This window comes from Ceratotherium simum, chromosome 3 (assembly GCF_057802395.1).
Source record: "Ceratotherium simum simum isolate JZ-2026a chromosome 3, ASM5780239v1, whole genome shotgun sequence".
Classification (NCBI taxonomy): domain Eukaryota; kingdom Metazoa; phylum Chordata; class Mammalia; order Perissodactyla; family Rhinocerotidae; genus Ceratotherium; species Ceratotherium simum.
Window position 1 is genome coordinate 11,073,163 of NC_141902.1, and position 144,179 is coordinate 11,217,341.

Genomic DNA, 144,179 nt, shown 5'->3' on the forward strand with positions numbered 1-144,179 from the left:
CATATATGATGGAGAAATAAAAACTTTCCCATATAAACAACAGCTGAGAGTGTTCATTGCCACAAGACGCCCCCTACAAGAAATGATCAAGAAGGACCTCACATCTGAAAAAAAAAAAAAAAGAGAAAAGGTTTACAAAGCCTTGTGCAAGGAGATAAATAGGCAGACAAAATCAGAAAACTGCAGCTCTCTATTAGAACAGATCAGCAAACACTTGATAACATTAAAGATAAAGGGAATGAAAGCATCAAAAGTAACTATAATCACTTCATTTTAATCACAAACTCACAACACAAAACAGAATAAGTTGTGACAACAACTTAGAAGGGGAAGAGAAAAGGGGTGGAACCTGCTTAGACTAAGGAAATAAGAGGCTATCAGAAAATGGACTATCTCATCTATGAGATCTTTTATACAAACCTCATGGTAACCACTAAACAAAAAATCAGAACAGAGACACAAATGATAAATAAAGAGAAAACCAAGAAAACTGTCATACAGAAACACCAAAATGAACTGGTAGTTGGAAATACATGGGGCGAGAAACAAGGGAAATACAGAACAACTGTAAAACAAATGATAAAAGCAGTATTAAGCCTTCATATATCACTAATTACTCTAAATGTAAATGTATTGAATTCTCCAATCAAAAACACAGAGTGGCTGGATGGATTAAAAAACAAGACCCAACAATATGCCACCTCCAGGAAACACATCTCAGCTCTAAAGACAAACACAGGCTCAGAGTGAAGGGATGGAAGATGATACTCCAAGCTAATGGCATACAAAAGAAAGCAGGTGTTGCCATACTTGTATCAGAGGAAGTAGACTTCAAGATAAAAAAGACAATGAGAGGGGCTGGCCCCGTGGCTTAGCGGTTAAGTGTGCGTGCTCCGCTACTTGCGGCCCGGGTTCGGATCCCGGGCACACACTGACGCACCGCTTCTCCGACCATGCTGAGGCCGTGTCCCACATACAGCAACTAGAAGGATGTGCAACTATGACATACAACTATCTCCTGGGGCTTGGTGGCGGGGGCGGGGGGAAGGAGGAGGATTGGCAATAGATGTTAGCTCAGAGCTGGTCTTCCTCAGCAAAAAGAGGAGGATTAGCATGGATGTTAGCTCAGGGCTGATCTTCCTCACACACACAAAAAAAAGACAATGAGAGACAAAGAGTGGCAGTATATAATGATAAAAGGGACACTCCACCAAGAAGACATAACACTTATATATGCACCTAATACAGGAGCACCAAAGTACATAAAGCAACTATTAACAGATCTAAAAGGAGATATCAACAGCAACACAATAATAGTAGGGGACCTCAACACCTCACTTACATCAATGGATAGATCATCCAGACATAAAATCAACATATAAATAGTGGAATTAAATGAAAAACTATACCAGATGAACTTAACAGATATATATAGAACACTCCATCCAAAATCATCAGAATACACATTCTTCTCAAGTGCACATGGAACATTCTCAAAGATAGACCATATATTGGGAAACATGGCAAGCCTCAATAAATTTAAGAAGATTGAAATCATTTTTTTTCTTTCTTTCTTTTTTTTTTTTTGTGAGGAAGATCAGCCCTGAGCTAACATCCATGCTAATCCTCCTCTTTTTGCTGAGGAAGACTGGCTCTGAGCTAACATCTATTGCCAATCCTCCTCCTTTTTTTTCCCAAAGCCCCAGAAGATAGTTGTATGTCATAGTTGCACATCCTTCTAGTTGCTGTATGTGGGACGTGGCCTCAGCATGGCCGGAGAAGCAGTGAGTCAGTGCGCGCCTGGGATCTGAACCCGGGCTGCCAGCAGCAGAGCGTGTGCACTTAACCACTAAGCCATGGGGCCGGCACAGAAGATTGAAATCATATCAAGCATCTTTTCCAACCATAAAGCTATGAAACTAGAAATCAACTATAAGAAAAAAGCTGGGAAAGTCACAAATATGTGGAGACTAAACAACATGCTACTGAACAACCAATGGATCAATGAAGAAATTAAAGGAGAAATCAAAAAATTTCTAGAGAGAAATGAAAATGAAAATACATCATACCAACTCATACGGGATGCAACAAAAGTGGTCCTAAGAGGGAAATTCATAGCAATAGAGTCCCACCTTAACAAACAAGAAAAATCTCAAATAAGTAATCTTAAACTACACCTAACAGAACTAGAAAAAGAAGAACGAACAAAGCCCAGAGCTGGAGGAATCACAATCCCTGACTTCAAAATATACTACAAAGGTATAGTAATCAAAACAGCATAATACTGGCACAAAAACAGACACACAGATCAATGGAACAGAATTGTAAGCCCAGAAATAAAACCACACATCTATGGACAGCTAATCTTCAACAAAGGAGCCAAGAACATAACAATGGAGAAAGGAAAGTCTCTTCAATAAATGGTGTTGGGAAAACTGGACAGCCATGTGCGAAAGAATGAAAGTAGACCATTATCTTACACCATACACAAAAATGAACTCAAAAAGACTTTAAGATAAGATGTGAAACCATAAAACTCCTAGAAGAAAATATAGGCAGTACACTCTTTGACATCTGTCTTAGAAGCATTTTTTCCAATACTATGTCTACTTGGGCAAGGGAAACAAAAGAAAAAATAAACAAATGGGACTTCATCAGACTAAAGAGCTTCTGCAAGGCAAAGGAAACCACAAACAAAACGAAAAGACAACACACCAAATGGGAGAGAATATTTGCAAATCATATATCTGACAAGGGGTTAATCTCCAAAATATATAAAGAACTCACACAGCTCAACAAGAAAACAAACAACCTGATCAAAAAATGGGCAGAGGAGGTGGGGCCGGCCTGGTGGCACAGTGGTTAAGTGTGCGCACTCCGCTGCTGCGGCCCAGGGATCGCCGGTTCGGATCCCGGGCACGCACGTACACACTGCTTATCGAGCCATGCTGTGGCGGCATCCCATATAAAGTAGAGGAAGACGGGCACGGGTGCTAGTGAAGGGCCAATCTTCCTCAGCAAAAAGAGGAGCATTGGCATCAGATGTTAGCTCAGGGCTGATCTTCCTCACAAAAAAAAAAAAAATGGGCAGAGGATGCGAACAGACATTTTTCCAAAGAAGATATACAGATGGCCAATAGGCACATGACAAGACATTCAACCTCACTAATCATTAGGGAAATGCAAATCAAAACTACATTGAGATATCACCTTATACCTATTAGAATTGCTATAATCACCAAGACAAAAAATAACAAAAGTTGGAGAGGATGTGAAGAAAAGTGAACCCTCAGACACTGCTGGTGGGAATGCAAACTGGTGCAGCCACTATGGAAAACAGTATGGAGATTTCTCAAAAAATTAAAAATAGAAATACCATATGATCCAGCTATCCCACTACTGGATATTTATCCAAAGAACTTGAAACTAATGATTTAAAGAGACTTATGCGCCCCTATGTTCATTGCAGCATTATTCACAATAGCCAAGACCTGGAAGCAACCCAAGTGCCATCAACTGATGAATGGCTAAAGAAGATGTGTTATGTATATACAATGGAATACTCCTCAACCGTTAAAAAAGGCAAAATCAGGCCATTGGCAACAACATGGGTGGACCTTGAGGGTATGATGTTAAGCAAAATTAGCCAGACAAAGAAAGATAAACACTGCATGATTTCACTCACATGTGAAAGATAAATAAACACATGGACAAAGAGAACAGATTAGTGGTTACCAGATGGGAAGGGGGTTGGAGGGTCAGCATAAGGGGTAAAGGGGCACATATATATGGGGAGTGACAAATAATAATGTACAACTGAAATTTCACAATGTTATAAACTAGTATGACTTCAATAAAATAATTTTTTTAAATAAATTTATTTATTTATTTTTTCCCCCAAAGCCCCAGTAGATAGTTGGATGTCATAGCTGCACATCCTTCTAGTTGCTGTATGTGGGACGTGGCCTCAGCATGGCCGGAGAAGCGGTGCGTCAGTGCGCGCCCGGGATCCGAACCCAGGCTGCCAGCAGCAGAGCGTGCGCACTTAACCACTAAGCCATGGGACCGGCCCATTAATAAGATAATTTTTAAAAAATGGCCAAAGGACTTGGATATTTCTCCAAAGAAGATATACAAATTTTCAACAGGTATATGAAAAGATGCTCAATAGCACTAATCCTCAGGTAAATGCAAATCAAAATCACAATGAAATATAACCTCAAACCTGTTAGGATAGCTATTATTAAAAAACATAAATAAAATAACAAATGGCAGGCATGTGGAGAAACTGGAACCCTTGTGCACTGTTAGTGGGAATGTTTGCTATAGAAAGTAGTGTGGAGGTTCCATAAAAACCAGAACTACCATGTGATCCAGCAATCCCACTTGTGAGTATTTATTCCAAAGAATTGAAATGAGGATCTTAAAGAGATATTTGCACTCCCACGGCATTATTCACAATAGCCAAGAGGTGGAAGCCACCTAAATGTTCATTGACAGTTTCGAATAGATAAAGAAAATACGGAATGTACATTGACTGGAATATTATTCAGCCTTAAAAAAAGAAGGAAGTCCTGTCATACGTGACAGCATGGATGACCCTTGAGGACATTATTCTAAGTGAAATAAGCCAGTCTCAGAAGGACAAACAGCATGATTTCACTTGCGTGAGGTATCTAAAGTAGTCAAATTCATAGAAGCAGCAAGCAGAATGTTGTTGCCAGGACCTGGGGAGAGGGAAATGGCGAGTTGTTCAATGAGTTTAGAGGCTCAGTTACACAAGATGAAAAAGTTCTTGTGATCTGCTGTGCAACATGGTTAACAATATTGTATGGTACACTTAAAAATTTGAGAGAGTAGATTTCATATTATGTGTTTTTTTGCCACACACACGAAAAAGCTAATGACAAAAATTTTAAAAACTGTTTTTATGGCAGAAAATACTATGAAAATGTTAAAATAGGGAAAAATATTTGTACTGTAAACCATGGAGATAAGTAAATATCTGTGCTTTAAAAAAGCACTTATTAATTTAAAAAATACACATTCTTCAACTCACCAATTCCATTTATGAATTTAACCTAAGAAAATAAATGGGGGGGAATGTGGTCAAAGGGTAAAAGCTTCTGGTTATAAGATGAATAAGTTCTAGGGATGTAATGTACAGCATGGCGACTATAGTCAACAATACTGTACTGTGTTTTTGAAAGTTGCTAAGAGAGTCGATCTTAAAAGTTCTCACCACACACATGAAATTGTAACTATGTGAGGTGGTGGATATGTGCACTAATCTTATGGTGGTAATCATTTCACCATATATACATATATCAAATCATCACGTTGTACACCTTAAACTTACGCAATGTTATATGTCAATTATATCTCAAGCTGGGAAAAAAATAAATGAGTATGCAAACTTGTATGCATAAGGATTTTCACTATTTGGTTAAGTGATCATTGATGGCACTTGATTTAATTATGGTACTGGCATACAAGGATATATTGAGCAGTTGGTGAAAGATGAAATAGATCTACAAGCATTTACTTACATGGAATGATATTAATTGGTATCAAGAGAAAAAAGTCTGTTACAGGATACTGCAAATGCAATACATAAATATACATTATGAAAGTAAAGATACATGATTATGAGTATCAAAAAGACTGGAAAGTTACAGGTAAATTGTACAGTAGATCTGAAAAATAATCATTCCCACAATAAAGATATATCTATTGGGGGTGACAACACATGATAAACCAGTGGTTTTCAAACTGTTTTTTTGAGTCCTAGGGCTCCACAGAGTGACCTCGGCTGGGAGTTGGGTGGGGCCAGGGCACAGCCCTGAAGGTAGGGGAAGTCAATAGGGCCACCCAGGAGAGGCCCTGGGTTAGGGAGAAAGGCACGAGGGGAGGCGCCACCCGGAAAGAGAGGATTGTACATCAAGAAGCCCAGTGCCACGCAGGAGGTTGTTTACTGCATGGAAGGCAAGCCAGTGATACAGTATCCCAAGCTGATTGTGCTGAGGAACCATGTAAGCCATTCTTTTCTCTTTCAAAAAGGGCATCTGTGGGTCATCAGCTATAGATCTCACAGCAGAGGGAATACTTCTCCACCCTCATCCAAAGTTGTATGGAGCCTCAGATCCAAACTGCCCCTTTTGGATGATAACTCCTTTTCTGAAGCAGGAGTTCTTGGGAGGAATGTTGAAGGAGAAAACTCTCAGGACCCATACTTGGGATGGGGCTAGGCAGTGGTCAAAACTCATTTCCTCATGGTGTTGGGTTTCTTAACCTTTCTGGGGCTATGGACTTCTATTTGGCAGTCTGTTGATATTTATGAACCCCTTCTCACAATAATGTTGTTAATATGTAAATAAAATATGTAAAGCTAGAAAGGAAACAGTCGTACTAAGTTTATCAAAATATTTTTAAAACATATGATATATATATATGCTTAATATATTAAACAAGGCAATATATTAAAATATAGGTAAGTTGGGGCCAGCCTGGTGGCAGGGTGATTAAGTTCCCGCACTTCACTTTGGCGGCCCAGGGTTTGAGGGTTTGGATCCCAGGCGCCGACCGACACGCTGCTCATCAAGCCATGATGTGGTGGAGTCCCACATACAAAATAGAGGAAGATTGGCACAGATGTTAGCTCAGGGCCAATCTTCCTCACCAAAAAAAACCAAAAAAAAGGTAAGTTAAAATTTGTATTTTGTGAAACCGTTAGTATAACAGCTGTTGTTAAGCTGGCTTTGCTAAGAACGTTAAACTGTGGGTGGTCTTGTGACAAAGTTTCTTCCATGTATAGATCAATCACGTATAGGGAATGCCAGAAAGTAACGCAGGTGGCTGCCCGAGTCACTGGTGTGAGAACACACAACTACAATGTTTGGAGTTGGCTTCCAGGCCTAGTTAGTTGGCCACCTACATCACACCAGCAGCTATAAACAGGAAGTCTGCAATCACACATGATCTACAGGTAGGTTTAATTTAATAACTACTATATTTTGAAGTACAGTGTGAATATTTTGAAATATCTGCCACTACAATTTGATATGAAGACTTTGTGACTTCTGATGCTAAGTCACAGGTATCGATGAATACTAACGGTTTGTTGCCTTTGTTCATAATTGAAGGAAACGATAAGTAACAGGACAGTAAATAGACAGATGTAAATTTTTTCCCATTCAATTTCATGGACTCCGGGTTAAAAACTCCTGTGAAAAGGGATAATCACAAGATTGACATAAACATAGAGATAATCTATAGAAATATCACAGCGTGTGTTGTGTGTACACATGAAAAGAAAGAATAAAATATTCTAGTTTATAACTGTATTGCAGTGAGAAAGTATCCTAGATTTCAGCATCTTTTGCATGACTTCATCTTAATTATAGTCATCAAGGGCCCTAAATGAAAAGCAAACTTGTTTTCAAGAGCAGAGGGTATGTTTCAAAAGTAGAAAACTGCACCGTATTGTTGACAAGCTATGAGGACAGCTTACTTACACTGGTTAGTCGGTGGTTTAATTAATTAATTAATTAATTTGTTTAGGTGAGGAAGATTGGCCCTGAGCTAACATCTGTGCCAATCTTCCTCTATTTGGGATGTGGGACACCGCCACAGCGTGGCTTGATGAGCAGTGTGTAGGTCCACACCCATGATCCAAACCCGTGAACCCCGGGCCTCGAAAGCAGAGCACGCAATCTTAAGCACTACTCCACCGGGCCGGCCCCCTAGTCAGTCTTTATGCTAACCATAATGACACAGCTCAATCCCTCGTGTCTAGCAGTCAAACCTCATTAAGGGGATTTAGGACTAGAGATGTCATCAGAACCTGTCTTAGTCCCTTTGGGCTGCTATCACAGAATACCATAGACTGGGTGGCTTATAAAAAACACGATATTTATTTCTCACAGTTCTAGAGGCTGGAAGTCTAAGAACAAGGCACCAGTAGATTTGGTATCTGGTTGAGGGCCTGCTTCCTGGTTCACAGATGGATGGCTGTTTTTTGATTATGTCCTCATTTGGTGGAAGGGGACTAGCTAAGTCTCTGAGGTGTCTTCTATAAGGGCACCAATCCCACCCACGAGGGCTCTGCCCTCACGCCCTAATAATCACTTCCAAAGGCCCTGCCTCCTAATACTATCACCTTAAGAGGTCTGAACATATGCATTTTGGGGGGATGCAAATATTCAGTCCATAGCACAGCCCAACATGCAGTGACTAAAGGGGTGCAAAATCCTAGAGCTAAGGTTACCTAGTGAATTGTTTCCAAGTCCCACTAGAATACAGCTGTAGGATGGGAGCTCAACTCAGGCCTGGGAAAGCATCAAACGGATTAGCACAAATTTTGGAGTCATCAGAGTTAAGAAAGAAACTGGATAGAACCTACAAGTTTTTCAAAGTGCTCTTTGAAAAACGACTACAGTGATCAAATACATTTTAGAAATCCGTTTTCTTTTGTAGATTTTTAATGCACATTAATGGCATGTTACAGGTTCTGAAAAATCGAACAATAATCAGCTTTTTTGTTTAACCTAATATTTGATCACAGTACCATTTTTTCAAGAAACACTAATAGCTCACATAAATCAATATTCTAGGGCACATTACTGGGGAAACATTTTTTTTTTTTTAAAGAAATTTGGTGGGAATTTGGTAACATGAACAGCAAAATATAATCTTGGTATGGACATAGGTCAACTTGATCTTTCTCAATAATTTCTAAAACACTTTTCTATCTTTGTCCCCAGATGGTAGAACAGATAACCTGAACCACTTTTAACCTAATTCAGCCTCTAGTCGTCTTTTCTGCTGAGACACAGAAAAAATAATCTTATTTTAAAAAATTAATAAAAATGAATACAATTTGAATAACAGCATTATCACAATTTAATAAATGTATAATGTTCTCCTGACCGAAAGATGTAACGAAACTTTTATGTGGAAAAAAGAAAAAGTAATCTAATTTACTTTGTCATTGCTCCCACAGACCTGATTAAACTACCATTTGGTAGCTATTATTTTCAAAATAACTACCCCTAAATTCTATATTTAAAATGTGTAATTTCTCAACGAACTTAAGGCTTTCTACTTGTGTTAAGAGTTGGGGAAATTCTTCGCTTCAATCTCTCATTAAAATCAGAAAATACTTTTAATTGTGAGAAGCTTGATAAACCCTAAGGCTATATTGGTAGTCTGACTACTTTATTTTTTTTAAAGCTAATTTTTTTTTTTTTAAAGATTTTATTTACTTTCCCCCCAAAGCCCCAGTAGGTAATTGTATGTCATAGCTGCACATCCTTCTAGTTGCTGTATGTGGGACGTGGCCTCAGCATGGCCAGAGAAGCAGTGCGTCGGTGCGAGCCTGGGCCCGGGATCTGAACCCAGGCCGCCAGCATCGGAGCACGTGCAGTTAACCGCTAAGCCACGGGGCCCGCCCTGACTACTTTATTTTTATTACATTAGTGGTTTAAAATGTCTTTTACTTTTATTTGTCTTTACATTCCTGAAAAATATCCTTATGCCAAGTTGTCATTATAAAAATGAGTTCTTAGTTAACTATTAGAGATCCTATGGCTTGCTGGAAAATAGAGGTGTAACTGCATTAAAATAATTTTTTTTATTTTTTATTTTTTCCCCCAAAGCCCCAGTAGATAGTTGTACGTCATAGCTGCACATCCTTCTAGTTGCTGTATGTGGGACGCGGCCTCAGCATGGCTGGAGAAGCGGTGCGTCGGTGGGCACCCAGGATCCGAACCCGGGCCGCCAGCAGCTGAGTGCATGCACTTAACCGCTAAGCCACGGGGCCGGCCCTAAAATAATTTCTTATACCACTTGTCTTCTGCACATGCAAAATTGCCTTCTTTTATGTCACCTAGTCCTCAGGAATTTAATTCTTCCCTGTGAGTCGTGTGCATAACTACATGTTCAGCCACTAGCTATGGAGGAAGTGTAAATTAAAACAGGAATTGACACTTTACCTTTATTAAATCAGCCCCTACACCTGCCCCCTCCCCCCCTCCCCCCGCCAAGCATCAAATCAACAAAACAATGTGAGGCTATAACACAGCTAGTTGTGGTGTAGGTTGGAAATCTAAACTCTTTATGGTAGACACTGCTGGCTGCCTCCCCAATGCGCACCCTCTTTTCTAACAGAACCCCATTTTTGGTTGAGTGGCAATGTGCTCAGCTAAAAAATTACATTTTCCAGCTTTCTTTATAATTAGAAAGTGTCTTAACTCTGTTAAATGATATGTAAGTTGAGGGTTTCACGTAACACTTTGCTCCCCTGATAAAGGGGAGTCTTCAACAAGAAGGGGTAGTGCTTTCTAATCCTTCCTGGAATTTCGACATGAAGCAAGAGATAAAGCAACCATATCATGACTAAAAAAGATGAAAGCTACACACTGAAACCGATGAAAGAGAAATCTGGATGCACCCCAGGACATTTAAGATATTGTAGAGCTGCTGCACTAGCCCTACCTTCTTACAGCAGAATTATTACATGAGAAACAAAAATCAATCCCTAATTTTTAAAACCTCAGTTAAGCCAAGTTTTCAAATGCAATATTAACTGAGAGACTCTTGTGAATTGCAACCCTACTCTTGGGAACTTCTGGTCAAAGAAAGGAAAGTCATGAACTCGAAGGTATTCACGGCAGCGTTTCCTATGCTGGATCAACGCTGAAAACAGATTAGATATCCAATAGTGGGAGAATGTTTAAATTATGGTAAAATACAGCTTGAACTATTAGGCTTCCATTTAAAAATTAGCTTTATGATGACATAACAGAAAAGATTCAAATATAAAATTACATCTGCTCCATTTATAACCAGCGGCGAAACTACTGGCTGCCTGATCCACAGTTATTCCCAACCCCCTTTTCCTTTTCCACCTTCCATTAGAAAGACTGGAAAGGCTTACAATTGCATTTCCCCACCTTTCTTGGAGCTAGAGGTGACCATCTTACATGCTTGTGGCCAAGAGATGAACACACGTCTGCTGCGGATATCTGCGGAATGTTTTGCTTTTAACAGAAAAGGATCAGATGGGGAATGCTCTGCCTCCTTCTCCGCTTTTCCTGTCTTGAATACAGACACGTTGCCTTGAACTGCAGTGGCCAGCTTGTTACCAGGAGGGAAGGGCCAAGAGGCCAAGGGCTCTCAGAGATCTTGGCATCATGGAGTCACTGAACCAGTGCCAGCAGCCAGCTCCTCTATACTCCTTGTTACATGAGAAAAAACAAATCCCTGTTTGAAAAACCACTGCTACTTGGATCTTCTGTTAAAGTAGAAAACATTCCTACCTGATATAGAAATAGATAAACTATAAGTGATAGAACAAAAGATCTGAAAGAAAAATTAAAACAGTTGACTTATTAAGGTATTAAAAATTATTTGTAAAGAAAAAGTTTTGTTTGCACAATAAAGTATTTAAAAATAAAAGTATTGAGCTTAAAGGGAAAATGTTTGATTAATTTTGTTGCCAACTACGAGCACAGTTGCCGTTTAATCTAGATTACCTTGATTCTAACACTAAGGACATTTATCCATTGTCTTTTGTTCAAGAGTCAGAACAAAATTTTAGTAACGAAAACACATTTTCAATAAAATTTTATATGTATATATGTAAATAACAATGAAACAGCACCAAGGGCCTCTGTAAAATGTCATCATACAGTTTCTGTGCAGGATGCTTCACCAATAAATGACACTCAATTTGTTTTAAAAGCATGTGATTACAGAAAACTGTCTAAATTGTTCATTAACATCTGGGTGGGATTTTCCAAAGATACTTCAGACACTCAAAACGATACAGTCTGTCTTCTGGACAGCAAGTGCAGGTGCACAGGTGAAGATGAGGCCCTTCACACGGTGTTGCAGCTGTGATGCAACCTGCACGTGAACTGGCGCTGCGCCTCCTCAGACGCAGGCTGCCTTCATCACCAGTATCTTCTATCCCTGAGAGACCAGCTACATCAAGACGGCTCATCAGCTAAATCGCGCTGGTCAAAATACCTAGTGAGAAAAGAATTTAATGTATGCTTAAAAATACTAATTGCAGCACTACTTGTAATAGCAAACGACCACAAACAACTCAAATGTCCACCAATAACGGGGCTGGTTGAACAAACTACAGGACATCTACACAGTGGAAGACTACGAGGCTTTCGTAAAAAAGGAGTGAGGAAAATACCGACACTGCTACAGTGTGATTTCCAGGATTTATGAAGTGAATGAAACAAGGTACACAACAGTATTTTAGTATGCTGCCTTTTGTGAGCATGTGTAGGAATGCATGTGTAGGATGCAGATATATTTATATATATTTACTTATACTTTTAAAAAGAAACAATGACTTTAAGGATAAACCAAAAATTAATAATAAAATAGATAACTACAGAAGGGAGAAAAGAGGCTAGAGAGGATAAAGGTAGATTCTAAAATGTTCCAAATGTACCTTGAATTATAATTTTAACTTGGGAACAATGTAAATATTTTATGTGATTATAAAACAAGCAAAAAAAGAAATCACTAATCAAACTCCACCAAATGAATCTTATGTATCAACTTGGTGGCATAACCACACAGAGGAAAATAATTTCAAGCGAACTTAAATATGATGTTCTGATACATGTCCCTAGTGAGATACAACAGAGACAAAAAGAACTACAAAGAATTCTTAAAGTGATTTCAATGGTTTTACTATCAGTAACATTATTAGTATTGCTTTTCTGAAACTATGATGTGCATATTGCAGGATAAAGCCAACAATTATGTTAATGTCATCAGAAACCCAAATTTTCAGCATACGAGAAAAGAAATATAACATTAAAGAAAACTCATGTAAACTTAAATTACAACTTAAATATCAATTTGAACACAATTTTATATTTCTCTTTCTAAAAAATACATACTTCCTAGCTCTGTTCACTGAAAAGGCCTAAATGCAATGACCAACCTAATAACAAGTAGCTTCCCTAATGTCCAAATTGTGGACTCTAAATACCATTTTCTACTTTAAGAGGAACGAGCACTCCTGGGAGAAAAGACTGATTCCAGAGCTGGAGCCAGGAATATCCCAAACACCGCTGGGTCATCTTGGTAGCCCAGAAAGCAGGAACGCTACAGAGACCACGAGGGTTATGTGACAGAAAGCACAGGACTCGGCCTGCAGGGCTCCCTCTGGCCAGAGATGGGACAATTTGAGCATCAAAAAGAATAACGACTACAATATCCCTTTACCTGAATGCAGTGACCAACTTTGTCACCACTAACAGAGGGTCAACTCGACACTGTGTGCCTCCTGATGTGACACCACAGCACCATGGAGTCTTGTCAAACAAACAAGAAACACTCTCTAACCAAGCCTCTAGATCTACCTTCCGGTTTACAGAAAACAACACGTTAAACACCACTATGAAGATATAGTTGTCAAAGCCAAAATGTGGGAAATTTTACAAGTCAAAGGACCCAGTTTCTTCAACAAATAAACGGCAAAGAAAAAAACCCAGGGGGTTAATGGAGAGACGTAAGAGACTTCAAACAAATGCAATGAGCCCATCTTACTTGGAGCCCGATTTGAGCAATTCAAGAGTGAAAAGACATTTGTGGGACAATTACGGAATATGAAACATGGATTGGACATCAGATGATACTGTGGAGTTATTATTAAATTTACTAGGTGTGATACCAGTATTGCAGTCATGTTTTTTTAACAAGTCCTTATCAGCTAGATACATTAAAACAGAAGAAATGACATGTCTGAGATTCGTTTAAAATACACTGACAAAAAAGATGGGATAAATGAAACATCCTGGTGAAGAGTTAACAATTGTTAAGCCTGGTGATGCATTGGTCTGGGGGGTTTATTCTACTACATTTGTATGTGTTTGAAAATCTCCATAATAAGAAGCTTAAAAAAATTATCCTTGGTAAAATAATGAAGGTGGCTAACATATAGCTATTGGATCCTGTCTGAATGGGATTCCACTCATTTGAGTAGGTATTTCTATGAATTAGCAGTTATGTCTTAAAGCTACCACCAACCAAAAGCAACAATAGAAAACATGAGACTTATAACAATATCCGGCACTTGTACTGAAGCTGCTACTGCAAACAGAGTCAAGGCCTATGTTACTTTTTTCAAATTTACTATAATCATCTATAAGTATTCCTAACTGAAGCCTGTAGTCTCAGAAACTTTTCTTTTTTTTTTTTAAGATTTTATTTATTTATTTATTTTTCCCCCCAAAGCCCCAGTACATAGTTGTATGTCATAGCTGCACATCCCTCTAGTTGCTCTATGTGGGACGCGGCCTCAGCATGGCCAGAGAAGCGGTGCGTCGATGTGCACCCGGGATCCGAACCCGGGCCACCAGAAGCGGAGCGCGCGCACTTAACTGCTAAGCCACGGGGCTGGCCCTCAGAAACTTTTCTACTCTAGAATTTTTTTCCATTTTTACCTAACTTTTTCAGGAAAAAAAAATGACCAATACACTTGGATATTTCTTCTCTCATAATTGCATAATATTATAAAATATCAGTGGACTAGCAGTCAGATGATATGTTTAAGTCTCTGGTTCCATTAAGTACTAGCTTACTGAACCTTAATTACTTAATCTTTCCGAAACTGTGTCCTCATCTGCAAAGGAAATAAGAATCCCGAGTCGTGGGACGGATTAGAGATACTGTATACGTAGTGCTCAGGGCAATGCTGTATCCTCTCATTTAATCCTACTACCTGCAGATGAGGTAGGTACTGACTTGGTGATCAGCATAGTAAAGAGCTTAGTCTGGAGTAAAGCTGCCTGGGTTTGGACCGTACCTCTGCCATTTACTAGCTTTGTGATGGCAGGAAAGTTCTTTAACCTCTCTCTGCCCAGTGTTAACTATCATCAGCAGCATAACTACTGTAGATCAAGAAACTACATGTTGAATGTGTGTGTATTCTGAAAAAGTGTCCTATTTGGGGGAGGGAAAAACGGACACAGGATTACTTACCTTCTCAATATTTAAATATAAATAAAGCTTTAAAAAGGTATTGGCACTGGAGTAAAAGCACTGACCAATGAACAAAAATATCAAGTCCAAAAAGAAACCTAAAAGCAATAGTTGTGTGTACACATATAAGTACATATACACACGTACTAACATGCAAGAATTGAGAATATGAAAAAGTTTTCAATTAAATCCAGGTGAATTTCAAGAAACGAAATCAAACACATACTGAATACAAATATGTCCCAACTGAAAATGAACACAGCACACAGGCAATTAAACAAAAATACAACCTCAATAAAATGAAACATGTTCTCCCCTCACTGGTAATCAAACAAATGCAAATAAAAATAATTTGTATCTTTTTATTATTAGAATGGAAATATTTATATCAACTGAAAATGCCCAGTGTTGAATAGAAGATGGGAACTCTCACTGACACGTTAGTGGGAACACAGAATGGTATGAGCTTTCTGGAAGGCAAACTGGCAAGAAATACCTCAGTTTTAACGTGCATGCATGCCCTTAACTTGTTTCTAGGAATTGACCCTTAGGAAGTAATAGAGCTGTAGGTGTAAGGATGTTCAGTGCAGCACTACTTATAGAAAAAAGCTAGAAACAAAGGGAACTGTGACACATATAATACTGTTTCCTCACCCCTCAATTTCCTCCACTGTAAAATGGACACAGTACTCTCTACCACCATTAATAATCCTATTATAAAGCAAGAAGCCAACGATTACTTACCTGCTCACCAAGCAAATTAATAAATTCAAAGCAGGAACCCTCTCATCATCTTTGCTGTCCTGAAAAAAAAAAACAAAGTAAGTTTAAAGTGTAGTCTCTTCTCCCCTAATATTTTTGAAATAAATTTCCTTTTAAGATGCAAAACATGAAAATTTTATTAGAGGATAGTAATAATCACAGGGAAATCTTAGAAAACCTCACAGAAAAAGGAGAAAACTGTAGAATTAATGATCCTTTGAGAAACACCTAAGATCATCTTTTAAAGAAAGGTCCCAAACAGGGAAAAGAAGCAAGAGCTGAGGGCTCTGAGGAGGATGACTTGGGGGAGAGATACTTCCTGGTTCCAAGTTCCAAGTAGAGCAGAAAAAGCCTATGTCCTAACTGGACAGTAATGAAAAAAAATATACAAATATTTTTTAAAGAACTTAAAATTGACAAGAGGTGAAATCGTGGCTTCCAGTGTAAGACATACCAGAAAATATTCCAGATCAGGGTTCTCAATTATTATGGAGGTTGTTCCTGAACTATATATTTTACAAAGGTCACTTTAAATATTTGTTAAAATAACAGCTCAAAGACACATGGGAAGTAGTCTTACAGAGTATGAAATTTATTTTTATACATTCTAAAGAATAGAATAATAAACCTATTGAGGAATGTTATAACAGATATTAATTCAAACTCAGGACACACTTCCATGATATTAGTGTATTCAATTCTTCTATGTGCCAAGCACTATATGGAACCAAGCTGAATAAAACATATTACCTGCCAATAGTACAGAAGATAAAATATCCATATTAGGTTTAATGAAAGGAAAAATGTGTCAAGTGCCACAGAAAAGACACAAAGTATACTGGGAAAACAGATGGAGAGGTTCTTTTTAGTTGTTAGGATGAGGGAAAGTATCATAGAAAGTGGTGACATAAGAGCTGGATTGTGAAAAGTAAATGGTACTCAGATGCAGATCGGAAGAGAGTGAAAAGGCACTTCTGGAGAGGGAATAAGATCTAGGAACAAAGCTGGGGAGTATTTAGTGGGTAGCAAGTATACTTGCTTGGAATACAGGCCAGTTAAGTTAGTTTGGGCCATATCATGGATGTTTAATGAAAATATTTTGGAGCAGTCAATGGAGAACAAGTATACATTTTATGGAGGAGAAAGAAGGGCTGAAAGAAAAAAAATCAGAAGTGGCTTAATCAGGCATCAAATTAATTTATATTGTAATGCTGTAGGCAGGAGTTAGAGGAAGGGTCTGATGGAGAAATTCAAAACAATTGAGCCAGACTGTTAGCTGGCCACTCGAGCTTCTTGTCTCCCCTTACTAATTAGCAAGTGAGGCTCATTTTTAGCTAGGCACACTGCCACCCAGCTAAAAGTAAACATCTCCTATAGTTCCTTATGGCCACCTGACTAAATTCTGGCCAACGAGCCATGTAGATGTGCTTGTGGAACCTCTGGGAAGTCTCTTTAGAGGGGATGACTTTCCTCTCTTCTTCTTTCCAGCTTCCCGTAGTGAAATATAACGGCCGAGCTCCAGCAGCCACCTGGGATTATGAGGTGAGCTTGAGGATGGAAGGCACATGTGGCCGAGCTCAAAGGCCTGGGTAGTGCCTACCTTCAGACCTCCTTTATCTGAGAAAAACACTGCCATTTTATTTAAGCTACTGTTATTTTGGGCCTTTCTATTATGTGGACAAATCGAATCCCAGCTAATAAAATATTACACAATTTCCTATTTCATTGGAATCCTTCTTTATCACCACATAAACTAGCGAGTGCTTTCAACTTGTAGTAAGCTGTAACTTACCACTAAGAGCCTCACTTCAGAGCACCTTCTTGCAAGCTGCCGAATCAGTGAATGAGCCTCAGGTAATAAAGGTTTTTCAAGACAAGCCAATAAAGCATAAAGCCATCTTCCCTAAATAGAATTTAAAAAAGTAGTAAGGAGGCAAATACTGCATCATAAGTTTACCTTATTTTAAAAAATGTCCAATGTTGTGTCTGGTAATTTGCTATGAATAAACTCATAGAACATTTAACTGTATTATGTTTAGATACAGACAACAAAGGGTCATCCAGAGAGCCAGGTGATTGCTTTTGTATCTCTGAACTATAGACACAGAACATTAGATGCTTCAAAATATCCTAACCCCCAAAGAGTTTGTTTCAGAGATTCTTACTACAGTTGAAATCCTAATTCAAAGGTAGAAAACTACATTAAGATGTGTATTAATCTTTGCAAAAATTAAGACACATTTTTTTTTCTTTGCCCTCTATAGACAGATATACAAACCATTTTATAACTTAATCCCCTGGGTCTACACACAGGAACTATACTCTAGATGAAATAATGTTGTGATACTTCTATAAATACCATGGCAAGCTACATTTATCCCATCCCCCCCGTTTTTTTTTTTTTTTTAATTTTTTATTTATTTTTCCCCCAAAGCACCACTAGATAGTTGTATGTCATAGTTTCACATCCTTCTAGTTGCTGTATGTGGGACACGGCCCCAGCACGGCCAGACAAGTGGTGCGTCGGTGTGCGCCCGGGATCTGAACCCGGGCCACCAGCAGCAGAGTGCTCACACCTAACCGCTAAGCCACGGGGCCAGCCCTCCCATCCCCTTTTAAAATGGGTTTTTCTTTTCAATTACAAAAGGAATATATACTCAATGCAGAAAAACTGAAGAATACAAAAAGCACAAAGGAAACAACAAACCTACAATCTCATCATCCAGATAAAATTTCTGCTAATTTTTATTTTTTAAAATTTATTTATTGTTTTTGTGAGGAAGATCAGCCCTGAGCTAACATCCATGCTAATCCTCCCCTTTTTGCTGAGGAAGAGCGGCTCTGAGCTAACATCTATTGTCAATTCTCCTCTTTTTTTTTTTTTCTCCCCAAAGCCCCAGTAGATAGTTGTGTGTCATAGTTGCACATCCTTCTAGTTGCTGTATGTGGGACGCAGCCTCAGCATGGCCAGAGAAGCGGTGCGTTGGTGCACGCCCGGGATCGGAACCCGGGCTGCCAGTAGTGGAGCGCGCGCACTTAACCGCTAAGCCACGGGGCCGGCTCTCTGCTAATTTTTAAAATGTTCATCTTTTTCCTATGTATATGTAGGAACTTTAAAAAAACACAGTTCCATCACTGTAATAACATTAATAACGTAGCCATCTTTTTCACTTGCAATACATAATAAACATTTCCTGAGTGGTTAAACGGGATTAACAAGAGAATATTATTAGTCTCAACATGGCACTAATATACTCTTTAACCAAGCACTTATCATACTTTCCTGTCACTGCTAATTTATTCTTTCTTTCCCCAAACTCGGTGAGAGTGTAATGATAGATATTATACCCTTAGAACTTAGTCTAGAGTTGGAACATAATAGGAGCTTAATTAAAATATTTGTGAAATGAGTATTCCATGGATGCACCATAATTTACTTAACCGATTTCCTATTGTTAAGCACTTCGGATGTTTGTTACTGTTATACAAAAAAATACTGTGATAAATATCTTTGAACGTAAGTTTTAGAGCATCTCTGATTGATTTCTTGGGCTAAATTCCTAGAAATGAAATGGTGGTGTCAAAAGGTACATATGTTCATAAAAGTTTCTGAGATACAATCACTAACTTGCACCCTGGAAAGGCTATAACAAATTATATTTCCACCAGCAGTGTATATGACTGAGTTTATGCTGAGCAACACATCACTGTGGGGAAACCTGAAAAATATCAGAACAAAGTTTAAATAGCAATTTATGCAACACTAAGCTATCTCCTCAAGCAACCCCAAATCAATATGACTTCTTCTTAAAAAGATTCACATCCAGGTTTCTTTTACAAACAGTGAGCAGAATTCTCTTCTACATTAAAAAAGCTATTAGACATTTCAACTTGACTCAAATTTTCAGGGACACATTTACTACAGAAAACTGGCTTTCAGGTATTCAAATGGCCTCTACACTTAGAAGGAGCTGATTGTCTAAGATGTATCTATACTGAAAGGGTCCTTTTCTCAAAGTCAGCGGGCAACTGTGACAATATGCTAAAAACTAAAAGCAAAACACAAAACTGAACAGCTGAAAACCTTCCTTAATAGCTTCACACTTGGATGATAAAATAAGGCTGTATTTCTCAAAAAAATATTAGACAAGTAATCCTAACTACACAAATAAAAAAAAGTTCCTTTTTCCTTCTGCTGGTTTATGATAAGCAAACTTCCTGTGACACAGGTTTTACTCTAAACACTGATATTCTCAATATTAGAATTCTGATGGTATGGTTATTTGGATACAGGAATTAAACACTGTTGATTTAAGATACAGAATACTCAGAATAAGACTCAAAGGATTAATCAGGTTAAAATTGAGCACATCAGTTGTCAGTGGTTCAGGAATACTTTAATGATTCCTCTAGCAAATACCACTACTGTCTGGTAATATGTTTCCACTAATTAGCAGGAAAAGTCAAACTTATCACCTTGTTGAGTAGGTAATCTTTAGAAGTTAAAAAAAATAATCCAAAGAAAAAATGAAGATTAAAAAAAGAGAAGGAAAACAGGTCAGCTAAACAATACTGATAGGGGCCGGCCCCGTGGCTTAGCAGTTAAGTGTGTGCGCTCCGATGCAGGCTGCCCGGGTTCGGATCCCGGGCGCGCACAGACGCACTGCTTCTCTGGCCATGCTGAGGCCGCGTCCCACATACAGCAACTAGAAGAATGTGCAACTATGACATACAACTATCGCCTGGGGCTTTAGGGGAAAAAAAAAAAAAAAAAAAAAAATAATACTGATAAAAGGTCACTATCAAACAGAAAGAACCAACTTAGAATTTAAAGTTCAATATCTAGATTCCAATGAATAAACAGCCTAAGAATATGAACAAAGCTGTCTACTGAAGGTGTAGCTAATACATGGGAATATAATACCAATGCATGGGAAAAATACTGTTTCACTGACACCAAAAGAAATGTAAATTACATTTACTTTGAAGTACTACTATAAATTCATTAAATGTGAAAAACAAACACAAATTATAAAATGTTAGATTGAACCATAAGGAATTGCTGATAATCAAATGTTTTTAACCTACAAAAAAGGCAATTTCACATGGTTCAACTTATAGGGTTGCAGGGAAGAGAAATATTAAGAATCCCTTGCTGATGGCATTATAAACTGGTTCATTTCTTCTGGGAAGCAATCTGGCAGAATGTAACAAAGGCTTATAGAACCTCGATCCAATAATTCTATTCTAGAAATATCCTGAGAAATGAATAAAAAAAGAAATTAGCATAAATGTTTATAATTTAGTCATGATTGTAAAATATAAGGAAGAACTCAAATGGTCAATAATGAGAGAATCAAAGTAAAATGTGAGACATTAAGACAATGGCAATTCTGTAAATTACATTGATATAGAAATATATATACGAAACATGAGCTAAAAAAACCAGAATATATACACTAATTACAACTATGTAAAAGACACGCATGACCACTGAATCAGAAACAGTGATCTTAAACATACATTTTTTCCCCTTAAAAAGTACGTTATAGGGGCCGGCCGTGTGGCGCAAGCGGTTAAGCGCGCGCTCTGCTGCGGCGGCCCAGGGTTCGCTGGTTCGGATCCAGGCGCGCACCCATGCACCACTTAGCAAGCCATGCTGTGGCAGCGTCCCATACAAAGTGGAGGAAGATGGGCATGGATGTTAGCTCAGGGCTGGTCTTCCTCACAAAAAAAAAAAAAAAAGTACGTTATATAGCAGAGATTTAAGAATGAAAATATAAAAATCAAAAATGAAAATCTAGTGATATAGAATAGGGTCATTATACATATGGAAGAAACTTAGCCACTTGGCTGCATGGCAGGCTGGGGAACTTACACACTATACTGCAGTGTGGGTGTGTCTGTCTCTCCCAGCACATGTAAGCTTCTGAGGGCAAAGGTTATATTGTATGTTTTGACAGGGAGCATTGGAGCCTCAGATACACTCTCACTAATATCCTCAATTGTGAAAAATATTTGTCTCTAAAAATTAAATCTAACTTCATGGGGCTGGCCCCAAGGCCGAGTGGTTAAAGTTCCATGTGCTCTGCTTCAGTGGCCTGTGTTTGTGGGTTCAGATCCCGGGCATGGACCTACTCTGCTCATCAGCCATGCTGTGGAGGCATCCCACATACAAAATAGAGGAAGATGGGCACAGATGTTAGCTCAGGGCTAATCTTCCTTAAGGAAAAAAAAAAAAAAAGAGGAAGACTGCTAATGGATGTTAGCTCAGGGTAAATCTTCCTCACCAAACGAAAAAAAGAAATCTAACTTCAAAGGATGATAAAACCTCTTCTTATAGAATTAGGCAGATAATTCATTTATATAAAGCCCAACAAATTTACCCAATTTTGGAGATGAAAATGAGCTATGAATATACAGCAATAAAACAGACAGGCAGTACAGCACAGCTGTTAAGAGTAGAGCCAGACTGCCCGGGCCTGAGTCTCAGTTCTGCCCGTTATGACCTGTGTGACCCTCAGCAAGTCCCTGATCCCTGTTTGCTCCAGTCTCCTTATTCGTAAAGAGGAAATAACAGCTCATAGCTTATTGGAGGATTCGAGGAGTTATTACCTACAAAGTCCTTAGAACAATGCCTGGTACACAGTGCATACCATTATTGTTGGTATTTCTGATATTCTTTCGTGGACTGGATTTCAAGGCCATTTTAGAAAATGCATTTCAAACTTCTTTAAGCCAGTGCTACAAAATGGGGTCTGCAGACTGGTTGCCAGTCTGTGACCTGTTTATTACTGGTCTGCCACGATAAGCAGCTTCTCCCAGGATATAAATCAACTCTTTAGTTGACTTTTTTTTCCACAGCAAGACTTTCTCAATGAAGCTAGTATGTTGATTTACATTCTAGTGTAAGCTCCTTATTTCACAACAACAAGCACTGTTTGCATTATATATAGTTATACATATACGTATAATACACACACACATATAGAAATACTGTAGAGTCATAGCTCACACATAAGATAAGCATATATAATTTTGTTTGCATTATGAAAACAAAAAGATGCAATACTACCAATTCTGGAGTAAAGTCTCTTTCTCCAAACCAATTACTCAGATACTCCAAGACACTAGTTACTGTTGCCTAAAAAAAGCAGGAAGGAGATGGAAGAATTGTATTAGTAATAAAAAATTGACAAGTTCAACATGAGTTTCATTAAGTTTAGTTAGAAAGCAACTCTGATATTTAAAATGGCCCCATTCTTTAGACTTCCAGAGAAAACTGTGAATCTAGTAATTTGATTAGATGGCTCACTCAGTGAGAAGAGGCTTTTTAGACAAATATTCTTATACATTTTCAAGTATAATACCTTGGTTTCAATTCCAGGATTTAGTTTGTAACCACAAATTTAGTTTGTAACTATTTGAAAAATTTCATGTGCTCTTAAAAAAAATCGTTGCATAAATATCTTCAGATAATTTTCATTTAATCAAAGTACAAATCTAAAAAGGTAAAGAAAGATCTGCTGTAAAAATATTACAGATAGAATTTATCAAACTGTTGAAAATATTCTCTGGCTCATTAAACAGAGTTAGACACTTACAAAAATCACTCTCATCGAATTTAGTATGACTATTACAGTATCTTCACACAAATGATCCAGTAAGCGACACTGTCAGCCAGTATATGATATACAACAGCGTATACCCTTAAATAAATTGATCTTTCAAGGGTCCCCAATGCTATGTGAAGGCGAAACAATCAAAGTTTTCATTTGCTCTTTAAATGGGTCACAGAGTTCCTAGTCTTAAAGACTGAAGAATCAAAGTCCGTATTTCTCCCATTTTGACCCAAGAAATTAGGTATTTCATTCTTAATGGAATGTGTAGGACATCTGGAACTAGAGATAGCAATCTAATCTTATTTACCTCAAACCCCAGAACCTAAGACTTATAACTGAAATGTACACAACTGAATAGTTCAGCACCACGACTAAGAGCATGAGTTCTGGAATTAGATTACCCTGGACTGAATCCCCTTGCTGCCATTAAAACTTGCAGGAAAACCACCTACAAGTTACTTAACTTCCAATTTTGTTTCCTCATCTATAAAAAACGGATATTAATAACTCCCCATATAAAGTTGTAGTAAGGATTGAATAAGAACTGTTAAAGGGTTTAGGACAGGGTCTTGCATACTGTAGTATTCAGTAAATGTTTCAAATACCTTCTCACACACTGCAACCAAAAGAATGCATACATATATATATATCCTTATTAGATGGATTTTACCTGATTCATTCTGCTTACAATACTAAGCAAAGGAGGAAAACCAATCTGAAAGAAAAATGAGACTGAAATTTACTAAATGATATTATAAGGGGGGCTTCATTATTTTTTCAAACTGGTGAATTTCTCACCACACTGTTATTTAAAAACAAAGAACGGATAAAAGAAAATTCCTTCATTGCCCATTACCTTAAAATATTCCATCAACTATTATGCTGGTAATGCCCAACAAAATAATGTCTTGAAATCTGAATATGTAAATTTAAAAATAAAGAATAATTTTAGTAACGAAAGTGTTAAAGTATGACATTTAAAAAAATGATACTATACTATTGATACTATGACATTCACATGTCAACTTTTTCAAAATCTTCAGCTAAAGCCAACATTTTCAGGAATTAAGGGCCCTTGAATTAGAATGAGTTTTTTCAAACCTAATCTGATACAATTAAAAAAACTACTTGGAGTTTAATGCTGAGAGCCTTGATTATGAAAACAACACCAACTTGAGAGAAACTTAAGAGGATATGCATTAAACTCTTGCATCCTTAAATGATTCTTTCACACGGTGTATTTTACTTGTATATATTTTGTAAAAACAATCTACATAAATAAATTTTAATTCTTTGTCAAGTTGAAACACATTTTGAAGTGTAATATACATTAGGGATATTATCCAAAAGAACAACAGGTTGCATAAGAAACTGCTGAATTAGCTCCTTAGAGATCTGAATCTGTTTACACTCTCACCACCATGTGCAAGAGGGCCTGTTTTCCCAGCTCTGTCAACACAGTTTATCAAAGTTTCTCAGCCAACATTACCTGAAAGATTGCAGCTCAGTGGAGTTATGAGTTACATTTCTACTACAAGTGAGTTTGGGCATCTTCTCACATAAGAACAATCCACATTTTCTTTCTGTGAGATGGCTATTTATATCCTTTGCTTGCTGTTTCTATTGGGTTCTTGGTCTTTTTAGTGATTTTCAGAACTTTTATATTTTTGGGATAACTTCATTTTAAATGGGAAAACCACATAGCAAACAATACATGTCTACTGAAGGGAACAGATAACACGGCGCAGGGAGGCAGCAGTAACGCAGACGTATGCAGTGGGGCCACAGGAACACCTGCAAAGTTGAGGGCAGGTGAATCCTCAAGGACAAGCAGCAGCTGGCCAGATAATTTATGATGAAAATAAAGCCATGTGAAATTGAAAGATACCCTCAACATTCCATCTCCAGAATAGGCAGTTTACTAAGCATTTTAAGCACTTAACTGTATCAGATACTTTCCTTTCTTTCCTTAATTACTCATAACTCACTGTTAGACCCATGCCTAATCATTAAAAAAAACCCCTGAATCCTATCTAACTCACAAAATTATCACACAGCTATAACATAAGAGATACGAAGCCAACTTAAAAAAAGTCACAGTACATTATTTTAGAAACTGGGCTGCCAATTTTTAAAGAGCCAAGAAACGAAGTCAGGGGTTGGCAAACATTTTCTGTAAAAAGTCTGACAGTAAATATTTTAGGCTTTTTTCTAATATTTAGTCTCAGTCATATAGTATTTGTTTTTTTTTACAACCCTTTAAAAACACAAAAACGTACAAAAATAGACTGCAGACTGGATTTGGCCAAGACTGTAGTTTGCTGAGTCTTTATACTAAATGATGCACCAAAATTAGAACCCTTTCTGATCTGTGTATCCACATGTCACCTACTTGTACATAATCGATTCCAGGACTTTCACTTGTAGCTGGTCCAACAGCCCCTTCAGCACATAACCTTTCACCCAGACAAAATTTTTTCCAGCCTTCTTCATCTTCAGATTTTGGCTAAAAGAAAAAAATGAATTTACTTATTTCTATGTATTTTTTAAATACTGAACAGTGAAAAAAGAAGCGAGGATTTCTCCATATTCACACTACCTCAACACAAAGATATGGTGCCTGTTATGGGCTGAATTGTGTCCCCCCAAAATTCATGTGTCAAAGCCCTAACCTCTAGTACCTTAGAATGTGACCGTATTTGGAGAAAAGGCCTTTTTAGAGGAGATTAAGTTAAAATGATGATCTTAGGATGGGCCCTAATCCAATCTGACAGGTGTCCTTATAGGAAGAGGAAATTTGGACACACAGAGACACCAGGGATGCACGTGCACATATGAAAGACCACGTGAGGACACAGTGAGAAGACGGCCATCTGGAAGCCAGAGAGAGAGGCCTCGAAAGAAACCAAGCCTACTGACACCTTGATCTGAGGCTTCTAGCCTACGGAACTGTGAGAAAATAAATTAGCTTGTTAGGCCACCCCACCTGTGGTGTTTTGTTAGGACAGCCCTAGCAAACTAACACAGTGCCCAAGGGTCACACCATACGTGGGATGTAGACAGTTTGGATCACACTTTAATGGACACTGACAAGCAAGGGTGTGTTCAAAAGAGGGTGATGTAGATGGAAGCGGGTATGGAACAAAAACGCACTAAGAATGCCTACAACGAAGGACCTTTATCCCAGGGAAGCAGACGTGGTTACATACGTCACTTACTTGAAGGGCTGGATAAAGAAGATATGGTGTATATACACAACGGAATACCACTCAGCCATAAGAAACGAAGAAATCCAGCCATTTGTGACAACATGGATGGACACTGAAGGTATTACGCGAAGTGAAATAAGTCAGAGGGAGAAGGTCAAATACCTATGATCTCACTCATTAAGTAGTCAGGGAGATCAACAAACAACAACAAACAAACACAGAGACAGAGATTGGATTGGTGGTTACCAGAGGGGAAGGGGGGAGGAGGAGGGCAAAAGGGATGATTAGGCACCTGTGTGTGGTGATGGATTATAATTAGTATTTGGGTGGTGAACATGATGTAATCCATGCAGAAATAGAAGTATAATGATGTACACCTGAAATTTATACAATGTTATAAACCAATGTTACTGCAATAAACAAAAAAATAAATAAATAAATGAAGGGCTGTCCAGACAAAGAAGGAATAGATTTATTCTACATTGCCAGGTGGAAAAAGCAGGACCAGAGGGGAGAAGCATTCACCTTAATATAACTACCTTAACCAAACAATTTTTACCTGTACACAACACCTTGCACTTTACTTTGCACAGGTGCAGTTTTTCCCCCTGATGATAAATAGCTTTCCTTAGATCCTCAGGACAAATAGGAGACCCCCAAAAAGTTAACACCTATTGCCCTGGAACAATGTATCCACCTTTCCCCATTATTCCCTTATGTCACAGACTGTTTCTGCTTCAAGTGGCACTGAATACCCTGATTATTAAATATAGCAAGTGCTTGATAAATGACTGAATAAATCACTAAATGAACGTTTATGTTCACATAGTTGCCATCAAAGCATGCTTTAAAAATTTTTCATTTTATTATTTACATAATGTTTAGATTCGCCATGTGAACATATAATATTGCTACATAATTTCCAGTTTTGAAGGACAATTTATTGATTCATGTTAGATCATTTCCATTTTTTATAAAATTATATTGTCATAATGTTATCGATATGGCTTCTTCTTAAATTAGTAAGCATGTACCCAAAAATCCTTACGCTGAGCAATAAAAAAAGATATCTACCTACCTACCTGCCCCTGCCGAAAGGCTTTTGCTCTTAGTGCCATCAAGCGGATTCTGACTCCTAGTGACCCTGTGGACAGCGGAGTGGATCCCTGCCCGGTCTTTGTGTGCCATCGTCTCACCTTCTGGCGCTCTATGAGACAATGATGCGCTGCTATTCATAGGGTTTTCATGGCCAATCTTTTGGAAGTGAGTTGCCAGGTCCTTCCTCCCAGTCTGTCTTAGTCTGGAAGCTCCACTGAAACCTGTCCACTGTGAGTGACCCTGCTGGTATTTGAAATCCCAGTGGCATAGCTTTCAGCATCACAGCAACACACAGCCACCACAACAACTGACAGATGGGTGGTGTGGGTCCCTCAATGCGAAACAAACCTGGGCTGAGGTGGTGGGAGCGAATCTTAACCACTGACCTCCAAGGCTGGCTGTGAAAGGCTTTAGAGTCAGACAAACTTCGGTTTGAATCTCAGCTACACCTTCTATGAGTTAAACGATCTTGGGCAAGTGCTGTTAGTTCCTTTCATCCTTTTCCTAGAGCAGAGCTTCCATCTGGTATGAAGAAGCATGGAGAGGCCATATACTGAATCTCTCAGCTTTCAGCTGGTAGGCTTAGACTATATGAACAGCCTCCTCCATTATCCCAACGTGCTACCATGTATAAGACGTTAGGAAGCACTGCCTAGAGGATGCTTCTAAAATCTGAAATCTATGAACCACCTGAAACTTTGAGTAAAACTGTGTGCATAGATGCATTTTTTTCCTCTGAAGATAAATAGCTTTCATTTGATTCTCAGGATGAATATGAGACTCCCTAAAAGGTTAAAAGTATTGTCCCGGAACAATGTATTTATCTCTTCCCCAACTCTCTTTTTTTATTCAGTAGTCCAGATAGAAAATATCTACTGAAGAGCTTAAAATTATATCCAACGTGATAAAACATGGGAAATACTACTTTCCGGCGTGTGTGACAGGCACTGTTACTGGTATTGGCGCCACTTCCTCATCAGGAAAATCCAATAAGCTTTTATTCAATCTTTTTGTAAATATGAAAATGTATTTATTTCCTAAAAAGCAAATGTCTAGAAGAACCCTTAGAAACTTGTAGAGGCCTAACAATTACCCATCCAAAGTCTCTCAAGATGCTGTGGATTAAAACTGTCATGAAAATAACTTGCATTGTTGTATACTGACTCTATACTTTTCAGGCTACTAATATAATGGAATTGCTACTATTAATGGTAGATGGGAGAGAATGAAAATAACATGGACTAAGAAAGTGAATCTTTAAAAGACTGGAAGTACATATGGCCTATTTCAAATAGGTACACACTGGACAACTTAAACAGAGAAACTTACATACCATGGTCACGTTACTATCCAACTGCTGCGATTTCCAGTGACTTCTATGTCTGTTCACACTCTAGAGGAAGAAAACTCAGACAAGTGATCTTCAGAGAAGGGATAACTGAAAATAAATCAATTTCTATACAACATTCTAACAACCCTAAAACTTGGAAAATATGTTTCAAACTGTGTTATGTCTAATATTACGATAATAATTTGGTAATTCATCCATAAATATTATCTTTATACTTCAGAATCAGGAATCTTATTTTTCCAACTATAGTCTAAGAACAGAAATAAATCTGAAGGAGGGAGGGAGGAGTTTAATTTGATTAAATGATTAAAGTACACTTACCTGTCGAACAGTTGAAAACTGTGCCACTTGTTGCTGTTGCCACTGAAGTGTGGGGGAATATCCTTCAGGAGCAGGCTGGCATCCTGACAGCTAGAGATCAGTTCACAAACATTAGAATCAATGTTAGTGGTATAACTAGAATCTCATGCCTCTACAGAGTAAAAGCAGAACCAAGAAGGAGAGTCAATAATAAGGGAAATGATTAAAATTATATAATAAAGATAGTGTACTTTTTGCAGATGCAAAAAAGTAGGCATTTCACTTTACTATTTATGTCTGAGTTTAAAACATTAGGAAAAGATCCTTATATAGTCACTTTAATAAGAGCAATCTCGAATGGTTTATAGTTGGAGTTCCTAAGAAACCTAAATGATCTGAACCCTGAAGATACAATCTAGGCCTATCCTTCTATAATAGCAAAACAGTTTGAAACAAAAAGAGAAATAAAGAATTTTGGTATGGGCAGAATGTAGACAAATAATTTAAGACACTTGACTTTACAAGGGCTACTTATGTTTCCTAAAACAGCACACAGTTCACAACTGATCACATTTTGCCTTCAAATAAAACTTACTGTGGTCACTTTTTAAAAGCTAGGTATATAAGACATCATCTTTCACCATCTAAAAACTTCCGAAAGGAATTATATGACATATTACGGTGTCTCAATTAAAATTTCGCGATTATAAACATCAGATTTCGAACATAAAAGGAAAAGGACTTATCACAATTTAAAAACCGCAGCTCTCCTCTGACCTTAGGTTACATAGCACCTTCTCAGAGACCTTCTGTGATTGCTCTATGTAAAGTAGTTCTCCCTGTTATTTATTAGTCATTATATATGTTAATCTTCTTCATAGTAATAGTCACAAACGTGTAATTAGTTAGTTTGTTTATTTGTTTACTCTGTCTTCCTCAGGAGAATGTAAACTCTACAAGAGTAAGGACTTTTCCTGTCTCATCCTCTGTTGTATTCCCAGTGCCTGGCACAACCTAGATGCTTAATAAAAATGTGCTGGATAAATAAAAGAATGAAAACGTTCACAGTGTGCAAGTAGCTGGAAAAGTGTAAAATATTTGGGTTTCCAAAAAGAAAACCTAGTCAAATTTAGAACATGCAAACTACACTAAATAAAACACCGGTCCAATAATTATGAAGAACTGGAAAAAGGTTCCTTAAAAACAAAGGATAGCGTAAGTAACCTATTTAAAGACTCCTTTAGGATTGGATCATGTCCCTCAAGAATGAGCAAATCTCCAAGAATGCCAGGGTTACTGAAAGCCTCTTCGGAGGCAGTAAATGCCAACCATCCTTCTGAGGGAAAAAGTACAAGCAAATGTCTAACCTTGCAGGGTGCAGTCAAATCTTATCTACTTCATAATTGATACTGTCAGATATTATAGAAAGAGCCTTGGTCTTTTAATTTGTGGGGGTAAAAATACCCCCTGACAGGTAATAAAACTCACAGAAACATTCACACTTTGCTTCCTCTTCAACTTCTTTGGGTCAATTTGAGCTACCACAACATCTGGACACCGCGCTGCTTCGATCCTACAAATAAATGATAAATGCAAGAAACGTGATTACTATCGTGCTTTGTTCATGTGTAGTAAAACGCGTGATGCATTTCTACAGTTCATTACGAAATCAGAAGAAAAGTTCAGAACCGCAGTTGAGGTACTAAACAACACATTTCTGAAATTATCTGGGTTGAAACCAAGGAAATCTAAGAGCACACATCTTGACACAGGTAATCAGGTTTTACAGAATTAAGTTCATAGAAACGCGCCCACGGCAAGATGCAATCAGGGGATCTTGATCCGACCCCAACAGGCGGGAGACGAGGGCCGGCCACAGAGGCGGGGCTTTATCACACACTGGGGTCGAGCGGGGCACCGCGGGCAGGGGGACGACCAGCCCAACCGCTCGGGGCCGAATCACTCACTGGACCCGCCTCAAGTACTCCTGAGGCGTCCTCGGGGGTACGGAGGGATCGAAGCCTTCTGTCAGGTCACAGGGCTCCACTGGCAACAGCCGGGGCATCAACTCTTCTACTGCCGACTCCGCTGGTACCCACGCCATTGCTTTCAATCCAGCCAGTCCCACCCAGCGCATGCGCCAAGTCTAGGTTACAGCGCAGGCGCACAAGTACGCACCTTTGGCGCGGAGTTGAGCGAGAGGCCGGACGTAGGGGGCGTAATTGCGCGTAAGCAAACATGCTGATTGTCTCGAGGTTAAGGCTCCGGTGGTGTAATGGAGACCGCGAATTTAGGTCCTGGCAGAAGGGGTTCTGAAGTGCGCCTGCGTGGTATCCTCCGTTCTCTCTTCTAAGGTGCGGGTGAAGACTGCGGATTACCAACCTTTATGGGTCCGTAGTAGTGAGGGGTCCTTAAATGTTTTTTGAATTAATGAGCGATATTACTGTAATGATCATTTATTGAGCTCTCAAGTTTTAAGCCCCCGGTAGACAGGTCACATACATTTCGTAGTGTAATGTTACTGCCACCTTTTGAAGTAGGTGGTATTACCCCGGTTTTGTAGGGGAAGAAAGCGACCGAAAGGGGGTAAGTCCTACAACTGTGACTTTCTCCCAAAGGGGCGGAGCCACTTCCACCGGATTCATCTGACGCCAAATGAATGAAAAATTAATTTTCCAGAGGAATTTCTTGTGCTTGGTTATTTCAAAGATCGCTTTATCTTTATCATTTCAGGTTTATCTGAAATGAATGTTACTCCTAGAGTAGCCGCCACTTTTTTCTTTTTTCAGAAAGGTCTCTTTGCTTAAATATAAATAGTGCAAAGGATAAAGCTAATGCCAACACCCGGGAGTTAGCATTATTAACCTTAGGGCGAATCTTGTGAGGTGGGTACTATTATCTCCGCTTGACAGGTGAGGAAACAGGGCAGAAATGGAGTAAGTAGCTTGTGCTGGGTCATAAATTGCAAGAAACAATGCAAGTGTTATTTCTCATTCTTTCTAAACAAACTCTGAGTGAATGCAATTGACTTTTATTTTCTAAGGTTTATGTTTATTTTTAAGGTCTTTTCTTTTTTTGAAGCACTGCCTTCAGCTTGCAAGCAATTGATTTCGAAACCAGAATGTCACTTTCTTGGTTGAAGATAAAGGGAGGACAGTCCTTAGGTTAAGAGCTGAACAATTAGTGCTCATGAACGGTAACTAAGCAACTGGGAGACTTGGAGAGACACTGCCTGGCTGCAGTCAAACTGGGAAGTTACTTGGTTATAAATTTTACTGATTTTGGAAGAAACAGACTTAAAGAGAAGAAATATGGGAAGATACTCTCGTCCCCAAACTTTTTGGTTATAATCAAGAACAAATTAGAAAAGGTAAGCAGAGACTTCAGTTCTGGATTTCCTTACAAATATATATATATATTTTTTTCCTTATTAGCAATTTCTCCCCATTTTTCTGGAGAAAAGAACAGGTGATTACCTAGTAGACCAACCACCAATGGAACAATGCTTAACACCGGACTTTATGTATAAGTATGTGGCAGAACTACGCATGGATGAAGGAAGAAAGGAGAGGACTAGCAGAATGGAACAAAGGTTGTCCAGGAAAGAATAATAGATTATTCTCCAAAAGAAGAGGTGTGTAATAAAGTACACGAATGATTCTGAAATGATTCTAAAATTTTAGATACACAAGAATGAATTCATTCAGGGGAGAGGAAGGTAAATTAAAAATTTATAAAGATTGTTTTCTGCTACTTCAAACTAATCAGACAAAAGAATTAGTAGTGAGTTTTGGAGCAGATTTTTAATATGGTTATAAATTGGAAATTGCACTAAGTTTTTTTGAATGTTTCAGTGAGATATGGGACAGCTGAGAATAAGTTTATTTTGTTGATGAAGTTATTCTGAAAAAGCTTAATTTTTGGAAAGCTGAACTTCTAAAACTATAAATACCATTTCATCTAACCTCCTCCCAGGAAGACTATTCCTAAGGTACTCAACTCCCTCTGGTGCCCCATTTTCAAGGATTTGCAGTCACTTCTCAGCTTATAAGGGAAAGATTTTTGTATTTCAGTATTTCTTACATTGGTGGTTGGCTGTTGGAGTTATATGAGGGTTGTGAGAACAGAACACTCAACAGCTGTTTATTGATGATGGTGGCTTCTGTTGTCAACCTTACAGAGCTAAATGCAAAAGTTGTCCCTGTGATTTATATCCCCTTAAGCAGCTCAGTTATTCTCAAATGTTAGTGTGTATAAGAATTATCTGGAGGAAATTATTTAAAATAGAGACTCTGGGGTCCTGTAACTCTCTCCTCCAGAGTTTCTGATTCTGTTGATTGGTTGTGGGGCCCTGAAGTGGACATTTTAAGAAGCATTTCAAGCGAGAAACAAAGCTTAGCCTATCCATTTTATCCTTTCCCTCCCTATTCTTTAAGATCTACTACACTAGAATTTCTTCTGTCTTATCCTACTTTCTCAGTTCTTTTTTCCTTGGCCACAATCTAAAATTTCACTTGCCTCTTTATGCCGTTAAACTTGAATGAATTTAGACATCCAGTTGTTATTTATCGGTTTTCTGTTATGTGCCCGGCACTGTGGTGGGCAGGCATTGGGAGTGACAGTGGTGAGCTGCTTTTCTTGTGGTGCTTACAGTCCAGTGGACAGAGAGATGTTAACCAAACGGTGACACAGATGAATTTTAAAGGTTAACTGTGATAAGTTCTATTAAGGAACATTTCAAGGGAGGGGAAGAGCCTTGCAGTGTGGAGATAAATGAAGACTGACCAAATGAGAACAAGCAAATACTATTTATTCAGAGTTGGCTATAAGAAGGGAGTCAGCCTCCACTACTTGCATTTTGGCAAAGACTCAAAGGCAGGCAGAGAAGTAGGAAAGCTTATACTGGAAAAAAGGGGAGGCTGTTAGCATGAGAAAGCTGTAGGGGAGGTAAAATTTCTCCTCTACTCTCTTAGGGTCTCTGGTTGGGCCTAAGAATTAAACTGACCTAAGACCGATTAACAGGAGAAAAGGATACAAATTTTATTTAGTATTTTTTACATGTACATGGGAACCTTGACAAGAAAAATCAAGACCCAAAGAGATTGGCGCCCAAAGTTTACATACTAGGTTGGACAAAAAATAGTAAATTGTGAAAATAGTAAATTGTGACAAGACGAAGGGATTTGGGCTAGGGCAGTTAATTGTGGAAAAGTAAATGGGAAGGTAAAGGTTACTTTAACAAGGTTTGTTTGTACAGATGTATCTTGGCCTTAACTCCCCATGTCAGGTGATAAGAAGGTCTTCCTTTCTCCTGGTTTAGAGAGGGTGCCTTTCACATGAGAGTTTTATCTCTTCTTTTCAAGAAGAAAAAAGATCAGAGCAGCTTTCTTGCATCTGCTGTTTTTCAAGTGCCTTTAACTCAAAATAATTAGTGTTCCAAAGTGGCATATTTTGGGGTGGTATGCCCTGAAACCCTATTCTGCCTAGAAGTGGGACATCCTATGAAATTGGTTAGGGGGTGCATGTTTTGCTTTCTCTGGTTGGTTCTAAATTGGAAGCAGGGGAAAAAAATTAGGAAAGCTGTCAATTATTAATGAAGTTCTGGCTATTTTGGGACAGTCATTACCGGGGTTATTGTTTGGCTTCTTGGATTGTTGCCAGCCTGGTTACTGTAGAATAATAGGTTGGTTTCCTGGGGTGATTGCTGCAGATTGTGGGTCAGAGTCCTTTTTTTATGTGTATGGTCTGGCCATTGTCTGTTTGTATATTCAGTCTCAGCAGGTAAAGGGAAGAGTTTGTTCAAGGCCTTATTGCTGGAGGAAGTAGGTCATGGTGGAAAAATTGGAAGGAGGTCAGTGTGGCTAATGCATAGAAGGTAGGGAGTGAATGGTGCTGGACAGGGTTGTGAGAAATGTAGCTGTATATAGTTAATATTTACGGAGTATCTTCCTACTGTGTGCTAGGGGCTGTCAATGCCCTTCAACCAGAGACCACCAGAATACTCCTATAGTCACGTGGTTACTGAAACCAGGCAATGTCTCAGTAAGATGGGGTTAGAACTAACTTATATATTGTAGGATTTGGGCTTTGTTAGGTGATTTGGGGACAGTGGCGCTTTGCTGTCAGGAAACAGGGATAATTCTGAAGAGTCCAGCTCCTGGTTAAAAATCTATTTGTGGTTTTTCAGGCCTGACCAAAAGTAATTACAAAGACTTTACCCGGCAGGCTTCACAGGGGAAAACTGTTCTCCCCACGCCAGACTTGGTGCACCCAGCCAGTGCGTTGCAGTCTCTGAAGGAACTTGCAGTCAAGGACTCAGGCCCCCTGGCTGGCCATGCTCTTATGCACAGCTGCATTCCTAGCCCAGGGGTCTCCATTTGGAGGTCTCCTTTCCAGGAAACTTTCCCACTCTAACTCAGTACCCAGGACTTCTCCACTCCTAGTGCCGCTCTCCTCTCCCCCACCCCCCATGCCCCTGGTTTGATAAATCTGCAGGAGCCTCTTGTTCGGGGCTCCCTCAACAGTGAGATGACCCCCACATTTGTCCTGCTCCACCTGACCCTCAACCAGCACACCCTTCCATGAGGGTAATGGAGCAGGGGAGGCACTGATCACCAGGTTTAAACTCTTGCTTATACAATCACAGTAAGTGATGAGAGGCTTCACTGGACAATCTTCTTGATTTTTTTTTTTTGAGGTAACATTGATGTATAACATTGTATAAATTTCAGGTGTACATCATTATATTTCGTCTTCTGTGTAGACTACATCTTGTTCCCCACTAAAAGTCTAGTTGCTGTCTATCACCGTACATCCGTACATCCATCACCTTGTTACCACTTTTGCCCTCCCCTCACAACTGTCTTGATTTTGTCTGACTTCAGACACGATTACAGAGTGGTCTTAATTTTGTCTTGATCCTTCAGGGTGAAGAGGCTGCTTTTCTCTTTCTTAGGGCTGTTTTGTATAGATTATCTCATTTAATCATCACAATATGTTGTTATCTTAAGTGGTAGGTATTATTGTTATTTTTGTTTTCAGATGAAATTGTGGCTCAGAAAAAGTTACGTAACACGCCTAGTTCACATAACTAGGAAGTGGATGGAGTCGAGATTCTTTCCTGGGTTGTCAGACTTACGAGCCATTGCTCTGCATCGCTGTGATCCACCAGGTACAGCTCAGTTAAGATAAGTAGCTAAATAAGAGCCTTTGTGAGCTGCTGGTCATGGATTAGAGAGAGGAAGTGAGGACAGATGCAAGGAGATCCGTGTCTTAGTACACGCCCTCTGGGCACGAGCCATCTTCACCTCTCTAAGAATGCTGTCCTCAAGTTCTGGGTCCAGATCCAAAGAGGACTAGAAAGGTGGCTTGATGTGAGAGAGTCCAGGCAAGGTCTAGTTTAATCATAGAACACAAACCAACCAAAACTTCACACCTCTTTTAAAGTAAAAATACAAACCTAGCTCCTTCCTTTTAAAGTAGGAGTTCTCTTCTTCGCCATATAGGTTTTAATAATTCTTATGTTCTTTACAAATCAAATAAACATTAGATAAAAAGAAAAAAAACCTGTCAGTAGATCACTGTGTTTTGTTTCTTTGGGCCACTATAAATGGTTTAAGAGCAGCTCAAAGGATTTCATTTGTTGGGTTGGATTGCCTGAACTCTTAGTAATGATTCTGGAGTTGGTCAGAGTGACAGAATGAAGTGGTATTGGAGTATACTCCTGAGGGGTTACTCTGTGGAATACAAACAGTTGCTATTTGAACAAGGGCTAGAAATTATAATGCCAAGTCATGTGAGCATTTAAAGGGGAAAAGACAGGTATGAAATGAAAACTCAGTGCTGTCAGCACCCTTACCTTGGATATGCTACTTAACCTCTCTTATCCTCATAGTCATTTGTTATGTACAGGAATTGGACTAAATGATCACTAAGGTCTATTTGAATTTAGAATTCCATAACTCTCATGTGTGGTTTATTAATTAGCCTTATTTATTATTATTATATCTAATATGAATGTAGTCATTTGTGTGCAGACTAGAACACCAGACATATTTTCCTGTATATATGGACTTGACACACTATTGATGCTGAAAATGCAAAGTTAGAAGAATCTGAGTATTGCTTTTTTCTAGTGAGTACTCCAAAAATAGTTGGCCACTGCCTTATAATATCACCATCTGAACAAATGGAAGAGAATCCATGTTAGAAAAAATTGCACTTGCTTCATTTATCCTAGAGAAAGAATTAAACCAACAAGAAAAAGCAGAGGTGGAAGCCATCTGGTGGTGACCATATAAAATTCCAGGAAGTTTGCATTATCATACCTCACCAACTGTGTAGTACTGGAATCTCCAGTGTAGAAACATCTGTGGGTTCAGAAGTAGGAAGGAAAGTACTGGCTCTTACACATTAACTAATATTCAAGGTAATTAATGACTGAAGACAAGGTCATCGGTGTTTAGAATACCTGCCTGCAGAGAGTCCTTGGAAAAAAAGCTCCAAGGTCAATATCTTTGGGAAATATACTTAGATCCCACTCTTAAAGATTCATAATGAATATTAGCATATTAAAACCCCTGACAAGTCAAGAGACCTATTTCACATAATTTAACTGTTGTTTCCTGACTTTATTTGACCATAAATATAACCTCTCTGTCTCTCTCTCTGTCTTTTTAATATTCTCTGGCATTTTGAAAAATGCCAGTTTGAGGAAGTAATGATCTTAGGAGTATTTGCTTTTAAAAAAGACTTTTTGGGGGGGCTTATGTCAGATTTTATATTTTTACAGTTTAAAGATGATGATGATGATGATGATATTTTATAATTGTTTAGGTTTTCATGCTCATTCACGAATATTTAGGGGACAGTCATTTTGTGCCAGGACCTGCACAAGGTGGGTTTGTAGCAAACCCAAATCTTTATTCCATATTTTCCTGGTTTTGAAGATATATCCAAAACGGGCACTGTCCTCTGAATGCACTTACCTGCTCATTACCTGTCATGCGTGAGTCTGGAACATTCCCATCTTGTAAACAGTGATTGCAGATTTCAAATACATCCCTACTGCACCCTAGCTCATTGTTCCTTCTGGATCTTCTTGCACTTGCATCATCAAAATACAAGACTTGATGAATTTTTTGAAACCTTTAAAAGGTCATAGTTTTGTTGAAGAGAGGATAGCCATCTTCTTGCTGCCTGATTGCAAAACATTTGTATTTTTAGTTTTATAAATGATCAACCCAAAGAAATTTTAATTTCTAGATTATCTGTTTCTTTCCTATCATCTTGGTATACACAACTGCCATTAGTATTTGTGCACTTAAGAATCATATCAAGTAAATTTATCCATATAAACATCATAAAAGATGAAATACTGTAATATGTGCTCTTAGCAAAATGAGATCGCCCAGATTCTTGTTGCAAAATATTGTGTTGAAGTTATTCCTTTTGAATGAATAACTAGATGAGAATACCATATTTCCTTTTTGTCCTTAGAAATATATTGTTAACTCATTGATTCTTGAGTTTGAGAAATTCATCTAGGAGATGGTCCACTAAAGATTCATAGTGTTGGGCCGGCCCCATGGCTTAGCGGTTAAGTGCGCACGCTCTGCTGCTGGCGCCCGGGTTCGGATCCTGGGCGCGCACCGACGCACCACTTGTCCGGCCATGCTGAGGCCATGTCCCACATACAGCAACTAGAAGGATGTGAAACTATGATGTACAACTATCTACTGGGGCTTTGGGGGAAAAAATAAATAAATAAAATTATAAAAAAAAAAAAAAGATTCATAGTGTAAGATTTCACCAGCATTCTTAGGGTCTGGCATGTCGTTCTCTGTCTTGCTGCATTCATCTTCTGATTTCTGAATTCTCAACCATATTCAATGAAAACTAAAAGCATAGTACAAAGATCTTGAAAGATGCTGTAGTACTTGGGGCACTGCAAAAAGAAAACTGAAGAATGATGCAATAGTGATGACATTTCACTATTGTATGATCTTAGGTAATTCCATCATTCTTCCATTTTCTTAAGACTAAAATAGTCTTTTTTTTTTGGTGAGGAAGATTAGCCCTGAGCTAACATCTGTTGCCAATCCTCCTCTTTTTGCTGAGGAAGATTGGACCCGAGCTAACATCCTTCCTCTACTTTATATGTGGGACACCTGCCACAGCATGACTTGATAAGCGGTGTGTAGGTCTGCACCTGGGATCTGAACCTGTGAACCCCAGGCTGCTGAAGCAGAGAGTCCAAACTTGACCACTACGCCACTGGGCCGGCCCCCTTTTGTAGTCTTTTTTTAAGCATAGTTTGGAATAATTGATGAGTGATGAAATAATTCCATGGATGATGAAGCAGCAGAATCTGTCAAGATATAGGAAAAATAAGATCACTAGGATCCCATGATGTATCCTAGATTTACAAGAGTCCAATGGACCCATATGGCAATTACAAATAGAAAAAGTTTTATTCTTTTTTAAAAAAATAAATTTTCTCTTTGTTCTTTGGAAGACAAAAGAATAAAAGACATGAGATATCAAGCCTTACAAATAGAACTCCAGAAAAAGAAAACCCCAGAAAACTAAAGTTGGGTCCAGTAGATCCTGATGATATATCTGAGGGTTAAATTCTTTATTTTATTTTTTCCCCTCAAAGCCCCAGTGGATAGTTGTATGTCGTAGCTGCACATCCTTCTAGTTGCTGTATGCGGGACTCGGCCTCAGGATGAAAGGAGAAGTGGTGCCTCGATGCGCACCCGGGATCCGAACCCGGGCCACCAGCATCGCAGCGCGCGCACTTAACCACCAAGCCACAGGGCCGGCCCTGAGGGTTAAATTCTTAAAGTCATTCACCTTGAAGTACATAAAGACAGATATAAATGAATTACCCATCCTAACATTTATTTCATTGTAATAGGGAATAAAAGTGTTTGTTCAGCCAAAAAGAAAGAAATTATGACGACTTACACTTCACTGAGCTGAATGGCAAAGATACCTTTCTGGGGACCATGAAATTACGAAAGGTGCTATACTTTGGTTTATTCCTCACTGAATTCTAGGATACCCATGGATCCTCTCATGTGTGTCTATTTGAGATTGGTAGCTAGGTAGACATGAGTGGGGGATCATAGCTGGAGACCTTGCTGCATCAGTGGAGCATCTTACTGGCATCCAGGTGTGAGGGGGGCGGGAATCACAGCTGGAGAACTTACTACATCAAAGAAGCATCTTGCAGGCGTCCTACAAGATATAAAGGGGAACTAAGACCCACCTGGCGCCGCCACCGCCACCGCCACCGCCACCGCCACCGGAGTCTGAGACCTTCAACCACGAAGATAAAGATAACAAGTGCACAAACAATGCATACAAAGCCTTCTGCTATATACCTCTAGAGGACATTGACCTCCCTTTAATTTACACATGAATTCTGTATGCATTAGCCCACCTTCCTCTGGGGATGACTGCCATGACAGTTCTGGAGATTCCCTTAAAAAGTCAAGAACTCCCCCTTCTGACCTGTGGTGGAGGAAAAACCATTGTTGGCAGATAACCAAATAATGCTAATTCCCTTCTAAACAGCCCTGATAAAAAGAAAGCTAACCCAAGACACAGGGCAGATGCGTTCTCTGGCACTGCCCTCTCCTCACTTGGAGTGTATCAGACCTTTCCTCTAATACATCTTTGCTTGCTTGCTGTTGCGGTTGTGTCAGTGTCTGAATTCCTCTCTTACACTGACCAGGAACCTGGGCGATCAATCTCTTCAGTCTGTTTATATCTTTACCCTACTCATTCTTGGATCTTGTTTCTTTTTTGTGAATGTTCTAATTCCACCTTTATACCATTGTCCATGCTCTTTATTTGCTGTGCTTTCAGTCTGGGATCCTCATTAAGGTGGCACCCTGACCCACTTTATTTGCAGGCCTGCATTGAATTTTGGCTTTTAATTCTCATTTCTTCTTCAGGATTGTATTAAAATTTGACAAGCAAACTCATCCTCTTCTATCTTACCAAACAACCTTAGCATACACATTATAGAAAGAAAAATATATGTTTGGCGCGCATGTTATTTCGCATGAACATAAGCTTTGAAGAACAAGGATTTGATCTTTTTTCCAATTCTGTAAGCCTATAGGACTAAGCTTTGCAGGATTTTAGGTGTTGTCATAACTAATTAATTCCGTGAGCAAGCCCACTGAAGGATGGGGTTGCCTGAGACCGCCAAGCTCGACTGTCTTGACATCTTGTTTCTGTCTCATTTTGCTCAGCTCTTTTCTTGAAAGAGAAGCAGAAAACGCATCAAAGTCAGCCAAGATTGGGGGGGGGGTTAGGAGGGGTGGCAGAGGCAGTGCAGGAGGAAAGACGTAGACTGACTATGACTGCATAAATCATATCTAAATTCTTCCAGGCCAGGGGGTTTGGCTTGTTTTGCCTTCGTTATAGCACCAGCATCGCTACTGTGCCTGGCACATGGTAGATGTTTAGCAAGTACTTGTTGCACTAAGTGAAAGAACGGCCTTCTCACTTTGATTTTTCAGGGGAGATTTGGTTTGTGGTTCTAGGAACGGAGACCATGTCCTCGAGGACGCCTCCATTTCTCTCTGAGCGGAGCCGCAGAAGCAGCTCCCACCCTCCCCGCCGCCCGCAGCGAGGATCCGCCGCGGCTCGGGGAGAGGGGGCGACGCTGCGCCCCGCTGCCCCCACGTCGCGCTCCAGCGCCGCCCGGGCCCCTCGCCCCTCCCCCGTCCTTCTGCGGGGTTAGTCTCGGGCGCCCCGCCCCCGCCCCGGCCCCTCCTTCCCCGCCTCGCCCCTCGCCCCCTGCCCCGGGGGCCGCTCCGCCAGGGTCCCACCCTCGCCTCAGTTCGCGGGCCGGGGCGCCCCGCCCCCGCTCCGGCCCCTCCTTCTCCGCCTCGCCCCTCGCCCCCTGCCCCGGGGGCCGCTCCGCCAGGGTCCCACCCTCCCCTCAGTTCGCGGGCCGGGGCGCCCCGCTCCCGGCTCTGGCCCCTCCTTGCCCGGCTCTGGCCCCTCCTTGCCCGTCTCTGGCCCCTCCTTCTCCGCCTCTCTCCCCTCGCCCCCTGCCCCGGGGCCGCTCCGCCAGGGTCCCACCCCCGCCTCAGTTCGCGGGCCAGGTCGCCCCGCCCCGCCCTGCCCCCGCCCCTCGCCCCGGCCCCGCCCCTCGCCCCGCCCCCTGACGTGGCAGGGGCGGCTCGGCCATGTTGGCCGGGCGGCGTCCTGCGCGGGGGCCGGGGGCGGGGCGCGGCTTGACTGCGGTGCCACGGCTGCTCCGGCTCGGCGGGGAGGGCTGCTCTTGCAGGGCGGAGGCAGCCACAGGAGCGGATCTCGTAGCGGGCACTGTGGTGAGGACGACCTCGGCCGCCACCTCTCGGCTCCCGGGAGCCGCGGGCGCGCGGCGGGCAGGGTAGGGACGGCGGGCGGGCCGGGGTCTCCGGGTGGTGCCGGCGGGCGGCGTGGCGCGCCGGGGCGGCGGCTGGGCCCGGCGGGGCAGCGGTGAGCCCTGAGCCCGTCAGGCTCAGCCGCCGCGCTCTGCCCCGCCCGGCCCCTGACCCCGCTCCCCGGATCGGGCGCTGGGAGTCGGTGAAAAGCGGCGGTTGGAGCGTCTCGCCGCCCCCGCCGCCGCCTCTGGGGCGCCCTGCCTCCCCGACCCGGCCCTCGTCGCCCGCGCTCTCGGGCTCCTGGGTTCATGCCTTGCCTGTGAAGTGCCCTAGACTTTGAACCCAGGCGACGCCGTCACCTGTAGTTCGGCCTTGGGAGCTAAGGGGATGGGGGAAGAGTGCCGGGTAAAGCGAGCGCCGTGGGCCCCGACTCCCGGAGCGATTAGTGTTCAGGCCCGGCCAGTCCTACCTGCTCCCGTTCGGCCCTGGGTTTTCCCGTTTTGATGGGAAAGGTCATAGTAAATCGACGTGTAATTCACTGGAGTATGTTGAGTGCACGTTTTCACGTGAACTTCAACCTCCACCCCTCAAAGCCGTGGATAACTAGCCAAATTAACTCGGTTAAAAAATGTCTTAGATTTAAATATAAATGCATGTTAAGTCTTCCTTCTCTCCCTTCTCCGGTAGTCTAATTAACATCATTTTGGAAGTTCAACCATTTTTAATTGTCTTGTAGAATTTTAGTTAGAAGGAAGCTTGTAGTTTTCTAGCCCAAACCCCTCGTTTTACTGATGAGAAATTGAGGATCAGAGAGGTTAAGCTGTTTGTCCAAGATCATAAACCGAGGCATGGGGAGTAGTGGAAGACGCTTTATTGAGGATCCTGGGACTGAAAATTAGGAGAGGCACATTTAACTGTCTGTTAACAAATAGGTCTGATTGGAAGGAACTCAGATTTTCCTTGCAATTTAGGATGTTTTTCCCTTAGGTGTCTATAAAAGGGCTAAAGTGGGAATATTGAAAAACCATATCATAGGTAAAGCCTTTTAAAATGCTGTGGGCACGTATTTGATATGCTTGGTTAAAGTGACATAATGCTTTGCTTCTTATACCATAAGAAATTATTTAACTAAAGTAACTCCCACTGATTATAAGTTGTGCTGAAAAATAAGACATTTCTTTAGAATGGTCTTTTGTGGGTTTTTTTTTTGTGAGAAAGATCAGCCCTGAGCTAACACCCATGCCAATCCTCTTTTTGCTGAGGAAGACTGGCTCTGAGCTAACATCTATTGGCAATCCTCCTCCTCCTTTTTTTCCCCAAAGCCCCAGTAGATAGTTGTATGTCGTAGTTGCACATCCTTCTAGTTGCCGTATGTGGGACGCTGCCTCTGCATGGCTGGAGAAGTGGTGCGTCGGTGCCCTGGTGCGCGCCCGGGATCCAAACCCCGGGCCACCAGTAGCGGAGCGCAGACTTAACCGCTAAGCCACGCGGCTGGCCCCTCTTTTGTGTTTTGTACTGCTTTCTTTTTTATGTAATGACTAGTATGTTAAGTCTGCATCCTAATACTTTGTCTGAATCATATTTATTTGGTTTTATGGTTTTATGCAAACATAATGTTAGGGGAGAGTGCTTATCAAATAATGTCATTTTGTAAAAAGCTAGCTTGTAAAAGAACTTTGTTTCAGATATGCCATTGTTGGATGTGGGACCAAGCGTGGCAAATTTTGTACTAGAAGTAGTGATGTTAAGATTGAGCAATTCCTACTTTGGAAAGGCGAGGGAAGTTGGACAGGTGTTGTGCATAGCCATGTAATTGGACCAGTTAAGAAGAAACAAGTGGGACATTTTTGAAATAAAATAGATGTGATTTAGCGAGCAAATCCCATTTTAGAGCAGAGAGATTGAGAGGAAACAGTGAGGAAGGGGAGGGGAATTGTGCTCAAGTATCACTCAGGTGATATTTAGTATGTCTTAATAAAAAGTAAGTTCGTGGAGGGGCTGGCCCAGTGGCCTAGTGGTTAAGTTCTGCATGCTCTGCTTCAGCAGCCCTGGTTCATGGGTTTAGATCCCAGGCATAGACCTACACCACTTGTCAGCCATGCTGTGGCAGTGACCCACATACAAAATAGAGGAGGATTGGCACAGGTGTTAGTTCAGGGCTAATCTTTGTCAGCAAAAAAAAAAAGCACAAGGATGTGGAGTTACTGGTGGCCTTGTTACCTATTGTAGAAACTTAAACCTGGCCATTGCCTGTGTGGAAATGTCTTCATGCTTAGTCTCACAGAGCCTTTCTCTACTAGGTTCCCTGATTGAATTAAGCCCTAGTGTCCTAAGGCCGTGGTTCTCAGGACCCGTTTATGCTCTTCTTTTTTTGTGAGGAAGATTAGCCCTGAGCTAACGTCTGTTGCCAGTCCTGCTCTTTTTTGCTGAGGAAGATTGGCCCTGGGCTAACATCCGTGCCCATCTTCCTCTACTTTATATGGGACACTGCCACAGCATGGCCTGACGAGAGGTGCGTTGGTCTGCGCCCGGGATCTGAACCTGTGAACCCTAGGCCGCCGAAGCGGAGCACTCGAACTTAACCGCTATGCCACTGGGCCAGCCCCTCTTTATACTCTCAAACATTATTGAGCATACAAAAAAAAAAAAACTGGCTTAATAGAAGACAGGTGGATTTTCATATCTACTTCTGCATTCAGACTATTGTGATACATTGTTTTGGTTGAAATGTGTGAGGAAATCTGACCTCACAGAGATATGCAGTTGGAAAAAGGAGGGATATTTTAATAAGTTTTTCAGGTAATTGTGTATATTCTTTGATACTACACCCAAACTCAGCGGTTTTAATTAAGAAATCAAGGGTTAATTGCAGTGTGGAGTCTGAAACTTTAGAAGTGAACTTTTTGTACTCTGTTGCCTTAAAACCTATTGGTCTGTTCTGCATTTTGAACGGATCATTTACCCATGCATGATTTTGTAGCATCATGAATTGATCATTTGGGAGATATTGCTTCACTAAATAATGTATATCTTCTAAATGTTGACATATTTCATTATACCATATTTAAAAAAATCACATTAATATCACCACTGATCTTTTCAGAAAAGCCTTTACATATTCGGAAGCTGTGAAGCTCGTGGTAGTGGATGTCAGTTTTCAGAAATTTTAATATGTGCTTGAAAGCTTAAATTTTATCATTGGCGACAAATACTGTCAGTTGTTTTCCAGGTGACAGGCTCACTTCATCCATTTTTGAGAAAATGTGTGGCAAATACCTAAGTACTAGTTATGTACCATTCTTGGAGAATTGAGAAAATAGTCACTAGAAACATTTTTTTGTGTTTTGTGGTTCAGATGAACAACACTCATTGGTCTGGAATATTTTAGTTGGTATTTTAATGCTTTTTGGTGATGCATTTTAGATTATAGATGCAATAAAGTAATAAACAGAAAACCTCATTTGCTTTATTTTCTGTAGAAGTAATGGAAGGGGTTGCACAGTCTTAGGATTTATATTCACATCTGTAGCATAGAAGCTCTTGCTAAAAACTGGATTTCTCTCCCAGAGGAGGTTGTTTCTCCTCTTACTGTCACCTGGGTTAAAACTGAGGCTGGTGTCTTCTGACTCCCCTCTGTTATCTTTCAACAGCCGCTTTTTCTTGAAAGCTCTTACCATCCTTCTCAAAGCTGTCTCCTATATTTATCTTCAAGATAATCTTTTCCAAACAAATTTAGTTATCTTAGGATTCCTCTTTACCCTTTATCAATCTTTGAAAAAATCCATATTGCTTTTGATTAACATAAAATTCTCTAGTTGTCTCTGAGATTCTGATAGGAGGAGATGTAGTGTTTCATTTTTATTTTTTTATCTTTTATTTATTTATTTTTTATAATTTTATTTATTTATTTAATTTTCCCCCCAAAGCCCCAGTAGATACTTGTATGTCCTAGCTGCACATCCTTCTAGTTGCTGTATGTGGGACGCGAGGCCTTAGCATGGCCAGAGAAGCGGTGCATTGGTGCGCTCCCGGGATCCGAACCTGGGCCGCCAGCAGCGGAGCGTGCGCATTTAACCGCCAAGCCACGGGGCCTACCCTATTTTTTTATTTTTTAAATTGAGATATAATTGACATATAACATTCTTATTTCTTTTAAAGAAGAGAAAGTTCTTAGCTGCTTAAGATACTTAAATTTGTTAAGCTTCATTTTATGTAATTTATATGATCAAAATCTATTTGGAAGTTTTTCCAAAATTAAAATTATTGTTATATGTAATATGGTTTTTTCAAATAATACCTTCCCTTCCCTCGCTTACATTTTAGAATCGTTTCCTCTTTCCATCGTCGTCCTTAGCAACTTCATCATCCATGTTGGCTCTTTTGGTACCCTCCCTTCATAATTCTGTAGTTCTTGATGTCCTTCATCTCTGCCACAAATCTTTTGGCCTACCACATAGCACTTGAAACTCTTTGTCCTCTCAGACCTTTAAATTTTACAGTTTTCTTCCATCACTAACCACTGTTGCAGTTTCAGAGCAGGAGATAGAACTGTTGGTAGGTAGGAAAGCTGGCATCTTAGATAGGCATTAGCGAGTAACAAGATGGAGATGTCTTTTGAAACAGGGCCCTAACTAGAGCGGCGTCCTCCTCCTCCTGGTAGTAAATTTAAATGATTATATTGTGGGCCGGCTCCGTGGCTTAGCGGTTAAGTTAGCGCGCTCTGATGCTGGCGGCCCGGGTTCGGATCCCGGGCGCACCCCGAGGCACCACTTCTCCGTCCAGCGCGGGGCCGAGTCCCACGTACAGCAACTAGAAGGATGTGAACCTATGACATACAACTATCTGCTGGGGCTTTGGGGGGAAAAAAATGAATAAATAAAATCTTTAAAAAAAAAAAAAAAATGATTATATTGAAATTATATATCTCAAATTCGAGTTTAAAATACTCTCATGAATTAGAATGTTATCTGAATTAAGTTTCTGCGAAAGAGGTTCAATGATGCATAAATCATAGGCAACACCACTTATCAAGCATTTTATTTCTTGTGCCAAAATATCCTCTATATGCACAATAAAAAAATTAGCCGTCTAAAACAGAAGTAGCCAGTTTTAGAAAAATCTTTTTCTTATGCCCTGTTAAACATTCTCTTCTAGCAATTTTAGTGAAAACTTGTCATTGTCTGGATTGAAAACTGTATGAGTTTTAGAATTTAATGTTTTTGATAATCTGTTTATTAGAATAATGTAACTTGCAAGGCTGATATGGAAAACATAAGATCTAGATTTTCCATTTTTGCCTTTCTTTCCTATAGACTTTTACATAAGTAAGACACTTGTTTTATTATTTATCATTTTTGCTATAGTTTTTTCAAGAGTGAATAAAAAAGGATAAAATACCTCTTCTTGGGCCTAATAGGCATTGGGTTTCGTAGGGTCATTCATTATTTTGTTATAAATGAGGTTATTGTTGCTTGCTAATATTTTTTCTGAGATAAATATTTTCATTTGGTCACAATTTCTAATGGATTAATATTGCTGAAAGTGGGAAAAACATACTTATTTTGAATTTTCTTAAGAGAATTTGAAAATATCTTTTAATTTTGTTACAGAAATAAATATCAAGCTGTACAATGACAACCTATTTGGAATTCATTCAACAAAATGAAGAACGAGATGGAGTCCGATTTAGTTGGAACGTTTGGCCATCAAGTCGACTAGAAGCTACAAGAATGGTGGTTCCGGTAGCAGCCTTGTTTACACCACTGAAGGAGAGGCCTGATTTACCACCTATTCAATATGAGCCGGTTCTGTGTAGTAGGACCACTTGCCGGGCAGTTTTGAATCCTTTATGGTAATTAAAATATATGGAAAAAACTAAGGTGGCAATATGATTAAAAAATGTAGTTACTTTCTTGTTTATATATAAATGTCTTTATTTTTGTTGTTACTTTTTCAAATTAGGGTCGTCAAACCCAAAGAGCTTTAAGATTTTAAGGTCATTCTAGTTGTAGTGACTTGATAAGAGACCAAATGTAAAATTGTCCCTGAATAATCCATTAGATCCTATCAGTATTCTCTAGATACTGGTGCTAGCTGCGTATCAACCCATATTGTGTCATTAGAAGAGTCATAATTGTGTGGCATGCTGTTTGAAAAATGTGATTTCTTGTTGCATAAGCCAGAATCTCAATCATCTTTTATTCCTTTTTCCAATCCCTCTCCCCACCCAATCCGCTAGCAAATCTGGTCAGTTCTACTTGCAGAGCATTACTGCAGTCTGTTGTACTCAGTCTCTGCTAGTACACTCTACTTCAAGATATGCGGTCTTTTTCCTGGACAGTTTCATTCTCCTCCTAACTGGTCTCCCTGTTTCTGTTCTTAACTTTATCAGTCTGTTCTCCACCCAGAAGCTAGATTTTATAAATGGATATCAGACAATTAAAGTTCTCCAATAGCTGCTTCTTATACTTGGAATGAAAAGTGTAAATCCCCTGTTAAGATCTGTGAAGCCCTACGTGAGCTAGCCTCTAATATCTCTGCCTTCATCTTGTATCATCCATTTTCCTTATTCTCATCTACATTATACCTTACCCTCTTTCTGATCTTTGAATATACCCAACTTATTCCTACCTTGGAACTTGTGCAGTAACTGTATGTTCTGCCTCGATTGCTCTGTCCCCAGATTTTCTTGTGACTGGTTCCTTTTCATTTAGGTCATATTTCTTTTTTTTTTTTTTTTTAAAGATTTTATTTATTTTATTTTTTTTCCCCCCAAAGCCCCAGTGGATAGTTGTATGTCGTAGCTGCACATCCTTCTAGTTGCTGTATGCGGGACTCGGCCTCAGGATGAACGGAGAAGTGGTGCCTCGATGCGCACCCGGGATCCGAACCCGGGCCACCAGCATCGCAGCGCGCGCACTTAACCACCAAGCCACAGGGCCGGCCCTTTAGGTCATATTTCAGTTTATTTAAGGAGACCTTCCTTTAAAGTAGCCCTCCAAAACACATTCTCACATCCTGCTTTGTTTTCTTTAATCTTTGTTATCACTATGTGAAAGTATCTTCTGTGTTTATGCATCTACTTCTATGTTGTCTGTCTTTCCCTTCTAGAATATAAGCTCCATGAAAGCAGGAAACTTAGCTATCTTGTTTACTGATATATCACCAGCACCTAGAATGATATCTGGTACATATTAAGCATTCAATAAATAGATTTTTGAATTGAATAAATGTTTTCTAGGTCTGAGTATAGAAGTATAGAAGTTATAGAAATGACAGAAGTCTGACATTTGAAGAGAAAAATAGAATAATCTTAATTTTATTGATATTTTCTATAAGAAGTTACAATATTTTCATTTAGGTGAACTTGTATATGTTAAACATGGATTAGATATTGGCAGCGTCTCAAAATACATGGCTTTTAAAGATCACTTTGATTATCAATTTGAATGCATTCATGTTTTAGAAAGAAATTAGTTTTATTAATATTAGGATCATGGCAAAATTGAACTGAAACATGAGCTATTATTCCTTTTCTTAAAACAGTCAAGTGGATTATCGAGCAAAACTCTGGGCTTGCAACTTTTGTTATCAAAGGAATCAGGTAAGAAAAGCCTCATTGCAAGTGTTAATGCTATAATACTGGTCTAAATTTGCAGGAAAATGCATATTTAAAAAGAAAGATGGAATAGTTTTTCATATGATGAAAATATATTTGTTAGTAATTAAATGATCAGGAAATAATTATTTTCTGTTTAAAGTTTTATTATTCTTTCTGCAAATAATTTGTTAAAAATTTTTGTTTTTTTCTGCCTGTAGTTTCCGCCTACTTATGCTGGTATATCTGAGCTGAATCAACCTGCTGAACTTTTACCTCAGTTTTCTAGCATTGAATATGTGGTTCTGGTAAGAACATAAGAGTAAATCTTTAAGAAAGTTTTAAATATCCAATAATTTACTTTATATCAAAATAATAGTTGAATGAAATGACTTAAAAGACCTCATTCTTGATTCTCACATTGAATTGATGGAGCATTTCAAAGGTAAGAACTATCAAGGTCAATTTGAGCAAGGTAATTTGTCTATTGTAGTTATTTGCTGGGTGGCCAGACTGTTGGGTGGGGTGGTGTGATTTGCTATACGGAGTAGATCAGTAAACAGTAAAGTATCAATCTTGCTTTGTGGTTGGAAGGTCAGTTCGCAGATACTTAGTCAATATGATGCTGGAGCCTGATGATATATCCCCAAGTCTAATTAATGAAATTATTCCTGCGTTGGTCCCTGTTAGGAAGATCATTTTTCTTCCTCTTCTGAACAGCTTTACATAGTTGTTTCCATATTTAGCTGTGAAAGTAATATCCTTTGTGAATGTTGTAAAGAAAGCAGAACCAAAGTTCACGGGAGCCTGTCAGTAATTTGTCCAGCCTGGCTGGTTTCCATTTCTCTTACAGTCCAATTCAGGTTTAGATAATTATTTTATAAAAATCACCTCATTTTGTTTCTAAGCTGTATAGTTACTGTTTTCTTATTTTAAAAGAAATAAATACTTGTTATAAGAAATGAAAGCTCATGCAGTTAAGTAAAATTGAAAGTGAATTCTCCTCTATGTAACTATAAATAATGTTTTTAAACTTGGTTTTTCACTTGATGACATGTCTTGGATGTCTTTCCATGCATGTATAGACCATTTCATTTCTGAAATGGCTTTATTAGGATTCTATTGTATGAATGTACTGTAAATTATTAAATCAGTGCTCTATTGATTATCCTTGTATATTGTGCTGAAGTGTTAATACTTTTAAACAATATTTTTTTCTTACTGCAACATTTTTTAAAAGCGTGGTCCTCAGATGCCCTTGATATTCCTCTATGTGGTTGATACTTGCATGGAAGATGAAGATTTACAAGCCCTGAAAGAATCTATGCAGATGTCATTAAGTCTTTTACCACCTACAGCTTTGGTTGGACTTATTACTTTTGGGAGAATGGTGCAGGTTCATGAGCTTGGATGTGAGGGCATTTCAAAGAGCTATGTCTTCAGAGGAACAAAAGATCTGTCTGCCAAACAACTGCAGGTAAACAAGAAGAGTGGTGGTTTCAGTGATGCTCTGTGAGCATCACTCTAGATATGTCTATAAATGCCTTCTGGATATAAGTGTCTAGAAAATATGTTTATTATGAATGACTAATATATTTATATTATAACAAAGTCTTTAAATTTAGTGTTGGCATCAGTTTTCTTTCATTTGCCTTAAATTGTTATCATACAGATTGAAGCCCCTTCACTTTCAATGCTATCTTTAAAATTTAGGGTAAAACTGAAGGTATTTTACTAGAGATTTGAAGGGCTTATAGAAGAGTCATGCTGAAAACTGAGAGAAAGCAACCAGAGAATATTAGCTTTTGTTTCTTGACATCTCATTTAGGAACTAAACACTTTCATTGTGTTTGGCAGAGAGTGATAGTTTAAGGCTTCAGAGTTCTTAATATATGAACTATGAATATATATTTTTATTGTACACTAGGACAACATTTTTTATCTTTGGGGCGAATGGAAGCTTTGTCTTCCAACGCAGAGGAGTTATGTGTAGCATGCTACGATCATCTGGGGATGGTTTTCAAAATCTTTTTCTGCCCAGAGAATTTGATAGACCATGAGAGAGTGAGTGAGTATGTGCTTATATTGGGAGGTGGTTGGGATGGTAGGATTGTGCATGTAAGTGTTTTGAAAAATTTTCTAAATGGTTCTGATACAACCCCCAGATTAGAACAGTTACCCTAGAAGGTGATAGATAAGCCTGGCATAGATAGACATGAAATCAGACTTGGGAGGTATCCAGATAGCCTAAAAATGAAAACGAAAAGAAGATTTTGAAGGTGGCTAATTTGAAGCTTGGCAGACTGGGATAGTGGTGCTACAGTTAACTGAGATAGGAAACACTGGAGGAATTTGCAGATTCGACTGGGGAGGATAATGAAAGTGAATGAGTAGTGAATAAGATATGAGGAAGTGGAGAAAATCAGAGTCTGTGTTCTTTCCAGAAGTTTATTGTTACTTTTATTTATTTATTTTTTCCCCCAAAGCCCCAGTAGATAGTTGTATGTCATAGCTGCACATCCTTCTAGTTGCTGTATGTGGGACGCGGCCTCAGCATGGCAGGACAAGTGGTGCGTCGGTGCGCGCCCGGGATCCCAACCCGGGCCGCCAGCAGCAGAGCGTGCGCACTCAACCGCTAAGCCATGGGGCCGGCCCTCAAGAGGTTTATTGTTGAAAGGAAGGCGATAATGTGGGAGTTTGAGAGAGAGAGAGAGAGAGAGATCTGAGTTAAAGAGGTTTTCCTTAGGAGGGACACTTGAATGTGTTTATACACAGAAGGGAAAGAGACTATAGGGGGTGAGTGAAAAGCAGGGGTGAGTGAAAAGCAAGGGTGAGCTGAGGAGAGGGAGGTTTCAGAAGATGTGGTGGAGTTCCTTCAGGAGTACAGGAAGCAGGTGCCGTGGAGAGGAGGGTCATCTGCTTCCATGAGACAGGAGAGAAAGTGGGCAGCTTTTAACCTTTGTATGCCTTAGTTTTTTCATCTGTAAAAGGGAGGTAATAATAGTATTTACATTACAGGGTGGTCATGAGAATTAAATGGATTATGCCTTTAAGTATTTACTATTATTTTTATGTTTTATTTTTTTTGTGAGGGAGATCAGCCCTGAGCTAACATACATGCTAATCCTCCTCTTTTTGCTGAGGAAGACTGGCTCTGAGCTAACATCTATTGCCAATCCTCCTCCTTTTTTCTCCCCAAAGCCCCAGTAGATAGTTGTATGTCATAGCTGCACATCCTTCTAGTTGCTGTTTGTGGGACGCGGCCTCAGCATGGCCGGAGAAGCGGTGCATTGGTGCGTGCCCAGGATCCAAACCCAGGCCGCCAGCAGCGGAGCGCGCGCACTTAACCGCTAAACCACCAGACCAGCCCAGTATTTACTATTATTAATGTTGTTTTTAAATTACAAATTTATTTAAAGTGGTTTAATGTTCTGATTGTAGAGCACATTTTACCCAAATTATATAATACATACATAACACACAAAACGTCTGCCTTTTTGCAACAGGCAATGAATGCCTGCAGACTACAGTTTTTTTCTCCATTAAAATATTTTTATCTTCCTTCTCTATCCATCCGGTTGAAAAGGGCCTGGTCTTTGCTGCCCAAATAGTCCTGGATTCAAATCTTAAACTTTCTGGGGACGGCCTGGTGGTGTAGCGGCTAAGTGCCCATGTCCGCTTAGGTGGCCCAGGGTTCACGGGTTCGGATCCCTGGCACGCACTGATGCACCGCTTGTCAAGCCATATAAAGTCCCATATAAAGTAAGGAAGATGGGCACAGATGTTAGCTGAGGGCCAGTCTTCCTCAGCAAAAAAAAAGAGGAGGATTGGCATCAGATGTTAGCTCAGGGCTAATCTTCCTCAGCAAAAAAAAAAGAGGAAGATTGGCATCATATGTTAGCTCAGGGCTAATCTTCCTCACCAAACGAAAAAAAAAAGAAATATAGAGGTTTAAGTGACACAGTTAACTTAATTTGACTATTAATTGGGAATACAGTATTTCTGAGCTAGTGGTATTCCTCTTCTTTGCTCACATAGCACCTTGTATTTTGTTCTCTCACGGTGATTATTTCATTGTGTTGTTATTGTTTACCTGGCAGTTTCCCCAACTGGACCCTTTGCTTTCTGAGGAAAGAGCGTGTGTGTTCTTTATTTTTGTGTTCCTAGTGCCTAGCACAGCTCCTTGCATCTGGTACATAGTTGATGCATCTTTGTAGGAGTAAGTAAATGGATATCACAGAAATACTCTCTTTACAGGAAATGCTGGGGCTCTCTAAAGTACCTGTTACTCAAGCAACACGTGGACCACAGGTACAGCAGCCACCTCCTTCCAATAGGTAATAATTAAATACAGCAAAGAGGATTTTACAGTTCATGCAGCTATTTTAAGCATCCAATACCCTTAACTTGAACATAGACATTCAGTGATACTATATTATAAAATATTTTTAGGAATATCAATAGATTACATTAGTATACTTTTTAAAGAGTTAAGGCAGAATCACGTCAATGTTTCTTATCATTGGCTAGTTTCTTATCACTACAATGTAAGGAGTTACTTTAGTTTTGATATATTCCTGATTTTCTATTTTTAGGTTCAAAATAACTTTTGTGGTTGAGGGCAGCCAACAAAAATAGAGCCTCAGAAGCTTTTCATTTTGCCTTCTTAGCCTTAGAGGTAGCTTTTCCCCCTTATCTTTCTAATCAGAGGTGGTATTGCTAAAATTGAGTTGATGTATCTTCTCATAATTATTTCAGTAACCTTAAAACTTACTAGATTGGCCAATGAAAGATGCGGTCCTGAAGAACTGCTTGGTTTGAGTGTTTCATTTATAGCAGTTGTACTCAGTGTGGTTCCTGGACCTATAGAGACAGCCACAGCTGGGAACTTGTTTGAAATGCAAATTCTTGGGCCCCACCCCAGACCTACTGAAACAAAACTCTGGAACCAGCAGTCTGTCTTAAAACAAGCTCTTCCACTGATTCTGATGTACACAAAAGTTTGAGAACCGTTGGTCTATTGTGTATTCAAATTATTTTTCTCTATTTTTAAGAAAGTGGACAGTTTGTTCCTTAAACCCTCACCCACAAAACATTTGTAAATGGCTCTTTATTTTATTTTGTTTTGCAGATTCTTGCAGCCAGTACAGAAAATAGACATGAATCTCACAGATCTTCTGGGAGAGCTGCAGCGAGACCCTTGGCCTGTCCCACAGGGAAAAAGACCTTTGCGTTCCTCTGGGGTGGCCCTTTCCATAGCTGTAGGACTCCTTGAGGTAGTGACAACAGTTCTGTTTTGGAATGTCAATGTATATGTGTGTGTGGGATGATATGTATAAGATAATGTTGAGTGAAAAACTCAGGTCCTAGGAAGCAGGTAGATTTTATTTATTTAAAGTTTGATCTGCAGTATATCCTTTTGTGTATAGAGAAGCTTCTGGAAGGATATTCACCCAAATATTAACAATGGTAGCATAATGGGAATTTTACTTTTAAGTAGAATTTGAAAATTTTACACTATGCGTATCTTAGCTTTATGATTAGAAAAGAGACTTTTTTTAAAAAATGTTTTTTAAAAATTTGAAATTCTATCAAATTTACAGAAAAGTTTAAAAGAATTTTTTTTTTCCTGAGCTATTTGAGATTAAGTTGCTGACATGATGTTCCTGATCCCTTGAGTACTTTAGTTGTGTTTCCTATAAACCAGGGTATTCTCCTGTGTAACCACAATACGACTAGTAAAATCAGAATATTAACACTGGTACGTTATTACCATGTAGTTGTCAGACCTCATTCAAGTTTGCTGATTATCACAATAATTACTTTTACTAGAAGGATTTAGTTCAGAGGCATGCATTTAGTGGTTGTGTCTGTTTAGTCTCCTTCAGTCTGGAGCAGGTCCTCAGCCTTCCCTTTACTTTTATGACCTCCACACTTTGGAAGATTTAGGCCAGTTATTTTAGAGAATGTCTCTCAATTTAGGTTTGTCTTGATGTAGCCTCACAGTTAGATTCAGGTTTTGCTTCATTGGCAGGAATATCACAAAAGTGATGCTGTGTTCTTACATCCTGTCTAGTGGCACATGATTTTCATTTGCCCCATTGCTGATAATAATCACATGCCTCACTCATTAAGGTTATGTCTGCTAGGTTTCTCCACTGTAAAATTATTCTTATTTCCCCCCGCTTTGTAGTTAATTAACATTAGGTGGTGAGGATCTTTGAGACCATGCAAATATCCCATTCCTTATCAAACTTTCAATTTATTCATTTATTAATATCATGATGGACTCATGGTTTCCTATTTTATACAGTGAATTATAATCTGTTATTATCATCATTCTTTTTAACTTTCTACTTTGATGTAATTCCAAACATACAGAAAAGTTACAAGAATGGTTCAAAAAGTTCCCTTGTCTGTTTTACCCAGATTCCTCAAATGTTAACATTTTATTCCATTTGCTTTATCCTCTCTCTCTCTATATATATATTTATATATCACCACATATAAATTTTAAAAAACCATTTGAAAGTCAGTTATAAATATGATGTCCCTTTACTTCTAAATACTTCAGTGTGCATTTCTTAATTAAAAAAATATTCCCTTGCATAACTGCAGTTCAGTTAACAAAATCAGGTAATTAACATTGATATACCATTTTCTAGTCTGTGAACTTTATTCAGATTTCACCAGTTACCCCAATGATACCCTTTATATCAAAAGAAAATCCTGGATCATGCACTGTGTTCGGTTGTCACGTCTCTTCAGTGTCCTTTAGTCTGGAATAGTTCTTCAATTTTTCTTTGTGTTTCATGATAGTGATATTTTTTTCAGAGTATAGGCTAGTTATTTTGTAGAATGACTTCAAATTTGAGTTTATCTGATCTTTCCTCATGAGTAGATTTAGGTTATGCACTTCTGGCAGGAATATTACAGAACTGATATGTGTTCTGCTCAGTGCAGCATATCAGGAAGCCCATGATATCGATTTATTACTGCTGATGTTAGTTAGCTTTGATCACTTGGTTAAGGTGGTTTCTGCCAGATTTCTTCACTCTAAAGTTATGTTTTTCCTATTATAATTGTATGTTATGGGGTGATACACTGGGTACTTGTCAAACTTTTATCCACTAGTTGTAGCATCCATTCATGATTCCTGCCTCATCAGTTATTATTATGATGGGTGACAAATAGTGACTTTCCAATTCCATTATTTCTTCTGCATTTATTAGTTGGCTTTCTACTTAAGGAAGAGCTTTCCCTTCTCCCCCATTTATATGTTTATATCAGTGTGGATTCTTGGATTCTTATTTTATGCAGTGGGTTATACAGTCATGGTCGCTTAACGAGGGGGATACGTTTTGAGAAGTGTGTTGTTAGATGATTTCATTGTCATGCGAATGTAATACAGTCTACTTAAACAAGCTTGGATGGTATAGCCAACTGCCCACCTCGGCTATATGGTACTAATCTTACGGCATCACTGTTGTATTTGTGGTCTGTTGTTGACGGAAATGTTGTTATGCGGCACATGACTGTATTCCTTTACTATCATTATTTCGATGCTCAGATTGTCCCAGATTTGGCCAGTGGGAGCCCCTTCAGGCTGGCTGCTGGTTCCTTACTATATATCCCCATCATTGTTTGAACATTTCCTTGCTTTCTAGTACAATAAGATGTTCAAGGCTCGTCTTATACATTCCCTGCTCTGGACCTGAAATCAGCCATTTAGAAGCCGTGGTTCCTTTTAGCTTTGATTCCAAGCAGATCTAGATGCTTTGTGTGCTCATTGTTACTAGAATGACATTGCTTCTAGGTCCTAGTGGATGAAGCTAAGAAATAGATGTATGTGCGTATGTATATGTATGTACATTTCTATTAGTGTATATATACACACATAAATATATGTGTGTGCATACATACGTATATATCTACACATTCTGACATACATCTGTGTATGTATGTCTATCTCTATTAAAACCACAGAACATTATATATGTTAAAAACCAAGAGTTCTTTCAGATACATCCACTTCCAACTCAATACCACAGAATTTATTCTGCCCTTCCCACTTTCCTTATTTGTAACTCCCTCTATGACCGTGAGAAAGTGGCTCCCATTATTCAACATATATTTACTTAATTTGCTCAGTCCTAGCATACATGTAGAAATAGTTTCAGAATTTCTAGTTCATACCTCTGTGAAAAAGAAACCTAGGAGTTAGAGCTCCGTATTTATTTAATGTTCTGAAGATATATAGGACAAAATATTCTATATTCAAAAGTGAACTGGATTAGTTATCCACACCTTTCTCCCCTTAGTGTGGTTATGTTATTCATTTGCTGTATGTTCTGTTCATTTCTTTTTTTAAAAGTCCCCTTCTTTTTTTGCGTGCCTGTGGATGTGTAGTGAAATATTAAAATGATTCCAAATCAGAGTTGTACAAAAAAGATACACTCAGCAGTGTCATTCCCACCCCATCCCTTGGTTGGATGAAATTCATCTTCTAGTAAAATTCTTAAGACTCAAGAGTATAGAATTTCCTAAGCTGTTGAATGTTTACACTGTTTTTCTATGGCCTTGATTCTTGAAGGACAACTTGATTGGATCTTAATAACCTTGGTTCTCACTTTCTTTCCTGGAGTTTTTTGAAAATGCTGTTCTGTTGTTTTTTTTTGCTTTGACGTTGTTTTTGAGAAGGCAGATACCAGTCTGATTCTCTTGCTCTTGTAAATTATTTGATCATTTTGCTTAGAGGTCTTGAGGAATTTTTCTTTATCTTTATAATCTAATAGTATTAGCGGGAAATGTCTTGTGGGTTGATTTTCTCTAGTGCATGGTGATCCCTGCTTATATGTCTATTCAGGTTTTTATTTTCATAAAGTTTTCTTGGATTACAGTTTTAAGTATTAGTTTTGTTTCATTGTTTTGTTTATCTTCTTTAAGAATTCCAGTTTATATACGAATTGGATCTTTGCTTGTTTTCCATTCAACTCCTTGATCGCTGACCCTTTTCACTTCTTTATTCCATTTTCATTCTCTTGGTTACTTTCTGGCTTTTCCTCAGTGTCCCTTATTAAGTTTTCGTTTGAATCTGGCAGTTGTTCTATGCTGGCTGCTAGCTTCCCTCTTCTTTCTTTCTTCCGTGTACTTCCCCCCACATTCTCCTTGCTCTGTGTGGAGGCTTGCATGGGGGATAGCTCACTAGGATTTAGTGTTTGTTGTTTTACTTAAAGTTATTTGAAGCTTGGATATTCTTTGTGTTCTAGTTATGAAAGTGTGTGTTTTGTATACTTTTATTTGTTCTTGTTCTTCATTGATGTTTCAGTTTTACATGACTGCTGTTATCTTAGATACCCAGAATGAAAAGACTATTTTTATTTGTTTATTAAACTAGTTTAAGAAAGTTATAGAAGTAATAAGTATACCTCATAAAAACATTCAAATGATGCAAGGGTATATAAAAATAAAGTAAAAGGCAGCCTTCCTTGTTTTCTCCCAGATTTGTTAATCATGTGATTTCTGAAATTATTATCCAAGTTTATATCATTTACATTCTTTTCTGAAGCTGTAATGTAGCTTGAAAAATGCACTCCGCATTTTTATCCAATCACTGCCTGTAGAAATTGCAAATAAGAGCACTTCTCTTATGATTAAATAAATATTCTTAGTTGTGGGACAAAGTAGAGTGATTACACAGAGAACAGGAGCTGTCATTGTTTGTCATTGCAGTTCTGCTGCTTGATGGAGAAACGGTCACGTGGCAGTCTTAGGATACCTTTTCAAGTTTTTTTAGATTCCCTTATTTTGTTTGGATTGTACTCAGTAGCTCTTTTGTTTCTTATAAATTTTCAGAGTTCTTGCATATCTAAGAATGTTTTTTTATTTTGTCCTCTCACTTCATTTGTACTTTGAGTGGCTATAGAATTGTAGGTTCAAAATAATCTTCAGTAGGATCTTGGAGACATTCCTGTCTAGTACTCCAACATACAGTACATTGATGATAATTTGAGGTAGTCTCCATCTTGTTCCTGTTTAGGAAACTTATTTTTCCCACTAAACATTTTTAGAATGTTCTCTTTAATTTTGTAGTTCTGAAATTTCATTAGACTGTGTTTAGGTCTGATTCTTTTTTCATTAATTATGTTTGGTTCTTGTTGGCCCTTTCCTTCTGAAGACTGTCATCAGCTTACTTTTTTTCTTTTATTCTAAACTCATTAGATTGATGGTAGACCTCTGTATTTCTTTATATCTCTATTCTTTTTTTTCCTCGTGTTTTCCTTCTTTGCTCTTATTTTTGGGAGATTTCCTCAGCTTTATTTTCTATATCTCTGACTTAGTCTTCAGACATGCTTTTCAGCCCATCCACTGAGGTATTTTTATTTTTGCAATAATTTGAATTTCAGAATCTGTTAAGAGTTGTCTTCTTTGTCATGATATCCATTGTAACATGTGCTTTGTTCTGTGTCTCTTAACCCTCCATTTCCATGCTAAGAACTTTCTTTGGGCGGATTGCCTGCTTTCCTACTTTCTCAGGAACTGCTGATGGCAAAATCTGTTGTCATTAGCTGCTGTTTCTGGAGCTGACGGTCCTTCTTTGGTCCATTGCTGCTTTTGTTTTTTTCAACTGTAAATGTAGAGCTTTTAAGGCATTGCGTTGGGAAGATCTGCTTCCTTTGGTATCTGGGGTGTGTTTTTTTTTTTTTTCTCTTGATCTCAGGGAACTTTTATTCCAGGCTAACGTTAGTAATAAAAGCTCCCTACACTGAATGCTTACTCTACACCAAGGTGTTTTCACACATTTTCTCTTACTCTTTTTTTTTTTAAATTGTGGTAACATTGGTTAATAACATTGTATAAATTTCAGGTGTATGTGTTTTTTTGATTCTTTTGTCAATCTAATCTGTTGTTTGACTTCCTCAAAATTTCTGGGCAACTGATAGTACTCTTTCTTATTTTTTATTTATTTATTTTTTAAACAATACCTTTTCTCTCATTTCCCTGGCATCTTAGGAGGAAAGGGAGATAGATTGGAGTACTCAGTCCATTAACTTGAACTAGAAATATAAGTCATGCTTATGTTTTAAACACAGGAAACGAAAATACAACAACAACGACAACAAAGCAAAAGAAGATGCCCTCCTTTCTTCTTTCTCTACTCTTCCCAGTGTAGGACTAGTTAAGCAGGAAGAACATCCTTGTTTATGGATTATTTTAAAATTAGTTTAAGCAGGAAGAACATTCTTGTTTATAGATTATTTTAAAATTAGGTAGGCACTATTGTTTGGAATAGGATTTCAAAAGAAAGATATTCAAATACCTTGTTTTTGAATTTTGTTTTAAACGTTTGATTCTTTTATTTCTTGGAAAATGTATGCTTTTCTGTTTTCTAGAAAGAGTGTATCAGAATTCATTATCAGAATTGTCCATATGTTTTCTTTTAAAATCTTTTGATGAGTTCCTTTTGACGAGTTCCCTTCTCCGATAGTGTACTTTTCCCAACACTGGTGCTCGTATCATGATGTTCATTGGCGGTCCAGCCACTCAGGGACCTGGGATGGTGGTTGGAGATGAATTGAAGACACCTATCAGATCATGGCACGACATTGAAAAGGATAATGCCAAATATGTTAAAAAGGGAACTAAGGTAATTTTGGTTTTAAGTCTTTTTGCCTTATTAGAAAAATTCATTTGATGAAAGAGGAAGAATATAAATATTTTATGATAAATCTGATATTGTGGAGTCTGATACTATTACTGCTATTTAGAATTGGAGAAATATTCTCTTTTTTTCCTTGATAATTTAAGTTACAATTTTTCTGGTTTTAAATATTTAAAAACTTAAATAGTAATATTTAAAAATTTAAATACCAATAGGTATCTCTTTAAAGCTTGCTCCTGAAAGAAACCCTGTGTGCCTTTTTTAATATTTGTGTTAGAGAATGTCTTTCCCATCAGGAAAAATTTCTTGCATTTTCCAATTTTTCATTTCCAAGAGGCTGTCCTAGTTATTGTTCCTAGCTACAGTAGTCTGTCACTTTCTCGTGGGTTGTTTTCTGTTCATGTAACTTCACTTTTACTTGGGTTTGTGATAGTACATTTTCACTAATATTGATTCTTGACCCTTTGTATTGGTTCTGCTTGTTAATGTCCCTGTTTGTTTTTTTAAAATTCTCTAGAGTTCACAGTTTTAGTTTAGTTGTGCTCTATCAACTCATATTTCTTTTTGGCAGTCATTATTTATTATATTTTTTAAAGTAATTAGTAACAGATAATTTTGTCACTATTAGTGAATATTTTTTTCCTGCCACCTAATTTTCCTTTTGAGCTTGGAATTTTTCTTAGCTAGAGCTTCAAAAAATGTTTTAGATTTATCTTACTGCTTTTGTGATTGTCTCTATTTTTGATGTTTTTGTTATATGGGTGTGGATTTAAGCAGGGAAAAGAGTTCTGTGTTGTTCTTCTACTGTGTTTATGTACAAAGAGCAAGATATTCAGTATGCCTTTCTTTAAGTTTAGCTTAATTTAGGAGTTCATCTGGAAAGAATGGCTTTTAAAGAAAAGAATGTGAAAGTGTCAGACTTATAGAAGTTAATGTATCATTTTATGAGACTTTATAGAAAATTAAATTAGAACAAATCACATTTAAATTATTATGATTGTTCTTTTAGTATTTCTTAGATCATTTTGATGTATTAATGGGAAAAAAGATTTATAGGATGGTTAAGTTTGTACATTGATTTGATTTGATTTAAAAAAATCTTTTGTAGCATTTTGAAGCATTGGCTAATCGCGCTGCCACAACTGGTCATGTCATTGATATCTATGCATGTGCGTTAGATCAGACAGGTCTCCTGGAGATGAAATGCTGTCCCAACCTTACTGGGTATGTATTTAATTTTTACACATTTTGTAATTATAAACTGATTATGACAGTTTACAAATATGAACCAATAATGACATTTTAGAAAAGTAAACCAGTCATCATCCTACTACTTCAGGGCAACAGCTGTTAACAGTGTTTTGTTTGTTTGTTTGTTTTTCTTTTTGAGGAAGATTGGCCCTGAGCTAACACCTATTGCCAATCCTCCTCTTTTTTGCTGAAGAAGATTGTTCCTGGGCTAACATCTGTGCCCATCTTCCTCTACTTTGTGTGGGACGCCTGCCAGAGCATGGCTTGATGAGTGGTGCGTAGGTCTGCACCAGGGATCCGAACCCACAAACCCCAGGCCACCAGAAGAGGAGCGTGTGAACCTAACCACTACGCCACCTGGCTGGCCCCTAGTTGTTAACAGTTTTTGATACTCCTTTCAGTAAAGCTCACTTTAGATTTTTTTCTAATATATAGTTATAAAGGCATCTGTTTGAAAATCTCATCTTGATATCTTGCAGTCATTTTATTATTTTAGCAGCTTTTTTGAGATATAATTCACATACCATAAAATTTACCTGTTTAAAATGTACAATTTAATGGTTTTTGGGGCATATTCACAGGTTGAGCAACTATCATCATAATTTAATTGTAGAATATTTACATCACCCCAGAAAGAAACTCTGTACCCATTAGCACTCACTCCCCATTTCTCCTTCTTTCCCTTCCTCAGCCTAGACAACCAGTAATCTACTTTCTGTCTCTATAGATTTGCCTATTCTTGATCTTAGGGGGAAACCATTTCATCTTTCACCATTAAGTGTGATAGTAGCTGTGTGTTTTTGTAGGTGCCTTTATCACATTGAAGAAGTTCTTATCCATTCCTAGTTGTTGGGTTTTTTTTGTTCATGAAAGGGTGTTGGATTTTGTTAAATGCTTTGTCTACATCTGTTGAGATGATCAAATGAATTTTGTCTTTTATTCTATTATATATGATATATTACATTGATTTTTGTATGTTATACCAACCTTGCATTCCTGGGATGAATCTTACTTGTGAACAGTCCTTTTTATGTATTGCTGAGTTTGATTTGCTAGTGTTTTGTTGAGGATTTTTGCATGTGTCTTCATAAGGCATCTTGATCTGTAGTTTCTTTCTCCTGTGATGTGTTTGTTGTTGGTATCAGGGTAGTGCTAACCTCATAGAATGGGTTCGGAAGTGTTCCGCTTCCATTAGCAGTCATTATTTTTGGGATAATTTAATTAGGCTTTAAAAAACTCAGGTATGCCAACTTATTTCTCAGGTTTATTTATTTAATTTATTCGTCTAATATTAATGAGTGCCTCCTGTGTGTCCAACTGTTCAAGGTACTAGAGATACAACAGTGAAACAAAACATAGAAATCTGCCCTCATGGAGCTAAATCTTCTAGTGCAGGACTGTTCTGTGTAATTTTCTATTGGGCATATTCTCTATGTTGTCCCAAGGAAATGTGGCAAGTGTGACTGAGGAACTGAAGTTTTAATTTTATTTAATGTTAATTGATTTACATTTAAATTTAAATAGCCACATGTTGGATGCACAGTTCTAGTGAGAGGAGATGAGACAAGTAAATTAGATAGTATGTCAGATGGTGATAAATGTAGTATGTCAGATGGTGATAAATGTTAGGGAGAAAAATAAGTCAAGAAATGAGGCTAGGTGTTTGTAGTTCTAAATAGGATAAAATGGTAAGGCCTCATTGAAGGTGACATTTTTAGCGACTTAAGGAAGTAAGAGAGTGCGTATATGAAGGAAGAGTGTGCCAAGCAGAGGGAACAGCAGGTGCGAAGATGAGAACATACCTGGGGTGTTTGAGAAATAGTAAGGATGCCATAGTAGCTGGACTGGGATAAGGAAGGGGGATGGATTGTGAGGGTCTTTTGACTTTTGGAAGGGCTTTGGATTTTACTTTGAGTGAGGTGGGAAGTCGTTGGAGAGTTTTGAGCAGAGGAGGGATATGATCTGATTTAATGTTTTCAATTTTAGTGTCTATAGCAGTATATTATTCCATTGTGTAGATGTGCCATATTTTAATCAACTAGTGTCTAATGTATGGTCATTTGGATTGTTTCCAATCTTTTATTATTACAAATAGTGCTTCAGTGAATAGGCTTGTCGCATATATTTGTTTTTGTATTGCCAGAATATCTTTGGAATAGATTACTAATAGTAGGGTGGCTGGCTTAAAGAAAAAATACATATGTAATTTTGTTAGATGTTTTCAAGTCCTTCTGCATTGGGGTTACACCATTTTGTATTATCATCAGCAATGTATGAGAGTGCCTGTCTTTCCACAGTCTCATCAATGGAATATGTTGTCAAACTGTGATTTTTGTTGATCAATTAGAGAAGAAATGGTATCTCAGAATAGTTTTTATTTGATGGTTAATGTTTTTTGAAACTTTTAAAAAATTAAAATAGGGGGCCAGCCTGATGGCATGTAGTGGTTGGGTTTGCGCGCTTTACTTCCACAGGGCGGGATTTGGATCCTGGGTGCGCCCCTATACACTGCTTGTCCGACTGTGCTGTGGTGGCATCCCATATACAAAGTAGAGAAAGATTGGCACCGATGTTAGCTCAGGGACAGTCTTCTTCAAGCAAAAAGAGGAAGATTGGCAACAGATGTTAGCTCAGGGCCACTCTTCCTCACCAAAAAAAAAAAAAAAAAGATATATGCTTACTGAAAAAAAAATTAAACAGTACATAAGTGCATAAAGTGAATATACTCCCTCAATATCCCTCTATTCTCATTCACTGGGTGTAACACTGGTGAGTTTGATGTGATGCTCACAGAGAAAATACAGTCACATGCTGTATAATGATGTTTTGGTCGACAACAGACCACGTATATAACGGTGGTCCTGTAAGATTAGTCCAAATAGCCTCGGTTTCTAGTAGGCTGTGCCATCTAGGTTTGTGTAAGTACACTCTATGATGTTCGCACAATGACGAAATCTGTCTAATGCCACGTTTCTCAGAACGTATGCCCGTCGTTAAGCAACACATGACTGTTTATGCATATGTACACATATCACACGTATGTATTTGTTTTTAAGGTTGAGAATGCATGCCGTCAACTGTCAGGGATCTTCACCAGTGTGGAGAACTGGGTGGCTGGGATGGGAGAGACACATTTGTTATCATGTACCCTTTTGTACCTTTTGAATTTTTAGCGTGTGGTTGTAAATTACTGAGGACAAATGTAAGTGTTAGGGGCACTCAGGTACCCTCAGGATTGAGATTATTTGTGGGGTGAGAATATTCTCCTATGTTTGAGTTTTTAAAATTAGTGGTTATACAGCATATTTTGGGAAATACCTTTAAAATTTGTTTGTAGTATTGAGAGGTAATTTACTTTTCTGGTTTTAGCACATGGATCCAGTACTCGTGTCACATGCATTGTTTTTTGTTCTTTCCATGCAGAGGATACATGGTAATGGGCGACTCTTTCAACACTTCCTTATTCAAGCAAACTTTTCAAAGAGTCTTTACCAAAGATATGCATGGACAGTTTAAAATGGGCTTTGGTGGTACATTAGAAATCAAGGTAAGAACCAAGATGTGTGGTGTATTATCAACAGAGAAATTTGTAGGCTTGACCATCGTTTTAAAATATCATTAATAAAATTCAATATATGCTTTAAAAATAGTGGTTATTTTATATCGAAACCCAGAATTAGAGATTTTGTTCACTAGACAAATGTGTCATCGTTAAATGTACAATAAAATTTTACTTGAGCTTTTCTAAATAATTGTTAGAAAAGAAGATATTACATAGCTAAAATTTCCTTTAACTCTTTATCTTTTCTTTATGTAGGGTTTAACTTTTTAAGTATGTTTTATCTTTTTTAGTACTAAATTTGCTTATATTAGTGCTAGATTTTTATAATTGCAGGAATTGGTATCTAAAAGAGAAACCTTTTCTATTCTATGTGGATAATCAGTAGTTTTATTGTTGGTAGGTTGTTGATATTATTTAATTCTATCATTCATTTCAAATTTGAATTTAAAAAATCCAAAGGCTTATTATTAGTTACAGCTATATTACAAGCACATTGATTTTGAATTTTTATTAAATATTTCTTGTTAATCTTGCTTTTTTATTGAATGCTTCCTATATGTCTAGCATTAAGCTGGGGAATCATAGAGATCTCAAGGGATATCTAGGGCAGAGGTCTTCTTATAAAGAAATTTAGTCCTGATAGAATGACAGGATTAACACATGATAGGATGAAATAACAGTAGAAAAAGTGGTATAAAGGTTTAGAGAAGAAAAATGAATATATGCAGGACACAATTTATCTTAGAACATAAATGGTTTTATAGTGACTTACATTGGTTTTTGAAAGATGGCAGAATTTAAGCTGGTTGAGGAGAATACACTTTAGTCAGGGGCCCAGCGTGAGGGGAGGCCCAGAGGTGATATCAGCATGGTACGTTTGGGAAAACTGCCCAGTGAGGGTGGATGGGTCATATTGGAATGTGATGGAAATAGTTGTAATTATGTGGGTGGTAGTTTGGAGATGCATGTGTAAGCAGAAGAAACCATTATAGGTTAGTGAAGAACAGTGTTTTGGGTAAAATTTGTCTGACAGTCATATTTAGGATTTGTCAGGAGAAAGAATCTCAAGTAGGAAAACTGAGTTAGGCTTTCTAATTTTTTTAGATAGAAGGTAATGGTAGCTTATATTTTAGTGTCACTGGAAATTGGAAAGAAACCAATCTTGGTGACAGATTTTCTATGGGAGGAAAAATAATAGATTGTGACTAAGGTTTCAGATTAGGATGCATGAATTTTGGGTATGGTCTAATTTTGAATTGAGGCTGAGGTTTCCAAATGGAGACCCCCTGTGGGCAGCTGGTAATAGAGGATTAGGATTCAAGTTAGGTCAGGGCTAGATTTTAAATTTGGGAATTATCAACATAGAAGTGCTCACTGATTGATTATTTTTAACATTAGTAAATTTTCATTGACTTTTGAACTTTAAATATGGAAGAATATTTTTATTCTTATATACTTATAGTTGAATGTTTGAGCTTATCTTTGAGCACACCAAAGTGTACTGTGTTTTTGTTTTGCAGACCTCAAGAGAAATAAAGATTTCAGGAGCTATTGGACCCTGTGTGTCTCTCAATTCTAAAGGACCCTGTGTGTCTGAAAACGTTAAGTCACCTTTATTCTAAAAAGAAAATATAGTTAATTCTCAGGATAGCATTCACCACAGAGATCTGGGGTGGCAGTCTATAGCATTCCTTTCAAAATTATTGCGTGGGCTGAGTTGTCCAGTAGATGCGGGTCACCTTCCACCAGGATAGCTCTATGTGCGGTTGCTCCTTCCACATACTCCTTTTCCCATCCACCCCTAAGTTTCAACTTCTGTACTGTCACCAGTCTTCTGTTTTTTAAGCCTAAGTGATTCCTTGCCCCAGTGTATGTAAAAAAGCAACTGATTTGGAAATTTGGAGACTTCTGAAAGTCAAAATTCATTCTGAAATTTATTTTTTTAGTAGAATTTCCAAGAAAGTAACCAAATTAGCCAGACTTAAATGTCAGTTCCCTTCTTTTTCATTATCCCATCTAGTGGACGTATAACATGCTTTAAAATGGTAGAAGCATGTAGCTGTAGAGAGGATGATGGGACAAAATAACACAAAGTGGGTAATTATCTTTAAAATGACAGAGTTTAAAAATTAATTTTTAGCAGTTTGCGTGGTAAAGATTTATATCTAAGAAATTTTCTTGGTAATCAGACTGCTTAAATTATGCAGTTCTGATCCAGAGAACATGTCTTCATATGTGCATATATTATGTGTTAAATCAGTATCTCTTTACACTGATCAAATAGTTGGATAGAAGGATAATGTTAGTTTTAATTACTTCATTACATGGTGTATACTTTTAAAGTCTGCAATATGAAGAACTTGTATCAATACTTTTGTAATTTACTTAGCAAGAATTTGAATTATTTTATAATTTTATTGTGTAAAGATTGCTTAATTTTGTTTCATGATAGATTTATGTGATCTTAAAAAATCTTAAGCTTTTAACATTCATTGAATTAGAAACCTGAAATAGATTTTTCCTCATGAATTATATTCTCTAGCTTTCAGACGTACTGTGTTTTATTTTTACAGGAGATAGGAACAGGTGGCACTTGTCAATGGAAGATATGTGGACTCAGTCCCACTACAACCTTAGCTATATATTTTGAGGTTGTCAATCAGGTATGACTTTTTATATTTGAATGTTGAAACGTATATTTGAAGAAGTACTTAATTTAGGTTATGAATGTTTCGTATTTTTTTCCCAAAAGTAAATCTGACCCAAAGCTTATTCTGTTTTGGAGTTTTTGTTTGTCATTTTCTATTTCTCAGGGCTAAACTCCTTGGTGAGAGGACATACTGTAATAGAAAGAGATGTCAGGGAAACCTGCAAATGCCCAACCTTGGGCAACCCAACTTTCAGTCTCAGTTTTCTCTTTTTTTTAAATATAAAATTGAAGCTTAAACAAAATCGTAAATCCCATTCTAGCTATACATTTTTGTAATTAAGTATTTTGCTTTTCCTAGTTGTCACAAGATATATAATGATATTTGAGTCTTCCTACAAAGAAGTTTAGTATGTCAAAATCCATAGAAAAAGGTTGAAAGGTAAAGATTCCAGTGTTTGGAAAGATCTTTTTGTCTGCTACAGAAGGAAGTTATATTAAAGAATGATATAATGTATAAATTACTGATTTAAATGCCAGTATTTATTAGGCATAAAATGAATCACAGGGTTTTAATAGCCTTCATAAGACAGGTGCAGGAATTTTTTTTTTTAACCCTTAAAATTTGTGATAAAGTTAGTGGTTCTTATTGACCAAAAAAAACAAAGCAAGAATGTCTGTTGTCAAAGGGCATGAAGAAAGTTTCCCTATGACCACTTGCTATTTCTTTCTGAGGGTCATTATTTTATATTACTATTGGTCTCTTCTCATTAATGGTCATCTATTGGTCATCTATTCATCATGTGATTATCTTCCTAAAAGTTATCCAAGTACCATTAGGTAAAATTGTCTCGGCCTTTCCTTATCTGTTAATTTCTTTACACTTCTCTGTTTATTTTCTTCTTTCATGTCCCTCTGAATGATATATTACGTGAAATTGATTTACTCCTCTTATTTTTACCCCTTTCCCAAATCCACTTCTCTTTTATGTGGCAAATCACAACTGCTTTGTATACACTGGAATCAAGCATCCTTCTGATCAGTTTTAGAATGAATTTTTTTAGTGCTAAGAGAGCCAGTCAATGTCTACATGACAACAATGTGATAAATTTTGCTTAGTTTTTACTCTTTTATTTTTACACAGCATAATGCTCCAATTCCTCAAGGAGGGCGTGGTGCAATCCAGTTTGTGACTCAGTATCAGCATTCAAGTGGACAGAGACGTATCCGAGTGACCACCATCGCCAGGAAGTAAGTTGTATTTGTTAGAGAGTTAATTTACGTGTCAGACTCTTCTGGGTCATGCTCCCATACTGGGTTCCTATTTTGAGTGACATTCATGACTAGAAAATGAACATGTATGACTAATATCATTTTATTTATTTCTAACACAGCTTATTTTCTAAAATATTCATTGTTAAAAATGCTAAAGCAATTAAAAAAAAACTACTCCTAAAACACATTCTTCAAAATATTTTTTTATTTACCTTATTCCCCTGAGAAGAAAAACTAATAAACGTTACCTGTAATAGGCAATAATAATATATATATGATCCATTATATATACATATATAATAATAATAGAGCACAATAATTAATAGCAATACTTTTCAATTGATGATAAAGATCTTAGCTACTTTTATCATTATGTATTTTTTCAAGTGTTACTAGTCATTTAGTTCATTTACCAAACTGTTATTCAGTATCTGCTTTGTGGACTAGATACTTTTAGGGGGAGGATGTGGAATGCAAAAGACTTGAATATACTTGGTCTGCTGCATGTGAGAAGACCAGTCCTCAGACTATCTGTGTTGAAGGGCCAGTTGTTTCCCCCTGCCCCAAATCCTTTGGAGACTAATACTTTTATTTATTTTTTATTTTTTTTATAATTTTATTTATTTATTTATTTCCCCCCAAAGCCCCAGTAGATAGTTGTATGTCATAGCTGCATGTCCTTCTAGTTGCTGTACGTGGGACGCAGCCTCAGCATGGCTGGAGAAGCGGTGTATCGGTGCACGCCTGGGATCTGAACCCGGGCCGCCAGCAGCAGAGCACGCGCACTAGCCACGAGGCCGGCCCAGAGACTAATACTTTTATTAAATATAATAAGAGTGAATTACTAGGAAAATGAAATTTTAAAAAACCATTCAAAATACAAGTTCCTATTTTTATTGTTAGGTTCATCAGACATAAAATTATTTTGTTAAATCCCTCAAAAGTTTCTGAGCATTTCTTCTCAGTTTCTGTACTTAGCTCACGGCGAACTGGCACTGGGTTCGCATACCACACTTTGACTAGCACTGGTTGAGACCACAAAAGGTCGAGTGTCTTAACAGAGACTTAGTGTTATAGGGTATTATTTTGTGTAACATAGTCATGTCCTGCATTTGTTGATGTAGTTACAGTTTCCAAAAGGGAATACTTAGGCAGACCAGAAGTCTTTTCTTGTTCCTGTCTATATGATGGAGTCTCTGAATAAGGCATGTGTGTGGTCGTGTGTTTTTGCACAGCATTTGTGGAGAGGGCAAGTTGAACTGAACTTAGCACCTCTGTTTTAGTAAGAATAAATTATTTCTCGGCTACTTTGATACCCTTCTGTATGTAAGTATTTGGGGTGCATAATACAAAGGGCAGGTAATGTTGGGTTGAAGTTAGGAAAGGATTCTTAAATGAGGTGAGTCTTGAAGTGAACAGGCTCTTTGTCCATTTCTGTTTGTCATGGACTTGACTGTCTGGGTAGGGAAAGTGTTGATTAGTATAAACTTACCCGATTTAGGCATGGCCTAGAAAATGGCCACTGCAGACATCTGTAGCTCTCTCTTTCTTTTTAGTGAACTGTATTTAAGCTCTAGCTTCACTCCTGAAAACCATGAGACTGTTTTGGTGAGTGATAGGCAGGAGCCTGACGTTTGAACTGAATGTTGTGTTGGATGGTCTATCACTTAGCAGAGGGTTGTATGTAGAGAGATGTGTTGTTCTGCTCTGTTAGCTTGCTTTGACTTCAAATCCTGGACCAATGTCAAGGGAATACATTATTCATTTAAAAAAATATACCAACTGAGCATTCACTTAGATTTGTTCAGATTTCAGATCGGGAACTTGGAAGCAATTGATTCTTGGCAAACATCAATTGATTTATGCTCCCTCAACACACACAGACACACACAGGCACGCTACTTAAAGTGGACATTCAGAACGTTCACTTAAGGAAACAGCGGGACATTCCAAATTGGGGATATTTTACAAAGCCAGTGGCTTAGACTCTTCAAAAATGTCTTGGAAGGCAAAGAAAGCTAGTAATCAGTCCAGATTAAAGGAGACCTCAGAGACATTACAACTAAAGCCAATATGTGATCCTGGATAAAATGCTATGTCAGGAAAAATTTTGCTATAGAGGACGTTGTTAAGACAATTGGGGGAATTTGAATATGGTCTATATATAGAATAATATTATGTCAGTGTTTAATTTCATGAATTTGATAATTACTTGGGGCTGTGTAAGAATATGAGAGAATTTTCTTGATCTTCGGAGATATACACTGAAGTATTTATGGGAGAGAGTCGTAATATCTGTAACTTACTCTTGAAAAGTTTGGCAAAAGAAAAAGTGTGTGTGTATGAAGGAAAAGAGAATGATAAAACAAGTATGTTAAAATGCTAACAATCGATAAATCTAGGTGATGGGTATATAGAAATTTATTCTACTCATAGCTTTTATGTTTTAAATATTCTTAAAGTGGAAAGTTTAAAAAGTTAATCTTTCAAGAGAAAGGGAGCTTTCTTGTGAGAAATTTTTTGGGTTTATATATTTTCAATCTGTTTGCACAGAATTTATGAGACTATTTGTAGAGGTATATTATGTGTATTATGGTGCCATTTTATATCATTGTGTCTCACCAAAGCACCCGTCTTTTTAATTAACATATCCTGACCATTTTCGGTAGTCAGGGCTTATTTTTTTTCTTTATTTATTAAGAATATGATTTTAGGGGCCTAGGCAAGTGTATATGTTAAGCCAATAAGCCATGTGAAAATAAAGGACTCAGGGTCCTGAGAGACAAGTCAGAATTACCCTATTTTTCGTACGGAAAATAACTTTGATCCGGAAAGTTTGGTTTGAGACTAGTTGTAAGAATCACAGTGAGGGAGAGGTTATTGGAAATGCAGAAGGCAGGTTTTGCAATGTGAGCAAGCCCTTTAAACTTGACTTTAAGAGCATAATTTTTAATTTATGGCTAAGTTTTAATTAATAAATTTGCACATGCTTACTTGCTAATGTATTTTCACTACTGAACCATTGTATTTTCAGAAGAAAAATGTCACTTTATGTTTCAGTTTGAAACAGGTGGATATCATGGTCATCCAAGTTGGGAAAATACTGATTTAAACTATTTTGTTTTTAGTTATTTGATTTTTTTAATTAAAAAATTAGAAAATAACTATTAGTATAATTCCTGTTTAAATTGCATTAAACAATAACTTTCAAAATTACCAGTCCTTATTCTTTTATCCATTCTCATTCTTTTCTGCCTCTTGCTGTTTCACTAGACTAAGATGATTCACAGTTGTCAGTCATCTGGAAAATATTAAAAATTTTTTTGTCTATTTGGAAAAAATTAAAAATAGAGGAAGAAGGGAGAAGAATTTTGCACATTACTGCCTGAGTTCCCTGGGAATCACTTCCTACATCTTTTTTTTTTTTTCTTTTTTTTTATTGATGTCCTAATAGTTTATAACATTGTGAGATTCCAGTTGTACATTATTATTGTCAGTCACCATATAAATGTGCCCCTTCACCCCTTGTGCCCACCTCCCAACTCCCTTCCCCCTGGTGACCACTGAGCTGTTTTCTCTGTCTGTGTGTTAGTTTATCTTCCACATATGAGAGAGGTCATACAGTGTTTATCTTTCTCTGTCTGGACTATTTCACTTAACATAATACCCTCCAGGACCATCCATGTTGTTGCAAATGGGACGATTTTGTCTTTTTTTATGGCTGAGTCACTTCTTACATCTTTGAGTCATGTAAAAGTGGTCCAGCTTTTCCAGAAGTCTACAACTATTGTGAGACTTGCTTAAAGTGAGGTACTTTAGAACAAGGATCAGCTGGAGTATTACAAAACTCTGGCTATGAAATATTAAACAAATAAGTAAAAACTATTGCTGAGTCTACCTGGGATCAGTTTGAGTGGATTGGATTTATAGAACATGTGGATTTAAGAGTTACTGCTATTTTATACGTAATATCAAATTAAATCCTTAGACTAAAATTTTCACTTATTAACTTTTGATTGGTTTTAGTCAGTGCATTGACATGGAGAGAAAAAATACATAATAATTTTAATTATCACTGATAATTGAATTAAAGACCAATTAGAAAAAAAAGTCTGATATTTATTTTCCAGTTTAGTAAATGAGAATTACTTGGGCTGGGAGAAAATCTTTATTTTTGTATTTCCATATTTCTGCTTTTACAAAATTAAAGAAATAAGTTTTTAAAGTCTGATACAGAAACTTGTGTATCTGTGTGCACATGCACACATGTATGCTATTCTTTTTACTTGTAGAAGTCTTAATGTTTTGAGGAATGCATTTGGAGATCTACCTTTATAGTTACTTTAGAGGATTTTATTAGGTTTGGATATTATTTTTCTGAGAAGTAACGAATGCTATACTGAAACGGCTGTTAATGATTTTTTTTTTTAATTAATTAATTAATTTTTTTCCCCCAAAGCCCCAGTAGATAGTTGTATGTCATAGCTGCACATCCTTCTAGTTGCTGTATGTGGGATGCGGTTTCAGCATGGCCAGAGAAGTGGTGCGTTGGTGCGCGCCCAGGGTCCGAACCCGGGCCGCCAGCAGTGGAGCGCGTGCACTTAACCGCTAAGCCGCGGGGGCCGGCCCATGATTTTTTTTTAAAAAGTGCTCATTTTTGTAGGTAATAGTAGAATTTTTAAATATTGAAGTAATTTTCTGTATCTTTTTAATTAATTAATTAATTATTTTTGAGAAAGATTGACCCTGAGCTAACATCTGTTGCCAATCTTCCGCTTTTTTTTTCTTTTTTCTCCCCCAAAGCCCAGTACATAGTTGTATAGCCTAGTTGTAGGTCCTTCTCATTCTTTATGTGGGACGCCGCCTCCTCATGGCTTGATGAGTGGTGTGTAGGTCTGTGCCCAGGATCTGAACCAAGGAACCCAGGGCCACTGAAGCGGAATGTGCAAACTTAACCGCTATGCCACTGGGCCAGCCCTTGTATCTTTTTAATTTAAATCTGTGTGATAGCCAGCTATGATATTGTGAATGTTATAATTCAGTAGCATTTCTGTGCTTTCTTCTTGTCTTTAGCTGGGCAGATGCTCAAACTCAAATCCAGAACATTGCTGCATCTTTTGACCAGGAGGCAGCTGCCATTCTTATGGCTCGGCTGGCGATCTACAGAGCCGAAACAGAGGAAGGGCCAGATGTGCTTAGATGGCTAGACAGACAGCTCATCCGACTGGTAAGAAGTAAACATCGTGGTTTTCTAAATCCCTATACTTTTATTTCTAGTAAATATTTGTTGCTGATAACCTCTTTCACAGTACCTAGCAGTGTAGTACTTAACAGTACTTAACAGCGTAACTGAAAGACTATATGAGGGACTCCTATTCAAGTTGCTGAGAAAGGCGTAGTAATGAACAGTAGAATTCATTTATCTTTTCCAGTAAACTAAAATGCTTTTTTTCCTTAAAATGAAAGAGTGACAATTATTGTAACCTATTATTTTTCTTTTTTTGGGGGGGGCTAGTATCAAATTAGTTCTAAATTTAATCCTAAATTACTGTAACCGTTTTTACTGCTTTTTTGCATATTTTTCTTCCTTGCTATGGTTTTAGTTTTCTATTTTCATTTTAATGGAAATTTTTAAGACAAATTAATTGGGATATTAAAATTATACATACTAACATACAAAAATATAGACGAGTCTTGATTATCTGGATCTGGATTACCAAAGTGTGTGTTGGTAAAGTTATTGATAATGATGATTTACTTGGGTTTTTAACATGTCAGGAACCCATTACTTACTTAAATTGTAGCTTAGAGTGCTTAATTAAGTTCTGCTCTTAATGCTTCGTTTTTACTCGGTCAACTAGTCTGTTATTTCCTTGAAAGTATGTCTTCAGTTCACCCTTCAGCTCAGATGCCCTGTTGAGAACTCTCTTTGCTAAGCTATTGGATTTCTCTTTGTAACAGGAGGTTTTTGTGCTCTTTGTCTAGACTTTTGTGTAGTTTTTAAAATATTCTTGAGTGAGCTAGTCTCTGTTTAATAAAGTTAGCCATTTTTCTAGCATCATCCAGAACATTTTTTCATTTCATCTCCAAGAGTGTTTTTTCACTAGCGCCTTTCTGTGAAGAAAACAGTGTTATGACAACATCAGCATGTCTGCTTTTAACAAGAGACATAAAACCTCTCATAGAGTCAGCCATTGGTTGGACCCCATCAGTAGAAATGCCAGCATAGTTGCTCCAAGATGGGCCTTTTGTTTCCAGATAGAAGTGAAAACATTAAATATATTTTGACCTTTGCTTGTTTAGGGCAGCAGAAAAGTCTTCTTGACTTTCATTATCATTTAGCAGTTTGACACAACATTGGTGAAATCTGTTGACTCATCAACCTGAATAGAGAAGCTGTTATTTTCAGCTAATTACACAAACCTCTTCAGCATCATGTGACACGTCATCAGTGCAGTCCTTATTATATTGTTGTTAAATGGAACCTTTTTAGTTACTCAGACTACATCATCTTGTCCTAGCATTTTACTTATTGTAATTTTACATGTTGATATTATTAGGTTCTCACCAACTGTAATTATCCTTTTCTGGGTAATAAGTTGGGCTCTGAAATAGCTTGCTTCCTGAGCCTTTCACTGAATGTGACTTTGTTTTGACAAATGCTTTGTTTTGAGATTCTAAAAGCTGTTTGAAGTAATCAGCATTTATTTGTCAGAAGGCTGTGATTTGTAGTGAAGTGCTTTTTTCATTTTGCTGGAGCTGTTACTGCATTTGTAGGTTATCACATGTGACACAAAATTGAATAGTACTGCTTGGGTTATCAGCCCATGTAAAATACACTGATAAGTAGCTTTCGTAAAGATGGACTTTTTCTGTGTCCTTAGGTGCATGAGTGTAGTGAAATGACTCTGAAGATTGTAATTCTTCAGAATTCGCTGTAGGTTTATGTCTAGAATCTTTCTCTCCTATCTCACACCTCACCTTCAAAAATTGCCATATCACTTGACATGCTTGTGAAACACAAACACTAATAAAATATGATGCAGAATGGCCTTGTAGATAACTAAATGAGACAGTTGCAAAAAAAGTACAAAATTACAAAACCTTGCAATATAATTCAAGTCTCGTCTACACATTCTGTGGTTTGCAGCATGTACAGCAGCAGCATGCTGTTGAGGCTGGAGGACGGGCAGGTCACGGCACCATGGGCACTGTACTCTGATCTTCTCTCACAGCCGCATAGCTTGTCTGTTCCCATAAGTCAGCTGGCCACTGTGTGTCAGAGGGGCTTGGTGGAGGTACTTTGGGAAGGAGAAGCTGATGTCAGATGATTTTCTGTGCACAACAGTTTTCCCTGGTTATCCGTGGTCTTCCTTGTTCTGTGTTGAAAACTGAGAATGGAGTTATCCAAATGAACGTAGTCCAACTGCAGACTGCCACATGGGACTGAGGAAATTGCAAACAGGATAACTTGGAAACTGTCCATCCCTGTGGCTGGCGTTGTATGGTGTGCAAAGGTCAAAAAACAATTTTTTAAAAATCACAGTCTCTTATAGAACCCCTAGTGACTGAGAACCCCTCATGTATAGTAAAAGTGGTGAGGTTGTGATCTGTTACATTCTGTTCTAAGGTCAAAAAACAATTTTTTAAAAATCACAGTCTCTTATAGAACCCCTCATGTATAGTAAAAGTGGTGAGGTTGTGATCTGTTACATTCTGTTCTTTAATTGGTTGAATCAAATTAGTGTACAATTGAAGTGAAGCTTTAGGTGATGACAAATGAACCTTAGTTACAGAAGCTATTCTGAGTAGCTAATATAGTGTAGCCTCATTTTTGGTACTGATTCTGCACTGCTGAATTTTCAGCTGTAACAATGATAGCAACACAAATAGAGAACGGGTCAATACCTTTTAGGTATTTACACTTTTCTAAGTTTTGTCCTAATGAAAAACCTATAAAATTATATTAACAAACTTTTTTGCCTCAATTTGGCATAGTGAATATAATTGTTTTCTCTTTTTTTGATGACTCAGAGTAATTTTAATTAAAAATAAACATCTTTTTAAAAATGTTTTTTATTTTTTTGTGAGGAAGATCAGCCCTGAGCTAACATCCGATGCCAATCCTCCTCCTTTTGCTGAGGAAGATTGGCTCTGGGCTAACATCCGTGCCCATCTTCCTCTACTTTATATGGGATGCCGCCACAGCATGGCTTGACAAACGGTGTGTCGGTGCGCGCCCAGGATCCGAACCTGTGAACCCCGGGCCGCTGCAGTGGAGCGCACGCACTTCACCACCTCGCCACCTGGCCGGCCCAAGAAAATAAACATCTTTTTAAAAACTGTTGTGTAGATAATAGGCATTGTGTGGCTAAATTGGTGCTGGTACCACATTTGCCTTTGATACCTTTAATATAAGCCCTTGCTCCCCTTGGGGAGAATCACTTAAGATACTGGTATCAACCCACAATTGGCTGCCTCCATTCTCAGTCTCTTGTTTGGGTCCATCTTGTGTGCAGCTTCATGGATCTGTTCCTTACCTTTTTGACTCCTGATCTTTTCTCTTGAATGACATCCTCTTACAACTTAAAGGTGATATTTGATTTTTTTTTCATCTTTGACCTTTGATTTACTCACTAACCGCTAATTGTATCCTCCCTTTAGCTGTGCTGCTAGCCACGATGGATAAACACTTCATCTGATTAGGCTCGGCCCGGGAAATCTCTCTTGTTTAAGACTCTTGGGGCTTTCCTTGCAAATTTGACCCTAGCCAGGTTTTTTCTTTCTACACCAAGTGGGACCAAGCTCTTTAGTTGTGCTCTTTTTAAAGATGACTGCTTTTGTCATGACCATTTTCTTATAGAGGTTAGGCTTTGACCCTTAGGGCCCTTTTCGACGGCTGCCATGATGCATAAATAGTGACTGAATTAAAGACTGGACTAGGCCTCTTGCAAGTGTTGTTATTTTCCTCAAGAAAACTGTATTACTGTTGCTTCATCTGCCCAATTGTACTACTTCTGAAGAACTCAAACAGTGGATCTTTGATATACCTCCTTTGTGCTTCAGTCTTTTTTCTCATTTGCATTACTGTTTTCGTTGGGTTGTAAATAAAGACTACTCCTCTTCATGATTAATTAATTAATACTAGGTCATTTGATAAGTGTTCAAAGATTTTTTTAAGAAGTAACCCAAAGGTTAGAAATTTATGTATAAATATTATGAAAATTTTATATTATTATCTATGGTATAGACTATATAAAAAATAGGTTAATATATATGTAACCTTTAGATGCAGAAGGATTTTTTAACATGAAAGCAAAAGCAGAAGCCATTAAAGAAAAATATTAAAATTTGATTTTATTACATTAAAATGAAGCAAAAAATCTTTGTGGTAAAAATACTGTTAGCAGAATTTAATGCCAACGTTTGTTATGTGTATGACAGAATGTGAAAATTTTCATATATAAGAGCTCTTACAAATCAGTAAGATTTGGGCAAAAAAATGAGCAAAGATCATGAACAAGGAATTAGCAAAAGAAGGAATGCAAGTGACCAGTAAACCTATGAAAAAGTTGTCAATCTTACAAAGTTGCAAAATAGAACAGGACAACAATTTTTATCTGTCATACTAGTAAGAATTAGAAAACAGATAATACTTAGAGTTGGTTAGTATTCAGGGAAATGGACAGCTTCAGAGCTGGTAGGTTTGGTGCATGAATCTGTACAACCTTTATAAACATCTGTGTAACCTTATAGATAGAAGGCAGTTGGTGACATATATCAAAAGCTTAAAAACTACCTTTTACTCAAAAATTCTACCTCTAAGAATTTATCCTAAAGATCTAACAGGACAAATGTAAATGCTAATAATGAGGGATTGGTTAAGATAGTTATGGTGTATATATATCAGTATAGTGGAATGCTAGTCAGCCATTAAAAATGAAGTAATAGAGTATTTAATGATGTGAAAAAGAAGTTCATAGTAAAAGCAAAAATTGAGGATGTAAGTATCAGATATGTCCCACTCTGGAAATTAGGCTTTTGAACATCTCCAGTTACCCAAGCATAAAAGTCAGCAATCTTCTTGTTACCTTCATTAACCATAATATCAGATTTGCCTAACGCTTTATTTTTAACAGATTTCTGGGCACAATTTAAAATGTGTATATTTAGTATAATGTGATTGATAGTTCTGAATAATGTGTGACACACTGGCTTTTTCACAAAACGTTTTCAGTGTATTTGATATTCTAGATCAGCACTGTCCAGGAGAAATTTCTGCAGTGGTGGAAATGTCTGGAAATGTCCTATAATCTGCACTGTCCATTATGGAACTGCTACGCACATGTGGCTGTTGAGCACTTGAAATATGGCTAGTGCAACTGAGGAACTGGATTTTTATTTACTTTTAATTAATTTAAATTGCCACATGTAGTTAGTGCTATCATACAGGACAGTGAGGTATTATCTTAACCTGTAAATTTGATCAGCGAGGTATTATTAGGGGGCATTGAAGATGGCCAGACTCTTATTCCCAGATAACCAAGATCTGTTTTCTGAGGATTAGCTCTGCAACTATAGTGTTTCTATTCTTTGGATAACTGTGATTCTGAAGTTATTTTTACTGAAAGCAACACACATGATCAAACCAATTATACCTTTTTATGTTCTCTATAAGGCACAGATAAATACATAAATGATACAGTTGAACATTCCAGGCAGCAAGAGTCCTGCACTACTTGTAGCAGTGAACCCTTTGTTATTTTTTGCTTGTTGTTTTTGCCCTTGATAATATACAACTACTATGATAAACATTGCCAGGAAATAGACTAGTTGCATAAGTACTGTGAAAACTTTTTAGGGCAGAGACGTTGCTCAAGAACCAGGAGAAGCAGCTACCATTTCCTGAGTGCTTAGTGTCGGTCACTGTGCTAAGCACTTTCTCATGCGACCATCTCAGTTGTTTAGATGCCTTTGGTCACATTATCATGGAGGGCTGACTTCCTTGCCTTTCCTTCTTGCCTTCTAATTTCTGCCTTTGTGTTTCTTTGTTCACCAGTCTGCCTGTTGGTCTCTGATTTTCTTTTCCTCAGTTCTTCCTTTTTGGTATTGTTTCTAGCGTGCCAAATTTTATACTAGCAACTTGCTTTTGTAGCTACTGTGATATTTGGATGGTGCATCTTTCTGTCAGTTGGCTGTTGTCTTTTCTTAGGTAGAGTCTTAGAAGACATGTGTTGAGCTCTTTTGGTCATTATTGAAGAGCTATCAGAGACACTCAGTTTAAAAAAAATCCAGACATTTTAAGATGAGTTGTTATTGTATTGGAGCAATGTATTATTAGTTTCTGAAATTCAGTTGTATTTCTTTGGTTCTAATCAGTTTCTTGGTAAGTCTATAAGTAATATTCCAATTTTATCCTATATCAAGTATTTGTCTCCTAAAGATAATAACTTTTTAAAAATAGAATATGTATAGGCAACAGTTTTAGCTCCATGATAGGAAATATATTGCTAACACGTTGTATTTTATTTAGTGTCAGAAATTTGGAGAGTATCACAAAGATGATCCAAGTTCCTTCAGATTTTCAGAAACTTTCTCCCTTTATCCACAGGTGAGTAGATAAAAGGTCTCTGTTCTTTGTGTTGATAATACCATTGGGTCTCACTTTTCCTGTTAGTTATCTTTTATTCATCTTAGAGAGCCTATTGTATTGAGTTATTCCTTTGGGTAGGTAAGTTTTGGAATAGCTAAGAAATTAATATTGTGCTGTGAGTAATTGGTGAAAAGTATATAGTATTTTTATGTTGGCCTTGCAAATAGTCATTTCTTTGTGATGAATAGAAATTTACACTGGAACCCTACTGTGGTGGAGTAGATTTAGGTGTAGGGTGGGTTGGCTTTCCATCTGATTTAAGGGATCTAATTGCAGTGCTACCAGAAGAACTTCATCTGAAGTAATTTCGCCAATCAGCTAGTCTTACAGCATGAGAACAGTTTTATGGGGACATACTAGATAAATAGAAAAGAAGCTAATTTGATTTATCTTGCAGAACCTTTTTCACTTGGGCAGTGAAATCTATCCCTCTATGTGTTATTTTGATAGATGTTTTAAGAAGTCTAGGATGTTTATATAATGAATAACAAAGATAACATTTATTCAGCTAAGTACTATGTGCAAGGAACTTTAGGGGCATAAGGATGACTGACATGGATCCCAGTTTCAAGGAGTTTTCAGTTTTAAGGGTGAGATCTGACATAGACATAAACAAGAGAGAGCAGAAGGTAAGAAATGCTATGAGAGATGGACAATATTTGAAGGAAACTTAAAGGAATCCTTCCAAATGGATGGTTTGATACGTCTTTATAGAAGAGATAGCATTTTAGCTCAGACTGGAAGAATGATTAATATTGAGACGTGGAAATTCTGATTTTTGCCTACGAAAACTTTAAGGCTTCAACTTTCTTTTCACAGCTACTCTTTTTTTTTTTTTGTAAAATCTTTTATGGCTCTGTAACCTAGAAACTCCATGTTTATAGAAGGAGAGTTCGTAAACTTACTCTGGTGAGGTTTTGGAGAACTAGGCACAGGTGGAGTCTCCTTGTCGTAAGGCAGGCAAAACCCTTTCTGTTTTGGGAATTCTCAGGCCTCATCTGCATAGGAGAAACTAATGGGAAAGGGAATGAAGGCATTAGCCTATTTGACTGAATTCTCCACACTGCTTTCTTTCTCTTCTCTCCCTACTCCAAACCTTCTTTAGGCTTTTAGATTCTGAGAGATCTAGGCATCCCATCTTTTCTCCTCTACTGGAAATAAAGAGCAGAGGACCCAGAAATGCTGTTTTCTTTGGGTTTTCGAAGTCTAGTAATCTAAAGGATGACATAGACTAAATTTAAGGGAGGTCTTCATCTCCCAAATATTTACCCCAAAATTTACCAATTGCACCTTCCCGTGAATAAACAGGAGAGGCTGAAGTAGTATATTATGAATCACTGAAAAAAGTAAAGGAATGAGAGTTGGAGTGAATGGTGTGTGTTGGGTGAGAGCTGTGGAGCGAGTCCCAGGCAGGAGCAACTTGTAGGCACGTGACACCGAGGGCTGAGGGAAGTGGAGAGAAGTGACTGAAAGACAAACGGGAGTCCTTGGAGCTGATCCTGTTGACTGTAGTCGTCAAAGGACAGGAGAGCTGTCTTCCCTTCAGGCCTAACTCTCCCCCTTTTTGATCTTTCAGATGAGTGGGTGGAAGAGGAGAAAATGACAGGAGAAAGAAGTAATGAAACAAAGTCTAGAGAATGTTTCTTAGAGATAGGGAAGACCTTAAATATTAAGAAACAAGGGGGTATAAGTCCTTTTTTAAAAAACCAATGCAGACCCTTCCCAGTGCAATTTTTGGGAGCTATACAAAAAGTAGAAAATCTGTTAACCTATTTTTATGTTCTCTAAACAATCTTTTGGTGGTGGTAATGAGTAGTAATAAAGCCTAGAAATGTGGCCAGGGAGATGAGGAATAAAAACAGAGAATGCTGATCATGTGCTACCTGGATCAGCCTCTGAATAACTTAGATCTGAGCCATTCTTGTGTTCCTTTTGAGTCACCTCTTTTACTTTAATTTTTTTATTGTTGTTGAATTACATTTTCAAGTAACTGATAACGATCATGAATAAGATTCTTTCTGAGAAATACAATTTAGAATGTTATTATAACTTGTTTATCTTATTAATAGTTGTAATCAAATGCTTTTATAATAGTAAACTTTTGTGATATCATTGAAATATTAAATCAATGAAATCTGTCTTATATGTTTTATCTTGTAGTTTATGTTTCATTTAAGAAGATCTCCTTTCTTGCAAGTTTTTAACAATAGTCCTGATGAGAGTTCATATTATCGTCACCATTTTATGCGTCAAGATCTGACCCAGTCTCTCATCATGATTCAGCCTATTCTGTATGCATATTCTTTTAATGGGCCCCCAGAGGTAAGAGGGGCAGGAAAAAAAATGCATTTTGTTACTGTGATGTGTGCCATCAAAAAAATTAAAACAACTAAGTTTTTCTTGAAATATAGTTGCTAAATATAAGAATTTAATTCAAGAATAGTTAAATTATTCATATATTCACTTAAAAATATTTGAGTGCTTACTGTATGCTAGATACCATGCTAGGCATATTAGGAAATTATTAAAAATAATAATAAAACAATGAGGGAAAAAAACTTTTAAGATAATTTTGTCCAGACATTTGGTTGATCAAATCCTCTAGGGCTTATGATTCTTATGTCTTTAATAGTGTCCAGAGGTGATGATGGTTCTAGAACCTGTAGCTTATTCCAGAGTGTAGTGTTTGAACAAAGCCTCTTGCTTTAATATAATCTCATTTTCCTCTAGTCGTTTTTGAACATAAAATCTGGTTGATTATAAAGACGTATACTTAGAAAAGGGATAAAGTCATCCATTTAGACTTCTAGCACACTGTCCCACTTATTTTAACCTATTATCAAATAAACAGTTTTTCCATTCTGAGTTAAAATTGTCTGTTTTACCACTTAAAAGTATGTAATGACTATATTTGAAAATAATACGTTAGGAAAGGTCAATATAAGGAGAATAGTTATAATATCTATTGACTAATGATCCCTCATGATGCCTTTAATCACTATTGTGTAAAAAATAGTGGGTAAAATGTTTCATTTTGTTACTACAATTTTTTTTAGTAATTTGTCTCAGTTTCTACTTTTTGGAAAATATATTTTTTTAATATGTTGGTCTAGCTATATATTTGGTCTTGTAGTTCTTTGAATCAGGAAAGAAAGTTTTAGAAATAATTTTTTTTTGTTATTTCAGAGTAATATATGTAAATTGTAGACATCTGGAAAATGTAGAATAGTGTTTAGAAGAAAATTGGACTCCCACCATTGCTAGTGCCTGCTCCCCTCAAGTTCCAACCTTTCCGTTTAACCTATGAATCCCATTCGCTTCTTTTTCTTAAGGCTTCGATTTTGGAGAATCCTCTTTCTTTCCTGCATCATCACTTTCTCTCCCTCTGGATCATTCTCATTAACATAGAACTCTTAACAGCACTCATGTTAAAACAAACAAAAAACCCCTCGACCTCACGTTTTTCTCTAATTGCCACCCCACTTCTCTGGTCCTGTTCACAGCTAAACTCAAAAGTTACTTGTTGTCTGTACTTTCTCATCTCGCATTCTCATCTCAGCCTATACCAGTCAGACTCTTGTCCCCGATGTTATAGGGAAACAACTCTTATCAGGGCCACCAGCATCCTACATCTTGCCAGAATCCTCAACACTATTTACCTAGTGAGACCTCTCCTTGAAAACCTGTTCCCTAGGCTTCTCTGACACCTGCAGTACCTACTGCTTGTCCTCCTACTCCCTGTCTCTTCCTTCTCAGTCTCCTTTGCTGGCTTCTCCCTTTCAGATTGCCAAGTGCTGGCGTGCTCCAGGGCTCGGGCTCTGGCTGCACCTCTGTCTTCCCTCTCTCCAGGTGGTGCAGTCTAATCCTGTAGCTTTAATTACCATCTTCATGCGTGTGATGCACAAATTTATGTCATTAGTTCAGGCATTCTCTTTCATTTCATATTCCCTATTTTTCCATCTGCTCCAAATTTGCCCTGTCCCAAGCCTTTCCCGTCTCACTCAGTGGTGTCACCATCAGGCTTAGGAGTCATCCCTGATTTTCTCTTGACTGTATTTTTCAATTGTTACCTCAGTTTAGAGATTTCTCAGAAAATTAAAATATACTGTGAGAATTCATAATAGCAAGAGGATTTAAGTAATATGATATAAATTTAAAACTTAAAAGATTCAAATTAATAGATTCTGGAAAGATCTATTTTGTGTCTTCAAGTAATTATTTTGCTTTCTTCCTCTTTTCTTATTTTCTTCTTCATGTTAGCCAGTTCTTCTTGATAGCAGCAGCATTCTTGCAGATCGCATTCTGCTCATGGACACATTCTTCCAAATTTTGATTTATCATGGTGAGGTAAGATTCCGTAGCATTTAAAGCTATGCATGTTGGTGCAATAAAATCTTTTTAATCATGGAAGCTTTTTCCCCTTTTGCTACATGGCTGGTGTTTCCTCTGTGATAAACTTTTATTTCCATTTTTATGAAATATGTATAAAATGTGGTTCTTCCTACTACAGGTTTTTAGACTTCAATTGCAATTGACTCACCTGTGGTTATTTAGTCCGTTTGTCCACACGCGATTGGGCACATGGATTTTACACAAAGCATAGTGTTGTGAAAGTAACAGGTTTGATGTTCATGTCGGCATATCACACCTTTGGGTTTTACCTGAAGTCATTGAGAGGGGAAGAGTCAGCCTTTGTCAGTGGGCAGGGTTTCCTTTTCCTTATTTCCTGTAATCATTTTAAAGGTATTCAACATGAAGTATTTTAAAAAATATTCCATGTGATCTTGAAAACTCATTTAAAGCCTAAGTAAATTAAAATTTGTAACTTCACTCTGTTGGTATGGTAAATGATTGAAAAAGAAGATTTGATTGCTGTTAAGCTTTAATCCAGGTGTTTAGCAGAACTCTGTTCATTCCTGCGTTTATTCATTCAGCCAACATGTAACTGCTTCCTTTGCATGAAAAAGCACCGAACTCTGGGTGCTGTGAAAGGTGCAGAGGTTCTTTATTCACAGCCCCACACTCAAGCTTATAGTCTAGTATTCTGGTAACTTTGCAGATTTATTTTCCCAATTGTTTTAATTGTAAATGATTTTAGATTTGCACTACTAATAATAAAGGCATTCCTCAAAATATTCTTTTAAGTATTTTATCCAGGGCTTTTAAAAGATTTATTGATTATTATTTTTAATTGATACCAGTTACCAATGTCCTTTACTTGTTAAGAGTAATGCCTATACTGGGCCGGCCCCGTGGCTTAGTGGTTAAGTGTGTGCGCTCCGCTGTTGGCGACCCGGGTTCGGATCCCGGGTGCGCACCGACGCACTGCTTCTCCGGCCATGCTGAGGCTGCGTCCTACATACAACAACTAGAAGGAAGTGCAGCTATGACATACAACTATCTACTGGGGCTTTGGGGGAAAAAATAAATAAAATTAAAAAAAAAAAAAAAGAGTAATGCCTATAATATGACAGAGCTAGTTTTTTTGCTTTTTTTTTTTTTTTTTTTTGGTAATTTTTTCCTTCAGATAGCTTATTAATGTGCTTAAAGGAGAAATCAGAAGTGCAGATGACTGTTCCTCTATTAAATGCAGAGATATAAAGTGAGATAGAGTATATGCTGACTGATTCAGTTAACTTAGAAACCAAGCCAGGTTTAGATTTTTGATGATTTAATTACATGGTTTTTGGAGCCTTTTACCTTAATAAAAGAATTGATTGAGATGTTCTTCTATAGGTATATTATCTTTATAATATTATTGATATTATTATTAAAGTTTTTGTGTTTACGTATCTTCCAGAATGTAACTCCATTGGTAAAGACTTCATAATAGTAGGTCATTAATTTTGAAGTCTCTGGGAAACCTTCTGTAACAAAAATTCCCCTCATTTATCATAAGCTTAGGTAGATAGCTTTTAGCTAACGTTAATTTAATAAGCATAGTGTTTTAAAAATTTTCTGGCTTAATTATTTTTTATTTTGACTTTTAAAGGAGAAGAAATATCCTAGTTTTGTATCTTTTTACTCAACAATACCAAAATTAGTATTAACTTAAAAATTTGAGATAAATGGAATAATATTCTGTAATTTTCTTATTTTCTGAAGATTATTGACTTTGATAAAAATCTTCTCCTAAAATTTTTGGATAGGCAAGAAGTTAAAAATAATAATTCCTTTAATTGTTTTAAAATTAGACCATAGCACAGTGGCGGAAGTCAGGATACCAGGACATGCCAGAATATGAAAATTTCCGCCACCTTCTGCAAGCCCCAGTGGATGACGCACAGGAGATTCTTCACTCCAGGTTTCCAATGCCGAGATACATCGACACTGAACATGGGGGCAGCCAGGTGAGGACTGGTAGTGTGTGTGTGTGTGAGTGTGTGCGCGCGTGTGCGCGCGTTTGTTACTAGTTTTGCAGTGAGTTGTTCCTGCTGGCCCTCTGACTTTAATTTGAATAGTCTGCTTCACCAGGCAAGTGAAGAAGGAAGGAGATGGGCAGGAGAAGGTATCTAGGGAAGATGTGCTTGCTTTTTGTGTTAGCCTTAAGAGCAGAGCAATAAGATTATTGATTAGTTGCCTGAAGCTGGCAGTTTCTCCCGTTTTCTGCCTTCAGTCCAGCTCTAATAACAGAGCCAAGACAGTGTTAAGGTGGTAAGCCAGCTTCAGTTGAGGAAGAAGACATGAACAGCTTGGGACATAATTTAGTGTACTTTTTCTTAAAGCTGTTTATTTACTGGTAAAGTCTAGTAATTTGAAGTTTGTAGTAACATAATTTTTTTTTTTTTTTAAAGATTTTATTTATTTATTTTCCCCCCAAAGCCCCAGTAGATAGTTGTATGTCATAGCTGCACATCCTTCTAGTTGCTGTATGTGGGACACGGCCTCAGCATGGCCGGAGAAGCAGTGCGTTGGTGCGCGCCCGGGATCCGAACCTGGGCTGCCAGCAGCGGAGCACACGCGCTTAACCGCTAAGCCACGGGGCCGGCCCGTAACATAATTTTTTGTTTTCCTCATTATATTATTCCAGCTTTCTAGAAAATGTCATGTAATAGGAAACCATTATGGTATTATAAAAGGCTTTGTGGTTTTTAGAATTATGAAAATTAAATAAGATACATGTATATATACACACATGGCCCTTTTGGGTGTTTCAGAAGTCTACATTAGGACTCCTTAACGTACACTCTTAAAACACTTTTTGCTTGTCTCTTGTAATTCATATCAGAGTTAAAATAAATTAATTATAAATTGTTATAAATTTGTTTCACTTGCTCCTTAAAGGCAGGGACCGTGCTTTGTTTGTTGCTGTATCCTGTGTGCCTGGCACAGTATTACACAGTAGATAGTAAATATCAGTAACTGTTATTCGGAAATGATGGCAATTATTATTAGCGTTTTACTATATTTATAATAAGAGCTACCATGTATTGAGAATTTGCAAAGCTGATAGCACTTTCCATACCTTATCTCATTTGATCCTCATAATAGTCCTGTTGTTATCTCCGTTTTAGATAATAAAACTGAGACTTAGGTTACTTGTGTCCAAGGAAACAGTAAATGAGGAGCTGGGATTTGAATCCAGATGTTCTGACTCGAGAGCCAGTGCTTTTGTGTTAAACTGTTTACTTACAGAGTAGAAAAGATTTTGTGGGGTACTAAATTTCAAAAGATATGACTACCTGTGTTATTCCAATATGAAATAAGAATTTATGACTGGTTCTCTCATTGATTTCTCACCATGAGTAGTGCTATTTTCCTTTTTTATTCTGGTTATTTTCATGATGATAAGGTGTAGTGGATAGATGGGTAGAATGTTGGGTAAGTTGTGTCATAGAATAGCCTATAGTTTAAAACGGTTCGAGAGTCATTGTTTAAAGTAACAGAATATATAGGTTTTCCTGATTTTTATTTTTATCATTTTTTTGAACTTCAAACCTGATGATGTTTCAGACCAAGTGTTTAAATTTCACATTAACCTTCTCATAATTGTTGTACACATAATTTTTTTTTTTTTGTGAGGAAGATCAGCCTTGAGCTAACATCCATGCCAATCCTCCTCTTTTTGCCGAGGAAGACTGGCCTTGAGCTAACATCCATGCCTATCTTTCTCCACTTTGTGTGAGATGCCGCCACAGCATGGCCTGACAATCGGTGCGTCAGTGTGCCCCGGGATCCGAACCCGGGCCACCAGCAGCGGAACGTGCGCACTTAACTGTTGTACGTGCGCATGGGGCCATCCCTGTTGTACACATAATTTTTATGTGCTGAGTTTTGGGCTCAACAAATTATTATTTGTTATTAATGTTATGAATGTATGAATTGCAGAGAAGAGGGTGCGTTTATTATTTATTTATAATATATAATGGCCTAAGTATTTCAAAATTTCCTTTATTTTTTAAGAAGTTACATTTTAATAAAATTAATTTTACCAAAACATATTAAATAAAGTTGATTTTACCTGGCATAGGGCCGGCCCCGTGGCTTAGTGGTTAAGTGCCCGCGCTCCGCTACTGGCGGCCTGGGTTCAGATCCCAGGCGCACACCGACGCACCGCTTCTCCGGCTGTGCTGAGGCGGCGTCCCACATACAGCAGCTAGAAGGATGTGCAACTACGACACACAACTGTCTGCTGGGGCTTTGGGGAAAAAAAGGAGGAGGACTGGCAATAGATGTTAGCTCAGAGCTGGTCCTCCTCAGCAAAAAGAGGAGGATTAGCATGGATGTTAGCTCAGGGCTAATCTTCCTCACACAAAAAAAAATAAATAGGTGGCATAATGTATTTGTTCAGCTTATGTTGACTAAATCTATTTTTGATGGGTAATATTATTTCTTCTTTGCTTTTAAGGCCCGTTTCCTGCTTTCAAAAGTGAACCCTTCGCAGACTCATAATAATATGTATGCCTGGGGACAGGTAAGTGTAAATAGCAGATCTTGGAAATTATTTCTTTGTGTATTTATAGTTTGTTGTTTTAGTGAGAGCTGCATTTTTTCCTATGCATTTGGTAACAATTTCTGTTGGAAAAATAATGAAAAAATAAGGGTAGAAAATAGAATTAGTATTTGGTGGCATGATAGGAAATAAAAAACCAATCATAGCAAATAGACAGAACCCTTTCATGTTTCATGTGTAGCCCCACACCCTTGAGAAAAAAGCAATAAAATGTATAAGATAGGAAGTGATGATTTAAGCTTAATGCTAGACCATGAATCACAAAAGGTCATGATAAGCCAGAAGAGGTCAGGGATTGTAGTTGAGCAGGAGAGGCTGGAGGCCTGGAAATCATTATTAATATATTTTAATTTGTTAGAAGTCCTATCAGCAATTATTGAGTGTACAATGTGCAGGACTCTATATTGGTACTAGAGTACACAACGATCATCCTGCCTTTGAAGAACTTGTAGTCTAGGATTAGAGATAAGATACGTTTCTAAGTATTTAAAATACAAAGCAGAATGGAACATGTGCTTTTAGAAAGATGTCAAGTTTTACAGAGGTTAGAAGAGGAAGAGGGGAGGAGGTCACATGGGGGCAGCAGGAGATGGTGTGTGATCAGAAAAGAGCTCAGAAAAGGGACATTTCCTTTTAGAATGGTTATTATTTCAATAAGAGGAAATTACATGAGGGAGGGAATTCTAGGTAGAGGATAGTATGGGCTAAGGGACAGAGTACATGTAGGGATGAATAGTAGAATGTAAAACTGGAAATACATTGTGCAACCAGATTGTGGAGGGTCCTGAATGCCCTATTGAGGACGGAGGAGCTGAGTCTTTGGTAAGTAATGGAATGTTATTGAAGGTTTTTCGACAGAGGGGTGAATTTATGTCTTAGATAATATAGTTGAATCTTAAGATTAATTGGGAGCAGCCTGTAGTTGAAACTGTATCTATTGAAGTAATCCAAGTGAGGGGGAGTGAAGGCAGGACAGTGAAAAGGAATAGATTTGGGTGATATTTCAAAAGTAGACTCAGGGGGGCCAACCTGGTGTCGTAGTGGTTACATGCGCATGTTCTGCTTCGGCAGCCCGGGGTTCGAAGTTTCGGATCTCGGGCACGCACTGACGCACCACTCATCAAGCCATGCTGTGGCGGCGTCCCATATAAAGTAGAGGAAGATGGGCATGGATGTTAGCCCAGGGCCAATCTTCCTCAGCAAAAAGAGGAGGATTGGCAGATGTTAGCTCAGGGCCAATCTTCCTCAGCAAAAAGAGGAGGATTGACATCAGGTGTTAGCTCAGGGCTGATCTTCCTCACACACACACACAAAGAAAGGAGACTCAGTATGACTTGGTTAGAAGTTGCAGGAAAGTACAAGTTACTCCAGAGCAAGAGAGCTATACACAAAATCTGAGTTCTGATTGGATCCTGGATTAGAGGGAGAGAACAGCCATAGAGAACATAATTGGGATGTTTATAAAATGTGAATATGGACTTTGTCAGATAGTACAATGTTATCAGATTTCTTGAGTGTGATAGTAGTGTTGTGGTTGTGTAGGAGATTGTGCTTGAGCTTAGGAGATCTATCCTGAAGTGTTTGGGGGTAAAATGGCATGATGTCTTCAACTTGCAGAAATGATTCAACAATGAGAAGAAAAAGAGAAAGATAAATATATAGAAACATAAAGTAAATATGACAAAATGTTACTCAGTAATTTAGGTATAGAGCATGTGTCTTTTATTGTACTTCTCTCTCAACTTTTCTCTAGGTTTTAATTTTTAAAAAATAAATAGGTAAGGGGCTTGCCCAGTGGAGTAGTGGTTAAGTTCATGTGCTTTGCTTCAGCGGCACAGGGTTCACAGGTTCAGATCCTGGGTGCGGACCTATGCATTGCTCATCAAGCCATGCTGTGGCGGAATCCCAGATACAAAATAGAGGAAGATGGGCACAGATTGTTAGCTCAGGGCTGATCTTCCACACCAAAAAAATAAAATAAAATAAAATAAAATAAAATAAATAAATAAATAGTTAAGGGAGGACAAGGTAATTTGGGGTTTTGAACTTGGGTAACCAGGAGAGTGTGTGCCAGTAAGTGGGAGGGCAGAGAGGAAATGTTTGATTTTAGACACCATCTAGATGTCCATGTTGAGCAGGCTATTGGAAATTTGAGTTTGGTAATCAGGGCAGGGAAGGGAAGGTTGATGTATAAAGGTGACACTTATAGTCATCACAGTGGATGCTTGTGCAGAAGAGAGTAGAGCGGCAAAAGAGGGGTGAGCTGAAACCTTGAGGAAGTACGAGTGGTAGGGATATTTTATAAAGAAGTAGAGAAGTGGAAGGAAAATGAAAAGAATGCCATGTCACAATAGGTGAGGGAGAACTTTCTAGAAGGAAGAAGATGGGGTAACACACACTGAGGTGCTACAGACACTTGAAAGAGGATGAAGACTGAAACAAGGTGGATGGATGTGATGACTTGGAGGACATTTGTGGCCTTTGGTAAGCAGTTTTTAATATAGTGGTGAATAGAAGATAGATTGTGAGGAATTAGCAGGTGGTAAAGAAATGGAGATTGTAAGTATAAATGATTTTTTTGCAAAAATAGCCTGAGTTTGAAGAATAGGATAGAAGGATGATTGTTATTAGGCTAAGGACACAGAACTTACTTGTAGACCAAGTGTAAGGTGCTAATATGGGGGAGACACAAAAGAACAGCTTATAGAAGTTTAAGATCCTCAAAAGGAAACAGTGTGTTCACAAGCACTGTGGTATATAGTGTGTTGGTATAGTGTTTGAGAGTCAAGTGTTGGTAAGGAGGCAGGACATTTCTTTCTATACAAGCAAAGGGTGAGAAGAAGGCTGAAGACAGAGAGGGATTTTGAGGTGGAGAGAAAGCTCACATTGGATAATTGCCTGTTTCTTTTCAGTAATAGAAGATTGTTTGCTGAGAGTGAGAAATGCTGCAGTTAAAGACTAGAAAATAGAAAAGGTTAAAAACAGCTATAAGGAATATAAGAAGTGAACAGAGGATGAATAAAAAGCTTTTACAGCAGTGGTGAGGGCCCGTTTTATTTACTAACAATTTCCAGAGTGTGCTTCCATAATGTTCTTTGACCATGCTTTGTAGTTCAGGCATTGCATCGGAGATGAAAGACTTTGGGGTAATTGAGGACTGGAGACAAGAGATGCACACATTCAAAGAAGTAGAATAATTTAGAGCAATGTTAAACAGCTGACTTGGGGGGCCAGGCGAGTAGAAGATAAATGAAACAATAATTGGGATTAAGGCCCCTTCCCTTTGATTAGAGAGGTGCCTCGAAATTGTGCCCTGATTTCTGTACATTCAGTCTCTCTGGGTGATTGCATCCACTCCAGCTTTCATCTGAGGCGGGCTTGCAAATCTCCATCTTTGGTTTGGCGTCACATCGAGCCAGACTGGGATTTCTGTAACTGCCTGCTGCACATCACTTGAGTTTCCTATAGACGTTTCATAAGCAGCGTGCCCCAACTTGAACGTAACTCTCTCGCCCTATCTTGTTCTTCCTGACTTGCCTATTCTTACGGAGGCCCTCGCCGTGCTCTCAGCTCCCAGGCCTTGGAACTTGAGTGATTTGCATTGCATCCCTTCTGCCCTTATTTATTCACCAATGGTTTGATCTGTTTCCCTGTCCACTCCCCCCTTCCCTGTCACTAAGCGAGGTCGAGCCCTGGTTATCATTCACATGGATGGTTGGAATTACTTGCTAACTGGTCTCAGGGCTTCAGCCTTGTCCTGCATTTTGGCACTGGCCAGACTGGTCTCCCTAAAGCAGTTTTAATTCAGAGCACTGCTGAGAAATCCTTAAAAGCCCCTATTGAATTACATGAAAACTCTTTATATTGCTGTTGAGGGTCCCTTATGGTATGATTCAAATAACTTTTTCTACTTTTAGCTACTATTTAGTCTTTTTAGCCAAGCGGAACTTCTTGCTCAACTTTGAATACACTGAGCACGTTGCCATCTCTGTGACTTTGTCACCACTTGGAGGCATCCCTCAAGGCTGAGTTCAAAGTTCACTCACTCCATGAAACCTTTCTTATGATTGCATGACTGGATATGTATAATATTTCTGCTCCTTCATCCCCTCTTTTCAGCCATTTCTGATGGCACTTATTTCTCTTGTTAGACTATAAATTACTTGAGGGCAAGAACTGTGTCCTTCGCATTTTTGTTTCCACAGTACCTTAAACAGAACATATATTGAATATAACAGATGTGGACAAGAGAACAGAGCTTAGAGTATGTGGGAGGTCTGTGGAGGTGGTTAGGAGTTAAGGAGGTTTCGTATTATAGATAAATAAATTGAATCCAAGGTGTACAAGTCCTGAGAGGTGAGGAGGTTTTTATAGCAAGGAAAGGGGCTTCATCTTAGAAGGTGTGGAAAGGGTATGTAGCATATGTGAGAGAAAGAATTTATGCCCGTGTAATGCATGTACATGTACATCCTCAATATCACCCCACCCTCTTCCACTTGCTGAGGGGACAAAAAGCCAAGTATAGTCCTCTGATTTGGGAGTACAGGATGGTACAGAATGTACCATGAATCAGCCTTTCCATTATACTTAACTCTATCAACTGAGTAGTAGTTTTAGTTCTGGATGCCACAACTTAAGAGAAATTTAGACTTAGTTAAGAAAAGAACAAAATTGCAAGAAGATAGAAAAGTAGCACCAATAAATAAAGTTCATGGAAATGACGATTAGTCACTATGGAGAAGGGGAGGTTAAAGGAGACTTGAAGATAGTATTTGTCAGGGCTAGGTGTCAGATGGCCTGCGGGACCCGGGGAGTAACAGGGGTGAAGCTGGCTGAGTGTAAGAAAAGCTGAAGTTCTCAGTGTCAAGAAGCAACACCTGGAGGCAGGGCTCTGGTGGACGAGGGTGTGTGAGGGGAGGAAGCAAATCCTTTTCTACAGGAGGTGGCTGTTCCTCCCCTCCAGCAGACTGTTGCCCTTCACGTAATTCCATTGACAAAATTCTGTGAGCCCACAAGAGGCACCCCAGATAAAACGTATCTCTTTGTGGCTGAATTTCTGCATTAAAATAGTGTGGTTTAGTTCCTGGAAATAATGACTTGTTCCTCGTTTTTCTGGGCTTAAATTGCAGTCTGGAGGTGTAGTTGGTAGGCTTATCCAGTGAAGACCTTGTTGAGTTGTTGAATATGGAGAGGCATCTTTCTGGGTTGGTGATTGAAAATGCAGACCCTGCAAGTTACTTGGCCTTCGCGTCCTTGTCTATTAGAGAGTTTAATAATACATGCTTGATGTGCACAGTAATACTTGGTAAATGTTAGCTGTTAGTTTTCCTTGTTATCAATGGACAAAAAGTCTCTCCCTACAGATATTTCAAATAGAGAAAAAATCCTATTTTAAACTTGGAAGTTTAATTATTACTGCCTGGAAGTAGGGGCATTAGAGGCACAGACAAGAGCCCCAAGTTCTTTCTTGACCTATGATTTTTGTAAGAGAAATTATGTTAATATTTTCATAGATAATCTTAATAACTGATAAACTGAATCCGTACTATGTTTTGGTCACCCTGCTAAGCTTTTTATGCATTCCTATTTAATTATTAAAACACTCCTATGAGGTGGGTACTATTAACCCAGTTTTTCAGAAGAGGAAGTAACTTACCCAAGATCACATGGTAAACTGTGGCAGGGTCCAGATTTGAACCTAGGCCAGTCTACTCCAGAATCTGAATTTTTAATCATTAAGCTAAATTGATGATTGCAATTTAGGGAGTTAACTTGGTAGCCAAGCATTTTACTAAAAATTATGGAATCTAATGCCTTAGTTTTCTTCCTGTTGGCAGTCAGGTTCCTGGTGATGTGTTATCGGTGGATGGCCTGCAGAGGGCACCACTGCAGCGCTGCTCTGTGCTAGGGCCGGGGCCTCTTGCTGTAGCTTCAGATACTGAGTGATAGAGAGCTCTGACTCTTCTGCCTAATCCTGCATATGTTTTAAAGAGAAAAAGGGTACAGTTGAAAAATTGAGATCAATCAACTACAAATTTTTGATAAGATTGAATTGAGCATTAGTATTTGTAATTTCAAATGAAATCTCTGCAGTATATAAATTAAAATCCATATATATTTTGTCTTGATTAGGAGAAATAGATCTAGGATTGGGTGAATTGAGGTGAAAAATGTGTAAAATGAAAAAAAAATCAGGAATAGTTACAGGAAGAAAAAAAGCAAGAGCTACTAGGTTATTAGTTTGTCACATTTTTTTTTTGTGTGAGGAAGATCAGCCCTGAGCTAACATCTGCCAATCCTCCTCTTTTGCTGAGGGAGACTGGCCCTGGGCTAACATCCATGCCCATCTTCCTCCACTTTATATGGGACGCCGCCACAGCATGGCTTGACAAGCGGTGCGTCGGTGCGCGCCCAGGATCCGAACCCTGGGCCGCCGCAGCGGAGCGCACGCACTTAACCGCTACGCCACCGGGCCGGCCCCAGTTTGTCACATTTTTGAGACCTTTGCTTCTCTGTGTTAACTGTGAATGTGTAAGGAAAAGTATTTCATTATTATAAAATAATAGATTTTTCAGAAGAGGTTAATAATAATAATAATAACTAAAACGTATTGTGTGCCTACTGTGTGTGCCAAGTATTGTTCTGTTTGTTTTACACAGTTTACCTCATTTAGTCATTATAATAACCATGTGAAATAGGTCCTGTTGTTATCCTTATTATACAGATGAGGAGACTAAGCCACAGACAGATAAGGTAACTTGCTCAGAGTCACACAGGCAGTAAGTGGCAGAGCCAGGATTTGAGCCCAGGCAGTCTGGCTCCAAACTCTGAGCTCTTAATCCTACTGCTGTCGTCTCCCTTCATTATCACGTTTTTCAAGTTCTTATGAATTAACATATGAAATCACGTGATAAAACTGACTTTCCTTTACTTAGGAGAGGTCATGGCATATCTTTGGCTTTGCTAGACTGGAACCACAAGCGTATACATTCTCATCCCACATTTGCCACTAACTTGTTGATCTTTTCTGAAAATTACTTAATTTCCATGTTTTATGCTTTTTATATTTACTGATAAATGAGAACTTGAGAATCTAAGAACTTGAGAATCAGGTGAAAAATTTTTAAATCTGAATATACAATCTTCTAGGAAAATCTTTTTCTTGCTATAATAAGATTTCATTATTAGTGAATGGGGATTACCAGGGTCGTTCTGTCAACATAGGTTTTATCACAATAGAAGTTAGGAATTTTTCCTAACTTTTGTTAATTATTAGAACCTACAGAAATCAACTAAAATGCCTTGAATGAAAACTTATATAAATTTGCTTCCTTCCAGCTAGTATTTCTGGTAAAATATGTGCAATTAATTTTATTTATTTATTTATTTTTTTCCCCCAAAGCCCTAGTAGATAGTTGTATGTCATAGTTGCACATCTTTCCAGTTGCTGTATGTGGGACACGGCCTCAGCATGGTGGGAGAAGCGGTGCGTTGGTGCGTGCTCGGATCCACGCCCGGGATCCGAACCCGGGCCACCAGCAGCAGAGCGCGCACACCCAACCACTAAGCCATGGGGCCGGCCCAATATGTGCAATTAGAATTTTATTTTAGTAATAAACAGGCAGCAATAATCACCCCAAGGGAGACTTATTCCTTAGGAGTGATGAAAGCACCAGCACATTCCAGACAGATGAGCACTTTACTACTTTAGGGATTAAGTTGGGTATGGAGCTATTCTAACACCAGTTGGTGAACGCTGGCCACTTGGGGTTAGTGCAGACCCCCCAAACTAAAGGACATGGTCCACAGCAAGATTGCCCACACTTCAGGTGCCAGCGGTAGGTGGGATCCCGGCCCACCCACACTTCTGACCAGCTAGCTGCAAATCCGCGTGTGTGCGTGTGTGTGTGGTTCCTGTCGCCCCCCTCAGGTTTGCTAATTCGCTAGAACAACTCACAGAACTCAGAAAAGCATTATATTTATGATTACAGTTTTGTTATAAAGGTTACAAATCAGGACCAGCTGAATGAAGAGACAGGCAGAGCAAGGTCTTGGAAGGTCCCAGATGCAGAGCTTCTGTGCCCTTTCCCCATGGAATCAGGGTGTGTCAACCTCCCAGCACGTTGATGTATTTGTCACACAGGAAACTCTACTGAGCTTTGGTGTCTGGAGTCGTTTTTTTCCTTTTGGTTTCTTTATGTAAGCATGATTGATTGACTCTCCAGCTCCCCTCCACCCTCCCCGGAGGTCAGGCTGTCTTAAAGCTCCAACCCTCTATCACATGGGTGATCTTCCTGGTGACTGGCCCCCGTCCTGAGTCATGTCATCTTATAGCGTAAACCCCAGTGTGATCTGAGGGGCTCATGAATTACAAAGACACTGCTGTTAGGAAATTCCATAAATAGAGAGTCTCTCTCAGGAACCAGGGACAAAGGCCAGTCAGATTCTTTACCGTACAGCAGGAGCATAGGCATTATTCTGCTTAAATGATTTCCTTGTCTGTTTTAAATGTTTGCTTACACGTTGCTTACACATTTTAAGGTCTCACCCTGTGATTTAATCATAGCACATATCTGTCTTTTCCTGCAGGAGTCTGGAGCACCGATTCTCACAGATGATGTCAGTTTACAAGTGTTCATGGATCACTTGAAGAAACTTGCTGTGTCAAGTGCTGCTTGAAGTGCTCAGCATATTAAGGACACTTAAGAAGATGAAATAATATTTCATTTTTTTCCCTTTTCAATTCATCTGTGGAAACCAACAGAGATCTCTCTCTAGACTGTTTGTATTTGTATGGTTTGAGACAACATATGGAAAAATGTTCACAATTGTAGATTAAGCTGGAATATAAGAGCAATAAGAACAAATTTGTTTTGCTTTTCACAGTGTTATAACTGGTTTTAGAAATTTCAAGTCTTTATAACTTAATTGTATTAAAGAGTAAACAGAGATTCTGCCTGTACTACAGAGACATGCATTTGTGTATTGCAGGCAGATCCACAATGGCACTGAACGTCCTTGCTGACTTTTTGAAAACTTGTTTCTTAATTTTAACCAGAAGTAAACAAAATCATCGACAGTAGTGATAAAGGTGAACATTTTTGCCTATTCATTGAATATTTTTCTCTGATCTTCAGCACTTAGGTATATACTTTTTCTGAACTTATTCTGTTAAGGCAGATTTATTTTTATGATGATTTGTTTAGGAATCATTTGACTTTGTGTGGTAATTTTCATGAAGATAATTTAATGTTTTCGGTCACTTGGAAAAATATTTTAGAGATGGAAAGTTTTTTTGGGTAACAGTCCCACAACCGATAACAAATGTGAAATTCCCACAAAAGTACCCAACTTACGTGATTAAACTTGATAATTTTTTTAAAAAAGGAGATAGAAAAGAAACCATTTTGTCAGAGTGGTTTTAGAAAGCCTTTACGGTAGAATGACTTGTAACAACTAAACCAGATTTGGTTTTCACCGCATGGTTTTGTTATTTCCCCTTGTTTTTCTGAGGTAAATTTTACCTTATATCTTTCAGTATTTTAACACTATTTTGGGAGTTTACACATCACTTTTTGTTTCTGCTTCCATTTTGTGAAATTCCTTAAGTTGTGGTTCGTATTGAAACAGTATTATATAATATTTTGTTGAATTATGTCGTGGTGATGCTCAGTTCTATTTCGATTTATTCATTAGTATCATTCACTTTTACCTTTTAAAGTTTACTTGTAGCAGATGTTTACATTGCTAAAGCCAGATGTGTTTGACAATGAAATTTACATCAAGTACAGCACATAAAAGGTGGTGCTATGGTAGATGCTTAGAAGGGCAGGTTGATGATTGTACTTGCATGAACACAATCGTATGATGGTAAGACAGACAGAAACTTAAAAAAATTGTTTATATGTTATATTCAATTAGATTAAATAAGTTGCTCTGTTCCATATTATTTGAATTGAACTGTGCTAAGCCTAATACCAATAAAATATACTTTTTCCTGTTTTCTTGCTTATTTTGAAATCTAGTAAAGCCTGAGAAGCCTAATATAAAATTAGAGCATTTATAAGATGGGCTGTTAGTGTATTAAAAAATTATTCATTTTTTAAAATAGTTTTATTGAGAGTTTATCACATACCCATTTAAATGTACAGCTCAGTGGTTTTTAGAATATTCATGGAGTTGTGTAACCATCGCCACAATCAATTTTTAGAGCGCTTTCATCACCAAAAATAGTTATTTGTTTTTGCTATAAGGAAATTGTGTTTTGGAGTTCACAGGTTTTGAATTGAGAAAAGACCCTGTGTTGATGATACCTGTTTAATCTGCCTGACCCTTAACTTGTCATTTAAGAGTGCACTGGTACTTGTTCTCTTGAGTGATAAATTGGTACTTACCCCTAGACTGTCCTCTCCTAAATCATTTACAGCTGAAGATGGTGAAGAACTTCTGTATTTAAGGGATCAGGATGAACAAATATATCACCATACCCTTTTAGCTTACCATTTGAAAGAAATCACCCTGGATCATTTTTGTGTGTAGTTAGCTACTACTAAATTGCTAGCTATTGAAATAGATTGTTGAAGGAAGAAATGTTTAACCCTTTTAGTGAACTTAGAGTGGATAAAGAATATTCTCTAAATCACTAGCAGCACTGAGAAGCTTTGTTATGTCCAGAACTAATTTGGAATTCATTCTTGAACCTACTACCCCTAGTGGCCTTATCTCTAAAAACGACTTTAGACCTCATCTCTGTACACATATATTTCGGTGTAACAGGGTGAATTTATTCTTTTATTGGCTGATTCTGAAGGTGAGCCGACATTTTCTCTATCCAGTTCCCCACTTGATGAACTTCCTTCTCATGTTCCCCAGCCCAGGAACCGCATCTAATGAATGTGCTTGTTGTCCAGTCCAGACCAGAAACCAAAGGAGCATTTTCAACGCTTACTCTCCTCAACATCTTTCGTAACAAATTCTACCAATCCTACCTCTCTGATTTCTCCCTAATCTGTTTACTGCTCCCCATCTTATTGCTGTTCTTCGTTCATCATCTCACACTTGGTTTGGTGAAACAGACTCCTAACCACTCTGTCTTCCCTACTGTCCTCCATCGCTCTCTTCAATTCACTGAAATACAGATTTGATTCTGTCATTCCTGTTGCCCTCATGATGAAATCCAAACACTTGGACTGGGAACATTGTGTACTATACATCAAATCGGGCCCTAGCCCTCCCGTAGAAAAAGAGCCAAAGGACACAGTTGAACAGTTAGGATTGGAGAGGGGTCTCTAGTCCTGCCGAAGCACTAATCTTAGCGTGGTGTTTAGGATCTATATAGTGACAAAGCAAATGCATTCTTTCTTGGCTGTTACAAATTAAATGCTGTCGCTTACTGCACTTGGTTTTATTGTAAATGAACATTTTTTCAGTTATTTTTCAAACAATGCTGATAAATTAGGATTATTTGCTTTCTAATGCCCATCTCTACATTTTTATTTTCATTGTTCTGTTTCCAATATACATGCATATATACTTTTTGTACTGTTATGTCTTGATTTGTGTTCATCTTGAGCATTTATCAGGTAAATCTACAGATATTTGTGTTTCTCTTGTTTGCTTTTTAATAGTTTACCTTATGAAATTAAAACATTCTCCTTTCTTATGTTTATTCTTCCTCCTTTGTTTAATATATTGAAACAAAAGCTGATCTAGGTTTAATGTGTTATTATCTAGTGAATATAATAATAAGTATGCAGTACCAGGTGTGGAATAGTGAAGTTACATTACTAAATAAGTCCGGAGTTTTTTCTTCCCCATCTATGGATTATACTGACATAAAGCCCAATTATTTGGGTTGAGGATGTAATATTGGGAAATTGGGAATTTTTTTCCCCTTAGGAAACTTAGAAAAAAATAAGTAAATGGTAATATGTCTAAAGCATTTGGAAGGTGGATAGAAATATTAAATTTAGCTTTTGTCAGATCAACATAAAATTAGCTATATATTTTTAAAAGTTAAGGATGACAAAGACCAAACCAGGATATGTAACTTTCAAACCAGAATATGTAGCTTCCAAATCAGTAAAGGAAAAGAGGCAATGAATGTGCTTTGATCAAAGAGAAGGTAAGAAAGATTTATTTATTTATTTATTTATTTATTTATTTTAATCCCCTTCCGCCCTTTCCCTTCAGGTTCTTTTTTATTTTTTTTGTGAGGGAGATCAGCCCTGAGCTAACATCCGTACTAATCCTCCTCTTTTTGCTGAGGAAGACCGGCTCTGAGCTAAGATCTATTGCCAATCCTCCTTTTTTTTCCCCAAAGCCCCAGTAGATAGTTGTACGTCTAGTTGCACATCCTTCTAGTTGCTGTATGTGGGACGTGGCCTCAGCATGGCCGGAGAAGCGGTGCGTTGGTGCACGCCCGGGATCCGAACCCAGGCCGCCAGTAGTGGAGTGCACGCACTTAACTGCTAAGCCACAGGGCCGGCCCCAAGAAAGATTTAAAAGGCAGCAAAAGGAAAGTATGGTAAATCAGAAGACAAAAAGGAACAAATGGATTAATACTTTTTAGTGTATTTTATGAAAATAGAAGAATACCTATTGCTCTTTCACTGTAATGAACAATAACATTACATGTACTATTTTTGAACCTTCTGCAAATTTGTCTTAAGACTTCATAAACATTGCTCTTTTCACATATCCGTGCTCTGCAGAGTATAGCCAGATTTGTCAGTCTTTGTTCATAGTTGATTGAAAAACACTTTTTGTTAATTTCGAAAGTTCTTTTTTCACTTGAAGCAACAGATACACAAATAGGAAAACTCTTAAAGTTTGATAGAGAGTCACAGAAATCCCATTTCACAAAAAATTCCTAAATTCTTAAAACTGTTTCTTCAAGATTGATTTGTAGTGGCTTTCAAAAAGCTTCTTGGTCAAAAAATTTCCACTAAAATAGATAAACTAGAAAATTCAAGATAAATTCCTATTACTTTTGGTAAAACCCTCCAAAGTTTTTCTTCTTTCACAAAAATGAGAGCAAATGGCTGAATGATGGTGAACATTGACAGTATTTGATCCATTGCCTTAGAACAGGTGTCCAGTTATAGTGAAAATGGTCAAGGCATTTGAAGATTGTTCTCTTAGTTAATCTGGCCATGTAAGAACAACATCTTTTGTTGCTTTCCTAGCATTTTTTAAAATTTGATTCTTTCTTCAACGTAAATATCTGTTTGCTTACATTTTGTTATTGCATAATTAATAGTCTTCTCTAAAATTTCAAGGAACAATTTTAAAGCCTTGGTGTTTTATTGTACATTGTTCAAGCCTGATTAAGACTGCAACCATTCTGAGCTCTGATTAACCTCATCTACTTCTTCACACCAAGAAAAATTTCTAAATCGTGCCACTAATGTAGTGATTTATTTTCTTGTTTAGTCCTTTAAAGCAAACAATAGTTAAAAAAGACAAATTTTAATGATAAAGATGTTAAAATTCAGTAAAAGATTCCATATACACAATGAAATTTGCACTTAGAAATTATACCTCAAAGTTCACACTCTGTTTTGCTATTTTAAAATTTAATCACAAACAAAAACTCCAAGTGGTCACATAGATTGAGAGAACTATTTCTTCATCTTTGTAATTACCGTGCTATATTGTTTATTTGAACCTACTGTTTAAAAACCAGAATATTTAATGCCATGGGTCTTGAAGACACAAACTCGCCCCAAGGGAGCTGAAATGATTTAAAAGATGTTACTAACTTAACCTTCCAAATTCAGGAGTGTCTGTGTATGTTGGGACTGAACTGTATAACTGGGAATTCTCTGGATTAAGTTCCATGTAGAACACAATGTTTATTAAAGGATAAGTAATAAAAATATACTAATCAGAAGGTTATACACATATTAAAACTCAGCCATAGCTATAGCAATTGTTTAGTTTTTAAACCAATAAAAGTTTTTTCAGGTTGGACTATTTTATCACTGATATTATTTGGAATTGCTGTCATAGGGTGATTCAAACCTACTGCTCTGTCCTTGTTATGTTACTGAACCAGATTCGTTTTGCTTGTCCCATGAAAAGCCCGTCCCAGTGATTCTGAGATGGTGAGTTTGCAGCAGAGAAAGGGTTTATTCACAATGCAGCCAAACGAGACTGGAGAACAAATCTCAAATCCACCTCCTTGAAAATGGGGACTAGCGGTATTTATGGGTAGAGGGTCAGGGTAGTCTGAAATGTGGGGAAGCAAGGAGGCAAGGAGGAGTGAGGTAATAGATGATTTTCACAAGCATAGTCAAGCTTCATGAGTCTTAATAGAACACATCTTCACAAAATGTTCGTGTTAACATGAACTGAGGGTGGAGTTTTTGGCTCCTTGATGTCAGGTGTTTACTTATCAGAACATCTGTGCAGACCCAGTTGGTGGATTGGTGATCTCGACTGGTCTGAACTGGACAGGGGTTGACTCTTAGTTCCTGAAAAACAACTCAAGCATCTGTTACCATGGCAACCCAAGAGTCAGGGATATCATCTATGAGGAACCTAGTGGGAGTCAAATAATGTATTGCCTAAGCAGCACAGCTAACAATGGGCAGGCAAAAAACTAAAAGCTACAATTGATAATTCCCAAAGAAAACTTAAGTTACTAGCTACCCAATCATTAATGGCTAACTGTCTACCAGTTTCAGTTATACCACTGTGTTTGGAAACTAAACAATCAGGTTTGATTTACTCATGAATTAACTAAGAAATTTCAATGAAAATTACAAAATATTTAGAACAGAATAATCAAAAGTACTATATATCAAAACTTGTGGTTTGGGAAAAAGGGTTATTAGAGGGATATATGTTGTTTTAAATGCAACTGGAGAAAAAGGATTGAAAATAAATGAACTTTGCATTTAACTCAAGAAAATAAAAAAGAATAAATTCTCCCAAGGGAGAAGGGGAAAGGAAATAATAATAGTAAAGTCAGAACTTTAATGAGACAGAAAACAACAAAAAAAAAATGGAAGTGTTCCATAAAACCAAAAAAATGATAGCCTGAAAGTCTTAAATAAATCCATTTCTACAGCTAAGAAGGAAATTGAGTATCAGCTCATTTTCTGAATAGTAAAATAAGTGTTTTTCTAAAAATGGAAGTCTTAAATGAATAATTATTCAAAATTTGTTGTCCAGGCCAATTAAGAAGCATAATTGTTTAGTTGTTGAATGACCAAGCCATCTAGAATTTTCCTCTAATGAATTTCGGGGAAGACTTGATGTTACAATCCTACATTTACTGCTCATCAATGTAGAAATAGTTACAAAGTTGAGAAACTGTGGGATTTTGGAGTTAAAAAGGGTCCATTGAGATCATTAAGTCCTATCTCCTTACCCAATTCAAGAATTCCCTCACAATATCCCTGGTGGTTGGTCATCTGATCTGATCTCTGCAGAATGCTTTCAGTGACAAGTAAAAACAAGACAGCTGTAAATTACTGAATGCTCTAAAAGTGACTTACACTTTTAAAGATAATGTTAGTGAATTGGGAAGGATTAATATGATATACCAAAATAAGCCTTGACTGGAATTTGATGCAGAACATTTAAATCTGCTTTACACAACACATTCTGAGGGACTATAACCATTGACCTACAAAGCCATCTGGCACTCTCTGACACTGTCATTAAAAGAGAGTAGGGCAGCCAGTAATGCTGGAGGTGTTTGCCAATTTAGAAACATGCTTCCAAGCAGGACGTCGTGCCCCCACTTTCCAACAGAGAGCCATGCGTTTCCCAGTTGCAATAATTGGAGTATTTAGGCAGAGAAATGGGCATTGTAGAGGCTGTGGTGTGAATCTGTTTCCCATTGAAAAATGTGGCTTGCTCTTCGGGGAAGTTGTTGTTTTCCAATCTGTGTCAAGATCTTGCTCAGCTGCCTTAACAGGGCGAAGCAGCCACAGAATGATCTGATGTACCCATTTAATTTGCTCTGGGGACTGCATCGTTTGTTTTGGCAAAATAGGGAAATCCATAAAATCAACAATTTTTGTAGGGGTTAGAAATTTTTCTAAGAGTAACAAATCTGGAGATTACTTTTGAGTTACAGTAAAGAAGTCATCTTGAAGTGGTAAGTATACTGATGAAAGAACCTCCAATAAGGGAAGATCACACTCCACTTTATTTAGTGGTTTAGAGCAGATAGTTCCTGTCTCCGAGGCAATTTAAAAATAACTTAATCTGTGGAGGTTTAAAAATTAATCTTCATAAAATCCTTGTGAGATGCTGATAGGTCAAGTATTTTGCAGGTTTGAAAACATTTGTGAAGAAGTAAAATTCAACAGAGATGAGAGCATCGTAGAGCTGTGCTTCTCAAACTTGAACATGCATGAGAATCACCTGGCGATAACCATAAAATGCAGATTTTGAAGTAGGTTTGAAACTGAGTCTGAGATTTTGCATTCCTAACAAGCTCCCAGGTGATACCAGGTTGTTTTCTGGGCCACAATTTAAACAGCAAGTTCAGCTAAAAGCAACATTTTCACCATGTTTTGGGACTTCTGTAGGAGGAAGTCCAGCAGTCAGTTGGAAATGTGCATTTTGGAATCAGAAGAGTCAGGTTTGGGAACCATAAGCAAAGAATTGATAGCTGAAGCTATGAGATTACTATTAATTATTTACTCAGTGCTAACAAGGTAGGCGGGGAGCACAGAGCCAGACACAGCTTTTATCTCTCGAGCATGGATTATGCCATCATGTATGGTCTCTTACAATGTTTAATTCTAAAACTCTATTTTTAATGAGAACATTAAGCCAACCGATTTATCAAATATATCTTTTTCAGCAAGGAAGTATTTCTATTAAAAAGGCTATCAAGTTACTGAAATATTAATGGTAGTACAATATCATGTAACCAAAGAGAATATTTTCATTGAATCCTGGGTATTTTGATAATACCCAGAATAAGGTTCTGTGTTTTAATAGGGGTGTTGAGAAAATAAGATCCTGAGTAATACACGGTGAAATGGCTTAACAATTGTCTGTAATTATTTTAAGGTAGATGCGTCCCATTTTTTAGGACCATGAAATAGATTGCCAAGTCATGTTAGGAACTGTTCTTGGGCCGGCCCCGTGGCTTAGCGGTTAAGTGCGTGCGCTCCGCTGCCGGCGGCCCGGGTTCGGATCCCGGGTGCGCGCCCAGGCACCACTCCTCCAGCCATGCTGAGGCCGCGTCCCACATACAGCAACTAGAAGGATGTGCAGCTATGACAGACAACTATGTACTGGGGCTTTGGGGGAAAAATAAATAAATAAAATCTTTGAACTGTTCTTAATTAGGTATCGTTTATTAATTAATTGGTTAGATAACCGTTATGCGCTACGTAGACGTGGATCTTCCCGGAATTAGAAAATAGATTTGACAGTCTGAGCAGACTTGAGACACACAGACTGCTGTTTTGTGTGTTGTCTTCTCATCTTATATATTCACGGTGGGCCTTTTCAGTTATGTTTACTTGTCGAGTGTTCATACGTGCTTTTGACATGGCTTGTTGTAAATGACACTAAAGATTAGCTTCCACTGGGGTCTACAGTCCACGTGGTTTCGGAAGCTGATGTTTCATTACTGCAGGGTCTCCGGCGGGAACGTTCAGCGGCGCCTGCTGTCCTCACTCAGCCCGTGTGGGTGACCGCTCGTCTGCCTCCCCGTCTGAACCTCTCCTTCCAAGTCCTACCATTAGCTGTCTGTGTGTCTAATGAAGGAAACTGACTGGGTTGAAAAAATCTCCACCTTTCTGCAAGACCTTCCACGATATAATAGTTCTGTGGAATGATGTGGAGATTTCTTATGACGAAGTAGATTAGAAAGGTATGATTGTCAAATCGAGAGATGTTTAAACATGTCCAGAGCTAAATTTTATTTTTTAAGAATGTAATCACAGAATGTGTTTAATAATGATGTAGCTACGCTATATGTTAGATATGGCTCTGTTTCTGTCAAGTAAAATCTAAAGTTACCGTTACAGGGTAAGAAAACCAGATCCTTAACATAGTATACTAGACATGTCAATCATCGCGCCAACCACATCCTTAACGTAGTGTATTAGAACGTCAGTCATCGCGCCCGCTACACTCGGTCCGTCCTCCCGCCTGCAGCCCTCTGCTGCGCTAAGCAGCCAGCCCCAGTGTCTTCCTTAAGCAAAAGAGTGGGATCCAGTTTCCTAAAGGCGCCTTACCCACAGACTGGCTGCTGACCTACGAAATGACTTGGCATGAAAAAGTTTTCCCAGTAATGATAATGGTAATTAACTAGACTAATTACTGTACACTCTCCTCCTCTAAAAGTCGAATAGGAGAATTCAGAGAGCAGCAGCCATTCTGTGATGAGAGGAAAAATGATAAAGAAACAGGAGCGGAAAGGGCACATTGATGGGGGAACGTTAATTAGGATGATGATTCATGAACTCCGGCAGGAGGATGGTTCCCAGATTGCCTTGAATCTTGAAGCACGGCTACTTCCGGAATCATTTCACCCCTACTCCCAAATGTGCCCTTACAACAAATCTCCATTATTTGAGAAGAGTTAAACTTACTGGTGAAACAAGGATCACAGTGACCGTGACGATTTACCTTTTGACCCGACTATTCCAAAGAAAAGGGATCAATATTCAGAAAAAGAATCAGAGGAAGTGAGATGTGTGGCACCTTTGGACAGAGCCCCAGAAGATGCACTGTTTTACCTTATCTGTCTGCTCAGGACAGATACGATCCACCTGGTCTAGGTGTCTTCCGAACACTATCCAGCAGGATTACTAATTTACAGCTTTCTCAGGACAAGAAAATCCTTAATACCTATGAGTGGTGGGAGTTACATATGATTCACTCCACGTCTTTGTAACTAGAGCATTGCATGAGCGGAGATCATGACCCGTCATTACGGAAGCTGGGGTATTTTTGTCTCTGTCCTTTTTACTTTGTTCCATGTGTGCAGTCTCCCGCCCCTCAACCACTTGATGGAGACTCTAGCAGGCTGGTAATCTTTGGGTCACTCTCACCTAATAGATTTGAAGATCACTCTAAGTCCTAGACATGGTCCCCCTTAACAGCCAAGTCCTGTGCTGGGTGGGACACACGTGTCATCTTATTTACATTTCTGCATGGGGTCTGTGTTATCTTGACGTCTTAGTCCGAGCCGCTCGGTACACATTTATCCACAAGAAGGGTGTAAATGACGCGCACATAGAAAACCCCATTGTGAGTCTCTGGCTCTTCTCTCAGGGATGCGTCTCCATCAGCATGTCTTGGGAATAGTTCTGTTCCTGATGCATTCTTTGCCGGAGACCTGGGTCCCGCCCACTCAGCTCTTCTTCCACAGTGTTTACCCCATGAAGTACAGTTCTTCCTTGAGGACCTTTATTCCTAGTCACAGGATTTGCTTATAAACTGCTCAAAGTAAACCTCAGGAGCCGAATCTTCAACTAAATCTATTGACAGGCAATGCTTGCCTCTAAAATGCTGGACAAGGCCATCTGTCTGCTTTTCTTGTTAATGAAAATGGGGACACCATGCAGCAGATTTCTGCAGAATGCTGGGTGGTTCTGTTCTCCTCTGCCTGCTGGGTCTGCTCTGTGGGTGAGGATTCTGTGAGGGCCAGAGCCATGGGAAGGGTGTTTTGGTAAGAACAGTCCCTCCCTGCTTGGAGTCTGGGCTAAAAATGGACACTCCTTTGCACGACTCTGCAACACCTTGTGCAACATCAGTACGTGTTTCTTGGCAGTTGTAGCTAAAAAATAGCTCTGAGGTGTTGTCGTTCAATCACTTTATGTGCAATAGTGGGTTACGTAAGTGCTGATAACCTAGAGATAAAAATGATTTATAGAGCAGTGCCTTGTGCTAAAAATATCAGTTGCTGATGATTCTAGAAAGTTAGAAATGGAACTCACCTACCAGTCAGATATCCGCAGGGAGGGAGACATGAGGTATTTGATCATTTATCCTCCCTGGAAGGAAAATTATAATTTCATTTCAAGTAGTCAATGAAAGATTTTCTCTGTGTTAGATGACTCATACATTAGAGTACATTCGTCCTTTATTTGTGAATCCTGTGATTTACCAAAATTTATATTACAATTTTATTTCTAGCCAAGGTCTTCTTTACTATTAAATTTTAGAAGGATTGTGAAATAAAACTTGTCAAGAGGCAAAAATTGTTCTGTGCTCTTTTCTTCCATCGAGAGATGTGTCATTACATTTCTCTGTATGATTTTCACCTTGTACTTATTTGTAGAATTGCTGAACTAGTTCTTGAATTGAGTAAATATTTTAACTCACTTTGGTTTTTTATATTATCAAGACTTCAGTGAACAAAGGAGAGAATTACTAATGGAAGAAAATAAAGAATAACGTAATAAAAATAACTAGGAGAGCATTTCGGAGAAACATGTTAGAAACGGTCAAGATAAATTAAATTTCAATCAAGAGGTGAATACAGCTTGAAGGCACTAACACTTTTTTACCACAGGGAGGCAGTAGCTGCTACACAACTGGAAACAAGTTACATTTCAATCTTTCTCCTCCACTTTAAATTCTGAACTTTTCGAATTCTTTATGTGATTTTTTTTCTATCAACACCCATACTTTGGTGTGTGATTTTTGAAAACTAATCCCTACTCTTGTCTGAAATAATTGGACCCCAAATGCAAAAAATAGTCCACTTTAGCTCCACATTCATGCATGAAAAGCTTTTAAAATCTGAGTTCCTGGAAGAAAAGTATAAATACATGAAATTTTGTACTTGCCCAGTAAATCGATTCTTTGAAGAACAGCAATTGTGGACTCTCCAGCAGGATGCGAGAGGCTGGGGTGGGGTTTGAGGTCACACCTCATCCTAGTGTCTCCACATTTTTGCCCCATAATTTCTTGTAGGATATTTAATATTTTGGCCGCGTTTCCGTTTTGGTCACAACCTAAATACATATTTAAAGTATGATGATACTCTGTATTTAGCAAAAGCACGATAACTATAACTACGGGAATTTGTGTCAGAAAGTTATATTTAGTGGAAGATTCTAAAATGTTAAAAATTCTTTCCCTCTTGTTTGGTTTCCATGCTTGAGTGAATTATTTATTCACCCTTCTTCTTCTGGGGGGATAGACAGCTTTGGTAAATGTTAGAAATAGTGGGTATTTCAGCTATTTTTAAGCATCAAGTTTTGAGTATTTGCTATTTCCAGTAGGGGTAATCCAACAGAGTTTAGATTCAGAGATGTTTTCGTTTCTTTTTTTTTTTTGTAAAATCAAATGTATTTTCATCTAGCAAGGAGGAGAAAACAGATATCGTCCATATCTTTTAAGGAAAAAACCCCACCGATGTTGACTTCAAGTGCAAATGCAGACGTCAGAGGACGGCAGAGCACCAGCTCTGGGACACCGCAGGAGCCAAGTCGCGGCTCTACCCCTCCCCAGCTGAGTCACTTCGGGCACATTTCCTAACCTCTCTGAGCCCGTGTCCTCAGCTGTAAGATGGGGACAATCATAGCACCTACCTCGTAGGGTTGTGTGAGGATTAAATGACCGAGTGCTTATAACATGCTTACAACGCTGCCTGCACTATTCCATGCTCCGTAAGTGTTGGCTGTCATCATTGTCTGGGAGGCCTTCCTCCTCTCAGGCTCTTCATTGTCTATTAGGCACCACACTATTATCTATCTGTTACAGAAGAAACTAAGGCTCAAAGACCTTGTAATGGCTTACACAGCTGGTGAGTAGTAATGTCCACAGATTATTCTGTACAGATGGTATACAAATGCTTCGCGAAGTGCAAACGAGTAGTGAATTTAATAGCGATTGATAACATGACTGAGCACTCACTGTGGCAGCACTGTGCTTGTGCTGAGGATGACCTCTGAGATGGCACTGTTATTATTCCCATTTTGCCAATGAGGAAACTAAAGCACAGAGTGGTCAAGTAACTTACGATCACACAGCTCCTTTGTGGCAGACCTGAGATGTCCACCCAGGTAGTCTGCTCCAGAATCCATGCCCCTTTTCTGCTCTTTTTCCTGAGGGTGATCAGAATTCCTATGGAGCTTGTACATGGTCCCGAGATCAGGGAAGGGTGTTGGAGGAGGTCATCGAGAGGACGTGACCGCTGGTTGACCCTCGAGCTGGACCCGGGCAATTGGAGGCTCCTCATCCCCTCTTCTGTCTTTGGAATGTATGTTCTGGCCACCGTTCTCACCCTAGGAGCTGTTTCAAGGACACAGCCTTGAGAGAGCAATGTGTTGTTGAGACCACCTGGACGGGATATGTGACTGAGCCCAGTTAAGGCCTCTATATAAACTTGCAAGATTTGGTGGGTAGTTGCAGAGATCTACTCATCTTGCAGCCACCCAAGACAAGCCTTGGAAGTAAGTTCCCCTGCTTGTTATAGCTGCCACCTTCCCATCTGGAGTGGTCTGCCTCTGGAGTGGTCTGCCTCTTTCTTTAGTCTCTTCCTGCCCTCTGTGTACGCGGGCCAGTTTACAAACCAACAAAGGGTCATTTGTTCATCACTGGCTTCTGACTGGAAGGCTATTCCATCTGGTCTTTGGCCATCAGCCCTTCCCTCACTGTCTGTGGCTCCTGTAACTTTGGGGCTGTTTCTCTTTGTGATGGTCCGGGAGAGCCCAGCCATGACCCTTGCTGACCAGGCTCCCACACCTGCTCACACTGGTCCTGCTGATCTTCCCAAACTCAGCTGGCCCATACTCTGGCCACTGACTGTGGGCTGTCCATCACCGCCTCAAGCTGAGGTGACCTCTTGTTCAGTGTGCTGATTTTCAGGTACCTTCTGCATCCTCCTTCATTAAGGGTTTTGAAGGCTCTTTCTGGCGCCCTGCCTGCACCCGGGTACACCTGAGCAGGGGTGAGGTGCTGTTCTCTTATGCCCTCTCCCAACCACTATCTACTTTACAATAGTTTCCTGTTAGAATAGAACTCCAGGCAGGAACAAAGACTCAAGCTCCTTTTGATGGGGGACTTACACTGACCTGGGTTCTCTACTACTTATCTCCTCACCGGGCATTTTAATGTGGAGTTGAGGTGCAAGGCCTCTCACTCATGTCTTAAATCTCCCTCCTTTATGACTGCCCATCTCCTGCTTTCCTTTCCCTCTCTTCTGAGCCTCCTGATTTCTTGATTTTAATGGAGACACAGTCTACTTCCAGCAACATCACTGCCGTCAGCATCGTGACCATCCCTGAGAGTTTGGAGCACGTTCCCAGGCCCTGGTACTATACTAGGCATGTGTAGCAAAGAGACTGTTGGTACCTGCAAGAAAATCTAACAAGTAATTCATTTGCAAGAGACTAGGGGGCCATTTCAATTGGGTGATTAATGCTTCTCCCAATTACTACACTGGGAAAAGACAGTAGAGGAAATTGGTGAGCTAAACACGGGTCGGATCTTGAAGGGCCGTGTAAGCCAGGTGAAGAAGTTTAGATTTTTTGAAGGCAGTGAGGCTCTAAGGCAGATTTTTTTTTTTTTTGTGAGGAAGATCAGCCCTGAGCTAACATCCGTGCCAATCTCCCTCTTTTTGCTGAGGAAGACGGGCTCTGAGCTAACATCTGTTGCCAATCCTCCTCCTTTTTTGCCCCAAAGCCCCAGTAGATGGATGTCATAGCTGCACATCCTTCTAGTTGCTGTATGTGGGACGCGGCCTCAGCATGGCCGGAGAAGCAGTGCGTTGGTGCGCGCCTGGGATCCGAGCCCGGGCCGCCAGTAGCGGAGCGCGCGCACTTAACCGCTAAGCCACGGGGCTGGCCCTCTAAGGCAGATTTAAGCAGGGCATTGTATGAGCAAGGCAGAAAAGTCTGAAGGGTGGTAAGGCTGGATGCAATCAACAAGGAGGGCAGGTGGGAAGTACCTGTGGTCATTTAGCCAAGAGGGATGATGCTTGGAGGAGGGTAGTGATGTGATAGGACCTGGAAGTTGGTTGTAGGAGGGAGAGGAGACAGGCCACCTCTGCTTGGAGTCACCTCCCTTTAGCTAGAAAATTCGTACTTGTTCTTTATTTTTTAAACAACTTGATTGAGATGTCTTTGACATATAAAAATTATATATATTTAAGGTGTACAACTTGGTGTCTTGATATATGTATACATTGTGAAAAGATCGCCACAATCAGGCTAAATAACTTATCCATCACCTCTACATAGTTACCATTTTGTTTGTGTGTGTGTGTGTCTATGTGTCTGGTGAGAAGATTTAAAGTGAGATCTATCTTCTTAGCAAATTTCAGGTATACGATACAGTATTGCTGCAAATGTGGTATATATATATAAAAATATATAGTATGTACAATATAATACACACACACAATGCAACATTATTCAGCCTTAAAAAAAGAAGGAAATCCTGCCATTTGCAACATGGATGAATCTGGAGGACGTTATGCTAAGTGAAATAAGTCAGACCCAGAAAAGTAAATACTGCATACTTATTCTTCAAGATACCTTCCCGGGGAAGTCTTCCCTGACATCCCGTGCCTTGCTCCCATAGCTACCTGTACACAGTTGGCATGATAATTTTTTCACTATGTCTGTCTTTCCCACTACTATGTGCTGTCCCTATTGAAGGCAGTTATTTTTGCCCAAAGCTTTTGTATTCCCAGGGCTTATTACATTGCTTGGCACGTAAAAGTCTGTCCAATGTTTGTTGAATGCATGAACGAATTGACAAATGAATAGACCTATCAGAGTAGTGAGTGCTACTCTGTGAGAGGTTATGGCCAAGCCTTGGCCCAGAAATCCCCTGAGTGGACATAAATGGAAAACACCTGGATCCCCCAGTGCAGACGAGGGTGTTGCCCCAGAGCTGGTGCAATAAGAATGTCATTGTCAAAGCTTGGAACATTAGGCACGGGTAACTTAGCTTCTTGAGTAGCAAAAGTTGTTTCTGGATTTTTATGTGTCTGGAGGTATAAAAATCAGGGCGCCTTCCATTCTGCCTTCTCTGACCTGGTGGGCTAGAATTCTAGCGTGAAAAGTAAGGGAAGCAATGGGGAGCTGCATCCATCCGTCTGCATCTTAGATAGATGCCCTTTGCACTAACTACTGTAGTCCTCATTATCCACGGTTTCGCTTTCTGCAGTTTCAGTTACCTTTGGTCAACCGTGGTCTGGAAATACTAAATGGAAAATTCCAGAAATGAGCAATTCATAATAAATTGCTTGCCATTCTGACTAGTGTGATGAAATCTCACAAGGTCCTGCTGGGGGCCGTGTCACTCAGTAGCCATCTTGATTGTTGGGTACTGCAGTGCTTGTGTTCAAGTAGTCCTTGTTTTACTTAATAATGGAACGTATCTCCCGGGGATGAAGGGGGATGACTGTATTTGCTGTGTTGGGAGTAGAACAAAACAAAAGCAAGCTGGGCTTCTTGAAATCTCCAGTCTTGCCCAACCTTAACCCTGAGGCAGCTCTGGGTAGTCTAGCCTGGTACACCCACCACCCCTGTGCAGCAATTGCGATTGTTAGATTTTTATGATTTTTGATAGACTAACTGGTATGAAACTGTATTTCATTGTTTGATCCAGATTTTCAAAACTTTTAATCTTTTATTTTAAAAAAGTTCTCACATCTGGGTTCCTGATTCTCTCTGACTACTTTCTGTCTTTGCTTCCTGATACGATTCAACAGAAATTTGTCCATTTAATTGGTTCTTTCAAAGAACCGTCTTTAGGGTTATTTATCAATTCTAATATTTTTCTGGTTTCTTATTGATTACTTTCTTCTTTCATTAATTCCTTCTTTATGTTTACCCTTGACTTGCTTTATTGCCTTTTTATAAGTGCTCAGTTTGTTTATTTTGGTACTTTCTTACTTAATATTTAAAGTACGTGTGTATGTTTTCTTTTGAGCGCCTCATTGGTGATACCAGATCCTTTTATACATGGTGTTGTCATTTTGGTTATTTCTAAATTGATCCTAATAATAGCTTCTATTTTTGTCTTTTACTTAGGAGGTTTTAGGAGGTAGTGTTAGGCTTGTGGGATAAGCAATTTGATGCACATATCCATTTAATTGATCTTCTTATGTATTTCTTGAAATACTGTACTTAACGTTTTTGCCTACTTGCTTTGTCAAGATGGGGACTGTGTCAAAGTCCTCTACTACTATTGAGCTGCTGAAAGTGTATCCTTGCATTTCTAAGGACACGTTTCCTGTATGTGTTTCAGTACAATCCCAGTCAGCATGTAAAGATGTGACTGTTGTGCTGGGACTAAGGACCACATTACTTCTTTTTTTTTTTTTAAGCATTTTTCTTTTTGGAGAATGGTCCCTGAGCTAACATCTGTTGCCAATCTTCCTCCTTTTTTCTCTTTTCTCTCCCCAAAGACCCAGTAGATAGTTGTATGTCGCAGTTGTACATCCTTCTAGTTGCTGTATGTGGGACCCCGCCTCAGCACAGCTTGATGAGTGGTGCGTAGGACCGCGCCCAGGATCTGAACCAGCGAACCCTGGGCCACCGAAGCAGAGCATGTGAACTTAAATGCTATGCCACTGGGCTGGCCCCCCACATCACTTCTTAATATAAAACGACCTTATTTGCCCTGTGTAATGCTTTTTGGCCTTAAATTCCTCTTCATTGGATATTAGCATTTTCCTCGCTGCTGTTTTTTTTGTTTGCCTCTGTCTTTCATACATTTTCCTTTCTTTTTACTGATATCCCACTGATGTCGCTTTATATTAGATGGGGCTCTTAGACACAGTGGTTTTGGACTCAATTTGCAGCCTTTTGACTTTAATATGTTTGGTTTTACTTGTCATCTTGTTTCGTGTTTTGTTTTCCTGTTTCTTTACATTTCCATTGTTTTGAAATATAGATCTCATTTTCTTTGCTTGTCTTCCTTTTTTTTTTTTTTTTAATTTTATTTATTTATTTTTCCCCCAAAGCCCCAGTAGATAGTTGTATGTCATAGCTGCACATCCTTCTAGTTGCTGTATGTGGGACGCGGCCTCAGCATGCCCGGAGAAGCGGTGCGTCGGTGCGCGCCCGGGATCCGAACCCGGGCCGCGAACCCGGGCCGCCAGCAGCAGAGCGCGCGCACTTAACCGTTAAGCCACGGGGCCGGCCCTGCTTGTCTTCCTTTGGAGATAGTGACACACTTGTTTAAATTCTGCTAGTGGCACCTAGTTTGCAAAGTTTTTCAAAAGCACCCTTTAACTTATGTTTGTCTAACCATTGCAGTGTAAAATCGCGTCTGATTCCCACGGCAGAGCAGTTTAACCTACCCTCCACCTTCTCGTTGCTCATTGTCCCTCCTTCGCTCAGTTTTTGTTGATAAAATCTGGGTTTTAAAATTTAGATTATTGTAAACATTAAGAAAATTGTCTCTATCAAGAATGTTTCGACATTGCTTTAGTTTAGTATTTCTTTTAAAACTATTCCTACAATATTTAGGATTTCTTTCAGTCATTTTTGGAGTTCTGGAGCAATCCTTCATGTTATTACTCCTTCATTTTACTTCTTTCTAGCCTTCCTCTCTTGGTCAACTGAAATTTGTCTTCAAATACATATGTCTAAAGATTTATACATGAGTGTGTATATTTTCTGAATATCTGTTTGTTTCACTGCTTTCACAAGTGTGAGACAACTTGGCTCCATACAAAGTTCTTGGCTCAAAATGAGTTTCCCCTTCAATCAGCTTAAAGATTTTTTTCACTGTGCTTTGGCTTTCAATGTTGCAGTACATTATATTTTAGTCCAGAGTAAGAGAAAATAGGGGGTAGTGTGGTATAGGGGTTCAGAGAGCTGACTGGTACCTCACAGACAAAGGTTCAAGGCTTCTGTCTACCTCTTTCCTGTTGCACTTACTGGTCACTAGATCTTGGGAAAGTTAGGCCTTGGTTTACTGTGAGGAAGGAACCTGCTGACGATAAGGTAACCTCATAGGGTCGCTGTAAGGATTCAGTGAGTTAATTTATATAAAGCACTTAGCCTAGTATCTGTGATGTTCCTCAATTATTATTTATTTGATTTCCCCTTCTATTTCATTTTGGTCTTTTTTCTGGGGATATCAGTTGTCTAAATTTCAATCTCTCCTTTCTTTTTCCTCCATGGTCATCATATTTTTGTTGTTATTATCTTTTGTTCTTATCTTTAGTTCTCTTATTGTTTTCTCTTTAGTCTCTGCCTCTGCATTTTATGAGTATACAATTTTATTCTCCTTTTTTTAAAAGTCATGAAATATAATGCATATACAGAAAACTGTCTAAATCCTAAGTGTACAGCTTAAGAAATTATAAGAGAATAAACTGTGCATACTAGTGCGGATTAAGAAAGAGAACACTGGGGCAGGCCTGGTGGCATAGTGGTTAAGCTCACGCACTCTGCTTCGATGGCGCGGGGTTCACAGGTTTGGATCCCTGGTGCAGACCTACACACCGCTTTTCAAGCCATGCTGTGGCAGATGTCCCACATATAAAAAAAAAATAGTAGGGTTACAACAGACACCTCAGAAATACAAAAGATTATAAGAGAATACTATGAAAAACTATATGCCAACCAATTCGACAATCTGGAAGAAATGGATAAATTCTTAGAATCATACAACCTTCCAAAACTGGATCAAGAAGAAGTAGAGAATTTGAATAGACCAATCACCAGTAAGGAGATAGAAACAGTAATCAAAAACCTCCCCAAAAATAAAAGTCCAGGACCAGACGGCTTCCCTGGTGAATTCTACCAAACATTCAAAGAAGACTTAATACCTATCCTTCTCAAACTCTTCCAAAAATTGAGGAGGGGGAAGCTCCTAACTCATTCTACTGAAGCTGACATTACCCTGATACCAAAACCAGACAAGGACAACACAAAAGAAAATTACAGGCCAATATCACTGATGAACATCGATGCGAAAATCCTCAACAAAATACTAGCAAATCGCATACAACAATACGTTAAAAGATTATACACCATGATCAAGTGGGATTTATTCCAGGGATGCAGGGATGGTTTAACATTCGCAAATCAATCAACGTAATACACCACATTAATAAAATGAAGAACAAAAATCACATGATCATCTCAATAGATGCAGAGAAAGCATATGACAAGATCCAGCATCCATTTATGATAAAAACTCTGAATAAAATGGGTATAGAAGGAAAGTACCTCAACATAATAAAGACCATATATGAGAAACCCACAGCTAATATCATCCTCAATGGTGAAAAACTGAGAGCTATCCCTCTAAGAACAGGAACCAGACAAGGATGCCCACTGTCACCACTCCTATTTAACATAGTATTGGAAGTCCTAGCCAGAGCAATCAGGCAAGAGAAAGAAATAAAAGGGATCCAAATTGGAAAGGAAGAAGTGAAACTGTCACTATTTGCAGATGACATGATTTTATATATAGAAAACCCTAAAGAATCCACCAGAAAACTTTTAGAAGTAATAAACGAATATGGGAAAGTTGCAGGATACAAAATCAACATACAAAAATCAGTTGCATTTCTGTACACTAACAACGAAGTAGCAGAAAGAGAAATTAAGAATACCATCCCATTTACAATTGCAACAAAAAGAATAAAATACCTAGGAATAAACTTAACCAAAGAGGTGAAAGATCTGTACACCGAAAACTATAAAACATTTCTGAAAGAAATTGAAGAAGACACAAAGAAATGGAAAGATATTCTGTGCTCTTGGATTGGAAGAATTAACATAGTTAAGATGTCCATACTTCCTAAAGCCATCTATAGATTCAATGCAATCCCTATCAAAGTTCCAACAACATTTTTCACAGAAATAGAACAAAGAATCCTAAAATTTATATGGAACAACAAAAGACCCCGAATGGCTAAAGGAATCCTGAGAAAAAAGAACAAAGCTGGAGGTATCACACTCCCTGATTTCAAATTATACTACAAAGCTATAGTAACCAAAACAGCATGGTACTGGCACAAAAACAGACACACAGATCAATGGAATAGAATCGAAAGCCCAGAAATAAACCCACACATCTATGGACAGCTAATCTTTGACAAAGGAGCCAAGAACATACAATGGGGAAAAGAAAGTCTCTTCAACAAATGGTGTTGGGAAAACTGGATAGCCATATGCAAAAAAATGAAAGTAGACTCTTACCTTACACCATACACAAAAATTAACTCCAAATGGATTAAAGACTTGAATGTAAGACCTGAAACTGTGAAACTTCTAGAAGAAAACATAGGCAGTACGCTCTTCGACATCAGTCTTAGCAACATCTTTTCAAACACCACATCTGACCGGGCAAGAGAAACAATAGAAAAAATAAACAAATGGGACTACATCAAACTAAAAAGCTTCTGCACAGCAAAGGAAACCATCAACAAAACGAAAAGACAACCTAACAATTGGGAGAAGATATTTGCAAACCATACATCTGATAAGGGCTTAATCTCCAAAATATATAAAGAACTCATGCATCTCAACAACAAAAACTACCAACCCAATTAAAAAATGGGCAAAAGACCTGAACAGACATTTCTCCAAAGAAGATATACAGATGGCCAACAGACACATGAAAAGATGTTCAAAATCACTAACTATCAGGGAAATGCAAATCAAAACTACAATGAGATATCACCTCACACCCGTCAGAATGGCTATAATTAACAAGACAGGAAACAACATGTGTTGGAGAGGATGTGGAGAGAAGGGAACTCTCATACACTGCTGGTGGGAGTGCAAACTGGTGCAGCCACTATGGAAAACAGTATGGAGATTCCTCAAAAAATCAACGATAGAACTACCATATGATCCAGCTATTCCACTGTTGGGTATTTATCCAAAGAACTTGAAAACACCAATTTGCAAAGGTACATGCACCCCTGTGTTCATTGCAGCCTTATTCACGATAGCCAAGACTTGGAAGCAACCTAAGTGCCCATCAAGGGACGAATGGATAAAAAAGCTGTGGTATATATACACAATGGAATACTACTCAGCCATAAGAAACGATGAAATCCAGCCATTTGTGATAACATGGATGGACATTGAGGGCATGATGCAAAGTGAAATAAGTCAGAGGGAGAAGGTCAAATACTGTATGATTTCCTTCATTAAGTAGTAGATAATAACAACAATAAACAAACACATAGGAACAGAGATTGGATTGGTGGTTACCAGAGGGGAAGGGGGGAGGGAGGAGGGTGAAAGGGATAATTGGGTACATGTGTGTGGTGATGGGTTGTAATTAGTATTTTGGTGGTGAACATGATGTAATCTATGCAGAAATAGAAGTACAATGATGTACACCTGAAATTTTTACAATGTTATAAACCAATGTTACTGCAATAAACAAAAAATTAAAAAAAAAAAAAAAAAAAAAAAAAGAAAGATGGGCATGGATGTTAGCCCAGGGCCAATCTTCCTCAGCAAAAAGAGGAGGATTGGCAACAGATGTTAGCTCAGGGCTAATCTTCCTCACCAAAAAAAAAAAAAAAAGAGAGAGAGAGAGAACACTGACACACCCAGAGGCTCCCCACGAGCCACCATAATGGGGGAACCACCATGAGCCACCATTATGCACAAACGCTTTGCTCCTCTCAAAGGTGACACTCTTCTGTCTTTGATGGGGATCACTGCCTTACTTTTTTCTTTTTTAATCCTTTGACAACCTAAGTATGCCTCCCTAAACATCATAGTTTAGCTTTTAAACTTTATGTATGTGAAATCAACCGATACGAAGTCTTTGGCTTCTTCCACAAGTCATTATAGTTGTGACACTCATCTGTGTCGTGGTGAGTAGCTGTAGGTTGCTCATTTTCGTTTCTGTACAATATTCCATTATTTGTGTATACCATCGTATCATCCTGTCTGCAGTTGGACAGTGGGTTGGCTATGATTTTTGGCTGCTACAAACAATGCTTCTATAAACATTCTTAAAATTTTTTAAATAGAAATTATATATATTTATGGTATCCAAAAGATTGTTTGATATACATATATATTGTGAAATGATCACTAAAGTCAAGCTAACTAACGTATCTTCTCCTTATATAGTTTCATGTTTTTTGTGATTAGAACATCTGAGATATACACTCTTAGCAAATTTCCAATATTCAATACAGTTATTATTAACTTGAAATTTGTATCCGGGTGCCCTCTGTGACATTTCTTAGGGTAAGTATTATACATATGACAGTTTGTTGAGTAACAGAGCATCCATGTAATCAATGTTAGTAGATATTGTCAAACTACTCACCAAAACAGTGCTGTGTGCCACAGTGCTTTTAATTTCCTTAAAATCATTAATCATTTTTTACTGTCTGATTTCAGCCTGCTCCTTCCTTGCCTAGCTTCTTTTTGTTAGATCCTCTGTTTTTTGTTGTTTTTTGTTTTTTTTTTTTGTGAGGAGATCAGCCCTGTGCTAACATCCGCCAATCCTCCTCTTTTTTTTGCCGAGGAAGACGGCCCTGGGCTAACATCCGTGCCCATCCTCCTCCTCCACTTTATATGGGACGCCGCCACAGCATGGCTTGCCAAAGCGGTGCGTCAGTGCGCACCAGGGATCCGAACCAGCGAACCCTGGGCCGCCGCAGAGGAGCGCGCGCACCCAACCGCTTGCGCCACCGCGCCGGCCCCTAGTTCCTCCGTTATTTAATGCTGTTCTTAGAAGGCTAATCAGAGTTAGGAAATTTTCTTCTGGAATATAAAAAAAGTTTATTTTCAGAGCTTAGCTCTTTTTTCCTGGTCTCTTACATTTTGTTCTCTTTTTCTGTATCCTGTATTTTTTGTCCATAGACTTGTGTTGGTTTTTCTTCTTTCTTTTCCTTAAACAAGGTGAGATGAATCCAGACTCTATTTGTCATCAGACAGGGTGAGTAGACATTTTCATATTCTCCCCTCACTCATTTCTTCCACAAATGTGTGTTGATGTATTGATGTGGTCCAAAGATGTTCTGATATGGTCTCTTTTTCAGAGACGATGCGAAGGGCAAGTTGATGCGCTGGGCTTCAACCCAGTGTCCCATCTCTAAGTAGGCATTTGTTCTTGACATGCCATCTATCTTAATGCTTGATTCTGTGATATGTGAACCACCATAATGCACAGAAACTACCATCCCCAGCATTCATTGTTCCCATGGCAGAAGCCACCAGATGTCCAGTCCCTCCCTGCGTCTCCTCCCCACTCTGTACGCATACTATCGCCCCACTACTTTCTGGCATTTGCAGTCTCTGCCTGGATGTAGGGGTTTGGAGGAGTGGGTAGGGTAGGGAAGGGGCCTCTCATGTGGTCTAGTGTCTGACACATAGGGAAGCAGCTGCAGAGGCAGCAGCATTAGTCTCTAGATGCTACATTCTTTTGGACTCTAAGTCAGGAGACTGAAGGTAGGAAATAGAAATACCTTTTTTGAATTTTAAGTGCAGCTGCAAACTCTGGGGGGTAGTGGTTGGGAGGGAGCCTCAGGGCACCCTCTGGGTGGTGATAATATTCTCTCTGTTGATCTGGATGCTGGTTACACAGATGAGTTTGGTTTGTGAAAATTCAATGAGTTACACACTTAGGATACATGAGCTTTTCTATATCTATATTATACTTCAATAAAAAGTTTCTTAAAAAAAAGGTTAAAAAAAATCTCTCTTGATTGTGTATTGTTTTTTTCCCCAAGTGGCTTCTTTTTCATGATGCAAACCAGAGTATGTGGTGTGATGAGCAACCAATAGGTTTTTCTTAGTGCATTTTCAAATGCTTTGGGTTTTGTGTTGATTCCACTAAGATTCTGGCTTGAGGTTATTGATCACTTAGTTATATGTGTGGTAGGTTTTGTCTTATATTTTCATGGGTACTTTAGTGCAAACATAGGAACAGCTTTATGGGAGGATGTTGACCCAATTCCACTTTGACCTGGAAGTCATTACACATTACATTTAATTAGCAAAGTAGAGAAACGTGAAGGCAAGGTGTATATTCTTAAATCTCCTGTACTCTGCCAGCTGGAAACATTATAGTAAAGATGCATTAGTATCTGTTCAAAGAACCAAACCTAAATCTACCTTGTCATTTTATGGGGTAACGGTACCAGTTTTAGGATGACTACTGAGAATTTTTAAAACTCACCTTTTGAGGTATTAAACTGGTTTTATGTAAGTCAGCACTAAAGAAAATGGTTGATGACATCTAGTGAATTGAAGATGTCAAGATAGACAATCCACATAATTAAAAATGTATTATCTTTCACATACCATTAGTATGACACGTGCTCTCAGGAGTAAAAACTAAGAGTTTTTCCTGAATTAGTTATATTTTTAAATGGACAAGAATAGTAGTTTTCAAACCTGACAGTGCATCAAAATCAATTGGGGAGCTTGTAAAAAATGCATATTTATTCACTGTCACGCCCAGACTTACTAAGCCAGCATATCTATGGGTGTGCCAGGGTATGGCACTGGATGAGGGCACATTGCTTTTCGTCTTGCTTTCCTAAGCCTCTGGGATACTACCCTTAGATGTGCATCTGGCCCAGAGGGATCATTGGGTCTGGTCTCAGGTCTGGTCTCTGGTCCTAAGGGCCTTTTGCACCCAGACTGTTCTGAAGGGATAAGCTACTGTTTTTCAAGAAGGAGTTGCTAGAATTTTATAACCTTCCAGGAGTTGGGATGGATTTTAGGGAAGAGGGGGCAGCGTCAGCTTGGTAGTGTCATGCCTAGGGAGCTAAGACTTGAGTGTATGGGTCATGGAAGAAGATCCAAATCCCATGGAAAACCACTGGTGAAGCCCGGGTTGATGGTTATACCCCACTGGCTGCAAGCGTCTATGGGTGCAGTATGATGGAGTGGAAACAACGTGGGCATTGTAACACAAAGATTTATATTTGAACCCAGGTTTTTATACTTTATAACTGTTTGACCTTGACCAAGTTAATTTACTTATCAGTGTTTCAGTTTTCTCATCAATAAAAAAATGCAGGAAAATAATACTACCTCATTGGGTTATTGTTGAGGAATGAAATGTGATTGTGAAAATGCCTGGGCATAGTGCCTGGGACATAGAAGGTTCTCAATAAATGTTATTGTGTCTTTTTTCACACATTCTCCTTTTTCTCAATCCACTGTGAGTTTTTAATGTCATGTTTGTTGCTATGGTAGTTTTGTAGCAAAAGCAATAAAAATATCAAGAATTCCATTCATTCATTAGTTCATTTATTCAGTCAACAAATATTTTCCAAGTACCTTTGTCACTTATCCATTATTGTATAATAAACCCCCAAACTTAGTGGCTTAAAACAATAAAATTTTCTTTTCTTATAGTTCTGCAATATGGGCTTTGCTGGAGAGTCCTTCTGCTGATCTTACTGATGGTGACTCCTGTGGATCATTCAGCTTTGGGTCAGCTGGGGCTAAATTGGGACACTGGGAAGACTGGGCTTCTCTCTCTCCAGCAGAGTAGCCCAACATCTTATATAGTTAGCTCAGAATTCCCACAGGCTCAAAAGCAGAAGTTCCAGGTCTTCTCAAGTCTTAGTCTGGGAACTGGCATGGTGTCACTTCCACTGCATTCTATGATGAAAGCTGCTCGCACGGTGCACCCTAGTTAAATGGGGAGGGAAGCACACAGGCGTGTGAACATTGGGAGTATTGGTTCATTGGGGGCCACTGATGTAACAGACTATTGCAGTGACTACTGCTGTGGTAGTTGTTGACAAAGGGGCGGGGATACAAGGAAGTGAAACTGGTGTCAAAAGCTTACATTCTAGTTGGAGATGTGAATATATAGGTACTGTTAAATAACACCGAATTCAAGCTATGAGGCTTATACAAGTGCAAATCCGTGCTCAGAGAAGAGTTCTGTATGGGGATGGAGAGGTGAGACGAGTCACGGATGCCTGGTGAATGAGGTAGATTCTGGAGAGACCGGTGGGAGCTTCCCTAGGAGGAAGGCAGTGGGCTGTGTTCCTCAGCAGGCATTAAGCCCTGTAATAGTTCATACTCCACATCTTTCTAGGCCACCACCATTCCTCAGATGCCTTCTCATTTGTTGGGCAGAGGTTAGCTCACGAGGGAAAGAAATGTGACCACGTGTTTGGTCAGAGCAAAGAGGATAAAGCTTGGCAGAGCAGGGGTAAGGATAAGACCATCTGTTATTTTAGGGCTGGTCTACCTTTAGGGGAACATGTATTTGTTTCTTCTGCAGGAACAATGCCTGCGTTTCCAGTGTTGGAGTTTTCTAGAGGCACCAGCACTAAGGTGATCTTCTGTTCTTGAAATCCTGTTTGCCTCTCAAGAGAGGATTTTCTATTTAAAATTTTGTTCTTGCAAAGAGACCAAGAGGCTCACTGTTCTGTAACTGTCTTTATGTGCGGCTTTTACATTTTCAGTTGTACCATAGACATTTGATGCTCATAAAGGGCCTGACTCTACACACAAAATCTCTATCTTTGACCAAGTATCATGGGAAGAACATCTTTTAAATCCAAAGGATCTAGGTTCAAGTTCAGATTCCTCAAGTCCCTTAACTTCCCTGGCTTTCTGTTTACTCGTGGTGAAGTGGGTTTTCGTAACAATATAACCTTTCCCACTAACTCACCAAGTTGGGAGGAGAATTAAATGACTTAATGACCCATAAATTACACAATCATTCTCAAAACAACTTGAAAATTTTAGAACACAATATAAATGTTACTTAGCGACCTCAGTTCCTTCGTGGAATAAGTAAAATATTCATTGCTATTGTAATCCAATGTGTGGAGCACAGTAAGCACTCAAACATTGACAGAATCAATACACGAATTTAGAAAAGCCCCTCTGGATTAACTGGATATTTGATCAATTTGGGCTGAATAAATGGTAACGTAAGTGTTAGCTAAATTAACCATATGCGCATTGGTAGCCTGGTATTCAGTAAGCTAGAGATATGGATTTTAAATCTGCAGAAGATATTTTCCTGGTATCAAGCCTCTATGGCTTCAGTTCTAGAAAACTCCAGTGAACGTGGTGAAATGTTTTTTGTAGGCCCTCCAACCGAGACATGTTTGAAAGACTTCAGTACATTGAAGGACCATCACATTGAAACCTCAGCTGGATGTCACCTCTCAAAAAGTTAACCTTCCAGTGAAAGTGTTCAACTTGCCAAATTTGCTTTTATCTTATTCCAGTAAAGTCATAAGAAGGTCCTGCTAAAAAAACCTGAAATACTCTAGGACAGGGGTTGGCAAACTATGGCCCATGAGCCAATTCTGGCTCCCTGCCTGTTTTTGTATGGCCTGCAAGCTAAGAATGTATTTCCCAGTTTTAAATTGTTGAAAGAAAATCAAAAGAAGGTAATATTTTATGATGCATAAAAATAATGTGAAATTCAAATTTCAGTGCCCATAAATAAAGTTTTATTGGAACTCAGCCATGTGCGTTCATTTATGTATTGTTATAGCTGCTTTCGTGCTACAGCGTTGAATAGCTGCACGGAGGCCATAAAAGATGTATTCTCTAGCCCATTACCGGAAAGTTCACTGATGCCTGCTCTGGGCTCTTCGAAAAGGAAGCAGAGCATCTGGAATTTTCCCTACAGCATAAGGAGTGGCCAACATCTGGGATTTCCAGGCAGGGAATCAGGAGCAGCCGGGGCCTATCACCCTTGAACATACTGTCTATTGGCCCCAGTGATGGGCATTTCCTCCACTGTCTGTGGAGGTGTCCAGCCCTACAGAGACTCTGAGGTTTACAGTGGGCTTCTCATTTTTTGGAAAAAGGAATTTTCTTATTTAGTGAATATATATAGAATATTCACAAATGATGTGTTTCATATTAGGCCGGATGCTGAAGGATAGTGAAAGTCTCTGATCTCTAGGAACTTACTGTCCAGGCAGGCAAAAGAAGACGTACACACATAAATCGGGGCCAGTAATGGGCTAAGTTAGGAGGACTACTTTTTTTTCTTTTGTCCGTGTAGCACTGTTTCTTTTGGTGTCAGAATCCCTCTTTTCTTTTTGGGATTCTCCCTTCCCCCTTCTCAGGGCATGGATTTTGGGTGGAGCTGATTTCAAAACCTGTTCTACAGGTGAGCATGTCACTCAGGGATGAGCCTCTTACCAACAGTCCTGGGACTTCTGCTAGAGCTTTGGGAAAGAGGGTCCTCTTTTCCTGGGGTTTCCAGCTGCTGGGATTCTAGAAGCCACCTTGTAGGGAGAGCTTGCCTGAGAAAGAACCTGCACAGAGAGAAAGCCGAGCCAAAGAGATGGAGGGGGCAGAGATTCTGATGACTCTGATGGAACCTCTCGACACAGCTGGGCCTTAATTCCTTTTACTTCCTGTTATGGGAACCAGTGCAGTCCATTTAGTGAATTTCTTGCCAATGAAAGATAAGACAATATGGTCTTGAGTGCCAGGGTGAGTGGTGTAAACAGAAAGATGCAGGAAATCAGAGATCAGGATCAGAGGAGGCTGATGCAGCTGGGGAAGGTGCTGTTGAAGAGATGGATTTAGCCGGGCTCCAAGGATCAAGGTATAGGCTGGAGGGGAGGGAGGGAAGAAGGGCAGAGGGACAGTGCATGAAAAGAAAAGTCTCTTCCATTATTGAAACGCAAACAATAAAATGTGAGAAAGAGAAAAGTAGATTAAAGTGATCTCAAAGCCAAGTCAAGTCCTGCAGAAGTGGAAGTTAACTAGACCTCCTCTTGTCTCAGATCTTCACGCCTGAAACAGTTCCTTTTCTTAGTAAAGGCAGACTAAATTTCTCTTAAAATAGTATTTGGAAAGAAAAATGAAACAGAAAAGCAGAAAGACAGTAGTTATTTACTAATTCTTCCAAACAGTAGTTTGGATGATAACAAAAGGAAAATAAATGCTTTGGATGGTAACAAAAAGAAAATAAATGCTTTGGGTGATAACAAAAAGGAAAAAAAAAGTATCATCCATCTGGGTTGAACAAGGCCCTTTCTCTGGTTTCAATCCAGCCAGCTGTCACACACACGACAATATCAGATCTGGCCCTTAGCATTTTAAAGAGGAATTTGACCTTTAAGTTTTAAAGGAAATGAGAAATAAAGGGATTACATAATTAAAAATCTGTTTCTGTCTCTTAAAAGCAATTCAATTTAGGTCAGGAGCCAACAGTCTCCCTGGCCCTCTAATTGTTTTATCTTGGCTCCGGGTACCCTGTTCTTGTTTCTCCTGCGAATAGCTCATTAGTGTTGGGCAGATGTTTCCATTGGATGCACCATGTTAATGGGGAAACAGTAGAGGCAACATTGTGATCCAAGAGAAGTTAATATTGGATCCAAAATGGAACGATGAATGAGCACATGTGCCTCCTCCGCACCTCTTGGCAGCAAACCCTCAACTGTGGCTTATTTTCTATTTGACCTTCTCAGCAAACCTACCATTAAGAAGCATGGAGTGAAAATATTCAGTCCCATTCAGCTGCCAGGATGCTGAGACTGTCCCCATCTACTCTAGTCATCTTCCTTTAACATATGAAAAGAAACCAAGTAGAAATGTGCAAAAAAAAAAAAAAAAAGCAGATGGATATTTGAATATAGTTAATATTCAATCAAGACTAAATCACTAAACCAGTGACTCAGATACAATTCTGGGGAAACACGATAAAAAAGATAAGTCACTGAGAAGTACAAAAGACTAATTAAAAATTTTGTTTTGGACTAGGTATTTATATTTACAAGTTTCAAGCATCAAAAAATATAAAAAGGTTTATCTCTGGCCGCCATCAGCTCAGTTGCTGTTCCCCAAAGGGAACCACTGTTATAAGTTTCTTATTTACCCTTCCAGATAATTTTTATGTACATATAAGCCAATCAGATATACCTTCTTTATTTTCCTTTCTTTTGTGAACAATTGGTTTCATACTCTACACGTTTTCTGCATCTTTATTTTGCTTTTTCACTTAATAATACATGTTGGAGATGCAAAGACTGATGATTTTAAAGAAGCGCTAGATGTGGGGTCTGGAGATTTGTGTACAAATCTTATCACTATATTTCTGGCATAATATTGCCTGCTTCTAAAAAAAGACATAGTAAAAAAAAGTAAATGCTGGGTAACTACTTGGACGATAATCTTCAGCCATAGCTACTCGGTTTTCTTTATGGCAGCATTCTTTACTTTTTACACACAAAAGACATATTTCTTGTCAAAAAATGAGAAAATAGAAATAAGCAAAAAGAAAGAAATCATCCATAATTTTTGCTTCTCAAAGATATCCATTTACATCTTGGTGTTTAATGAGAATCCTTCCCTCCTTGTCTCTTTCTCTGTGCATACACACACACACATATTCACAGATACTTACAAACATACGTGTCTTAAAAATGAGATCACATTATACATGCAGTTCTGTAACCCGCTTTTCTCACCTGACAACTTTCCATGTCGATGAAAATAGGTCTACACAATAACTTTAAATCACAGCAAATCATTCCATGGTACGGATGGTCCATAAACTAACCAAACCCCTATGGTTGAACACTACATCCACTTCACATATTTACCATCATAAACAACTTCACACTCTGCAACATTCGTAAGTGCTTAATGTCTTATTGACAGGAAGTTTTCAGATACTTTGCCAAAAGATATTTATTTCTCCTCTATATTGTCTTTTCTTTTCTTTCTTCTCTTCCCTTCCCTCCCTCACTCTCCTTTGTGTGTCTCTTCCTTTTTTTGGAAACACTTCCATCAGTGGTGTATTTCATTCTGCCCTGGTAAGATAACGGGCTGAATCAGGATAGGCAGCTGGCAAGGAGGCTGCGAGGAGCTTTAACAGCTGGTGGTGAAGAAGAGAGGTTCCTGCCTCTGTAACTCCTCGTGGTCATTAAAGCAGCGTCCAGCCCGGCCTCACACACACCTCCCAAACTGAGGCATGTTATCCCTTTCTGATGACGCCTCTTCTCTCTTTCAGAGTTTGTCTTCGTATAGCATCCTAATGAGCGTTCACTGGTATAAAAATGTAGCCATGTGGACTAAATATTTAGCCTCCCAAGGCGATTATTTAGAAAGACAAGACTTATCTGGATGCAGAACTTCTGATATGTTTGTTTGAAACAGGAAGCCTCACTATCTTATGGTAACAGGCATTTCCCCAGGGTACAGTCCCTAAGCTCCAAGAGGTGGGAGATAGAGCAGGATGCTGGAAAGTCAACCAAAGAAGGGCCACTTACCTGAGCCTATTGGAGAAGAAAAAAAGATTTGAATAGGGTCAGAGCAGCCATAATTATATTATGTCTTAATTTGCATCTCATCTTCCAGGCAGGTCATGCAGGATAGCAAAAACAATTAGCATTTCATAATGTGGTCATCTTGCATTCTAGAGAAACAACCCATATGTGAAAGCCAAATTAACTCACAGAACGATGGTGCTGCAGGCGCAGTCACCATCTCTGGTTCAGTCCCTGCATGTTTTGAATGTTCTGAAGCAGGGGAAGTGGACGAAATTTTGGAGACAACGGCTTCCCTCCTTTGAGGAAAATCCACACCGTCATAGCTTCCCCTCTGTTCACGCAGGGGTGCGTGCATATGTGTGCGCTTGCACCTGAGCTTTTGGGCTCAATTCTCCAGTCTTTCTCAGTTAATTCAGTTTCTGTGAGCACAGTGTCACAGAGGCACGAGACTTTGTCACTGACAATGAGAAACCAGTCCCATTGTGATAACGGACTCACCGAGATCTCCCACATCACCTTGAGATCACCGATTTCAAGGTTTGAAACTCGGGGTGTTCTTTTCAAGCTGCAGGTTATTAAAGTAAAAATATCTTGCTCACTTCAAATGCAATTAATAAATGTCTTTTTAAGTAGTTCAAATTCCTCCATGTATATATATATATTTTTAATGAAGCGTACTAGGTTACGTGATTACGAGTGTTGATGCTCAAGACCCCTTCTTTCAAACCATTTTAACGTGGTGTAACATTTCCTAAACTGCATCCGAGCACAAGAACTTTTCTGGAGTCTTATTTTAAAGGTTTTCAGGGCCTTCTGGCTGGATAGCTTGCATTTGCTCTTCTGGACCTGCTTTGGACTCTGCTCCATCCTGCTTCACATCCCAGGAGGATGACCTCTAGAAGCACTTCAATGGGCTCCCCTGCCTTCTGGCTTCTGGTTGGGTTCAGCCCTAGCGGGAGGTTGCATGGAGGGAGGTTGGGGTATCTACCTCCCCATATCGCTCCCCACAGGCCATGGTGAATGGTGATGGGAAATGGCTGCCGCTAGGCTTGGGGTCCTGCACAGTCTCTTGTGCTTCCCCTGCCCACGTCTTTGTAAGTAACCCCTGTTATGGGCTGAACTGTGTCTCCCAAAAAGTTGTTGGAGTCAACCCCAGAATCTGAATGTGACCTTTGGAAATTTGGAAGATCTTTGGAAATAGGGTCTTTACAGATGATCACGTTAAGATGAAGTCATTAGGGTGGGCCTTATTCCAATATGACTGGTGTCCTTATCAGAAAGGGGAAATTTGGACCCAGAGACACACATACATACAGGGAGAATGCCGTGTGAAGATGAGGGTGGAGATTCCAGGGACTCATCTATAAGCAAAGTCAAAGGTTACCAGCAAACCACCAGAAGCTTGGAGAGAGGCAGAGAACAGATTCTGCCTCATAGTTCTCGGAAGGAACCTACCCCTCTAGTCTCCAGAACTGTGAGACAATAAACTTCTGTTGTTTAAGCACCCAGTTTGTGGAACTTTGTTATGGAAGCCCCTGGAAACTAATACAGTTCTTTTATTAAGCTCTCCTCGAATTACCCAGTTTGAATGTACCGTCTCTCTCGGGAACTCTAACCGATCCTCCGTCATAGGGGATTCTGAAGTTTGGGGCTAGGGCCTAGGAATCTGTATGTTAACAAGTGCCTCAGGCAGCTCTTGAGATCAGAGGTCTGGGGGTCTGCTGGACTAGCTGGAGTATAGGCTTTGAGTCAAACTGGCCTGGTTCTGGAACTGACTCTCAGTCTCCGGCTGGGTAAGCTCGGGTATGTTACTCGCCTTCTCTGAGCTTCAGTTTCCTCATCTGCAAAATGAGGAACCTCATTTAACCTCATTTTGTGCCCTGTCCCCTTTGCTTGTTCTGAACTGGCCACTGGCCTCTTATCTCTGGTCCTCAAATGTGGCAAGCCCTGTTCTGCATACGCCATGCTCTCTGTCTGCAGATCTCTCTCTCCTGGTTTCCTTCAACTCATTCTTCAAGCTTTAGCTCAAATGTCACTCATTCAGAGGGCCTTCCTTCATTTTTATAATCTAAATTATGTCCCCCATCCCATCTGAACTATTCCCTTACATAATTTCATTTCCTTCATCATCTTCTCTTTTTCCTTTTCTTAAAACAATGATCTCTTTTCTAGACTGAAATGTAAGCTCCACGAAGGCAGAGGCCATGTCTCCTTCGTTCAGCACCATTGTCAGGGGTGAGGGGTGATTTGAGGAGGGGGCTTTGTTACATTCCTTACCCCTACCGACAAGTCACTTCAAAAAAACTTTCCGTCTAAATAAATACAGTGCTCTTGTGCAAATGTAGCTTCAAGATGAATCCCCTAGGCTCTGATTATTCCCCTTACCATCTTCTTAATAGCATTCTGGATTCTCTATGGTTGCTTCTACACACTCTGCACCAAGCACACTGCCTGGCCCAGAGCAGACACTCAAGAATATTTGTATGCAGATGACCCCTGCATATACAGTTCTAGACCTCCCTCACTTTCCAGCTCCAGCTCTGAATTCCTCATTGTTCCCTAATTAAATCATTGATATCTGGAAATGCCTATTTCCCTAACTATTTTAGTGGGCTTTTGTATTGCTGTTATTAAAAAACAAAACAAAACAATTGTACCACATGCCATTTTGAATTTAATGACGTAGGTTCACTCTTTTTGAAAAAGGAGGCAGATTATAATTTCTATACACTAATAACAAGCTAGCAGAAAGAGAAGTCAAGAATACAATCCCATTTACAATCTCAATAAAAAGAATAACATATCTAGGAATAAATTTGACCAAGGAGGTGAAAGAGTTATACACTGAAAACTATAAAACATTATTGAAAGAAATCGAGGAAGACATAAAGAAATGGAAAGATATTCCATGCTCATGGATTGGAAGAATAAACAGTTAAATTATTACCTAAAGCAATCTACATATTCAGTGCAATCCCAATCAGAATCCCAATGACATTCTTCATGGAAATAGAACAAAGAATCCTAAAATTTATATGGAACGATGAAAGACCCTGAATAGCCAAAGCAATCCTGAGAAAAAGAGCAGAGCGGGAGACTTCACAATCCCTGACTTCAAAACATACTACAAAGCTATAGTAATCAAAACAGCATGGTACTGGCACAAAAACAGACACACAGATCAGTGGAACAGAATTGAAAGCCCAGAAGTAAAACCACACATCTATGGACAGCTAATCTTCAACAAAGGAGCCAAGAACATGCAATGGAGAAAGGAAAGTCTCTTCAATAAATGGTGTTGGGAAAACTAGACAGCCATGTGCAAAGAATGACAGTAGACCATTATCTTACACCATACACAAAAATGAACTCAAAATGGATTAAAGGCTTGAGAAGAAAATATAGGCAGTACACTGTTTGACATTGGTCTTAGCAGTGTGTTTTCAAATACCATGTCTACTCATGCAAGGGAAACAAAAGAAAAAATAAACAAATGAGACTTTGTCAGACTAAAGAGCTTCTACAAGGCAAAGGAAACCATGAACAAAACGAAAAGACAACTGGAGAAAATATTTGCAAATCATACATCTGAAAAGATGTCAATTTCCAAAATATATAAAGAACGCATATGACTCAAAAACAGAAAATCAAACAACCCAATCAGAAAATGGGCAGAGAATGTGAACAGACATTTTTCCAAAGAAGATATACAGATGGCCAAGAAGCACATGAAAAGATGATCACATCACTAATTATTTGGGAAATGCAAATCAAAACTATGTTGAGATATCTCCTTACACCCGTTGGCATGGCTATAATTAACAAGACAAAAAATAACAAATGTTGGGGAGGATGTAGAGAAGATGGAACCCTCATACACTGCTGGTGGGAATGCAAACTGGTGCAGCCACTGTGGGAAAACAAGATAGAGAGTCCTCAAAAAATTAAAAATAGAAATATCATATGATCCAACTATCCCGCTACTGGGTATTTACCTAAAGAACATGAAATCAACAATACAAAGAGATTTATGCACCCCTATGTTCATTGCAGCATTAATCACAATAGCCAATGGGCCGGCCCTGTGGCTTGGTGGTTAAGTGCGCGCGCTGCGATGCTGGCGGCCCGGGTTCGGATCCCGGGTGCGCATCGAGGCACCACTTCTCCGTTCATCCTGAGGCCGAGTCCCACATGCAGCAACTAGAAGGATGTGCAGCTACGACACACAACTATCCACTGGGGCTTTGGGGGGAAAAAATAAAATAAATAAAATCTTTAAAAAAAAAAAAATCACAATAGCCAAGATGTGGAAGCAACCCAAGTGCCCATCAACTGATAAATGGATAAAGAAGATGTGATATATATGTACAATGGAATACTACTCAGCCATAAAAAAGACAAAATCGTCCCATTTGCAACAACATGGATAGACTTTGAGGGTATTATCTTAAGTGAAATAAGCCAGACAGAGAAAGACAAACACCGTATGATTTCACTTATATGTGGATAAGGAGAACACATTAATGGTTACCAGAGGGGAAGGGGGTGGAAGGGTGAGTGAAAGGGGTAAAGGGGCACATACATATCATGATGGATAAAAACTAGACTATTGGGGGTGAGAGAGATGTAGTCTTTACAGAAACTGATGTAGAATAATGTACACCTGAAATTACACAATGTTGTAAACCAATATGATCTCAATGAAATAATTTTTTAAAAAAGGAGGAAGATTATAAATTCCAAATAAATAAAAAACTGTTGATTGAATATTTTCATTTACATCTTCAGTGTCACCTCAAACTCAACATGTTTAAAAACATTCTTCAACCTTCAAATTAACTCCCTTCCTGATTTCCTTTTGTTAGTGGTATTACTATTCTTTCAGTCAAATGAGTAGGAACTTGGAGTCATCTTTGAATCCCTCTCCTTCCTCATATTCCTTCCTCCTGTTAATTATTGTGACCCCAATACCATTGTACTCCTGGCCTTCATCCCTTTCCACTTTCTTTAATTACATACTGACAGTTTTCTTAAATTCTCTCTCTCTCCCTCCTAAACTCCTGTAGCTTCCTTCTAGTGTAAGGAAGAGAAATGCATCTGGAATTCTTTTTAATGCCTTTTTGTTTTCTACAGAGTTCCAGCTCTCTGATCTGGTTTTCCAGGCCTTCCTCAGGCTGCCCCCAATCCACAATTCTAATCTCCTCTCTCTCACTTTCTCACGTGCATGTTATTCTCAGTCAGATTTATCTATTCACTGTTTCACCATGTCATGTTTACTTTTAGTCAAAATAACTACTGACTACTTTAATATCTTCTCTTCATTCAAGGGCGCCTGGAAGGGCTCCCTTTGTGGACAGCCCTATCCTAGGCCTGATGAAGATTTACAGAATAAAGCAGACACATTCCCTGACCTTGAGGATCTGTTGGGAAAAATGAGGAAAAATGGACAGAGCTGATCTCTTTGCTTTTGCCGTCTTCGTGATTGATGTCTGTCTCCACTGAATCAATTTTTTTGAGCCTGGAACTGGTGGTTAAAAGACCAGATTGAATATTGCAACCATGCTGCATGTGTCTATTCATATGTTCCCTGTTGGCCAGGCCAAGGGCCACATATTCTGTGTGGTACCATCACTGAGCTTAAATATATATAGAAGCCATCCTTGAAATGGATTATTATTCTTCATAATTTTTTTTCAATATGAAGTAAACATTATGGCTTCATTATGACTTAAGAAAAAAGGAATCGGGAACTATAGCCCAGAGACAATGATTATAAGACCTAGGTAAGTGTTCTTAAACTTTCATAAGGTCATTTATTTTTGTCACTCTCCATAGTACTTAACAATAAAAACATTAAAATAAACAACAAGAAGGCTCTGTGTGTTTATCGTTGAGAACTGGAGGTGAGTAGGTCCCCATCGACAGCAGGCACTTGGTTGTTTCGTCACGGTTTGTAACGCTGTATTCTCTTAGTTCTCCTCTGTCTCTCACGTAAATTCCATGAGGGCAGGGAACATACCTGTTTTGTTCCCTACTGTGTCCCCAGAGCCCACCACACTGCCTGCATGGGGCGGGCCCTCTGGAAGGGCTCTCTTCCCTTCTTTTCAGTTGCTTTTAGAAAACTGCCGTAAGAAGACCTAAACTCTGCACACATTTTTGTTTCCATCTAAATTAAGGTAGCGTTCTTTATTTTTCCATCAGGATGCTCATAATCTTGCTTGGTATCACCTTCATCTGGTTATTATATTTTTCTTTTTAATTTACCCTTAAGGGAATGTGGTTGAGGTAGTTTTCCATTTAATTTCTATATTTCAGTTCTAATATTAAATATTGTACTCATAATGCCATTTTGTGGTGTAATATAAAGACTCATTTTTAAATAAGGGAATAAATTAATTTACTATTTTTAAAGCTTAAGACATTACATTTTTGTATTAATAAAACATTATGTACACACGTATGTATCAGTGTCTTGAGGCAGACTCCCAGGGGATTATTTCTGAAGTAAAACCCTCAGGGACATATTGCGTATTAAAAATATAATTATAGTGCTGAACTACAAGCAAATGTGTTCTTTTCCAATTTAACCAAGTACGACTCCCGGCTCCCGGCTCATATTTTTCATTTTGTTTCAAGATGTATTAGTTCAATAAAGAACTCAGGAAATTATGATACATAAAAACAGATTTTTGTTTTGTTACTAAAGCTTCATGAGGCCAAAAATTACATGTATCTTAGTGCTGCCAATTTATATGTTTAGGCATTTTAGTCAGAGGGTGTTAGAGTTTCTGAAGAAAAACTTCAAAATAATATAAAGTATGATTCATCTTAAAAACCATATTATACCTCTCTTCTTACCTGTCATTCACACATTACTTACCTGTCATTTACACTAGTAACCCCACTGAGGCATGTACGCCAAAATGCATTTTTTTCTTTTTTTATTGCGGTATGATTGACACATAACATTATATTACAAAAATGCATTTTCCATGTGAAAATCTGGTACTATCACACTGACAATCACTTACTTAGTTGCTACCATAATACACGGTTGGCACATTTTCTTCTTGAAAATTAGCTGGATGGGGGGCCAACCCAGTGGCGTAGTGGTTAAGTTCACGTGCTCCACTTTGGCAGCCTGGGGTTCGCAGGTTCGGATCCCGGGCGTGGACCTATACACTGCTCATTAAGCCGTGCTGTTGAGGGGGGTGTCCCAGATACGAAATAGAGGAAGATTGGCACAAACGTTAGCTCAAAGACAATCTTCCTCAAGCAAAAAGAGGAAAATTGGCAACAGATGTTAGCTCAGGGCCAATCTTCCTCACCAGAAAAATAAAAAAGCTTGATGGGTTAATTTTCAAGAATTAGCAATAACTTGGGCTGAATTACAAGCTACCACTGAAGTAAGTCCTTATACAATGGAATCTATTTTTCTTGTTACAAAGACTGTATTTAATATGTGGGGATTAACAGAGGTAAGGCCGCCCAAGACCCCAGCTGGATCAGCATTGCTCAGTGGTTAGAGGTGACTGAGCAGCCAAAGATGCTCTTGGTCGGCAGAGAACTATGCACACGTCTTCCTCTGCCTGGAATGCCTGTCTCCTTCTTTGTGGAGTGCGGTCCTGCTTTTCTCTGTTGCCTGACACCCAGCAGGCGCCTGGATATTTGTTCATGGAACAAGTGCCTTTAATAATCAGTGAGAAAGGAGGTTTCTAAGTTAGCCTGAGGACAGTAACAACAAAAAAGAAGTTAGTATAAGTGTGTCCATTAATATTGCACACCACTTATATTCAGATAGGATAAAGTTGTCTGGAGGCTTAATGGAGCTGGCATTATTTATTTTCTCCAGGCTATTGAGGGTAGAGTCCAGTAACTGCCAGGGACATGGTGAGAAAACATTTAGCGAAGAGTCAAAGAGTGGTTGTGAAAGTGTGAAAAGGATGTCTCTATTACCTCCCCTTCCTGCTCTGGCTCACTGGTGCTGCTCACTGATGTCGGTAACGGCCTTGCACGGTCTCTCGATGGCAGTGTCTGAGAAATGTTCTCTCACATCCTACTGGGAGTTTGTTCTTATTGATTTTGTAAATTTGCTCAATCAGATATCATTTATTCTGTTGTATATTTGCATGGGCAGTTGTTGAGAAATAATGAATAATTCATCTTATGTTTAAAAATCATCCAGGTCCAGTGTCTTATTTATATATGAATTCTGATTACGTACTGTGGAAGTCACCAGGCTTGTCACTGCAACCAACAGCAGTAAACCGGGACTGGAGAAAATATTCTTAGTGAAAATTTTAATATTAAACCCAAAAATCTTAAAAAAAAAAAAAAGATCCCTAGGCTATTAGAAGAGGCCCTAGAGGCCCAGTGGGTTAGGCAGAACATGTCTTCTGCTCTTTGGGCACTTGGTGGTTGCTTAACAAATGGCCGCCGCTTTTGTTATTTCCAAGTGCTAAATTTTAAATTATCTTTGGGCTGTACAATTACAGCTTCAAAAATAATATGGTGAATATTTGTAGATTTTAAAAGAATATTAACATTTCTATTTTTTACTTAAGGGAAGGAAATCAAAACAAGCCCCGTTACTTACATTTATTCTCCCTCAAAGCTAGGTGACTCTTTGATTACATTGGACACTTTGGGGCTATTTGTTAAATTATTATTTGGGCTCTTATCGATTGGCAGGAGGGCAGAGGGACATGGTGTATTGTTTTAAAAGAAACCATAGCAGCTCTTGACCTTGAGTTTACCCTCAGTGGTTTACTCTGTCTTAACTTGGCCACTGCTGTCACTAGAAGCACATACTGTCTGTTGAGTAAAAACACAATTATACTCATCTTGATGTGTATTGATGTGTCCAGAAGATGTTAACTTTTGTTGTAACCCAAATATTGAGAGGAGGGGCTAAACCTGTGGAAATAGAAGCAGTATTTGAAATAAAATTTCTTAAATTCACTGATTTCAGCTTGTCATTCCTATTTGAGATGATAAAAAGGTACCTTAGGGAAGAATGCAGATTCTGACTAATGATTAAATCTGAAGGCAGTGTGGGACAACGGAGTTTGAAACTCATATCATTTTATTATTGTCAATAGCAGTCACACAGAGAGACAGGAACACCTAATAGATACCTCCTTCAATAAATTTATGAGCTAATCTGAATTAATCTTTGTAAAATCCTGTGAGCCGTCTATACCTGGACACTGCATCAAGCGATCCATGAGAGGCCTCACGGCTTTATCATAATTAGAAAAGAGAGCTGGACCCTGGTGTATTCTACGCAATCATAAAAAAGCTTCAATTCACTCTGCTGTGATTAAAACTCCAAGATATACAGAGAAAGAACAAAAAGCTTTATATTAAAATTCTCTGGCATGTTTAAGAACGAATTGAGTGACTCAGACCTAAAGCTGTCATACACAGCATTGATTAGTCAAAACACAAATGTGAACAGGCCCCAGGCTGCTGTTAGAAAGAGTATGATAGCACCACCACTGTGCTCAGGAGAGTGGGCACCTTGACTAAATTATGAGGCAGGCAAAGTGTGAGACTATTTTCCTGTCTCCAAAATAAGCCTTTTGGATTTAGATGATCTGATAAGTACCTTTTAGGTTTAAAATGCCATGAAGCTGTAATTCTAAAATTTAGGGATTCTCCATTTTCTCGGGCTCTAAGCTGTCCTTGGAGCATCTCCTTCATCTGTTAGATGTCACCCTTTTCTCACCATCTCACACCTCGTGAAGGGGCATCACCCAGAGCTCGCTCTCTCTCAGCTCTAGATGTTTCTATCTTCTCTGTACTCTCCCTTCTCATGGATCTTTCTCCTTCAAGGCCTCCTAGACCAGCAACCTGATTTGTCCAAATGACGACTTTAATGTGTTACTTCTTCCACAATATATTTGTATATACAGAGGGATATTTTGAAATATTTATCTATGCATTTTTTCCCTTTCTTATTTCCTTTAGGCCTTTCAGCATTGAAATGAGACAGTGAGGTTGAATCTTATGGCCCCAGGGAAGGAAGGATAAAAAGAGGCACAGAAAGAAGGTAAGATTTCATTGTTTCTGTCTAGATTAAAACAACAACAACACTAGAGGCAATAGATACAAAATTCCTGGATGTTAATGGAAAGTGCTAGTTTCTGCTTCTGATAATGGCTTAGTAGCTTCTATCAAAATAACCCTTCCACAAATAACTATTAACTCTGCATAAGATAGAAAACACAACCATCTGAAGGCATTAGGGAGTAAACCAAAATAGGCATGTATGTATGTATTTTATATGAACATTTGGAGGAAGGGAGCAGCCCAAAGTGGGTTTCCAATTTCTTATAGATTTTAGCCTGAAGGTAAGTTCTAGTCGCCACACTAGGAAACTAAAACATGGATAAACAACACATAGCCTTACGAAGGACAGAGTTTAAGGCAACCATAACAGCTGAAAAGTAAGGGAGGAACCCTAGAAAAGAGAGAAACACAGAGATAGAGCCCAAATTCATTGTATCAATTGGCCAAATATCTGGACAAACCCTGAATGACACATATGCAGGAAGACTCCAAGCTTCCCAGCCAAGGCTAAAAAAACTGAACTGAGATTTCAGAGTTTTGAGTTTGAGTTCAGCCTAGTTGACTTTTTGCCAAACAAACAAAAATAAAACTCTTTGGAGAAACATAACAGAATCCAGAGTCTGTATAACATATCATTCATAATGTCCAGGATACAATCCAAAATTACTGGACATGAAGAAACAAGAAAATGTGACCCATACTGAAGAGAAAACACTGACTCAAAGATAACCAGATGTTGGATTTAGCAAACAAGAATTTTAAAGCAGCGATTATAACTATGTTAAAGGGTGTAAAGGAAAATACTTCCATAATGAATAAATAGCTAAGATATCTCAGCAAATAAATTGAACCTATAAAAAAGAACCAAATGTAAATTTTAGAAAGAACAAATGTAATACCTGATATAAAAATTTACTGAAAGGGCTTTACAGTAGATTGAAGATGGTAGAAGTAAGAGTCAATGAACCTTAAGATAGATCAATAGAAATTATCCAATCTGAAGGACAGAGTGAGAAAAGATGGAAAAAAAAAATGAGCAGAGAGCCTCAGAGACTTGTAGGGCAATATCAAAATAGGTTGAAAATAAAGGAATGGAAAAAGATATACCATGTAAACCATAAGCACAAGAAAGTTGAGTAAACTGTATCAATATCACATAAAATAGGCTTTAAGACAAAGGTTGTTACAAGAAATAAAGGAGATTTCCTAGTGTTAAAAAAAATCAATACTGGGGCTGGCCCAGTGGCGTAGTGGTGAAGTTTGCGCACTCTGCTTTGGCGGCCCAGGGTTTGTGGGTTTGCACCCTGGGTGCGGACCTACACACTGCTCATCAATCCACGCTGTCGCTGTGTCCCACATACAAAACAGAGGAAGACTGGCACAGATGTTAGCTCAGGGATAATCTTCCTCAAGTCAAAAAAGGAGGAAGATTGGCAACAGACGTTAGCTCAGGGCCAATCTTCCTCACGCACACACACACACACAGAAGATCAATACGTAAGGAAGACATAACAATCATAAATAAGTATCTGCCTAATAATAGAGCTTCAAAGTACATGAAGCAAAACTGGACAGAATTAAAGGTAATGGCAAACACTAGGCACTTGAGAATTTTCCAGATCCCCAAAG

At 38.7% G+C, this 144,179-nt stretch overlaps 2 protein-coding genes across 3 annotated transcripts; one reads left to right on the forward strand and one right to left on the reverse strand.

Moving 5' to 3' along the window:
* Positions 1 to 11,608: 11,608 nt before the first annotated feature.
* Positions 11,609 to 31,502, reverse strand: GEMIN2 (gem nuclear organelle associated protein 2). 2 transcript variants are annotated; one of them, XM_004436379.3, is made up of 10 exons: positions 31,325 to 31,502; positions 30,846 to 30,930; positions 29,379 to 29,468; positions 29,040 to 29,099; positions 25,792 to 25,905; positions 24,070 to 24,114; positions 22,853 to 22,921; positions 17,570 to 17,680; positions 15,760 to 15,818; positions 11,609 to 12,030 (listed from the first exon to the last, which is right to left on the reverse strand). In XM_004436379.3, exons 1-10 carry the CDS (start codon positions 31,492 to 31,494, stop codon positions 11,991 to 11,993), a joined length of 843 nt encoding a protein of 280 aa, XP_004436436.1. In that variant the 5' UTR covers positions 31,495 to 31,502; the 3' UTR covers positions 11,609 to 11,990. The 2 variants fall into 2 exon arrangements, with proteins under 2 accessions (XP_004436436.1, XP_087278442.1); XM_087422316.1 differs by lacking the exon at positions 17,570 to 17,680.
* Positions 31,503 to 42,613: 11,111 nt separating this feature from the next.
* SEC23A (SEC23 homolog A, COPII component) lies at positions 42,614 to 101,353 on the forward strand. The gene is made up of 20 exons (XM_087422310.1): positions 42,614 to 42,715; positions 48,361 to 48,602; positions 50,297 to 50,354; positions 50,570 to 50,656; positions 51,589 to 51,825; positions 54,606 to 54,685; positions 55,480 to 55,624; positions 61,837 to 61,995; positions 63,119 to 63,234; positions 66,685 to 66,808; positions 68,344 to 68,424; positions 69,397 to 69,486; positions 70,615 to 70,721; positions 75,819 to 75,972; positions 82,279 to 82,356; positions 84,559 to 84,720; positions 86,659 to 86,745; positions 88,593 to 88,748; positions 91,247 to 91,312; positions 99,941 to 101,353. Exons 2-20 carry the CDS (start codon positions 48,382 to 48,384, stop codon positions 100,028 to 100,030), a joined length of 2,298 nt encoding a protein of 765 aa, XP_087278436.1. The 5' UTR covers positions 42,614 to 42,715; positions 48,361 to 48,381; the 3' UTR covers positions 100,031 to 101,353.
* The last annotated feature ends 42,826 nt before the right edge of the window (positions 101,354 to 144,179 follow it).

Excerpts from the sequence above, each read along its gene's own strand:
- GEMIN2 (XM_004436379.3), bottom strand. The coding sequence starts at position 31,494 with ATGCGCTGGGTGGGACTGGCTGGATTGAAAGCAATGGCGTGGGTACCA. Across the intron at positions 25,906-29,039 it reads TGGATAGTAACGTGACCATG|CCAAAATCTGAAGATGAAGA; the intron begins GTATGTAAGTTT and ends TTTTTCTTTTAG. Across the intron at positions 24,115-25,791 it reads CTGGAATCGATTATGTACAA|ATTGGTTTTCCTCCTTTGCT; the intron begins GTAGGTGACATG and ends TTTTTCTTTCAG.
- SEC23A (XM_087422310.1), top strand. The coding sequence starts at position 48,382 with ATGACAACCTATTTGGAATTCATTCAACAAAATGAAGAACGAGATGGA. Across the intron at positions 48,603-50,296 it reads GCAGTTTTGAATCCTTTATG|TCAAGTGGATTATCGAGCAA; the intron begins GTAATTAAAATA and ends TTCTTAAAACAG. Across the intron at positions 61,996-63,118 it reads ATGTTAAAAAGGGAACTAAG|CATTTTGAAGCATTGGCTAA; the intron begins GTAATTTTGGTT and ends AATCTTTTGTAG.